Below are 118,250 nucleotides of genomic sequence, written 5' to 3'. Positions count from 1 at the left end.
GAGATTGTTGGTAGTGGTAAGAATGTGCCTGCCAGTGCAGGAGACCCAAGAGACACATTTCCATCCCTGGGTTGGGAAGATGTCCTGGAGTAGGAAATGACAACCCACTCTAGTATTTTTGCCTAGAAAATTCTATGGACAGAAGATCCTGTTGGGCTCCAGTCCATGGGGTGGCAAAGAGTCAGACACATCTGAGCACACATACATAGTGAGTCTTATTTAAATGAAAATGTGTTCAAACTAAAGAAAGGGATTTTCTCCATACATGTGGCCACCCTCAGCTCTCTGAGGCTTTGTGCAGAAAGTTGTGGTAAGGTATCTGAATCCTCCTGTCTCCACAATAGCCTGCTATCGGGTAACAGCAGCGAGGTCTCCTTACCCCAGGGTGAGGCACCTCCAGGTCACTGGGATGCTACTCAGAGTCCAGCTTATCAGGGATCTGAGAGCCTCCTGCCAAAGGTCCTGGCTGTGTCCACCCAGGCGCATCTCAGGGGGACTGGATTTTACCTCCAGCAACATGCTATTTTTGGCTTAGCGCTGTCTTTGCAAAGTAGGATTTCAGGCGTTTTGGTGAGGGGGAATTCAGGACCAGGGCCAGCTCAACAGAAGTGGAAACATAAAAACCCACAGCAAGATCCAGTCAAACCGAGTGAGAACACATCCAGAAATGCAAAAGGAAAAGGAGAGAAAATAGCTGAGCAGGGAAACGCAGCGTCACACGTTCCCCATCCAGCTGGGACCTTTGATGGAACATCGAGGAAGGTATTTGTCCCTCGGGGTGCTTCAAGCCAGCCAGGGAACTTGCTTTTAAGGCTCAGGGCGCGCTCTCTCACGTCCTCAGGTGGTTTATGGCATCTCGGTTATTGGATGTGAAAGTTTCCCCCATGAGAGATGCCCGGGTTGCCCGCCTGACCGAGCCCACACTCGCTGGGATTCCGGGACTCAGGGGCCCCCGGGAAGGCAGATGGGGGCAGTTCCGCAGGTTGGCTCCCGCGCCCCCAGCTAGATCAAGTGGCGCCGCGCAGGCAGCTGGAAGGCACCCACAGAGAGAAACCCAGCACCATGCTCAGAAAGCTCCACTCCATCCTTCACTCCGGCCCGCACAGGAAGGCAGAGGTGGCGGAGAGCCCTTACTACCACGGCCCCAGCTCCGCCGTCAGGCTGATCCGCAGCAGCTCCGTGTACGTGGTCGGGGACCACGGCGAGAAGTTCAGCGAGTCCTTAAAGAAATACCGGAGCGCCGGCAGCATGGACCCCAGCCTGTACTACCTGCAGCAGGAGGGGGACCGCGCGTGGATGCTCTCGCGCACCCAGGACTGCCTGCAGTACTTACAGGAGCTGCTGGCCTTGCGCAAGAAGTACCTTAGCAGCCTCAACGACCTGAAGCCCAGCCGCGCCCCAGGCGTCTCCTCCACCTCCTCAAAATCCTCCAGGGGCGTAAAGAAGTCTGCCGCCAAAGAAATGAAGGTAAGTGCCACCGTGGACTTCCCTGGTGGCTCAGATGATAAAGAAATTGCCTGCAATGCAGGAGACCTGGGTCCGATCCCGGGTCCGGATAATGCCCTGGAGGAGGAAATGACAGCCCACTCCAGTATTCTTGCCTGGAGAATCCCATGGACAGAGGTGCCTGGCGGGCTATAGTTCATGGGATCAGCTGGACATGACTGAACAACTAACACTTTTTCACTTTCTTTCAAGTGCCCCCAGGAAATACTATGGACAAGAGCATTTTTCTGAGAGGCAAGTGGGAATCTTGGTTCGTCCAAGCACAGCTTAATTAACCTGCGTGTTCTGGGCACCAGCTCCAAGACCTCAGAGAGTCTCCATGGCCATTTCCCCGGCCTGGGAAGGGTGGCTTGTCCCATGTGGAGTTTTTGGGTGGAGGCCCAGGGGGAGGGACAGTTTCTGGCATCCCCAGAGCAGCCCACGAGGAGGGCTTGGGCTCAGTCTTCAGGCCAACAGTTTGCCTGTCCCTTACTGCCCACTTCCCGGGTGAGAGGAGGCTTTTATGACATTTGCATGACAGCTCATCACTTCAACACATCACTTCTCAACAAGTTATTGTTACTTTTATTAATACAATCACATCTGACAGTCCCAGTGCAAAGCGAACACTGGGAGGATTTGCTCTGTCTGTGTGAGGTGCTCAGGTTCTCAGGGGACTCAGTCACAGCCTGAGAGAGAGTCTGTGACTCTAGGAGACTGAATGACAACTTTGCTGGGCACTGGGTCTCCCTGCCCAGGCAGACCAAGCAGGAAATCAGTGAAGGGAAGGACCTGCATTTTATGGTTTCCCTGGTGGCTCAGACGGTAAAGAATCTGCCTGCAATGAAGAAGACCTGGGTTCGGTCCCTGGGTCGGGAAGATCCTGTGGAGAAGGGAATAGCTACCCATTCCAGTGTTCTTGCCTGGAGAACTCCATGGACAGAGGAGCTTGATGGACAGCAGTCCATGGGGTCGCAAGCGTCAGACGTGACTGAGTGACTAACACTTTCACTTGTACTGATCACAGCGTTTGTACACACTGTGTTTTTTGGAGGTAATTCCAGTAATGCCAGGAGAGAAGCAGGGAGAAAGTCCTTCGGGATCACAGAAGGACAAGCTGAGGCTCGGGGACCAGATTTTGCTAAGACCCAAATCTCACTGTTTCTCGTTCCTTTGTTCCCTAAATTATTATTATTTTTTTTTTTATGTCTGAAGTTTGAGGCTGTTTCAAATCCCCATCAATCATTCTCCTGAGCTCTAAGGTGTTCAGAGCAGGCCTTTCTGCCCTCTCACCCCCTACCCCATCCTGGCTGCCTCCCCAGAGTGTCCTGCAGGCCTGCAAGTCCCATTAACACTGACCGATTGGTCTGTTACCAGATCTCTAGGGCTTGGCCTCACCCAACTGGTTTCAACTGTCTGCACTTTATCCCATGTGGGAGCAGTGTAAATAACCATTTGAACTCTCAAAGTAGGTCAGTGTTGGGGCCCATGGAAGTATCCTGCTCTCAGGTATGGGTACTGATCCTGCAGCCAGCCAGTTGTAGATTTGGGGGCCTGACACCCCTCCTTCGGGGCCACCTCCTCCTTCGGGGCCACCTCCTCCTTCAGGGCCACCTCCTCCTTTGTGGTCACCTCCAATGACAGAGGGGGTCAGCATGGCTTCTGGACTCCTCTCCAGCTTGACTATCCTGGGGTTCTCAGCTCTGGTTAGATTCGATCCAGACACTTTGTGCATGCGTGTGTGCTAGGTTGCTTGAGTCGTGTCCGATTCTTTGCAACCCCTGGACTGTAGTCTGCTAGGCTCCTCTGTCCATGGGATTCTCCAGGCAAGAATACTAGAGTGGGTTGCCATGCCCTCCTCCAGAGGCTCTTCCTGACCCACGGACCGAAGCCACGTCTTTTGGGTCTCTTGCATTGGCAGGTGGGTTCGCTAGCACCACTTGAGAAGCCCTGTGGTCTCTGTAGCCTTGAAATATTGAGTTTGTTCTGTCAACTTGTGTGCTAGGGAGAAGGCTGGGGACAGAGTGTGAGCCCAGCTATAAAAGGATCTTCATAATGAATAGGTACCGTGCCTTCAAATCATTTCAGCGGAAATACTTCCTTACTTTCTAATCATTCTACAGAGGGTCTGAGAGGATTCATATACCAGCAGCATGAGGTGGCAACAGACATTGGAAAGCTGGGAGAGAAAAAGCATCCGCAGAAAATCAAGACAGCTCAAGAAAACACGCAAATCCTACAGCTGGGTTTGGCTTTGCGCTTCCTGGGTGCTGCAATGTAAAAAGAGCAGGACTTATTTCAAAATTCTGACTAAGAGGAAGAACCATACCTATTGTTTACAGGAATCCAGATTTTTCCCAGGTTTAAATTCTAAACTTTCTCATAGAGGATCTGATACCGGGAACCATGGGTGACGTCATTTGTAATGCCGTCACTGATATTTTAGTAACAATTCATCAACAAGTGTATCGTTCCTTCTTTCCTTCCTTCACTTAACAACACATACTTATTGAGCACATACTACGTGTCAGGAACTCTCCAAGATGCTGCTAAACGAGCCAAAGATCACTCTCATGGGTGATCATTCTTGTGGGAAAGGCAGGCAGTGACCCAGGAGTCAGATTTCTGGAGGCGATTTCTCAGAGCCCTGGCGGGTGGCCACCAAGTCGCACAAGGCACGTATCCTAGTGAGGAACTAGGGAAGGGACCTGGCTGTGTAACTCCTGCAGGTCTTTTGGACCCAGTGGAGGATTCAGATGCCAGAGGCACGGGGCTTAGGCGGGGAACCACATACCCTTCCAAAATCTCTGTCAAAGTCCCCTAAAGATGTGGTGCAGCTTCTGAGAGAAAAAAGCCCGTGAGAAGTTAAAGCTGTCCTGCCGTGTTTCTTGCTATTTCCCGCCTCATCCCAGCACTTTGGAAAGCGAATTGCTCTCCTTCAAGCCTGCTTTGGGGTCTGGTCTGGGACGAGGCTGGCCTCAGCCCTGGCGTGTTTCTCCCCTCACCTCGTTCCCATGGTAATGTCTTCAAGCTGCCAGAGGTCTCTGGGTTACTTCCCTTCTCTCTTTTCACTCCCCCTCAACACATCGCTTTCTTTCAAGCTTGGCTCTCTTTTTTTGGAGGGGGTGGTAAAATAAGGATAACACAGTATTTACCATTTTCACCGTGGCATTTCATAGCACCTTAAATGAGCGCTTTTCAGTATCCTCAGATTATGGGTAATGAAGTCTATCAGTCAATGAATTATGAAATTAAGTGCTTTTCTTTGATATAATATACATTTCTTTTAAAGAAAAATGTGCAACCCTGTGTACTATCAAATGGTTAACTGCCAGACAGAAATCAGAGCTCTTTACCCCAGAGCTTTCTGTAAGCTTTTCCAAATGATCAGTTATATAGACCCATGATAATTCAGCCCAAAGACAGTAAGCCCTAATTAACATCTTTTTAGAATGCTTTTCGAAAGTAAATTAGTAGAAACTAGAAAATTCATTCCTTTAAGAGGTTATGGAGGCTCTAAAAATACTTCATTTAGAAATTAGGAGAATGTTTTTATAAAATGTTTGACAACTATCTTTTATTTCTTAAAATATAACTCTCTTTAAAATTCTTTAAAAACTTAAAAATTCCAAAAAAAATTGAAAGTTACCATTTGAACCATTTTTAAGTGTGTGGTTAATTCCCTGGCATTAAGCGTAATGCTGTGGAGCCCACTACTATCCATTCCCAGAAAATTTTCATCAGCCCAGACACAAAGTCTGGGTCCATTAAGCAGTGACTCCGCATTTTCCCTTTCCCCTAGACTTCTGTATTCTCCTTTCTGTCTCTATGAATTTGCCTCTGCTGCTGCTGCTAAGTTGCTTCAGTCGTGTCCGACTCTGTGCGACTCCATGGATAGCAGCCCACCAGGCTCCTCCATCCATGGGATTTTCCAGGCAAGAGTACTGGAGTGGGGTGCCATTGCCTTCAGGAACTTCATATAAATGGAATCGCACAGTGCTTGTCTGTCTGTGACTGGCTTCTTTCTCTTAGCATAGTGTTTTCAAGGTTCATCCACGTTCTCAGAACCTCCTTCCTTTTTAACAGTCCATGAGCTTGGGCTTTTTCAAATATTTATTTTTATTTATTTATCTGGCTGCACCAGGTCTTCATTGCAGCATGCGGGATCTTTAGCTGTGGTCTGTGGACTCTTAGTTGCAGTACATGGGATCTAGTTTCCCGACCAGGGAGCCAACCCAGGGCCCCTGCATTGGGAGAGTGTAGTCTTAGCCCCTGAATCACCAGGGAGCTTGGGTTTTGATGGGAGGTGAGGAGGCAAAGTTTGAGATTACACTCGGATTTTGTCCGGAGTGCTCGTCAGCACTTGGGGAATTCCCTGAGGATTGCTCCCCACATTTTTAGGGTCAGATGAACAGGTGAACAGCCGACATCCCTCTGTGAGAACTCAGCCACCCAAGGGGACCTGAGCCTCACCCACCCACAGTGTCTGGGCTACCAGGGAGGCAGTTTTGGGTTGGCTGCAATGCACTCAAGAAACTCTGCCCAGAAGGTTTGGGAGGAAGTATTTTCCAAAGCTAAGGTTCCTGGTCACCTACCCCAGTCCGAAGAAATGTCTTTATTTCTGTGTGTCTTCTAGCTCTGAGCAGCTTGGATTCCCGATATGTCTGCCTGGATGAATGAACCAGCTCTTCAATGTACAGCTCTCCCAGCACCAATCTCCTTCCCCCCTCCCCACTGAGCCCCCAACTAAAGAAATTCAACTGCTACAAGAATAATTTAAACAGAGCCAGTGGAATTCTGAAGAATGCCTGCCAAATGTGATTGATTTTTATTTAAAGTAGTTTTGCTCTGATAATATATAGCTTTCAGAATAAATTTTCTGTCATTGGCCGTTCAATCCTGGTGCATGAAATAAGACCATGTCAACAGCAAATAGATTTTTTTTTCTCCTCTATGGTAGAAAGCTCTAAATCCAATTCACCTAAGAAGATTCTATATCCACCTATAAATGGCATATGGGATGGGGAAGCAGGGCCTGGATTCCCATATACCCCTGGGAATTATTTTTCAGTTCTGTTGGGGGGAATTTCTGCAAACATGGTGATACAAAAGTGCAGGTTTTCTGTGGACATCAGTTACTGGATGTCTCTAGTACTGGGCCTGTATCTGGTCGGCAGAGTTAAAGGGCAGTAAACATTCAGTATGAACTGCAAAGAATTTCTATTATGCTTGGCAGAGCTCCCCAGAAGATGACAGACAGTAAAATAATGACGGATAACAGAGTATCCAATTCCTCAGCCCCCTCAGTCAGATCACAAGATGGGTAATTACATCCCCAATCTATCTTCCAGACACCTGCTGCTTGCTTGGCTTAGCAACGACACTTCCCCCTCCCATTTCCCTCTCCACTACACCTCACTCACCCGGCTAACTTCTTGTCTTTTTAAGACAGCAGAGAAAGCACTGCCCCAGGCAGCCATGTCTCAGGTCCACAGTCTACCACGGTGAATTTCTCTCTTCCCTGGGTCTGGCCCTTAACTCAGCACTTAGCTCCCAGCACCTAGCACTCAGCACGCAGCCCTGTAATTGTCATTCATTTGCTGTGTCTGCTACTGGCCATGATCTCCTTGAATGGAGTCACCATGTCTTATTTATCTTTTTATCTCCAGCTTCTAGTGAAGCCCCAGGCATACAGTAACTCAATAAACAAATAACCTGAGAAACCCCAGTTGTAATTTAAAAAGAAAACTGAAAGGTTTATGGGAGACTTGGTTTTCAGTGAGTGGAAAATTATCTTTTGTTTTTAATAGAGTAGAGTATATTTGGGTGTATTCAGATGAAATGATAGCCTAATAATTAAAGCATCCCATGTGTAATGAATCCGAGTTTACTATCAAAAGGACACTTTTTTTGGGTAAACATTTTTTCTAAGGTATATTTACTCATTAAATGAAATTTATAAAACACAGAAAAGTTGAAGAAAATTGAAATAACTTAGAGCATATCATCCAGAATAATCACTCTAAAATGTTTAAATATATTTTCTTTCAATCATTTATTTCTTGTATGGTTATAGATATGTATAGTAGTGTTGCCAGATAAAATAGAGGATGTCTATTTAAATTTGGATTTCAGATAAATGATGGATTTAAAAAATATAATTATGTCCATACAATATTTGGTATATATTAATACCAAACATTTATAGCTTATGTAGAATTGAAATTTAACTGCCATTAAGTTTTTTTAGTTCTTGAATTTGGCAACCTTTATGTATGTATATGTATAAATTTATTAAATTTGGCATATACCATATACTTTTAAATAACTTATATTTTGGGTTCTTTTCTATCATTAACTTGTTTTTGAAAACTGAACTTTTAATGGCAAAAATTTAACTCACAACCCTTTAAACAATTGTTCAACATTGTGAATGAATTCATCTTACTCTGTCTATAAAGGCATCTTTTGGACAGTTATTCCTTAGTGTGATTAACAGGTCAAAGGTTAAAAGTCATTTTTAAAGGTTCTTCTACATATTGTTTTCCAGAAATATTTTATAATTTATGCCTTCATCAACAGTGAATTAGAAGGCTCTTCTTCTTGTATTTTATCAACACCAAGTAGTGTCATTAATTTTTAAAGTCTATTGATTTAATAGATAAACTGAATTATCTTATGTACTCGTTTTGAATTATTGCTTGAGCAAACAATGACCCTCTTGTTTTATCAAACCAATGTGTACTGTTGATTAATGGATTGCCCATTCATGTCTTTATACATTTTGGCTCTAGGAAACTTTTTTTTTAATTTATATGGATTCACGTCAAGAATGTGAGCACATTGTCTGCCACATGGTTAAAAATATTTTCTTAATTTTATATATAGTTTAATTTTACTTGACAGTACAATTTTATATATCATTAAAAACATTACCAGTTTTTTATGTAGTTAAACGTGTCAGCTTTTGTCTTTGATACTTCTTTGTTTCATGCTTAGAAATCCCTTGTGTGTCTCAAGGTCAGTTACGTATTTGCCATTTTCCTCCTTTTTTTTTTAGTAGTTCCATAAAAACCCCAGACCTCTTATCTATCAGCAATTTATTTTTACACATAGTGGGAAGTGAGAATCCTATTTGAAATTTTTCCCAGATAGCAAAGATTCAACACCATTTATTGACAAATCTATCCTTCTCTCATTGGATTGTAATGTTTCACTTATCATGTGTGAAGAGTTTTATACTATGCTTCAAGGCTATTAATTTAGTTCTATTAGTTAGGCTTCGAAGAGTTTCATAAGTGTGAGCAAACAACATTTACTTACTGTTTTGCTAAAGTGAAAGGATCATTTAGGCGACCTTTAAGGGGAGGAGTGGAGAAGGTACCAGGTACTAGCAAAGGAAATAATGGTTTTAAGATTATAATGCTGGAGAAAAAAGACAGCTTGTCAGACCGTGAGTCTGCAACCTCTAATACCAAACACAGAAGAGGTACAGCTATGCTTCCAAAATGATTGTACCGCTTAGCTATAAGAGGTAATTCCCAGGTCTAGTTACCCTATAGTTTGTGCCAAACCCTGCCCTTCCTTTTCATCTTTTTGGTCTGATTTTTCTCAGCTGTATTGTCTACATCACTATTTGGTTGTTGTTTAGCTCGGACAAGTCTACCAATAGCTTATCTATTGAAAACGTGGATGTGGACGTGTGCACGTATGTATTTAAATTTCAGTGATTATACCTTTCCCCACATTGTTTGTCAGATCCACAGTTCTTATTTATTGTTTTTTACTGAAGCATAGTTGACATACAGTGTTGTGCCCATCTCTGCTGTACAGCAAAGTGACTCAGTTATACACCTGTACACATTCTTTATAATATTCTTTTCCATTACGGTTTATCACAGGATACTGAATATAGTTCCTGGTGCTATAGCATAGGGCCTTGTTGTTTATCCATCCTGTATCTAATAGCTTCCACCTGCTAATCCCAAACTCCCAGTCCTTCCCACCTCCTTCCACCTTGGCAACCATGAGTCTGCTCTTTATGTCTGTGAGTCTGTTTGTGGTTTGCACATAGGCTCATTTGTGCCATATACAGTTCTTGTTTCTTAAACTCCCATTCGTTTATCACGAACCCCTCTTCAATGATGGGTACACATTTCCCAGGTGTTGTGATATAAAAGGGATAAGAATAACATTGGATTTGATTGTAAATAACAAGGATGGCATTCCAAGGATGGCAGAAGCAAAGAGGATATATTTGAGCTTTTAAGGTTTATCCTGAAGGGCTGCTTTTGAGAACATTACATTGCTTATGGAAACATTTAAACTGGTTTGCATTTCATTTCACCCTGCTGAATGAGCCAAGGGAAAATGATCTCCCCAAGCCAGCCAGACCAGTTCCACGCACTTGATCCTGTAAATTTCATCTCAATGCATTGACATTTTGATTTCCAGATGTTTTTAGCTCAAGGTTGTATTATCAATACTCCATAAAAATAAGGGGTACAGAGTTCTCAAAATTTGTCAGGTTAAATCCAAAGGTATAAGTTAGCATCATAAAAACTGTTGGAGAATATAAACATTAGATGATAGCATGTTTTTGAACCGTGGTTTTGGAGAAGACTCTTGAGAGTCCGTTGGACTGCAAGGAGATCCAACCAGTCCATTCTGAAAGAGATCAGCCCTGGGTGTTCTTTGGAAGGAATGATGCTAAAGCTGAAACTCCAGTACTTTGGCCCACCTCATGCAAAGAGTTGACTCATTGGAAAAGACTCTGATGCTGGGAGGGATTGGGGGCAGGAGGAGAAGGGGACGACAGAGGATGAGGTGGCTGGATGGCGTCACTGGCTCGATGGACGTGAGTCTGAGTGAATTCCAGGAGTTGGTGATGGACAGGGAGGCCTGGCATGCTGCGATTCATGGGGTCGCAAAGAGTAGGAAATGACTGAGCGACTGAACTGAACTGAATACAGCATACATTTATTCGTTCAACAAATTACTCTGTGTCAGGCACTGAAATAGGTGCCCAACATTCATAGATGGAAAGACAGCACATCTGCCCTGATATAGCCCATAATCTGAAGCACCATCACCTCAGCATCTGGCCTGAACCACACTGATGTGTTCAAAGAGAAGTGGGTAGAATAACAATGTTGGAAGCGGGGTGTATCCTACAGCCTGTGTCATGTAGGCAGTGGTTGGCAATGAGAGAGAGAGTCAGTTACACAGTCATGTCCGACTCTTTGTGATTCCATGGACTGTAGCCTTCCTGGCTCCTCTGTCCATGGGATTCTCCAGGCAAGAGTACTGGAGTGGGTTGCCATTTCCTTCTCCAGGGGATCTTCCCGAACGAAGGTTCAAACCCAGGGCTCCTGCATTGCAGGCAGATTCTTTACCAACTGAGCCACTAGGGAAGGAATTGAGTATCTATCCAAAGACAATCTATCTGTGAGTGTCATTTGTCAAAGTTTTTCATAGACAAGGTTGAGAATCACGAGTCTGTCATATGACATCCCTTATATGTGGTATCTAAAAGGAAATGATGCAAATGAACTTACTTACAGAACAGAAAGAGACTCACAGACTTGGAGAACAAACTTGTGGTTGCTGGGGGGAAGGATGGGGGAAGTGATAGGGAGTTTAGGAGGGTCAGGTACACACTATATATATTTATATGCTATATTTAAAATGGATAACCAACAAGGACCTATACCTATTGTATAGCCCATGGAACTCTGCTCAATGTTATGTGGCAGCCTGGATGACAGGGGTGTTTGGGGGAGAATGGATATGTGTGTGTATGACTGAGTCCCTTTGCTGTTCACCTGAAATGATCATAGTGTTATTAATCGGCCATACCCCAAAACAAAATGAAAGGTTCAAAAACAACAAGAATCATGGGCCTGGTGTGCGGCTATGAGGGTTTCATACAATGTTGCTGTCCACACAAACATAGAAAAGCAGTGCCCGTGTCTCTCTGCTGCAGGGTGAAAGCGTCAGAGAGGAGGTGCCACGTGAGGTGGCCCCTGGGGAGGTGAGGGGGGTGGGCCCCAAGCACGAGAAGGGAGGAGGCGGCGCGATGTTTTGTGGTGGTCCTCTTGGCTTTGGGTGGGCTTAGAACCTATCCAACCTACCCTAACCTCTGACAAAATGTTGCTGCTCACACTTGCATGTTGGTTTTGGAGCATCCAAACCTCTTGGAGACAAACACTGACAGATCCCAGAAGAAAGTAAACAGATCAGAGAAGCTGAAGGACCCAAAGGGCAGGTGAGACCAGGCAGGATGGGAGCAGATGTGAAATGCAGAAAAATACACTGCCTTGGGGGACTCAAACATTACAGTGAGGAATACAGTGGAGTTTGGTTTGGAAAAGTGCAAGGGTTTCATCTGGGGAAAGTAATCTGAGACCCAGGCTTCTTGTGAAGGAGTCGGACAGGGAGGCTTGGAAAATGATGACCTTAAGGCCACTGAAGGTTAAATGTGAAAGGCAAACTTGAGTGGAGCTGGCAACGTAATACAGATGCTCTCAGAGAATGCTCATTGCCCTGGGGCTGCAGCGGGCTGAAAGAACACGAGCCCTGGGATGCTCAGGCTTGAGCAGGTGCCCCAGAAAGCAGGTGTGTAGCAGTCTTTCCAAAGAAGTAGCCGAAAAATTCTGGGCCAGGAAAAGTCAAAATGGGAAGGAAGGAAGGAAGGAAGGAAGGCAATCCACTTTTATTTAAGAGTATTGAGTTCAGAGAGGGAGAACTGGCTCTCACCCAACGGTGCGGGTGACTGAAGTCCCATTTTGTCGAATCATCGCTTTGTAAAGTAGACTTTCTGTGATCTTAGCCTGAGTCCTAAACCCTGAGCTTCAGTTGATGTAGCTCCTGTGCTAATGGTCTCACTTGGAGACCAAGAGAATGTCTTAATAGAGGCGAGAAAGGCCCAGGGGAGCTGCAGAAAAGGCGGGGAAAGTCAGAGTCATCCTGAGTTTGAAAAAGGGCTTGAATAGGCCTAGGGAGCCTGGACTTGCAGATTAGCCTTGGTGTCACCAAACCAGGCTCGTCTACCTAATTCACATGAAACCCAAATGCTGAGATGCCAGGGTTTGCAGCCAAGAGAAGGTTTATCCACAAGGCAGCCGAGCGAGGAGATGGGGGACAAATTCAGATCTGCCTCCAGGAAAGCAAGGGGCTCTCAGGTATTTATGGGATAAAGAAGCAGGGTGGCCTGGGGCTTTGGGAGCTTGGGGAAAAGTGACTAGAAATAAGGAAAAAAGGGAGCAATTGTCATTCTGTGCAGGCATAGCTAGGGTACAAGCCTCTGCCTGCTCAAAAATGCAGGCGCTTAGCATCATCTGAGAGAGAAAGAGCTGTCTCAGCCACGTCCTGATGGTCAGATAGGAGCTGGTCAGATAAGGCGTTCAAGGCAGAGGGACTAGCAAGCGAAACACAGGGAGCTGCCTCCAGAGATGAGCCTTCTGGTCATCCGACTGTGGGAGGGTGGCCTGGCCGGCTGAGTCCATACAGACTGTCAACCAGTCCCTTAGTTTTCCATCCCCATCCTTGGTGTCCCTGGCGCTGCCAAGTCTGGAACATTTCTGGTTTAAGGGTCAAATTGTCCTGTTTCTGAAGTGCTTCCAATTCTGCCCGTGCCCCGCCCCATGCCCGCCCCGCTGCCGCTCTCTGGAAGGCAAGTTCCTCTGCTCTGTTCCAGCAATTCCTCCTCTTCAGCTGCATTCCATTTGCCAGGAACTCTTGGCTATCTCTCTCACTGACCACCTCTCTCTTGTTCTCTTTGAGTTTTAACCGCCCCACCCCTTACATTTTCATTTGCTCTCTGAACGGGGCAGGATAACTACATATGAACAGTTTTCCACTTTTAACAGAAAAGGTTCAGTATATTTTGAGATACTTCAAAATTTTTCTCCAAGAATACTTCTCATAAAAGGAAAAAAAATCCACTATTTAAAGATGCTTCTTGGGAATTAGCTGGTGGTCCAGTGGTTGGGACTCTGTGATTGCACTGCAGGGGACATGGGTTAGATCCTTGGCCAAGGAACTAAGATCCTGCAAGCTGTGGCATGGCCAAAAAAAAAAAAAAGGTTCCTAGTGGTATAAAATGCATTTTTGTTGTTGTTCAGTCACTCAGTCATGTCTGACTCTTTGTGACCCCATGGACTGTAGCACACCAGGGTCCCCTGTCCTCTACTATCTTCCAGAGTTTGCTCAAAAAATGTATATATTTCACCAAAATCTTATGTGTGTATAAAGATGTCATCCTTTAGTTTCCTAACATGCAAATCTGTGATTAAATCACTTTCATTTTTAATACCATCCCACTTTCAAAAGGGTTTCCCTGATAGCTCAGTTGGTAAAGAATCTGCCTGCAATGTGGGAGACCCCGGTTCGATTCCTGGGTCAGGAAGATCTCCTGGAGAAGGGATAGGCTACCCACTCCAGTATTCTTGGGCTTCCTTTGTGGCTCAGCTAGTAAAGAATCTGTCTGAAATGCAAGAGACCTGGGTTTGATCCCTGGGTTGGGAAGATCCCCTGGAGAAGGGAAAGGCTACCCGTTCCAGTATTCTGGCCTGGAGAATTCCATGGACGAGTCCATGGGATCACAAAGAGTCAGACACGACTGATCGACTTTCACTACTTTCACAATGGACACAAAAAATAAAAGAACACTATACTTGGTCCAAAGAGCCCAGGTTAACACCTATTGTCTCTTTTTCCTCTCTGAGTTCTCTCACTTCCTACATTCTTTGGGGAGTTTTTTTTATTAGTTCACCCGTTGATTCTGTGTCTTTTGTCCTGAGTTCTCCCCCAAAGTCCACCACAGTGCTTGGACTTCCATGATGCCAGTCACTGGTGACTGACTGGGGGCTGTTGTGAAGATGATGATGGTGATGAAGAGGAGGGGGAGGAGGAAGGGGAGGAGGAGGAGGATATCCTGAAGGAGAATGGATCAGGACAGAACCCGGAACCTGGTCTGACTTTCAGTAGATTTCTTAAACACTTTATATTGTATTAATATCATTGCTTTAACTTTTCAAACAATCATACCAATTTAAGTGTATTCCACGATTGAACCTGAAGTTGGCCACTTTTCTTACTGACAACCTCTTCTGGACTGTTTTATTTTCAAGATATCTCATCCCCTCTTTTCTGCTGTGAGCATCTCATCACCGGCCCCGGGGAACTGGACAATCTCCTAATTGGGCTTATGTGCAGGAGACAGGCCAAAGAAAGACAAATTATTTTGCCTAATGGCGGATAACAACAGTCCCTGATCAAGACAGAGGCAGATCGACCCATCCTTTTATATCCCTCCCCCGCCCCCTGCCTCCCCTTGAGATAACGGAAAATCCACCAACTATAGCATCTGTGGATCTGGAGTATCTACCTTCCTTTCAGGGGCACTTCTTCAAATTTACGTGCAAACCCGCAACATCTCTTAAACGTTCAGTTTAAGCAACATTTGGTCCTTTTCAGCATCCCTTGCGGAGGGTGCTCCGAGCTGGGCTGGCTCACGCAGCTCTGCCCCTTCCCTCTGCCCTTCACCCCTAGCAGAAACCCACCCCTAAGAAGTACTCCCAGTTCAGCGCGGACGTGGCGGAGGCCATCGCCTTCTTTGACTCCATCATCGCAGAGCTGGATACGGAGAAGCGGCCGCGGGCTGCGGAGGTTGACCTGCAGAATGAAGACGTGGATTTCGATGGTGAGTGCCATCCCCGGGGGCGGGAGGTGGGGGTGGATGGGGTCTGTGGACTGGACTTCCCCTGATAAAGGGGCAACTCTCATTTGCAAGCCAGAGCCTGGCCCTGAGCTCGCTCTATGTCTTGGGGTTCTGGCTTTGGCCTCCCCCACACTGGGGTACCCCCTTTAACCCTCGGAGCCCTGTTTGGACAAAAACTCCTTCTCTGTGGGGCTTCCCTGGTGACTCAGCTGGTAAAGAATCGGCCAGCAATGCAGGAGACCTGGGTACATCACTTGGTGGAGAAGATCCCCTGGAGAAGGGAATGGCTACCCACTCCAGTATTCTGGTCTGGAGAACTCTTTCATGGATAGAGGAGCCTGGTGGGCTATGGTCCTTGGGGTTGCAAAGAGTTGGACATGATTGAGCATGCACGCACGCAGGTATAGTCCATGGGGTCACAAAGAGTCGAACACCACTGAGTCTTTCTCTGTGGTCCATTTTTCATAGCTGAGGTGGGGTGGAATTTTTAAGACTCTATGAGGGAAAGCAATAGGGCAACAGTTCAAGCAAGGGATGAGGTGGGGAGTTGTTAAATGGGTACAGAGTATCAGTTTTGCAAGATGACAAAGCTGTGGAAACCTGTCACACAATGATGTGAATATATTCAACGCGACTGAATGTACACTACAAGATGCCTCAGAGGGTACACGTTATGTATCTGTTACCAGAATTGAAAAAAGAAGAAAAGGGAATGAAAGTGAAAGTGAAAGTCGCTCAGTTGCGTCTGACTTTGCAACCCCAGGGCATATACAGTCCATGGAATTCTCCAGGCCAGAATCCTGGAGTGGGTAGCCTTTCCCTTCTCCAGGGGATCTTCCCAACCCAGGGATTGAACCCAGGTCTCCCGCATTGCAGGCCGATTCTTTACCAGCTGAGCCACAAGGGAAAAGGGAATAGACAAATTATATTTAACCTATATATTATCTTTAACCTGTATATTTGATTGTGTAGGTTGGCCCTGGACAGCACTGTTTGCTAGACCTGACTCTGATCTGTCACCATTTGTCACCCCTCTGCACCCTAACCCTCCCCACCCCCCCGCCCAGTGCTCCCTCTTGTGGCCCCCACCGGCCACCACTCTGCAAGGGTGTGGCAGGCGGGAGAGGGCCAGGGTCCTTGCTCAAGCCCAGCTTGGACTGTTGGAGAGGGTGGGGTAAGGTTGAAGGTGATGCTCGTCTTCTGGCCAAGGTGTATCACTGGCTGCCTCCTGATGGAGAGCAGACAACTCCACCACATTCATGGGGTCGAGCCCACATCCAGGATTCAACTGTCAGTTTCTTTAGTCTTTGATTGGCCCTCGGGGCTTCACTGGTGGCTCAGTGGTAAAGAATCTGCCGAAAATGCAGGAGACTTGCCGGAGATGCAGCTTCAATCCCTGGGTCAGGAAGATATCCTAGAGAAGAGGGCATGGCAACCCCCTCTGGTATTCTTGCCTGGGAAATCCCATGGACAGAGGAGCCTGGTGGGCTGCCGTCCATGGGGTCGCAAAGAATTGGACGTGACTGAAGCGATTGAGCACGCACACCCATTGAGGACATAGGTGATATCTTCAGAGTTAAAATTTTTTAATGGAAATGACTTTATGTGTTTTTCTCTGATAACAAGAATAACATATGTTCATTGTGAATCAAGTGAGTCAAACAACATACTAAAGCATAAGGAAGAAAGTAAAGCATTTGGCCTGTAATCCTACCACCCAGAGATAATAATCACTGTTAATGTTTTGGTGTATGTTCTTTCAGAAAGGTTTAAACATAGACTCACTTTATTATTCTTTTTAAACAAAAATAAGATCTCTTGCCTATTTTTTCATCCACTCTTTTCACTTAATTTACAATACATCGAGGGCATCTTTCCAAGTCCAAAAACATAGGTCTGTGTGCTTATCTTTAATGGACACATGCTTGAGCATTTTCTCCCTGCCCCGTAATTGCAGAGTTGAATCATTCCCTTTGCTCGGCTCTCTGGGCCTTCTTGGTGGCTCAGATGGTATAGAATCCTCCTGCAATGCAGGAGACCCAGGCTTGATCCCTGGGTCAGAAGATCCCCTGGAGAAGGAAATGGCAACCCATTCCAGTATTCTTGCCTGAAGAATTCCACGGACAGAGGAGACTGGTGGGGTTCAGTCCATAGGGTCGCAGAGGACCGGACATGACTGAGTGACTAAGCATGAGCACGCTGGCACAAGCTGGGCCTTCCTAAGCATTTACCATTTTACCTGTGTATTTATTGTGAGTTCTCAGCCCGAGTTGCCCGCTCCGTGACCTTCCGCTCCCCTCTCCTCCCCATGGTGAGTCCTCCTCTCCCGGGGCCCGGCTTCTCTCTTCCAGTGGCCACCAGCTCCCGGGAGCATAGTCTGCACTCTAACTGGATCCTCAGGGCGCCCCGACGGCGCTCCGAGGACGTCGCAGGGCACACGACAGCCGGCCAGTTCCGGAGGAGCACGGAGCGCCGGACCATCGGCACGCAGAGGAGACTTGAGAGGCACCCCATTTACTTGCCCAAGGCTGTGGAAGGGGCCTTCAGCACTTTGAAATTTAAGCCCAAAGCCTGCAAAAAAGAGTAAGTGCTTGGGCCACGGACTGTAACCAAGATGTTCTCATGTCCACCAGACTCTTGCGGGGTGCTTCTTAGGTGCCCTGAACCCCATTCTGCATGGAAAAATTGTTCGTATTTGGGGGGAGGGAGGTCTTAGTTAAAAATTTTTGTAATAGCTTACACTTCTATTCTAGCTTGGTTTACCTCTGTCCCCAACCTTAACTGTCCCTTTAGCTCTGGGTCTGCCTCCCTTTCTGGCCACTTAGCCCTCATGCTTTGTCCATCCTGTTTCACTCTTTCCCCCAGATGTCACTGATACTCTGTGTGCTACAGATTTTTAATGACAGTTTGGGGTTGACGCAGGCATAGCACCACGAGGGAACCAACCCTGAACCAATTAAATGGTCCTGCCGTAGAAAGGCATCACCAGGCTGGGATGAAGGGCTTCTTCCTGGCCGGGTCTGTGCTGGCCGTCTTGTCATCATCTCTTGGCCTTTTTCCCTGCAGATCCTCCTCTCCCAGGACGAGTTTCCATCTCTAACTCCCAAATCCCTGGGACTCACTCCTTCAGAGAAATACGTGCACACTTGCTCTGACCACCCCAGGCCACTCTGCAGGGAGCTCGCCTCTCACAGTAGAAGCGCCTGTCTTGGCTTACCCTCCCCCCACCCCACCCATCTTCTTTTGTTTCTCTGCAAGAGCCCTCCAACTCTGATGGGTTCAGGGGTTTTCTACATCGCCTTTTGCCTCCTCCATAATAAAGGACCATGTACTGGACATATTAAACCAGGACTCAGCCCTCATCCCCCATCCTTCCTCTCCAAGGTCAGGTCCCCCCACAACCCTACGATGACACAGCTCTGTCCTCCACGAGTCCCAGCACAAGGGGAGCATCCGACAGGCTCCATCAGGAGGGTAAATCAGAGCATCCTTTCCCTGTGAGACCAACCAAGCCAAACCGAAGCCCTCTGCCTCATTCCTCCCTTCCAGCCTCGGGAGCTCCAGACAGATCCTCTTCAACTTCTCGGGAGAAGATACGGACTGGGACTCGGAGCTCTTTGCGCCGGAGCCCCCAGCGTACCTGGGGGAGGACCACTATGAGACGGAGAACCCCCGAGGGCAGTGGCTGCTTCGGGAGCAACTCTGGGAGCGGACAGTGCCCTGACGGCCTCAGCTTGGCAGCCTGGCCAGGCTGGGTCCCCCAGAAGGAGTCTGCTTTCAGCAAAGCAGCAGGTGTGTGATAGAGTTAAAGATGGGTCAAGTCAGGTCCTTGAACACGTGGCCTGCCAGTGCCCAGTCAGTGCCAAAGACATCTGCGCGGCCTCCAGGAGGGCCCGCCATAGGGCACTGGCGGGGCTCTGCTTTCTCTGCATGGGCAGGTGGGCCAGTCGTTACCACCCTATTGGTCTTTAAGAGCAGAGGGAACGGAAGGTCCAGGCTCACTCCTGGCCTCCCCTGGTACAGGGGAACATCCCGCTTGGTACTGGAAACCAAGAAACGCACCCATCCACTCATATCTGAGCCAAAATTTTCAAAGAGAGGCGACTCCTCTGTCCACAGGGTTCAGAAACCCTCTGGTCACCTACTGAAATTGATTCTTCTCTGCAGAATGCTGTTTGGGAAGCAGCTGGTTCCTCCCCACCCCCACCCTCTTTTCACAGTGTTCTGGAAATTTCTGCTGGATTAGGCTGAAGATGAGGCCAGTATCCTAGCAGCAGGAGGGGGGACACAGTGTGTGAGGACCCTGCCTGGGGACCACGCTGTCTCCCCCAGCCCCAAAGCTCAGCTCCGCTTCTCACAGACAGTTGCCTGGGCCTGAAGGAAGATGAAATGATACTTCGTTTCTAATTCTCAGGCCCCAAATCCTAATAGATACTCACCCAGCCTGTGGATGAAAGCTAGGGCCCTCCCTTCCCCCAGTTACAAGGGCAATCAGAACCTTCTGGAGTAGAAAGGATTTTGATTTCTGTAACTGTCCAAATTACAGGGACTCCCCTGGTGGTCCAGTGGTTCAGACTCCATGCTTCCACTGCAGGGGGCTGGGGTCCACCCCTGGTTGGGGAACTAGGATCCCATGTGCCGCGTGGCGTGGCCAGTAAGTAAAAACAAAGAAAGTGAAAAACACTTCTCTTAAGAAATACAGTTTTAAAAAGGAATTACACATGTAGCATATTCTTTGCATTTCTCCTGTACTTTTTTACACGTTTTGCATATGGTTTGACCCCTTCAAGTTCGAGAATGGCTGGTTTGGAGACTACACTGAGCTTTGTCCAGCCTCACCTAGTCCTTCTGACATTTTCTTGTAAGAAAAAAAGAAGTCACCCAGGTAGGGGGAGAGGTGCAGTGGTGTTAATGGCGATCATGGAGGAAAACGGACTAGGAAAAATCAATAATTGAAATTAAGCCACGGTTGCTTTAGGCTAAGGTCCCTCTGTGAACTGAATAAAGCTTTCCTTCTCCCAGGCCCATGTGATGATATTCTTATTGTTCAGGTTTTATTAGAAAGAAGCTTTTATTTATGTTATTGACTCTGAATCTAAGTATTCGTAACTTCTGTGAGAAAGAAAAAAAAAAAAAACTAATAATTACCTGACATTCTTAAATGTTTTTTCTAGTTCAAATAAAAATGTTTAAAAAGTTCTCAGGTGATGCTGATTCTGCCGTTCTGGGTTTCATATTTTGGGAATTTATGACTTAGAGGTTTGAATGTTAAACCTGATGAAAACCTGGCGTGGGGTGCGGGGCAAGAAATTTTATATCAACACATTTTCAGAACGAAAATGTATAGCAAACGTTTTAATACTTGCCTTTCTTATTCTTTGAGTGCCAATGTCAATGTTTGGGAGTTTTTGTTTTTTTTTTTTTTTTTTCATCCTAAGCCTACTAGAGCCAGAGGCTTATCTGAAGAGTAAATGTTTGGGAGATTTGTTTTATGAACTGCATTAATGCACGCCAAGTCATGTCACTGTGTATCTTTCTTTTCTCCAAATGTGGCCTTATTTTGAAGCCCCACAAAGGAGAGTTCACTGTTCGGGATAGACTCAGCATGAGGGTCTCTAGGATCTGCCCTTATCAAACTCCAGTTGATCCTAGATCGACCCTGAAATCAAGTGGTGAACACACTTTATATATTTTGCTTGTATAGGTAAGGGAAAATGAGCAGGGCAGGTAGGGATCATTGGAGTCTTGATTTTTTATTTTTTAGCATTTATTGCTTATGGGACATGAAACTGTGTTTTCTCTTTTGCTTCATGTTTTGTATATTTTTTGTCTTTAATGAGACTATGCACAGACTGCCTGAAAAACTCTATGCTTCAGAAACATAAGGTCTTTGAAATCGGTGATAAACTCCAGGATCTGGGCTCTGCCTGGGGAATCCTGAGACCGTGTCTGCTGGGATCTTGTAATTAGTAACATTTGAGACAATAAAAGTCAACTCAGTCAAATTGACTCATGTGATTCTTTCCCTGCCTTGAGTTGACTAGTTACTCAGTTGGTTCATTGCTGGGGTACAATGTTAGCAGCCCCAGCTTTCCCAGGACTGTCTGTTTTGATGTATGAAAATCTACCTATCCCCAGACAGAATGCTCAAATAGAGGATGAGAGTCCCGGACATCTGGCTTGTTCATTAGCCCCGGATTCTAGCTCCAAACCCCCAATGTCTTTGCCTTCAGGGAGAAAGAGACATAGGAGCCTTTAGTTCCAATCATATACATCCAGCTCTTTGGCTGGTTGCTAGGCAACTGAGAACATGGCTGCCAGGACAGCTTCCTGGTGCTCACTCTTAGAGCCTAGATTCCAACAGGAATCTGCCGTCCCCTCATCACGGGTGGCCCTTACGTGATGGGTTAGTTTCCCGTTGCACACTACCACACAGTTAGGGACTTACCACAAGTTTATTCTCTTGGTGTCTGGCAGTTAGGAGAACCAAAATCAGTCTCCCTGTGATAAATCAAGGTGTGGGCAGAGGAGAATCCGTACCCCTGCCTTTTTCTGTCTCCAGAGGCTGCCTGCATTCCTTGGCTTGTGACCCCTTCCTTGCATGGCTCCCACCCTATTTCTTCTGTCATCATGCCTCTAATACTATGATTTTCTGCTTCCCTCTTAAAAGGACTTTCTTATACGGACCTCCTTATCCTCTTATAAGGATATAGGGATCTTATAAGGTGATCCTTCTTATAAGGATCACCTTATAAGGATGATCCACACTCATCCCCCTATCGCCGGCCCCTTCATCTAACTAAATATGCAAATTCTCTTTTACCTAATAAGGTAATGTTCACAGGGCCCATGTATTCTTGCCTGGAGATTCCCATGGACAGAGGAGCCTGGTGGGCTTTAGTGCACAGGGTCACAAAGAGTCGGACATGACTGAAGCGACTTAGCACGCACAGGGACCAAAGCTTAGGATGGAGACATCTTTGGGAGGCTATTATTCAGCCTAAAAACAAAATATCACAAGATATTCTGGTTCTTATTAATCTGGCCCAACTTTCTTTTAAGTTTGATTATAACTGTCCAATCTTTCCATGCAGGAAATGAGAAGTCATGGGTTAGATCCCTGGGTCCGGAAGATCCCCTCGAGGAGGAAATGGCAACCCACTCCAGTATTCTTTCCTGGAATATGGACAGAGGAGCCTGGCAGGCTCTGGTCCATGAGATCACACAGAGTTGGATATAACAAGTAACTTAGCACACATGCATAGATTAGATTTGAAGGTTGCAGAATTTGATCTCAAGAGGACCTTAAGAGGAGTGCCAAGCCATTGTTTGACTCCTCATCTCCAGTCTTGCCTGGTTTCTGTAGGTAAGGTGCAAAGGCAAATGTGTGTTCTCTTTGCATTTCTGGAATTGCCCGCCCTCAAATCGGCCAGTTGGGGAAGACTGAATGAATTTTTCATGATTAATCCAGATCTTGGATCCCAGAATGTGGACTCGAACCCGAGTCCAGTCCTCTGAGCTGTTTGAGGTCATTCAAAGCCACATACATGATTTGGGAGAATGGCATTGAAACATGTATAATATCATATATGAAATGGGTCACCAGTCCAGGTTCGATGCACGATACTGGAAGCTTGGGGCTGGTGCACTGGGACGACCCAGAGGGATGGTACAGAGAGGGAAGAAGGAGGAGGGTTCAGGATGGGGAACACGTGTATACCTGTGGTGGATTCATGTTGATATATGGCAAAACCAATACAATATTGTAAAGTTAAAAAATAAAGAAAAACAACAAAGCCACATACAGTGGCCTCACCTCTGATGGAGGAATCAATTACCCAGCAGCCGATGGTTTGTGACCATTTGGCCACACGATGGCGCTTCACGCCTAACAATTCCGAGGCTTCTCTCACGGATGATTTGCAATTCAAATAGAAAGGGGAGGCGGTGTGTCCTTTCTCAGAACAACACAGATACCATTGCCAGAGAGCAAGGGGCTGTTGGGGAGCAGAGGTGAGCTGGGTTCAATCACCGAGGGAAAGCCTCTGTTCTATTTTATAGGATTGTGGTAAGGATGAATTAATATTAAGCGGAGCCAAGTGAAATTGCTGACGTCCAACAGTCTTTGACCCACAAGGGCAGCAATTTCATGTGGTTCATCCTACAGGCTCTTGTGCCAAGTCGCAGCGAGACTTGGTAGAAGTGAGCTGTTATTATCACAGCCAGCACAATGGGAGGACAACAAGCCCTCACTGTGAACATTTAGAAAAGAGTTGCTTTGTCTTCTGGAAATTTTTTCCTGAAGATTCTTACTAGTAGGAGACTCCGCTGTTTCCATGGACTCAAGTCCCAGATAGGAAAATACGCCTGACGGACATCTACATATCACAGCTATGCTATCAGTCAAGCCATTTCTCGCTAAAGCCCGCCTTCAGCAAGGTTGGTTCCAGCAAGGACGAAGATCAAGGCTGACACGGTACCACTTGTTCTCTGAGGAAAGCTGAACTCTCACCTCTGGGGCTCAGGGCCCCCCTTTGCTGTCTCCTGCAGAGCCTCCCTTGCCTCTCCAAGCAGGCACTCTGCACCTGGGGCTGGTATTGAGACTTTTCTCTCTGATGTACCTACATTGCATCTCATCCCCTTTTAGCAAGTCTGGCGAATGCTAGCTGATCTTACTAGCCTAAAGGAATAGAGACGGTTCTCATTTTGGCAGAGTTTTCAAAGCTGTAGCCAAAAGCGATGAGAATTTCAGATACCTGGGGCAGGCCCATGGGATGGGGATAATTTTGGTCATAAGAGCCTCTGGGAACCCAGGAGTCTGCCTACATCCCACTTGGTGGTCCTGCTGCATTAGGCCCTAATAGGGAGCTGGAGGTGGACTGGGGGTCCCCACCAAGAACACAGATCTAGTCCCAGGAATTCAAAAGCGAATGAAACTAGAGAGTGGTTATATTCTATCAGAGAAAGCTTTTCCCCCCCAGATCTTCTTTCCTTGCACTCTCCTCATTTCTTTCCTCTATCTCTAGAGATTCACCCCAGGAACATCCCTCTGACAGCTCACCCTCCCTTCTTGTCATGTGAGAAAGGAAAGGCTTGTGTTTCTCACTGACGTTGGACACAGATCACGGAAGACAAGAAGGTATCTTGTAGGCTCTCACCACGTGTCGCTGATCATGCATCAAATGAGGCTGTATGCTTACAGACTTATGTTTAAGGTGGCGAATGAGGTTTGAACCCTTCAATGCACCAAACATGGGTTAAAAGTGAAGAATCCAGACACATTCTATGGTTCAATTTGTATGAAACTCAAGAGCAAGCAAAACTAATCTATAGAGAAAGCCATTAGAACAGGAGTGTTTGGGGGTGGTGGGGTGGGCTGAGAAATGGTTGGAAGGACCTTTATGTCATGATGGAGACAGTCTATGTTTTTATTAGGGTGTGAGTTACATGGATGTAGATATTTGTCAATGTTCATGGAATTGCCCACTGAACGTCAAGCAGGAAGCAGTGAGAAATGGCCTAAGAACCACAGTCCCTGTAGGTGCAGGAGGTCCCTTATGTCATGGAAGAGACAGGAAATTTCCACGTGATCCAAGTTCTCACCAGGCTGTCTACGCAGTGGAAAAACATGTAAAATGTCAGCCAATTTTCCAGACAGTTTCAAAATCCAAGGACGTTTGTCTTGGTGCTCCCGCGGCCTGTGTCTTTTCAAATGTTTACAGAGTATTTACAGCAAGTAGTCCTCCGGGTGGCAGTTGTAATTAGGAAAACTGGCAGCGAAAATTAACACATACCATAAAAGAGAGATAATTGCTCCACTGTCATATACAATATTATTATCAAATGGTATTCACCGAGACAGCCAATTGGTCCCTACCAGCTCCATCTTGTTGTTCTAGGAAAGACTCTCCCCTCTTCCTTGTTACCCTGAGGATGAAGCTGCCACAGCTTGAGAAAGATATGCCATATGGTACTTAACATCAGAATCGGAATGAGCTTGTGCCTTTTGTGTGAGACGCTGAAATTTATTAGAAAATCAGAAAGCCTCATTTCCACCAAGTTCCTGAGACCTGCCATCTGCTGCATGAGAAAGAAAATGGAGATTTTTTTTTTTAACCATTTACTTATTGTGAAATGTGAGAGTGCTGGTGTGTTTAAAAAGCAGGGCTGGGGCTGGGTTTGGGGGGGGGTGTTGCATAAGAACAAGCCAGAGCAAGCCCACTTGGCAGGGAAGAAAGAAGACTGTCAGCTGAATGGTGGCAAAGGCTTGGGAAGCATAATTATGGAAATCACCTATTCCAGAGCATTTTTTTTTTTTTTCCTCCTCCTCCTGACCACATGTTCCTTCTACATAGGAACAGCCCATGGGGAGGCCAGCTTTCAAGAATAAGCAAAGTCTCTGTTTCAGAAAGGAAGAGGAAGGAGCTTAAACAAGCACCAGGCTCTCTGAGTATTAGGTCTCTCTGGGGAGAGAGCAACGCAAGTAGGGCAAGAGGGAGCAGACAAGGAGCCCAGAAGGCTGAAAGGATGGGGCGGCAAGGGGGGTTCCTAAAGGGAGATGCAGGAGGGCAGGGGAGGCCAGAGGGGAGGAGAATCTGACAGGGGGTGGGGATGTGGTACCCAGTGAGAAGGAAGACATCTTCTAACGTTGTTGGGAAGCTTACTGTCATGTTGGGGATACAAAGATAAAGCTGTTTTGTACCATCAAGAGGGCGTGTCAGATGCCTGGGGATTCATTTCAGGGGGATGCCTGTTGTCTCTGGCTTCACTGGGTTCACAAGATGCTGGCTTGACCCCGAGTCCCTGTGGCTGTGCTGTCTCTCCACAGAGCCCTGCAGCCTGGAGAGCTTACCTAACCCTTTGCTTTTATTATAATAATTTATTTTTACTCTTGCGTTTACATCAGAGCTTGCCATGTCTATAGGAACTGCTGCAGGCAACATTCACCGATACGGTTAGTGCCCACGTTTCTCAACTCTGATCACAACATTCAGGATGTAAAAACCTTCTAGCAAATAGGCTGCGGGAGCCTGAAATGAGCCGTGATGGGGGTTGGGGGTGGGGGAGTAAAGCTTTAAGGCACCAGGGAGTTTCACATTATGACATTATAGAGTCAAGTTCAGGTCAAGGCCGGCCTTTCCTGGACCACATCCAAGGAGGCTTAATTAAAGAAGAACTGAAAAAAACCTCTCAATAGGCAATCTTATCCAGGAGGCGGTCTCCCAGCAGGATCCCAGGGGCATCCTCAAAGTCAAGTTCAGGTTCTAGGCCCTGCTCTGGGGCCATGGGGGGCCACCTGAGAGTGCAGCCCGTATCCTCAGCCTCCACGCTCCCCAGGTGCTCATCATCATGCAGGTAGGTGACCAACAGCGTGTCCAAGGAAAGGACAAATGCGTGCAAGAAAGCCTCGGATGGTCCAGGAATCCTCATCTCGCACTGAAGCCAATCCAGGAACCAAGGCTTCAGTCGAGAGTCTGCGTGGACCTTGTTAAGGCGGAATTGACTTGATGGGAGAGGGATCAAAGTGAGTTTCTAAATTTGCAGTGAGATTAAGTGGAAAACGACCAGAAACCCGTGTCCAGCTGTGATCTGGACATACTGGTCCTCCGAGCCTTCTCCCACCCAGGGTGGTGATGCACGAGAGCCGCCTCCTGTTCTGGACTCGAGCCCGTGAGCTCTGCATGGGCAGAAAGGCGCAGTGGTGCTGTCGGCCCCTCAGGGAGAAGTCAGGGGTCAGCCTTTGGGAGCAGGTCCCACACGCTGGCCTGGGCTCAGGGGAGGGAAGTGACCTTACTTTTTACTCCCTCGGCAGGTCAGGGCCCCATCGTCAGCTCCTGGCCTGGGGGCTGGGGATCAGCTCTGATTTCCCTGGGGGGCGGAGGTGGGGGGTGCCCGACCTCTACAAGACAGGCTTCCTCTGCAGATGCCTGGGATTCTCCTGAGCCGCTGGGGGCAGACAGGACGGTGGTGACCGCTCAGACCTGAAGACGCAGCGTCACTATGGTAAGGAGCTCTCAGCATCCTCTGTTCTGACTCCCCCTCAGCTCCCATTTGTCCAGCAGCTATTAATTGCAGGACGTATTATCTAAGAAGAGCATCTACCTAACGTCTCAAATTCCTGAGCACTTGCTAAGCACCAAGTGCCTCTTATCTATTATGTTGTTTAATCCTGACTACAGTCCTGTGGGTCTTCTCAGGTGGTGCTAGGGGTCAAGAAGCTGCCTGCCTAATGTAAGAGACTGGGGTTCCATCATTGGGCCAGGAAGACCCCCTGGAGGAGGGCATGGCGGCCCACTCCAGCATTCCTGCCTCGAGAATCCCATGGACAGAGGAGCCTGGCAGGCTGAAGCCCATAGGGTCACACAGAGTTGGACGCAAATGAAGCGGCTTAGCACACGTTGCAGGCACAACCCTGTAGGAGGGGACCATTCTCATTCCTATTTCCCAGATGAAACAACTGAAGACCAGTGAGATTCGGTGAAGGGCTGGGGTCCAACCCCCATAGCCCAGCTCCAGAACTCTCTCTCTATAAACCTAAATAACAATCCTCCAAAAAAGTAAGCACTCCGTTTTCCAGGTTACCCTGTGAGTAAGTAGGCTGGATTCAGAGAGGTTAGGTAATTTACCCAAAGCCACACAGAGACAGAAATCACTCTGGCTCTAGGATCCAAGCTGTTTCCTCTTGGTGGTCCCCAGCCTTTCCGGCACCAGGGGCCGGTTTCATGGAGAACAGTATTTCCACAAACTGGGAAGGGGGGAGGGTGAGTGAGGGGATGGTTTCAGGATGATTCAAGTGCATTACATTTATCGTGCACTTTATTTCTCTTATGATTATATCAGCTCCCCGCTCAGATCATCAGACACTAGATTTCAGAGGCTGGGGACTCCTGATCTAGGCCACACCCCCTGTGCAGACCTGTGTTACATTGTGGGCTCCATCCCCCAGAAAAAAGATGAGAGGCATGGTGAGCAAAATTGGGTATGGACTGTACAAAGGAGACTTAGCAAGAACTTAACACTTGCTGGACTTCAGATGAACAGAAAAAATGGCTTCTTTCGAATACTGATGTTTCTCAGAGGTACTGTGGTTACTGCTCGGAGAGTCCCGGAAGGATTTGGATTCTGTCAGCCAATGAGAGCACCTGCCTGCTTGAGTATCCACTTGTTATCAGGGCTAGTTCCAAGTGTTTGAAAACTTGGGTGCTGTTCGTCATTCTTCCCCATTTCACTGGGGCCCTCAAATGTATCAGGAGTGTGTCTGGGGGAGAAGCCCTGTGACCTGGTACGCAAGAAGTAAATACAAAAGACCTAACCCATACCTTGGACAAATTCTGCAGAACCGGCCTTTTTTTTTTTTGGCTCTCTCTAGGGATAGAGGAAGTCCCCTGATTTCAACACCCAGAAGAAAGGTGTATTTATAATCAGCAGAGGGTGAGGCAGCTGCTCTCAGACAGTATACTCGGGGTCCCCAGTGAATAGTTATACTACCTCTGGGGACCATTGAACACCAAGTGTGGACTGACCCTAAGTCTTCAAACCGAGTTACATTACCCCATGTGGTTATAACCCAGCAGCAGATGGCTGGATTCTCCATGTCTGGGTTTCCTTCATCATACACTAGGAGCCTTAGGGAGGATGTTTTCACTGGACTTGGAACTTGTTTTGAAAGATGGCTACAATGAATAGTTGCTATCTTTGTTACTGTTGGATTTATTTTAAATGCTTTTAAAACGTATTTAACGAAGGGCTTCCCTGGTGGCTCAGTGGTAAAGAATCTGCCTGCCAATGCAGCAAACGTGGGTTCAATCCCTGGGTCGGGAAGATCGCCTGGAGGAGGAAATGGCAGCCCACTCCAGTATTCTGGGCTGGGAAATCCCATGGACAGAGGAGCCTGGCAGGCTACAGTCCGTGGGGTTGCAACAGAGTTGTACATGACTTAGCAACTAAAAACAAACAAAAAAAGGTATTTAATGATTTTCCTGAGATCATACTTGAGGCTTCAATTCAGTACTTACTTATTTAGTGTCTATTAAATACTTCCTATGTGCCATAGACTGTCTTGGCACTTTAGTTGAAACGTAGATAAATTATATCTACTTTTTGATTCCGAGGAGCTTATAATTTAGTAAAGGAGAGGGGAAAATAGTATATGTGTGTGTGTGTACACAAACATTGTATGTGTTGTGTGTGTACATGGGTGCATGTGCTGATAGACAGGAAATGTGGGTTGTGTGCATGTGATATTTTAACAAGACAACCCCATGGTGACAAGGATGCAGGGGGTTGAGCAATGAGCCTAGGACCCAGGGAAGGCCAGCCAGTGGCCAGTGCAGGGAGTGAGAACAGTCTCAGAGACGAGATGGCGATGGAGCTGAGACTTGCCGCAGATGTCTGAACAAAAGGGGGAAAGGACGATTGGAGAAGGGTTGCCTGTTTGGGGAAGAGCAGGAGGTATTTGTGGAGAAGGCAATGGCACCCCACTCTAGTACTCTTGCCTGGAAAATCCCATGGACAGAGGAGCCTGGTGGGCTGGAGTCCATGGGGTTGCGGAGAGTCGGATACGACTGAGGACTTTACTTTCCCTTTTCACTTTCATGCATTGGAGAAGGAAATGGCAACCCACTCCAGTGTTCTTGCCTGGAGAATCCCAGGGACAGGGAAGCCTGGTGGGCTGCTGTCTATGGGGTCGCACAGAGTTGCACACGATTGAAGCGACTTAGCAGCAGCAGCAGGAGGTATTTGGGGTGAGCCTAAGCCCACAGGAATAGGCAATAGTGAACATAAATGAAGACAGTTCTAGAGGGTGCTCTGAAGGCCAGGCCAGGGTGTGCCTTGTGAATGGGCCACACACAGTGGGGTGGGCAGGCCTGGGAGACGATGAACAAAGGGGATCAGCCCACGTCATGGTGGGGAGCTGGAAACGCAGCCGTCAGGACACACCTGTTCCCAGAAAAGAGCTGCTGGGTTTGTTCTGTTTTTTACTTTTTGGCCACATAGTGCAGCCTGTTGGATCTTAGTTCCCTGACCAGGGATCGAACCTGCGCCCCTGGCAGTGGAAACCTGGCATCTTAACCACTGGACCACCAGGGAAGTCCTCTGCTAGGGTTTAGAGCCCTCTCCTTCCTGGTGGCAGTGGCCTCTTTCCCTTTAAGAAATCCCCATAGATGAAAATCCAAACTTATAAGACGACTTGAGGCTGATATTTGTGAGACAGGAGGATTCTTCACTCTATGAAGATGCTTTTTTTTAAAACTGAGCACGCTTGGTGCTTTTAAGCAGACTCCATTCATCCACAAGCCCCCAGATTAGGAGCCCCGCGTTGTGGACAGTGGGGCGGCCTGTGTGGGTTGCATTGCTCTTCACTCAGCAGAGGCATTCATGGGCTCACTTTTTTATTTAAAAAAAAAATTTTTTTTAATCAGAAGGAAGAAGGAAGGAAGATGGAATTCTCACAGATGAAAGAGCAAAACTAGTAGAAAATTCTTTTTGTTAATTCCAGTGTTTGCTCTGTGTTATTGGTATCTGTCTCTATTTTCCTCCACTTTTTATGTCTTCCTTGATGGCTCAGTGGGTAAAGAGTCCACCTGTAATACTGGAGACATGGGTTTAATCCCCAGGTCAGGAAGATCCCCTGGAGGAAGAAATGGCAACCCACTCCAGTGTTCTTGCGTGAGAAATCTCATGGACAGAGGAGCCTAGTGGGCTTAGGAGCCTAGTGGGAGTCTATGGGGTTGCAAAGAGTTAGACACGACTAAGCAGCTGAACACGCATACATGCCACAGACACACACAGCCCTAGATTCATTTTTGTTAAGGAATTGTCTTCTCACTGCTTTTTTGATGTGACAGTAGGTGGGATCCCATCTTCATCCTTCTAAACACTCCCTTGCCACCTTTATGCTTCTGAACTCTTTGTTCTAACCAAACAATTCCCTGTTTCCAAGATGATTACAATGAACATCTTCTAGCTCTAATCCGATTCAAACGTAGCTCATACGTTTTCTCTATGGAAATGGCTTTGTCCTAAGCTGAGAATGAGCACAACCAACTCATGAGAAACAGGGAAAGGTCCGACTCATCTCCCCAAGAGGAGGCTATTGTGTGTTTCCTCAAAGTGACCCTTCAGATATCTGTCACCGGGGGTTCCATGCTTCATCAACCACATTTCTCCTTCATTTTGTGTTCTAGTATGGATTCATCAACACCTGTCTGCAGTCACTTGTGATAGAGAAATTTGGTGAAGAGACATGGGAAAAACTGAAATAAGTCTATGAAAGGAAAACTGAAAACTCTCAGGTACAATTGGTAAGCCTCCGGTGTTTTGAAGGTTATAAGGCTTTTACTAACCTTTTGACTCAATCAGTTGGTTGTTACTAGGGTGATCAGATTCCTTGAACACACCAAGTAAATACAGAAGAAGCCTGGTATCTCAAATCTGTCTTTAAGGAAGGTCTCTCTATCAATTCCCCAAACCAGCCTTAAAATAGGGCTCTCCTGTGAATAATTGCTGTATTATTGTTGTTCTGTTGCTAAATTGTGTCAGACTGTTTGTGACTCCATGGACTGCAGCACACCAGCCTTCCCTGTCTTTCACTATCTCCTGGAGCTTGCTCAAACTCATGTCCATCGAGTCGGTGATGCCATCCAACCGTCTCATCCTCTGTCACCCCCTTCTCCTTTTGCCCTCAGTCTTTCCCAGCATCAGGGTCTTTTCCAATGAGTTGGCTCTTTGCATCAAAGTATTGGAGCTTCAGCGTTAGCTTTTATTTCATGAATGAGTTAGCTGTTTTTAATCACAGAAGATAAAACATCTACATTATTCGCATAGCACATAAATGGAGCTGCTGAAATCCCACAGAAGAGGGGATACCCCCTTTTAATTGTAGCCAGAATCTCTCCTTAGGTTTTTCTTTAGATAACTGTTACAGTTTTCCTCTCTGCCTCTCTCTGTTAAGCCCTTAACACTGTTATTTACACCTCCATATAGTCTCCTGTCTGATTCCTGTAATCTTAGGCAGCTCTTCCACTTTCTTGGAGGCTCCAGCTTTAAAACATTAGGGGATAGGGTTGAATGGGGTCTCAGAAATCTCCTGGTCTTATGAAGAGGGAAGAACTGAGAAAAATCTGGAAAAATTATTAGCTTCCTCAGTTACTCAAGGGCATGCAAATGAAAACAATTAGGTGCTGCTCTGCCTATTAAATCGCCAAAAATTTTAAATGATAATAACCAATTCTGGTTAAGATGCAGCAAACCGGGTAATTGCTGACAGCATTTTAAATTAGTGCAATCCTTTGGGAAAGCAGTTTGACAACATGTGCCAAAACTATGAAAATGAGGAGATCTTTTGAAGTAGTAATTTTATTCTTGAGAATTGATTCCCATGTACATGTATATGCGTGTGTGTGCATGTATATGTAACACAGCCTTACATTTATAAATAATAAAAGAAAAAAATCCTTTAGATGTTCAAAAACAAACCAACTAACAAATGGAATGGCAAAAGAAACATGTACCATTATTCAGATAATAACAAAGGTCATGAAGCAACTTGTGATCATGAAGCAAAGATCATGAAGCAACTTTACAACAGTGTAAGTAAAAACAACAAACAACAAATAAACAAGCAAAAAGCCTCCCCAAAACAAGACAAAATTTATATAACCACTGAGTAAATGATGCAAATGAAAAAAGAACAAAATAACGAATTATTCATACCAATTGAATTAGAAAGATAAAATGCCTTATGACTTTTTCCCTAATACCTATATTTTTTCATTGCTTTTGTAACGTAAAAACCATTGAAAATGCTTAGTGCAAACTTTCCTCACTCCTACCCACATTTTACAAAGGAAATAATTAGATGGAGCTGAGAATTCAGGAGACTCGCAAAAAGGAGGCTGAATTGAGGAGGGGCCTGGCGGGCCCCACAGCCTCAGCCCCTCTGACCACACACTGCTCACACGTGTGCCCTGACCCCCTCAGTTAGGGAAAGGCTGCCTGAGCCATTTTCCATAGCATCCCTGGGGTAATTCGCGTTCTGGACTATATAGGCCAAGAAAACTCATTTCCAAGTATTTCGAGAGGAACACTTATGTAATTATGATCAGAGAATACTTGAACTGGAGGGCGCTGCAGAGATCATCTAGCCCAGATCTCTTCATTTTCACAGCTGAGAAAATTAAGGCCCAGAGAGGTTAGGGGATTTGCCCAAGACAGCGCAGCAAGTGGGCAACAGAGCCAAGATGAAATGTCAGACGCTTGAAGTGCTCCCTTTTGGCCCCTTCAGCTGCCTTGCCTGGAGAATTCCACGGACAGAGGAGTCTGGTGGGCTAGAGTACATGAGGTCACAAAGAGTCAGACTCCACTGAGTGACTGTAACACTAACCTGTCTTGGGAACAGAAACATTTGAAGATTTTTTTTTTTTTTAATGTTGTTACATTGTAAAGGGTGAACTCAGTAAAAAGGAGAAGGAAAAGAATAGTCTTAGATTAACCCTCGCTTTGGGCTGGACCCCTACCATAATTGATCCTAGTAGCCCAATAAGAACACTACAAAGCAGGTTTTTGTCTCATTTCGTCCAGAAGGAAACTTGCCAAAGGTCACAAGGTTAAGTACGAGGACTGGGGCTCAAACCCAGACCTGTGACTGTGAAAGCTCCCCTTTCTAATAGGCCACACTGCCTGAAGCAAGGACGAGCGACTGGCAGCACGGATTTCGGTTCCTAACGAGAGTCTGGGTGAAAACGTTAGTCGCTCAGTCACGTCTGACTGAGGCACCAGGCTCCTCTGTTCATGGGATTTCCCAGGCAAGAATACTGGAGTCAGTAGCCATTCCCTTCTCAAGGGGACCTTCCTGAGCCAGGTATCAAACCTGTGTCTCCTACATTACAGGAGGATTCTTTAGTGGCTGAGCCACCAGGGAAGATCTGTCTGAGTGAAAAGCAAGGGGCATTTCTTTAAACTTGGTTTTCCTGAGCTCCTGTAGAAGGCCTGGTTCTGTGGAAGACACTGGAGGATGAATGACTCAGATAAGCCATTTTGCCTGGATGGTTTTGTAGTGTGTAGAAATTGCCTGTATACCTCAGACATGGGGACTACTGCCCAAGGCCCAAGGCAGACAGAAACTGGTATCATTTGCTCTGCCATCGCCGACGGGGGTAGACACGCCACAGCCCTGCCCCCTTTGCCTGCCAGGGCACGGTCAGTCCTAGGACAGGTGGTGAGCACAGAGAACATCGGGTGGACATTGCCGGGAGGGGTGGGTAGGAACCAACTCGAGGAAGAGCGGTTTGCACTCTCAAGGGTGTGGCTGCATGTCCCAGAAAGTCAAGGTCAGTTTCAGCAGGGGCTCTGAGGCCACAATGCTTAGAGTTGAAGTCCAGATGTACTTGGATCTGACCTGGGTGTTTCAACATCAAAAAAAAAAAAAAAAAAAAAAATAGTAGCTAACCTCATAGGGGTTGTTTCACATGTTAAATGAGATAATGCAAGCAAGACACTTAGAAAAAGAATGCCTGGTCAGTGGCGAGCACTGAACAGATGTAAGCTGAGAGATAGAAGCCGATGTTCACTGTGCTCCAGAGACGGGTGCTTGGTGGGCTGGGGAGAAGACCAGGGGAGGTAGGGTTTGCCTCCTGCTGGACTGGACTGAGTCCTGGCTCTGCTGCTTCCCTGATAGCTCAGATAGTGAAGAATCTGCCTACAATATAGGAGACCTGGGTTCGATTCCTGGGTTGTGAAGGTCCCCTGGAGAAGGGAATGGCAACTCACTCCAGTATTCATGCCTGGAGAATCCCATGGACAGAGAAGCCTGGCGGGCTCCAGTCCATAATGTCCCAAAGAGTCGAACACGACTGAGCCACTAACACATTCACTTTCTGCTGCTTGGGGCAGGCCATTTCACTTCTCTGAAACTCATGATAAAAGGTGAAGACCCTGTCTTCTAGGGTCTCCTAAGGTACCCCAAAGTACATAATAGGTGCCCAGGAGGTGTGATTGCTCCTCCAGAATCCAGGTGCTGCGCTGGGGTCAGGTTATATTTGGCATTCACAGGCGCCACTTTGCCGCTGCCTTCTGTCTGGAAGAGGCAGACGTTTTTCTAGGGTATCTGCTCTGCCCAGAGGAAACCTGGCTCCGTTGCCTCTGCTTCTGTCTCCAGACTGATCTCCCCAACACCCATTGTCCAGACCTGCCCAAAGGACCCCCATACTCGCCGATGACCTGCCCGGGACAGGGAGGGAAGGACAAGCTTTTGTTGATCGATTTTTGACTGTGAATCTTGTACCGTCTGAGCCTTTGTTCGACTGGTTGGCCCAGAAGAATCTATCCTGACTAGGAGAGTGGGCAGGGTTCTGGAAATAACTGAAAATAACCAGGAATAGCCGGAGCAGTTAGACATCAGTGGAGATAAAACAGCAAGGCGTTGTCTGCCCGTGACAGGCAGCTGAGTGGTGTTACTGAGAGAAGGCCTCTTTTTATTTGTTAATTCTTTATTTTTGCCTGTGCTGGGTGGTCTCTGTTGCACGGGCTTTTCTCTAGTTGCAGCAAGTAGGGGCTGCTCTCTAGTTTCGGTGTGAAGGCTTCTCATTGCGGCAGCTTTTCTTGTAAGAGCCTGGGCTCTAGGGCTCACGGGCTTCAGAGCACAGCCTCAGTAGTTGCGGAGCTCAGGCTTAGTTGCTCTGAGGCGTGTGGAATCTGCCCAGATCAGGGATTGAACCCATGTCTCCTGCGTTGGCAGGTGGATTCTTTACCACTGAGCCACCAGGGAAGCCCCTATGGAATGCCTCGTGCCTTCCCCTATGTATGGAACAGATATAGCATGACCAGCTATTAAATATCAGGACTTTGATTGGTTGAGATATTCAACGTATCTCTGTAAATCTAGAAGGGAAAAAACCAGCTTCTCATATGTATAGCAAGCAGATGCTATACAAGCTTTTCCCAGTTTCCACCTTTGGTGTGACCTCACTATAAATGGTAAATTTTCTCTTCCTGCACCAGAAGGGCACTCCTCACAGCATCCCAAACAAGCAGGCTGCCCTGGTATCCACAGGAAGACAAGGTGACTGAGATATTTGAACAAGCGGTGGGGAAAGGTGCCAGGCAATCAGAGGAATGTGTCCAGGGACAGAGAACCAGGTGGGGCCGTATCCTGAGTTTGTGTTGCTAGATTTCACCTCTTTAATCTTGAAGTCTCAAAGGATGTGTTTGAGCACTAGACACCTATGTGATCGCATTGGAAAGGCATCTTTAAACCAAAAGCAAAAAGTCTATCTAACAAGCTCAGCCCCCAACAAAAATTGCATATTATAACTCATTAAAAAACAAAACTGTAGTGCAGAAAACTCAACTCATCAAGTGCAAATTAAGGCAAGATTATTTGTGTGCAAAGATCTCCTTCAGGCTACATTTAAATAACAAGTTCCCTGGTGCTTTTAAAATAGAATTTTAGCAAAAAAAGAAAACCCCATCAATTCCTAGACAAATTTTAAGAAGCAATGGTCAGGTAAAACAAAGTATGTCTCCAGACTTTACGACATAAATTTTACTTTGTATGAAATAATCAGAAACAGATGTTTCCCCTCCTTTGTCTCCATTGTTTATTGCTCTCTCATATACCCTAGATTTATAGATTTCTAATTATGAACCACTCTTTCATAACCTCCTGGCTAAAACCTTTATCAAGACTTAACAGTGAGAAGCAACTAATAGATTAAGAAGAGTAAGGTCCCTGGAGTCATATAAACTTTTATTTTTTGCCTAGATCGTTTACTAGCTGTTTGACTTGGGCACGTTTATTTACTCAACAATATTCATTTGGTCCTTAGTATGTGCCAGCCAGAATTCCTAGCCTTGGGAATGGTGATGACGGAAACATTTGAGGGCTCTGTTCTCTGGGAATGTGTATTCCAGGGTGCGGTGGCAGGCTGTAAACAAGTACATAAAAAATAAGTTAAATGAAAATCTTTCAGATTGCACTAAGTACTATAAAAGTACAGGGTCCTCAGACATACATACACATGTATCCATTTCCCCTCAAAACTCCCCTTCCATCCAGGCTGCCACATAACATTGAGCAGAGTTCCATGTATTATACAGTGGGTTAGGTAACCTTTTTGCTCTTAAAAACAATCGAAAACCCCAAGAACTTTTGTTTATTTATTAGTATTTACCATGTTGGAAATTTAAACTGAGAAACCAATGGCTGCTTATAAATTCATCTAAAATTAATAGCAAATTAATTTTAATTTACTTAAATTAATAATGTAATAATAAGCTTATTATGTGTCGGCACAAATAACATTTATGTTTATGAAAAATAACTGCATTATTCAAATAAAGAGTAAAGTGTCACTCTTTTTAGATTTTTGCAATCGATTTCATGTTTGAATTGCTGAAAGACAGTTGAATGTTCTCCTCTGCACCCTGTCTGTTGTGATCTGAGGTTTTGGTTGAGCGATGTGAAGAAAACATAGGAGGAAGTACTTCAATACTCTTTTTAGATAATTGTGGAGATTCATTTAAACCTCACCAAAGCTCCACCAGTGGTCGTCTCTCAAAAATCAGTTACAATCTGTGTGCATGAGTGCTCAGTCGTGTCTGACTCTGTGACCCCATGGACTGTAGCCCGCCAGGCTCCTCTGTCCATGGGATTCTCCAGGCAAGAATACTGGAGTGGGTTGCCATGCCCTCTTCCAGGAGATCTTCCCAGCCCAGAGATGGAACTCACGTCTCTTGTGTCTCCTGCATTGGCAGGAGGATTCTTTACCACTGCACCACCTCAGAAGCCCACAGTTACAATATTGAGTGTGAAACCAATGACTTTGGTTTCAGTGACCTTGAAACCAAACACCAATGACTTTTTCCATACTCCATTAAGTGAAAGTTCCGTGGCCTGTGTTACCCTTTGAAATAAATCTTTTACCATCATTTTGAGCTGTCATGCACTAGTCATTCGAAAAATACTAGCTCCCTGAGTTATGCAGATCTTATGAATGTTGACATGATACAGAACATTATACAATATCAAAATCACATTTGTCAATATCACCACAATCCCACCAGAGCCTCTTAGAATTGGGGAGCTAATGAGCTCACAGTAGCAGATACAAGTTTTCCAAAATTCCAATTTTCACTTGAAAGCTTGAGTTTGATCATTAGCAACAAATTCTGTCAGTTACTTCCCTTGAAATGACAAGCTAACTTTGTTCTTTATTTTTTTTTTTTAAGAAAATGTCTGCCAAATATCCAAGTCTGAGTAATCGTTATTTGTCTGTCAGTGGTTCTTTCAAGTAGAAATGACGTCCTATGAAAAAAGTGGCTAATTCATCTCACAAAAGCAGTCATAGATGTGCTTTTCCCTGAGGTGCCCCCTACACTTCTGTATACAGCAAAGTGCTTTCTGCATGCCTGTGCTTCCCACCGCATCACGGAGAAGGTTCAGAACAGGTAGACTCAGGGCCAAGATTTAATAAAGCTGACATTTTTTACTGCATCACAAAGAACAATCTGAAGTGAAGCTGGCCTTTTTTTTTTTTTTTTTAAACCATGAATATATAGCAGTGAAGAATACAGTGACCATTTAGTACAGACTGATATCACTATTATTCAAACTAAGGCACCAACAGTTTATCCACCAATGCTTTTGCACCATCATCACAAATACCAACCAGTGACAAGGGCAAATAACATCCTCATTTTATTATGAAAGTGGTTTTGACTTCATGGGCCCCATAAAGCATCTTAGGGACCCACAGGGGTTCTCTGGAATACAGCTTGAGAGAATCAGAGTTGAAGCAAGAAAGTCTTTCTCAGTGAATCATGTCTGACTTTTAGGCTCCTCTGTCCATGGAATTCTCCAAGCAAGAATAGTGGAATGGGTAGCCATTGCCTTCTCCAGGGGATCTTCCCAATCCAGGGATCAAACCTGGATTTCCTGCATCGCAGACAGATTCTTTACCATCTGAGCCACCAGGGAAGCCCTTGGGTCACATGGTGACACTCAAATCTGTTATAAGAATTCCCCACCTGCCATAAGGGAACTCTTGAAGGAATGGTTTCCCAGGCTTTAGAACCAATCCCATTTTCTTGGCCTGAAACTTGCTACAAAGTGCTATTTATTTTTCCTGTGGGCTTTACAGCTCACTCTGAACTCTTAGAAACCATTACATCAGTTTAGTCATGTCGGACAACATAAGATCTATAACTTGTAATTCTTTGCCTTGCCAGGTTGAATCCTAGAAAGTGTTACTGAGCAGTGGTGTCCAAGACTGGAGAGTCATTGGAGACAAGTGGTTAAAAAAATATTAATTTCCAGACCCCACCTCCAGGGCCCAGGAATCTCTATGCTTATTTTGCTCCCCAAGCTATTGTAGAAAGGCGACTTAGCCCTAGTCTCCTGCCCAGATGTTTTGGGTGTCACTAGCTGGAACCAACTAAAGAGAAACATACACTTAATGGCTGACTGTTTTAGGTAAATACTGACTTGTCGGAACTCCTGAATATGTGTCCGTGTGGCCACCTACATGCTTGGCATTTTTTTGAGCCAGGGTAATCTACCTCTTACGTCATTGATGTTTCCAACCCCCAATCTCATCAGCATGTTTTCCAATGGCCATTTCTCTCTTCTTTTCTTCTTCTTACCAGAGGCTTTGTCATCTCATTGGCAAGATATCAATTAGTTATTTTTTTAATTCTTGGAGAACATATTGTTTCACTAAAGTAGTTCGAATGACTGTATGCCAGTGTGCACTGACTCTGGGGAGGTGTTAGATGCAAGATTCTGGGATCAATAAACAAGGCTGAGAATCTCCGAATAACCCTCTCAGTCTGGGCATGTCTGGCATTCCACAAACATGCAACATATGCACAAACCACATCCACCTTTGACACCGTGAGCTCAGCCTACAGGAAAGAAGAGGCTGGCAGACTCAGGCAGGGATGGAGGGTGATGGCCATAGGGCAGAGAGCACCCCACTTAAGGGAGAGGTGGTGGCTCAGACCCCCATCTGCCCTGGGGGGACCCTTATGCAGCTTCTTGGAAGAGCTGGATCCACTGATGCTCAGCGACCCCTGTGCCGACATGGACCCAAGAGGGAAAACACACCAACAGAGGGAGACTGGGAGCTTCTGGTTCAGTGATGAGCAACCGTGGGGACAGGGCCCCGCGGGCTGTCTCAGAATCTCCAATGAGTGTGTGTATGAGGCGGAGGAGCGTGGATTGAGAAGAAGGCGGAGGAACACTGATTTCACCCACCACCACCTTTACAGATAAGGAAATGGAGGCCTAGAGGGAGGAAGTGATTTTCCCTCAGAGCTCGTTTTGTGTCGGGGTGGGCCTGGGACGTTTCCTGCCTCCCTGCTGCAGTGGCCGCCTCCTCCCACCCACCGCCACCATGTCCCAGACCACCTCTGTGTTCTCAGTACTGTCACAGCCCCTGCTGGCGACAGGAGAGGCTGCTTCTCATTGCCCCCAGGCTTTTCCCTTTGCTCATCCTATTTATCCTCATCCATACTCCCGCGGGGCTTCCCTCGTGGGCAGCTAATAAAGAATCTGCCTGCAGTGCAGGAGACCTGGGTTCAATCCCTGGGTTGGGAAGATCCCCTGGAGAAGGGAAAGGCTAACCACTCCAGTATTCTGGCCTGGAGAATTCCATGGACTAGTCCCTGGGGTCGCAAAGAGTCGGACACGACTGAGCGACTTTCACTTTCACATACTCCCGCCAGAAATGTGGGACAAGGATCATTACTCCATTTTGCAGTGAGGAATGAGTTCTAGAAAGAGAAAGGAGGGTTCAGCCCAGGAAAAACTGGAAGATTTAGGAGTGAGAAAGGATCTTCAAATACAGAAGGCTTGGGATCTGGAGGTGGGACTAGCCCAGTCTGCCTTTCCCCAAAGGGCAGAACTATGCAGGAGGCATATGCAGGGAACAGCAAAATGCAGGAGCTCTGTGGGCTTCAGAGCCCAGATCCTTCATTTGTCAACTGGCTGATGCCGGCGAGACACTGACCTCTCTGAGCATCAGTTTCCTCAGTAGGACAAGGGGTGATTAGAAATAATCTCTATCCAAAAGCAGATGCTCAACAAAATGAGGCTCAGACGTAGGTCTTAGCTCAACCTAAGAAAGAACCTTCTATCAGAGATAGCAGTCTCTGAACACAATGTATTGCTTGCAGAGCAGTGAGCTTCTTGTTAAGAGGAAACTGAGTTGTGTAGGGTGGGAAATTCGACAATTAGGAAATGTCTCACCTCTCTCAATTCCAAGATTCTGTGATGTGTTCTGGGATAAACTCAAATGTTCTGTACTCACCCCAATCTTCAAGATGCTCTCTGCTGCCTCAAAGCATAAACTCTCTGTCCAGAGTGCTCCTCTTTGCCTACCCATTCCTCAGTTTTGATGAAACCTCCCTTTCTCAGGGAAGCATTCCCTGACCTGCCTCCTTCCCCCTACGTTAACTGAATTGCTAACTACACCTTAGCGATCCACACAAGAGCCAAGCCAAGAAAGTCGGCTTTCTGACTCCCAGGTTCAGTCTCTCTTCACCAGATCTGGTCAGACGTTACAAAACCCAAGTACAGCAGTAACTCCTACAACTCAGCCAAGTACATTGCAAGACCGTGAGATTCTGAAGCAGCTGGAACCTGCTTCAGAAGACCATGACCACTGAGTTCCAAGTTCACTATCATGCATTAGGTTCTTAACACGTGCCAAGACAATGTCGTTTGCAGGTCTTGGGCTTTCTCTGTGGCTAAGCAGTAAAGACTCCACCTGCAATGCAGAAGATGCAGGAGACACAGGTTCAATCCCTCGGTTGGGAACATCCCATGGTGGAGGGCATAGCAACCCACTCCAGTATTCTTGCCTGGAGAATTCCATGGACAGAGAAGCCTCATGGGCTTCAGTCCATGGGATTATGAAGAGGTGGACATGACTGAAGTGACTTAGTGTGAGCACACAAAGATAGTTCACAATAAATCATGATCTAGCAGCCCAAGCCAGAGGGTAAGACCAATGTTCTTGACAGAAGTTGGGGAAACACATCACCTACTGTGAAGGGAGCTACCTTCTGCTCAAGAAGGGAGCTCTTGGCTCAGACCAGGGCCCAGGGAAAGTGTCACTGGAGAGCTGAGACACAAACACACCAATGCTTCCCATTTCTTACAATCGGGAATGTTCTTGCTGCATCTTGCCAGGTCGATGGATGTATTCCTGGGGCAGAACTCCAGTCGCTGGGTTTCCATGGCGCTGTGATTTATCTTTCAGAGCTTCTGCAGACGTGCAAGACGCCTTCATGACTTACACGGTGTATGATGACGTCATCACCATTAAGCTCATTCAAGAGGCTTGCAAGGTTCTCGGTAAGTCCAAATAGGGCCTTCTTTGGTTTCCGGTGGACCTAGATTTTGATAAGGACACTGTTCAACCCAGTCCACCCTCCTTTCCTTTCTCCTTTCTTCTCCCCGGCTTGGAGCATACAGTGAGCCAGGGCCTGGAGAGAAAGGAGGGGCAGGTGGCCTCTCCGGCCCCGAGCTCTAGAGGGCTTGCCAGCAGGGAGGCGAGGAAGCCCTCCAGCACTTCCAGCCTCTTTGATAACACCCTTCTTTCAGTCCAAGTTAAGTTTCCCTTACCCATCCTCACAGGCAGCATAGCTTTGGGTCATGCTGGGATGGCATTTAGGAATTATTGCAAGTGGACATGGCAGCATCAGGATTGTTGCCTGGCACCTAAGACCCTGGGGCAGATGTGTTGGAAATGTGGATGAGGTAGGAGCTCAGGGCCTTCAGGCCTATTCCCATGCAACCCCCAGAGGGTCAGGAGGCAGGAATGGTTTCACGATACCTCTGAGGGCCCAGCCAACAGATCTACCATCCTGGGGACCTCTTTCTGAGACGGTTATAGATTAAGGCCAGGAAGGACTGATGCTGAAGCTGAAACTCCAGATACTTTGGCCACCTGATGGGAAGAACTGACTCATTTGAAAAGGCCCTCATGCTAGGAAAGATTGATGGCGGGAGAAGAAGGGGACAATAGAGGATGAGATGATTGGATGGCATCACTGACTCAATGGACATGAGTCTGAGTAAGTTCCAGGAGTTAGTGATGGACAAGGAGGCCTGGCATGCTGCAGTCCATGGGGTCGAAAAGAGTCGGACACAACTGAGTGACTGAACTGAACATCAGCATAACCAGCCCAGCAGGAATGCTCAGGAACACACCAGGGCAGCCACTCAACCCACAGGGACAAGGGGCTGCTCTAGAATGCGACAGGAATATGTAAGTGCCTGTGTCAGATGAGGTGCTGTGTTTATTTCCCCTTCCTTTGAATCTAAGATGAATTCTCTGATCAAAAAAAAAAAAGAAATGTGCCAGCCCTAACCTCACGCACCTGGATCCAGTAGAAAAGAAGGCTTTCCCCTGGATTTTCACATAGCAATGTGATTGACATCTGCGTCCCTTCTCCTGTCCCTGGTCAACTCCTGGATGCAGAAAACCCTTCTGGGCATTGCACCTGGGAGAAGCCCAGAGTGTCTGCAGAGCCTGAAGGGGACCCGTTGAGGTTTAGGGAGCTGACGTGTGTGACGAGCAGACCCACCCCAGCCAAGGGTCTGCCTCCTCTGGTTCATCAGGCTGTTTGTCTGAGCCAAGCAGGGGCCAGGGGTGCCAGTGAGAACTCGGGGGACGATGGTGATGGGAAGGAGGAAGAATTCGGGGCACCAACTAGTCCAGCCAGATGTCTGTTAGCTCCTAGTCACTTGTCACCTGCACTTGCTGATAGAACTCGATAAGGTTGTTTCTGAGGCTGAAAATAAGGTTCAGGGAGTAAACTGTGCGGTTGATCCTTAGGCTGCTTGAATTTGGGCTCCAGGGAGCACCATCTCCAGACAGCTTCCCAAGCCAGTGCCCCACCTCCCCGGGCAGTGACCCTGTGACAGAGGATGTGGGCGGCCAGCAGGCAGGGCTCCTGCAGCCTCCTGCTGGTGGAGCGACCCCCCACCCTCTCCTTTTTCTAAAGGGGCTCACAGGGAGACTTCCTAGAGAAAAGCTGGCCCAGTACCTACTGGTCCACACCCAACTCCTACCTTGTCCTGCCTGTTGCGGGGAGTGGGCTCCCAGAACCCTCTGTCATCATGCAGCTGATCCCAGGGGTGGGGTGGGGGTTTGTGTGGGGCCTGGGCTGTCGAGAGGCAGGTGGGGCGAGGATTTCCTGCGGGAGTCTGACCCAGGGCGAGGGCTCTTTACAGGGCTCTGGGCCGCCCCCTGGGCTGGGAGCCCGGAGATCCGGCTGCCAGATTCAACTCCGCTCCTGAACAGCCGCACGCCCGCCCTGGGTACCGCCTCTCCGTCTTCTTGTTTAGCACACCTGCCCAAGAGATCTGGGGCGGGGGCTTGGGGGGGTTATCTCCTTAACCATGAGTTCTTAGGTCTTTTACATATGTGTTTATGATGTTAGAGAAGATGTAGAGATGTAGAAGAGATAGGCTACCCACTCCAGTATTCTTGGGCTTGCCTTGTGGTTCAGCTGGTAAAGAATCCACCTGCAATGTGGGAGACCTGGGTTCAATCCCTGGGTTGGGAAGATCCCCTGGACAAGGGAAAGGCTACCCACTCCAGGATTCTGGCCTGGAGAATTCCATGGACTATATAGTCCATGGGGTTGCAAAGAGTCAGACATGACTGAGCAACCTTCACTTTCACTTACGATGTTAAATATCAAAGCTCACAGGTAGATCCCCTCTTATTCAAACACGTACTACCCCACAGACCACATGACCTGCGAAACAGAAACTATTGACTCTTTGCCCTTTCCAGGAAAAGTTTGGTCATCTCATGATCTGGAGAGTGGAGCTGTAAGAAACAGCTATTTTTCAAGATTTTGAAAATCTCTTTTAAATTGAGAACTTCTGTGGACTGAATTGTGTCCACTCTCAAGTTCCTATGTTGAAATCCAAACCCCCATGTGATGGACTTGGAGAGGGGGCCTCTGGGGAGATAATTTAGATGAGGTTATGAGGGTGGGATCCTTACGATGGGATTAATGCCCTGATAGGAAGAGACACTGAAGAGCTTGTTTTCTGTCTCTTGCCTGTCTGTCTGTCTCTGTCTTTCCCCACCACACACACATAATGTAGAGAGGGATAAGCCAGGAGGAGAGCTCTCACTAGGACCTGCCATACTGGCACCTTGTTTTTGAATTTCTAACCTCCAGAACTGAGAAAAATAAATGTCTGTGCAGCTCTAAAACAGCTACAGTACGTTGCTTAGGCAGTCCTAGCAGACCAGTACAGGAATTCTAATTAGTATTTATGTGTCCAGAAAGAACTACTGCATACCTCTAACATCACACCCAGGCTGTTTTGGTGACTGTGTATGGTTGTGGATGCCACTGTGGTGTAGCAGTACTTTTAGCAGAGAGATCCCATCACAGGCCTGCCCCAGTGCACTCACACTTCCAAACCAGCCAACGCGTTTAGAGGCAGCAACAAGTGTATAGACCAACGTGTAGGCTGACTCACGTTGCCTTCCTACCAAAGGCCAAAGTCTAGCGCTGTGATTTCTCTCCATCTAGCTTTGAAAATCAGAAGGGTATTTTCCTCTTCTTTATCACAGTAACATCTGTCGGCCTATCCCTGAAAGGGTGTATAGGTATGGTGAGTGCATTTTTCAAATAAAAGGTTGGGATTCAAAATTGAGTAAGCATATGCGTGAGACTTGGAATCAGGATGACCCTGGGAAGCACAGACCGTGTGGCTTCTATCTCTTCACGTCTATTTATTGATCTATAGGTATATATATATATATATATATATATATATCTGTTCCAGTTCTCAGTTTAGTTGTTCAGTTGTGTCCGACTCTTTGCGACCCCATGAAATGCAGCACACCAGGCCTCCCTGTCCATCACCAACTCCTGGAGTTCACCCAAACCCCTGTCCATCGAGTTGGATGCCATCCAACCATCTCATCCTCTGTCGTCCCCTTCTCCTCCTGCCTTCAATCTTTCCCAGCATCAGTCTTTTCCAATGAGTCAACTCTTGGCATGAGGTGGCCAAAGTACTGGAGTTTCAGCTTTAGCATCATTCCTTCCAAAGAAATTCCAGGACTGATCTCCTTTGGGATGGACTGGTTGGATCTCCTTGTAGTCCAAGGGACTCTTAAGAGTCTTCTCCAAAACCACAGTTCAAAAGCATCAATTCTTTGGTGCTCAGCTTTCTTTGTAGTCCAACTCTCATATCCATACACGACTACTGGAAAAACCATAGCCTTGACTAGATGGACCTTTGTTGGCAAAGTAATGTCTCTGCTTTTTAATATGCTGTCTAGGTTGGTCATAACTTTCCTTCCCAGGAGTAAGCGTTTTTTAATTTCATGGCTGCAATCACCATCTGCAGTGATTTTGGAGCCCTCCAAAATAAAGTCAGCCACTGTTCCCACTGTTTCCCCACATATTTGCCATGAAGTGATGGGACCGGATGACATGATCTTAATTTTCTGAATGTTGAGCTTTAAGCCAACTTTTTCACTCTCCTCTTTCACTTTCATCAAGAGGCTCTTTAGTTCTTCTTCACTTTCTGCCATAAGGGTGGTGTCATCTGCATATCTGAGGTTACTGATATTTCTCCTGGCAATCTTGATTCCAGCTTGTGCTTCCTCCAGCCTAGTATTTCTCATGATTTACTCTGCATATAAGTTAAATAAGCAGAGTGACAATATACAGCCTTGACGTACTCCTTTTCCTATTTGGAACCAGTCTGTTGTTCCATGTCCAGTTCTAACTGTTGCTTCCTGACCTGCATACAGGTTTTTCATGAGGCAGGTCAGGTGGTCTGGTATTCCCATCTCTTTCAGAATTTTCTACAGTTTATTGTGATCAACACAAAAGCTTTGGCATAGTCAATAAAGCAGAAATAGATGTTTTTCTGGAACTCTCTTGCTTTTTCCATGATCCAGCGGATGTTGGCAATTTGATCTCTGGTTCCTCTGCCTTTTCTAAAACCAGCTTGAACATCTGGAAGTTCACGGTTCACGTATTGCTGAAGCCTAGCTTGGAGAATTTTGACCATTACTTTAGTAAAGTGTGTGAGATGAGTGCAATTGTGTGGTAGTTTGAGCATTCTTTGGCATTGCCTTTCTTTGGGTTTGGAATGAAAACTGACCTTTTCCAGTCCTGTGGCCACTGGTTAGTTTCCCAAAATTACTGGCATATTGAGTGCAGCACTTTCACAGCATCATCTTTCAGGATTTGAAATAGCTCAACTGGAATTCCATCACCTCCACTAGCTTTGTTTGTAGTGATGCTTTCTAAGGCCCACTTGACTTCACATTCCAGGATGTCTGGCTCTAGGTGAGTGTGAGTGATCATGCCATTGTGATTATCTGGGTTGTGAAGATCTTTTTTGTACAGTTCTTCTGTGTATTCTTGCCACCTCTTCTTAATATCTTCTGCTTCTGTTAGGTCCATACCATTTCTGTCCTTTATTGAGCCCATCTTTGCATGAAATGTTCCCTTGGTATCTCTCATTTTCTTGAAGAGATCTCTAGTCTTTCCCATTCTGTTGTTTTCCTCTATTTCTTTGCACTGATTGCTGAGGAAGGCTTTCTTATCTCTCCTTGCTATTCTTTGAAACTCTGCATTCGCATGGGTATATCTTTCCTTTTCTCCTTTGCTTTTTGCTTCCCTTCTTTTCACAGCTATTTGTAAGGCCTCCTCAGACATCCATTTTGCTTTTTTGCATTTCTTTATCTTGGGGATGGTCTTGATTCCTGTCTCCTGTACAGTATCAGTATAGCTATCAATATACCAATATAGATTCAGATATTGGGGCTTCCGGTGGGTCAGCTGGTAAAGAACCTGCCTGCCAGTGCAGGAGATGCAAGAGACACGGGTTAGATCCCCTGGTGAAGGAAATGGCAACCCCCTCCAGTATTCTTGCCTGGAAAATTCCATTGACAGAGGAGCTCATGGAGTCACAAGGAGTCAGACATGACTGAATGTGCATGCACACACCCACCATAGGTGTATATAAATAGTACCCACCTATTGGGTGGGTACTAGGTCTTTAGAAAAGCCTTTGGAATCAGATAGATCTGGGTGAATGTCTTGGCTTTCTGTCTGTCTGTCTTCCATAAATCAGAGAGAGCAAGGCCCTGATGGAGGAGAGAAGTCTGCAGGAAGGGCATTTCATTGTTTAACAAAAGACACTGGTCAATCGAGACAAACTCTTTCCTTAGACAAAGGATAAGCGCATGCTCAGTTACGAAGTGCTAGTTAGTACTTTGCCTTCCACACGGGCTCCAGAATGCCATTTCTCTACCTTTAAGCAATTGTTGGGACTTTTCCAGGCCACTCTGCCACTGCATAGCTCTGCGCTTTCTAATTAGCATAATTCAGGGAGGCACCAGATGGCAGGTTGAGCCTTGCATAAGAATTGCTCTGTGTATGAATAAGCGCCTACTTAGCGTGTAAGTGGGTTATTAGTGATCTGAAGTGACAAAATTCAAAACAACACACCACAGCCATTTGGCACAGCTGTACCCGTCTAGACTTCGCCCGCTAAGAAACCAGCAGTAAAACGCATTTCAACAGTTAGCCATCAGCAAGTGCCAGCAAGCCTTCTCTGCACCTAGCTCTTTAAAAAGAGGAACAACATAACATTTTACAAGGTCCTGAAATCAGGCCTTATCATTTGATCTTTACTGTGACTCTCTCAGGTGGAATAAACAGCCCAGATCCTGCAACCAACCAAAAATGCAGATACAACTCAGGTGTCCTGACGCCCAGGCCAGCACTGCAGCCCATGGGCGGGAGGAGCAGTGGACAGGGTGGGCACGAGATCGCTTGCTTTTTTTTTTTTTTAACAATATCTATTTTTATTTATTTGGTTGTGCTGGGTCTCAGTTGTGACATGTGGGATCTAGTTCCCTGACCTGGGATGGAACCCGGCCTCCTGCATTGAGAGCGCCGAGTCTTAACCGCTGGACCACCAGGCGCGTTCCTGGCAAGGTCTTTGGAACTGGTCAGCCCTGGGTGCGCTCCCTGGCTGCATCATCCCTAACAGGGTAACAAGGGGCAAATTCCTCGTCGGTAAACATTGCTGGCACCTACAGCACCTACATCGGGTGGTTATCCGAAAGATGAAGTTCGATCATGTGAGCCAAGTGCCCTCCACTCAGCAAAGCAGGCGCCTCCCTCCTGAGCCCAACCAGTGGACCCCTTGCTGGGCAGACTTCTCTGCTCCAAAGCTCACCAGGAAGCAGGCAGCTCACACCAGGTGTGAGCGACGTGGCACCTTGGCTGTAGATGGTCTCCCACCAGAGCTGCCTGCATCCATTTCCCAGTTCTTTTTTTTTTTCCTACTACCTGATAAACATATTGCTATACCAGGAATCAACCCCCCCAACTGAGAATCTGTTTCCTCCTTGTGGAGCTTCCCTGGTGGCTCAGACAGTAAAGGATCTGCCTGAAAGCAGGAGACTAGGGTTTGATCTCTGGGTTGGGAAGATCTCCTGGAGGAGGGCATGGCAACCCACTCCACTATTGTTGCCTGGAGAATCCCCATGGACAGAGGAGCCTGGTGGGCTACAGTCCATGGGGTTGCAAAGAGTGGGACATGATTGAGTGACTAACACTTTCACTTTTCCTCCTTATAACCTATGGTACCAACATGGAGAGCTGTTCCTTTTTTTCTTTTTTGCCTTCTATTTTTTGGCTTGTGGCATGTGAGATCTTAGTCCCCCCACCAGGGATGGAAACCTGTGCCCCACCCGTTGGAGTCATAACCACCTGGACCAGCAGGGCAGTCCCCTTCTCCCTTTCTTAAAGGCCTCTGCCTCCTCACAGAAGATTTCCCCATCTGTCATCTCATGCCTGGTTGGAGTAATATTGTTGAGAAGAAGAGTGCTCTAAAAGAATGGTTCTTTCCAGGTATCTGAAGCTTATTCCTTTGGATACCCAAGCTTTGAGGGGGAAAAGACCCGTTTTCAAAGGAAAAATCTCAAAAATGCGTGGCCGTCCCTCCCCTGTCTTGTGGAAGAGCACGTGCTTTTCTGGGTGCCTCGGGTGGGTCCCCATGAGGAGCAGCTCTTGTCACTTGTTTCTGGGTGACGGGAGGCGGGCAGAGGCTGTGGGCAGGGCAGCCTGGAGAGGGCCCTTTGCCAGAGAAGGCCCAGGGCGGGTGGCAGCGGCTCTGGGGCCCCGCTGGGCCTTAGCAGGTGTCCCCTCCCACCACCCGCCCTGCTCAGCTACCTCTGCTCTTTCCAGTCCCTTGAGCTGTCGCCCAGCAAGCAGTAAACATTTCCTGGTGATGCCGAAGAGCCAAGCTTGTTAAGTCAGAAAGTTTGAGCTTATACATCATTCCAACTGAAAAGCTTCCCAGAAGGCCCTACAGCTCTCTCTCTCCTGGGAAGCCAAGCACAGACACTCAGTGACTGTTATTTTCCTGCCATCAAAGAACCCTTCTATTTAAAAAAAAGCAAAACAAAACACTTTTTAATAGAATTTTTCATACCCACACACACAAATCAAGAGACTTGCACACCGAAGCCCACATCCCCTTCACCCAGCTTCAATCAGTATTCATGTTTTGCCAATCTCGTTTCTTCTCTGTGGTTTTTCCACCTTTATTTCTGGTTTTGTTTTTGCTGGAAAATCTTCAAGCAAATCTCAGGTTTCCCGTAATTGTACCCATAAATATTTCAGTATGAATCTCTAACAAGATAAAGGCATTTTAAGGCATAATCATAATGCCCTGATTCTACCTAGCAAAATTCTGAATGTTCCAGAGACCCGGGAGCCAGCTGTACCTCAGCTGGTGGTGGAGAACTGTGGTCTTCTGATGTTAGATTTCCTAAGGTTTTTTCAGGACAATCAGTGAAACCTTTTTACTTTGACGTGATTTCAAACTCACAGAAGGATTGTAAGAATAGTACAAAGAATTGCCGTACGCTCTTCATCCATATTCCCAAAATGTTAACATTTTACCACGTTGGCTCTATCCTTCTCTCTATATCTATATTTTTTTCCTGAATCGTTGGTATGTTAAGAAAATGATGTCTCTTTACTCCAAAAGTGCTCTTATGTAACCAGTTCAGTTCAGGAAATGAATGCTGCTATGGTGCTATTGTCTAAACTACAGACTTGATTGAGATTTTCTCAGCTTTCCCAGTAATGTCCTGTAGGACAAAAGAACACCCTGGATCAAGTTGGTTGTCACATTTCTGTGACTTTTGTAGTTTGGAACAGTCCCTGAGTCTTTGTGTTTTATAACGTTGACATCTTCAGAAAGTTCTAGTCAGCTATTTTTTTTAATTTTTTTTTTTATGTAGACCGTTTTTTTAAAAGTCTTTTTTGATTTTGTTACAATATTGCTTCTGTTTTTTGAGTTTTTTTTTTGTTCTGTTTTTGGCCACGAGGCATGCGGGAGTTAGTTCCCTGACCGGGGATTGAACCCGCACACCTGCACTGGAAGGCAAGATCTTAACCACAGGACTGCCAGGGAAGTCCCCTTGGCCAGCTATGTTGTAGCATGCCCCTCAGCTCAGGATTATCTGCTGTCTTCTCGTGATTCAGTTCAGGCTACACTTTCTTGGCAGGAAGACCAGAGGGTTATGCTTTGGCCTTCCCAGTTCATCACAGGAGACATCTTATGCCTATTTGTCCCCTTAGTGGTGCTAATTTGATTGCTTGGTTTACATGGAATCTGCCACGTTTCTCCGCTGTAAAGTGATTATTTTTCCCCCTTTGAAATTAGTATCTTGTGAGAGATACTTTCAGACTATGTCTGTATCTTGTTGCTTCTTAAACTCTCCCTTCCCTAATTTTAGTATTCACTGGTGATTCTTATTTGAATCAATCCTTATAATGCTGTCAAATGGTGATTTTTTTTTCTAAGCATATCATTCCTTTTAATTAATTAGTTGAATTTCTACTATCAGGAAGAATTTTCCCTATCTATACCAGTGTGAACTCTTTACTCTTATTTTTTTTAATAGGCTATAATCTTATATTTTTGTTATTCTAATGCTCAAATTCTCTATATCTATCTGAAGCTGGGATGGGTTCTGTGGTCTTCTTAGGTAGCTTTCCTGATCTACACCACAGGCTTCCTTCTACTCTTCTTTCTCATAGAAAGAGAAACCTGGTTCCCATCATTTCCCACATATTTACTTATAGGTTTAATCCTTGGGCGTTCAGAAAGTCATTTCAGATTTGCTGACTCACATTGCTGTGGGAAGGAAGCCTACTCACTATAGTCAAATATTTATTTAAAGTTCGTTTTGTCTTTAACCTAAAGGACAGAGTCGAAATCCTATGTTCAGAGTTCAATATTTTTTTGCTGCCGGGGCTATTTGGTTGCCCCCTGGGTTATTAGGTTCTTCAGAACTATTCTGTTGAAATGCTGTTTTGTTCGTTTCTGTTTGTATTCCAACTTAGAGTTTTCTCTATCCTTATTTATTTCTTCAAGTGTAAGAATCATTAACATGATGCCCCAAACCAGAACTGTGCAAAAATTTTGCTCAGAGAAGTGCCCCTCCCTATGCACGCACACTCAACGATTGTTTTATTTCCACCCATTCCCAGCACCCTGTAAGTCAGGGATCCCCAGCCTCTGGGATCTAATCCCGGATGATCTGAGGTGGAGCTGATGTAATAGTAATAGAAACAAAGTGCACAATAAATGTGCTAGTTCAGTTCAGTCACTCAGCCATGTCCGACTCTTTGCGACCCCATGAACCGGAGCAAGCCAGGCTTCCCTGTCCCTCACCAACTCCCAGAGTCCACCCAAACCCATGTCCATCGAGTTGGTGATGCCATCCACCATCTCATCCTCTGTTGTCCCCTTCTCCTCCTGCCTTCAATCTTTCCCAGCATCAGGGTCTTTTCAAATGTGCTTGAACAAACCTGAAATCATCCCCCTCCTTCCTGGTCTGCAGAAACATTGTCTTCTATGAAACTGGTCCCTGGTGCCTAAAAGTTTGGGGATGGAGGAGCCTAGAGGGCTGCAGTCCATGGGGTTGCTGAGGGTCGGACATGACTGAGCAACCTCCCTTTCACTTTTCACTTTCATGCATTGGAGAAGGAAATGGCAACCCACTCCAGTGTCCTTGCCTGGAGAATCCCAGGGACGGGGGAGCCTGGTGGGCTTCCGTCTATGGGGTCACACAGAGTCGGACACGACTGAAGCGACTTAGCAGCAGCAGCAGCAGCTATAGGGAACCAATCTCAGTAGTTTCTGGTGTTTATCTTTGCACAAATAAGCAGATAGATGCGTATTTCCTTATTGCCCCTTATTTGCTACACAGAAGACAGAATACTAAGCATGTTTTAGACTCTCCTATACACTGTCAAAAAATATGCTAAGGCATCTACGACTTGTGTTTAGTTGTTTCTTACATTTTCTTGTCATTTCCTACATATTCCTGATGTCCCATGACTTAGAAAACTCGGGGAATCCTAAATTCACTGAAGGGAAACTGTTTACACAACGCAGGGGTTGGTTTTGAAAAGTGACCTTTGTCTTCTCCTTGACAAGCATTCTCAACTACAATCCTAGAGAAAGCTCCAAGCTCAGCAGGGATGGGAAAGACCACACCCAAACCCTAGATGCTTGCTCAAGAAACAGTCAGAGGTCCTTTCCTATGAACAGAGTGGGATGGCCTGAAACAGAATAACCAGTGTCTGGAACAGCAACTTCATGGATTTTTGTACCTTTATAGAACCTGAGAGCCAAGCAGACAGTGTTTCTGTCCAAGGCTGCCACTGCCACTTTTTTTTTTAACTTTTAAAAAAATATATAGATTTATTTATTTTAATTGGAGGCTAACTACTTTACAATATTGTAGTGGTTTTGCCATACATTGACTTGAATCCGCCACAGGTGTACATGTGTTCCCCATCCTGAGCCCCGCTCCCACCTCCCTTCCCATCCCCTCCCTCTGGGTCATCCCAGTGCACCAGCCCCGAGCACACTACCACTTTAAGACCCAACTTGCAAACAGCCCAGCCCTCCTGACAGAGGTCCTCAGGATGGGGAGGCCTCTGGGGTTGTTTTCCCAGCAGGTGACAGGATGCACCTGCTCAGAGCTTCAGCCTAGGGGGCCCACAACACAGCTGTTTTTTTCTCACCTTGAACAAGCTAGATTTATTAATAGCAGGAAAGGAGGGGTGGAAGGAGGAAAGAGGAAGGAACAATTCCACATGTGTCCATGAACTTTTCAAAAGTTCTCTTCCCAGGGGCTCATCACCTTTGGAAAAGACACGCATGCAATTTAGTATTTCACCTGGCCGGGGCTTGTATTTTGGGTTCCACAGGGGTCTCCATGGAAGCCATTCTGAAACTCTTTGGGGAATACTTCTTTAAATTCTGCAAAATGTCTGGCTATGACCGAATGTTACGGACACTGGGAGGAAACCTCACAGAGTTTATTGAAAACCTAGATGCCCTCCACAGCTACCTGGCGCACTCCTATCAGGTAAGCCCATCTGGGTCAGAGCTCAGTGGCCCTGAGAGGAAGCAGGTGCTTCTAGCAGTCCTGGGTCATCTCGCCACCTCCCCTAAGAGGCTGCAGTTGCCAGGGGCTTGTGGAATCCTTGGTACATGGCATCAGTGGGTTGAGTTTTCTGGGGGGACAGATGGAAAATGAAAACTTGTTGGCTACTTTTATAAACTGGCTGCAGTGAGCAAAGAAGGGCAAGCTGGAGAGGTCGACTTTGTGCTGGTAGCTGCTGGGGGTTTGACATTAAGTCCAGAAGATTTAAAGATTGATCACAACGGGAACAAAGACTGGGAACCAGTCAGGTTTCAGGGGACTTGCAAAATCTCTTCTCAGGTTTCCTGGCCTGGAAGGAGCTGATAAATAACTTGTGCAGCCAGATTCATTTATTCATGTATTAGATGCAATGTCTTAACAGGGCCAAGAGCCGGAATCGGATACCACCCAACTCTGATTAACCCATGGCATGACTGCCTGAGGTGCTAAACTGATTTCCCTACTGGGATCTGTCCTGCTGGAGTTCAGTTCCTGGTTTTCCTGTTTGTAGGCATCGGTGGAAATTTAAATGGCCAGGCTCACTTTTCCTTTTTTTAAAAAAGAAAATAATGTATTAAAGAAGCAAAGTGGCATTTGCATATGTCATAATAATAGCTTATTATTTTATATACAAAGAGTTGATATTTGTTTTTAGGGCCCTTTGCAGTTTGCTAAGCTTTTTCTTCACCATTTCTATATTGAATGCTCAGACTACTCTTGAGGGAGTTCCCAGGTGGCTCGGTGGTACAGAATCCACCTGCAGTGCAGGAGATGAGGGTTTGATCCCCAGGTCGAGAAGATCCCCTGGAGAAGGAAATGGCAAGTCATTCCAACATTCTGTCTGAGAAATCCCATGGACAGAGGAGCCTGCTGGGCTAGTCCATGGGGTCGCAAAAGAGTCAGACATGACTTAGCGACTAAACAATAATGCGAGAAGCAATAGACTAGAACTTCTCTGGTGTCAGTGAGGACATTTTGCACATAATGAGATAAATGAAATATATAAATGTTATATGAGCTGAAATAAAATGTATGCAATGGTGTCTGATAGATTTCCAGGGAAAAGATTATAGATTATCTCTTTAGGCAAAAACACAATAAGATAAAGCTGACTTTTTCTTTATGTCTATCTCTAGTAATTTGGTAGAATCTTGAGGTTTATATTTTTGGTTTTAACGGTGCCATTAATCTTGTTATTTTTTAGTTGACTTTCATTTGAGAGCCAATTATGAGACAGATGTTGGGCTAAGTAGTGTATAAACATTGAATTATCCTCTTACCCCTAAGATTCAGTTCAGTTTAGTCGCTCAGTCGCGTCCGACTCTTTGCGACCCCATGAATCGCAGCACGCCAGGCCTCCCTGTCCATCACCAACTCCTGGAGTTCACCCAGACTCATGTCCATCGAGTCAGTGATGCCATCCAGCCATCTCATCCTCTGTCGTCCCCTTCTCCTCCTGCCCCCAATCTCTCCCAGCATCAGAGTCTTTTCCAATGAGTCAACTCTTCGCATGATGTGGCCAAAGATTAGGTCCTCTTATTTTTCCCATTATACAGATGAAAAAACTGAGGTCCAGAAAGGCAGAGTAACTGTCCCAAATCACCCAGGTTGTGGGGGCTGAGTCAGGATGCATCCCCAGGTGTGTCTGTCTCCAAAAACCATGTTCTGGTTGGCTTCTCAGTATTTTCCCATTGCCCTGATTCTCCACTTTTATAAAACCACATTTCAAGTAAAATATAAAAGCACAATCTTAATATTTAGAGAGTTGGAGACATGACCGGAAGGATTAAAATACCGGCTTCAAGAACTGTGTCTAGGAAGTAGCTGAGGCTTGGGTGCAAAGTGAGGGTAGAAATGCTAGAAAAAGCTTGTGTTTCATTTCAGCCCTTTTGTATTCTATTATTATTGTTATTTCTCACTAGGTAGGATTTGGATATAATTTTTTAAAGTAACTTTTTCCTGTTTTATCATTTTTTTACATTGCACTGCCTCCAATCTTCTTCAGATTACTCAAATGTAAGCATGCCCATCCATACTCTACGTATATGCTTTTGGAAAGATAGATATTCAGGGGAAAACCCTCATTTTAACCAGCACCCCCTCTTTACCTCCTTCTGACTCTCTCACTCCCACCCTCCACTACCCACCACCACTGTGGAAGAGAGCAAAAATCTCAGAAGGAACCCACTTCCTTAATCTCTTCCCTCACTCAGGCCAAAAGCTGTGAACCTGGGTACTGAGCTGCTTACTACCCAAGCGAGCAAGAAAAGAGCTTCTTTCAGGGATTCCCCTAGACATCCCCGCCCCCCAAAAAAACCCCCAAATTTTCACACATCCTTAGGGATTATCCTGACATCCTGGCACCATCTATCATGAGATGGTACATACTTGGATGTCAACATTTATTCCCAGAGCAAGATGGTCTCTTCAGATGTAGCCTTGATTTTTCAGATGTGCAACACTGCAGCACAGATGGCCTTATGTTTCCAGAGCAAGAGATGAACTTTATCCACTTGCCAATTCCTCCAAGCTCCTGATCATTCAGACTGAAGATTCTCATGGTCACTTGGTCACAGGCCAAGCACGCCTTGGAGTATGGGTAGAAGCAGCATGGCATGGTGGAAAGACTCATTTGGGGGTCAAGAATGTTCTACAGTGAATCTGGCCTTAACCTCCCTGAGCCTCAATTTCCTCCTCTTTACACTTGGCTTCCCTGGTCCCTCAGTGGTAAAGAATCCTTCTGCCAATGCAGGAGACATGGGTTCAAACCCTGGGTCGGGAAGATCCCCTGGAGAAGGAAGAGGCAACCCACTCCAGTATTCTGGCCTGGAGAATCCCACAGACAGAGGAGCCTGGCAGGCTACAGTCCAGGGGGTCACAAAAGAGTTGTGCATGACTTAGTGATTAAACAACAGCAGCAATAATACTTGCATATAGAGTTGGTTAGGTGATTAGGTATAATATAAAATTCCCAACTTTAAGGGGCTGAAAAATCGTGGGTGTTTTTTTTCTGGGGTGGGCAAGGCTTTATTGGAGCCGCTACTGCAGCAGGGGAGGAGGGCACGGCAACTCACTCCAGTATTCTTGTCTGGAGAATCCCGGGGATAGAGGAGCCTGGCGGGCTACAGTCCATAGGATCTCCCAGAGTCAGACACGACTGAGCTTATTAACACTGAAGCAGTGGGGAGCAAGAGCAAATAACAGGTTCCCTTGCATGCCTACTCCCCAAAGAGAGCAAAGCTTGTTCCTCATATGGGGTGAGGGCAGGGTGTGTGTCCAGGGGTCGAGCTGGGGGGAGCTGGCTTAGGCATTTTGCCCACCCCTCTGGTGGTGTTGAGTGCAGAGGCACGCTCAGGACCCTGCTTTTGCTCCTGACACCCAGTTTTTGCTCCTGGCTCTTCAGAAGTGGCAGTAGGGGATTTCTGGTCTCTGTATCTTTTGTCCAGAATTTGCCCCAACCGCTTGCATGCACATGGTTATTTTTAACCCCATACAATTTCTTTGTATTTTGTTGCTCGAGAAGTGGTGTGTATAGGTGTAAGCATTGTAGCAACTGGAGCAAAGGGTCCCAGCCTGTCTCATTCCCCTGGAGAGACTCTATACCCTTGTTCTTAAGGGGTATGGGGATGGAGGTCTTTTCTTATGGAACTTCTTCCTGCTAGATAAGGGTCAAAGACCCGAGCCTATCCTAGAGGTGTAGAAAGTTCCTCCCTGACTGTTCTAAGGACCTGTACGGACCTAGGCCACTCTCCACTGGATGTGATTGGAAGGGGTTTGGGGATACAGTTCTATGTGACATGATAAGTAGGTACTGTTGCTTCACAAAGTCTTAAGACCATAGTTTAGATAACCTGTATCCACCGGGAAAAATGTGCTGTGTCTTTTAAACAGGAGATGAATGCACCATCCTTTCGTGTGGAGAGAGGGGCAGAGGGGAAGATGCTTCTCCATTACTACTCTGATAGAAGCGGTCTGTGCCACATTGTACCAGGTATGGCGGTGGCTTAACCAGACCCAGAGCTGTGAGATCTATGGAGTAAGGATGTCTTTCCCCATAGATTCCCCAGGATGAGTAAGAGTCGGCTGTGGGTAGGAAGTTCATAGCCTGACTTTTTGCTATCGTGACCATAACTCCCAAAGTTGAGCCTTAAAATAAGTTTGCAAGTACCAGATGAAGGGATGATTTTCGTTTCAGCATTTTCATCATGGGAGTTTTCACATAATTGTGATAACTGTGCATATTATTTTGTACACTTTTGTTATATTCAGTATTATAGAAAAGGGATCCTTTCAAATTTTCACAGTCTTTATTGTTTTTCAAGATTTTTTTTTTTTTTTTTGTGGATCATTTTTAAAGTCTTTATTGAATTTGTTACAATATTGCTCCTGTTTTATGTTTTGGTTTTTTGGCCAAGAGGCATCTTAGCTCCCAGACCAGTGATCAAACCCACACCCCCTGCATTGGAAGGGAAAGTCTTAACCACTGGGACCTCCAGGGAAGCTCCTCACAGAGTCTTTAAAGCCACGTCTTCAATGGCTGAATCATATTCTATATCATAATTAATAGTCACCTATTGTTGAATTTTCAGTGGATTCTACTCTTTTGCTATTGCAAACAGTGCTGAAATGAACATCTTCATGCATGCTTTTCTGAAGTTTTGTATTAAAACCCTGGGATAGATTCCCAGAGGAACACTTTAAAAAACATGATCGTTAATACTTTTATAGTTGACTTTTTCTTACATTTTCTCTAGTTTATTTAATGAGTTGCATGCCTTCCTGGAAAAAACAAACCAATGAATAGATGCCAAACTAGAAATTAGAGTGGTGGGAATATATTTAGTACCTAGTTATAGAAATCGCCACCTTTAAGTTATTATTTTTAGTTTATTAATCTGTCATGTGCTGCCTGCTTTGACACAGGGCCTAAGCTTGGTGGACTTGGGAATATTTATCAAAAGTTGTATAACTTGATTTGCTTTAAGATTTTGCCTTCTGCCATCCCTCACCTGCCCTTCTGCTGCAGGGATCATTGAAGCTGTGGCCAAGGACTTCTTCGACACTGACGTGACCATGGACATCCTTGACGTGAATCAGGAGGAGGAGAGGATGGGGAAGAAGGAGCATGTAGTGTTTCTGATTGTGCAAAAGTCCCACGGACAGATGAGAAGGGCAAAGCCAAAGGGATCACAAGACAGTCAGGACAGCCAGAGAGACCGAGAGGTACTGGGTGTGCTGTGTTTTCAGAAAGCACAGTTTCTCTGGGGAGCGACCAGTCTCAGAACAATCGATGCAAAGAACTCCACTTCTAAAAGTGGAGTTAGTGTGGGGTGTTCCAGTCTCAGCCCTGCTGACATTCTGGACCAGATAATTCTTCGTTATAATGGGCAGTCCTGTGGGAGTTTAGCAGCATCCTTGGTCTACTCACTAGATGATAGTGGCACCCAGCTCCCCCCACCACCCAGGTTGTGGCAATCAAAAATGTCTCTGGGCACTGCCAAGTGTCCTCAGGAAGGAGTGGGAAACAAAGTTACGGTTGGTTGAGAACCACTGGGCTAAGGTCATTTGAATAAAAATTGGGAGGGTCTTTGGGAATGGACCTTAGCCTGGAACATTTTTGCCTGTTAAAAAACTATCAACGTAAAGGCCTTGAAATTTGGAGCTCGTGGCTTATTTTGCAATTCCCATGATGCAGATTGACCTTTCAAGTCCTGAGTGCCCATTTCTGCAGCTGGGGCCAGACTGGGGGCTGGAGTGAATTCAGAAGCCTGCGATTGGCTGCCTCGATTGCAGCTTGTGGAGTGACTGTTACCAGTTTAGGTACCATATCTACCAGGTGCATGGCTCTCTGTGTCCACAGAGCTCATAGAGAAGTCTGTGATTCCTGGAGCACACAATGTCTGCATCTCAGAGTGTTCAAAGCTTGCTTTGCTCACTGCAGAATCTTCTCCCACAGGAAGAGAAGTCACCAGGTGATTTTCCTGTCACCAACACCACCCCCCTTGAGATTTTATAATCTGCTGCCTTATATAATGGTGCCTTTGGTGGAGAAACAGCATGAGGATTAATTGGATAACAGCCTTGGGGCTTATGAAATCTTGCTAAAGTTGACCTTGCATTGGCCCCATTGTTCCTCTGGCCCCATCCTAGCCAAAGGGGCTCATGCACCTCCTGTCACATGACCAGTCACATGACCAGTGGTGTATGCTTCTCTCCCTGCTATCTGCAGACCCCGGAGGCAGCTTTCCTTAGGATGAAAGAGAAATATTTGAGTGTCTCTATTCATGCCGTGAAAAAGTCCCGCTGGGAAGTTGTGAGGAACATAGTCATGTTCGGAAAAGGTGAGTGGGCTCTTCTCCTGACCTCAGCTCTGAGACCAGGGTAATTGTTTCCTGCACACAAATGGGCCAAGTCCTCTGTCATCAGGATGTCACTGATTTCTTTTTCAACCCTGGATTCATCTGGTTTATTAAATCAATTGAAAGAATTTTAGAGGAAATAATCTAAAAGAGAGGGGATATATGTATGTGTGTAACAGATTCACTATGGTGTACAGCAGGGTGGCTCAGATGGGAAAGAATCTGCCTGCAATGCAGGAGACCTGTTTAATCCCTGGGTCTGGAAGATCCCCTAGAGAAGGAAATGGCAACCCACTCCAGTATTCTTGCCTGGAGAATTCCTTGGACAGAGGAGCCTGGCGGGCTACAGTCCATGGGGTCACAAAGAGTGGGACACGATTGAGCGACTTTCACCCCACCTTGTGACAGCAGAAACTAACACATTTTAAATCAACTATACTCGAAGAAAAAAAAAAAAAAAGACTTTTACTGAGAAGCAATGGGAAAGAGATACGGACGGTTATCCTGTCCTTTGGGTTAGGGTACAAGCTGGTGGAAGACCCACCTGGCGTGAATCCTGAGGATGGTCACTGATTTCTGCAGAGCTTGGATTTGGTGGGCGTGGATTATAGCTTCAAAACACTAGCTCTAACTTGCCTTCCTTTGCTCCTTTCACTTGTGCTGGGGGTGACACGGAGGCACAGTCTCCCCTGCAATCAGGGGAAGCTGCTGGAGGGGAGACGACTGAGCTCCCGTTGGTGACTATGTTGAAGAGGAGGCAGATGAATGTTGACGTATCAATAACAAGAGTTTGTCGCAGCTCCTCAGGCCTTCGGGACTGCGAGGCATTTCTGGCCCGGAAGTCTGTAGATAAAAACCATGATGTCCAGGAGTGTGAAGGATAGTGTGTCGGGACCCAGGATCGCAGAGTTCTGGCCGTGTCCCTGGGGAGCCTAAGTGCTCCATCTTCCAACTGTGAAGCGAAGGTATCAGGCTCTCGAAGGCACGACCCCGCTGATATTCAGTCTCATGATCAGCACCTAAGACCTGAGTCAGAACAGGGGGCTGGAGACCCCTGGTCATAAACCATGGGTCATGATGACATGTGTCTGGGAGAAGATCAACTGCGCTCAAAGGACTGCATTTTGAGTCCTTCAAGCCTCCGCAAGCGAGTCAAACATGCAATTGACATCCTTTGTCTAGGAGATTTTCATATCAAAAAGGCTCCATTTCGAATCTCCACACCCTGCCAAATAGGGCTGTTGGATGAAATTTTCATGTGCCACCCAAAACTGTCAGTCTGCAGAGCTCCATGGCAAATGTCCCTGACGCCGGCCGGGCGCGCACGCTGCGCTCAGCGAGCTCATTGTCTAGCTGTCAGCGTTTCAATGCCGGCCCTGTTTTCATGGCAAGACACACTCAATTGGCCCAGGAACCCTTGAGCGGCGGGCAGAAACTTGGCAGGGGGCAGGGGAGCGCTTCTCAACCTGGTAGCAAGTTTTCTGTTTGTTTTAATTTGGAAGCAGAATTGCCGCGGCCATCTGGAGATGTTGAGGGAGCTTGAGATGCTGAGGGGCAGGACTGTGCTTTGCCGGGAAAACATTTGAGATAGTCTCTGGGGTTGGTGGCCCGAGTGTTGTCTGTGAATGAATGGGATTCTTTTTCTCCATCCAGGGCATCTCAGGGACACCTTTGAGCCGATTTATCCCGAGCGGCTCTGGATAGAGGCGAAGACCTTCTGCACTGCTTTTCCCTTTCACGTGATATTTGATGAATCAGTAAGGGGGACTTGTCTCTCTTGAACGGGGGATAGGCTGGGGACGGGGAGTAAGTCTCATAGTCTTCGACAGCTGGTGGAGACTTTCAAGTCCCCGAGGAGTACCCAGGGTTTGGGAGGCTAGGATTTAGCCTGGCAGGACTGCTTTTCATTGTGGCATCTTCCAAAAATGAGAATGCAGCATCTTCTTGATGGATGCGGAAGGGAGCAGTTCTAGGGGGTTTGAACCAGTGGGTGCATGAGCAAATTTGCCATTAGAGAAAAGAGAAAGGACACTGAAGTCACTCCAGCAAGAGGCAAAAGCCCACAGCAGCAGTGGCAGGGTGGAATTCTAAATGTGACCACTCCCCGTCTTTACGGCCACCATGGATGGCTCAGTTCCACCAGGCTTGTCTTTCTGCATCTTGAAGGAGGAGGGAGAGGCCTGTACCCACTGTTCTGTGGGAGGGGTGGTGGACAGTGATCATTTAAGTGTGGTCAGTTTCCTTGGATAAAAGTGATTGATAAAATTGAATTATAAACTCATTTAAGAGCAAAATGAATTTGGTCCCCAAACTGCCAGTTAAAAATGCCTTCAGCCATTCTGACTTCCTCTGATATTTATGTGAATGCATATATATGTCACATGATCCCTTACCAGTAGATGCTGGATACAGATTCTGTGATGTTTGAGTAAACATCACATGAGGGTCATCTCTGGCTGCAGAGAATTTGTGATCTGAGAAAATCAAACACCCCTGGGTGAAATAACTATACATTATAAAGCTATGTATTGTGACTTTCCCCCAATGCCATGAGGATATTAGTATTAATTATTATTATTACTGCTACTATTAATATTTAAAATTCTGATCTACTTAAACACTCCCTTTCTTTTTAGGTTTTGGGCATAGAAATAGACAATTTAATGACCCTTATTCCATATAGTTAGGTTGATTTCTATAGCCTGACAGAGTGAAGTTAATTTAAGTGTTCCTGGATAACTTTGGTTGGCATTGGACTTTCTATGTAAAGGACACTTACTTTGTTTTTTCCTTCTGTGTGTTTCCTGGAGATGGCAGTGAAAGGTGACCCCATCTCCATCATGAATTCCCTTCTTCATCCAGATCTGGGTGTCAGGTCCAAGCTACAGAATTTTCTCGTTCCTTTATTAGTTAATTCCAAAGAGACAGAGACAAAGACAGAAGAGAGGACTAAAGCTCGGAAAGAATTATTATCCCCATGGACAGCTTTAACCTCTTTCTTGGGAGCCAAGAAATGAATGTGCTCTCAGGCACTCCCATGCTGTTCTTTCCTCTTTCAGAGGTCAGCTGCAGGTTTGCCTTTTAAATGTTTCATTACTACCGTGGTGTTTATTTCATTCCCTTCACCCCTAGCAAGTCACACAGCATGGTGGGGTGCGTCATTTCTAGGGGAACATTTACTGTTCGGGTTGCTGTCTCTTCTGCGGTCTAACGTGTGTCCCCTGTGGATAGCTGCAGGTCAAACAAGCTGGAGTGAGCCTTCAGAAGTACGTCCCGGGTCTCCAAACCCAGAAGGTTCGATTAGATGTGTACTTCTCCATTGTCCATCCCCAAGTCACCTTCAACATTTTCAGCATCTGCAAATTTATCAACAGTCAATTTGTCCTGAAGGCGCGCAGGGAGATGTTGCCTGCAGCCTGGAGAAGTCAGCCCGCGCTCAAACTCTGAGGTAGTAACTTGCTCCTTCCTGGTTGCTGTCTGCCCTGGGAGACCAGACAGAAAGGGAAGAAGCAGTTTTCTAATTTCCTCAAAAAAGTTGGCTAAAAAGTGGGGGACTACATTGACAGCAGCGTATGTTTTTTCCATTTGGCTTCACCTGGTAGCAATATATTTTATTTCTTCAAACCATGTCTAGTTTAGGCATAAAGGAACTCTGATTATATTTACATGTAATTATAAAGTTCTGGTTTTTGTTACCAGAATTTTCAGAATACAGGTGGTACTATTTGTACTCAAGTAGTGGTCTGTCCTTTATATGGTAACGTGATCATCTGCCCTACTGTTATAATAGGGCACACATTTTTGTTTTGACTTTGTTTCAGTTATAATAAAATTTACAGAATGTGAAGTTTACCATTTTAACCCTTTTTCAGTGTACAGTTCGGTAGTGGTAAGTGCATTCACAAAGTTGTGCAAACACCACCATCCATCTCCAGAAGTTAATCATCTTGCAAAACTGAAACTCTGTGCTCATGAAACACCAACTCCTTGTTTTCCCCAACCGCACATCCTGACAACCACCACTCTGCTTTCTGTCTCTATGAATCTGATTAATTTAGGTACCTCATGTAAGTGGAATCATGTAGTATTTGTCCTTTTGTGGCTGTCGTTTTTCACTTCGCATAATGTCCTCAAGGTTCATCCATGTTGTCACATGTCAGAATTCCCTTCCTTTTTAAGGCTGAATTATTATTATTCCCACATGTATAGACTATACTTCACTGATTCACTCATCTGTCAGTGGATCGTTGCGTTGCTTCCACTTTTTGAATAACGGATAATGCTTCTGGGAACATGGGTATGCAGATGTTTCATTGAGTCCCGACTTTCACTTCCTTTCAGTTTATGTCCGAAAGTGGAATTGCTGGATCATATGGCAATTCTGTTTTTAATTTATTGAGAAACTGCCATACCCTCTTCCATAGCTGCTGCACCATTTCATATTCCCATCAGTAGTTCACAAGGGTTCCAGTCTGTCTACTTTCTCATGGATACTCGTTCTTTTCTGTGATTGTTTTTTTTTTTTTTAATAATAGTATCCTAATGGGTATGAAGTGGTATCTCACCGTGGTTTTAGTTTGCATTTCCCTAACAATTAGTGACGAAGGCAATGGCACCCCACTCCAGTACTCTTGCCTGGAAAATCCCATGGACAGAGGAGCCTGGTAGGCTGCAGTCCATGGGGTCGCTGAGGGTTGGACGCGACTGAGCGACTTTACTTTCACTTTTCACTTTCATGCATTGGAGAAGGAAATGGCAACTCACTCCAGTGTTCTTGCCTGGAGAATCCCAGGGACGGGGGAGCCTGTTGGGCTGCCGTCTATGGGATCGCACAGAGTCGGACACGACTGAAGTGACTTAGCAGCAGCAGCAACAATTAGTGATGTTAAGTGTCATTTGTATATCTTCTTTGAAGAAATGTCTGTTCAAATTATTTGCCCATTTCTCAATCAGGTTGTTTGGATTTTATTGTTGTGTTGTAAGAGTTCTTCATATATTCCGGATATTAACCCCTTATCCTTTGCAAATATTTTCTCCCACCCTGTGGGTTTTCTTTTCACTCCGTTGATTGTATTGTTGGCACATAAGCTTTTAATTTTTATATTCTCCAATTTACCGATTTTTCCTTTTGTTGCCTGTGGTTTTGGTGTCACATCAGAGAAATCATTGCCAAATCCAATGTCATGAAGCTTTTCTTATGATTTCTTCTAAGGGTTTTATTGGTTTAGCTCTTACACTTGGTCTCTGACCCATTTTGAATTAATTTTTTAACATGCTACAAGGCACACATACTTTGAGCTTCCTGTAGGACTAGTAGGTATTGTAGGCATAAACACAGGCAGAGTGGTGGGGACATCTGAGGGGAAAATGACATGTTCTGGGAACCCTGATTGAACTTTAGAGTTTATGATGGGAGAGAGGCTGGTGAGATGAGCTTTATCCTGTAGCTGGAGACATTTTTTACGTGTCTACCGCGATCAGATTTGAGATTTAGAATGGTCATTCTGGAGCCACGTGAAGGATGGACCAGGGGTGTTGAGAAGATGGAGCCTGGGAGGCCAGGGGATGCTGCCCCTGGAGAGCAGGAGGGAAGCTCAGAGTGCTGAGTGCAGCCAGGCAGGGACTCTGGGGTGGTGACAGGGGAACAGACTCATGAGGGAGTTAAGGCAGAAATTGGTGACTGGATGCACAGGTTAAAAAAGAGAATATTTGGGTAATTATTAGCTTTCTTGCTGAGATAACTGGTTATAAAGCTGTGATTAAGGAAAGATGGTATTGACAACTTGAGTGCAACTTTGTCAGTTTGAGTCACTGCTGTATCCTCTTCCACACCTACAGCAGTGTGCCCGAGTCATGGTAGGAACTAAAAATGTCTGTGATAAAAGAGTTAAGAGAAGAGATTTGTAGATGGGACTAAAGTGAGCCCAGTTGGAGACATCCATGTATAAACACCTAATAGACAATAATAAGTCATTGTAACAAGGACTGTAAACTGTCCCAATTTAGAGGGCAATTTGGCAATATGTATCAAAAATCTTAAAATGAGCATATTTTTGCCTAAGAATATATCCTTTAACAAAATAGCCACAATTATGCACAATGATGTACTTTAAAGTAATTCACAATATATGGAATGATGAAATAGACAAAATATAATCAATGTTAGCTTATTGCTTAAATATAGTACACAGCAAACAATGACACCTATCTATATTTAATGCTATGAAAGAATACCTATTACAGAATTTAAGTGAAAAATTGAGATTACTCAAAGAAGATGGCTGATAATTCCATTTTTGGGGAGTAAAAAGATATACCCCCAAATTGTAACAGTAATTATTGGTGGTGTGATCATGGGTGATTTTTATTATTTTCTTCCACTTTTTTGCATTTTCTGCAGTGAATGTCTACTGCTTTTATAATAAGAGAATAGACATCAATTGTTAAAAGTAATAGGTATCTTGAGCCCAGGAAGCAAGGTTTTTCCACAAATTCACTGTGGGAGTGCAGTTGGGGCGTGCTGACGCCAGCATCTAAGGGATGAGTGAAAGTCCTAAAGGAAAGATGGAAAGAGGTAAGAGAAATCTAAATGAAAGAAGGGTCAGAAAAGTCCCCAGAAGTGAGATAGATTCCAGGAAGCAGGATTAGCTCTACGCCCTTAAATGGCAGAAGGGCCCAGCGAGGAAAACACTTGTGTTACAGGAGAGGTAGTTTGGAGGTCATGGACGGGAGTCCCTTCAAGGTAAGAAAAGCAGCCGTGGAGAGAGCTGCTGTGGACCGAGCAGGAGTGCAGGACATGGAGACAGACAGAAAGGAGAGGACTTTGAGGACCTTCGGCGGAGAGGGGAGGAGCACGACTGAGCGAGCAGGGCGGGCCACGGGGGTGATGGTCAGGCGCCGTGTGACATGCCGCCTTGTCCCATCTGTCTCCCGGGCGGGAAGGCCAGATGATCTGGATGGAGCCCCTGCATTGCATGATGTACCTGTGCTCCCCCAGGCTCCGCAGCCTGCAGGAGCTGGAGGAGCGCCAGATGCACCTCTCCGACATCGCCCCCCACGACCCCACCAGGGACCTCATCCTTCTCAACCAGCAGCGCCTGGCAGAGATTGAGCTGTCCAACCAGCTGGAGAGGAAGAAGGAGGAGCTGCGGGTCCTCTCCACGCACTTGGCCGCAGAAAAGAGGAAGACCGAGACCTTGCTGTACGCCATGCTGCCTGAGCACGTGGCCAACCAGCTGAAGGAGGGCAGGAAGGTCGCCGCAGGTGAGGGGTGCCCGCCCCGCACAGGGCGCCTTGATGGCTGGGGGCGCCAGCTCTGAAACCAGGAGGATCAGGGTTTGGAGTCTGTCTCCATTGCTTGTTAGCAACTGTGGTCTTGGACTTATTACTTAAGCTCCATAGCCTAGCTTTCTTCTTTCTACCTTGAGAATAATAATACAGTGACCACATAGGGTTCTTCACCACAACTGGAAATGACGTGGTAATGAAAGTGTCAGTGGCTCAGTCGTGTCTGACTGTCTGTAACCCCATGGATTGTAGCTGGCCAGGCTCTCTGCCCATGGAATTCTCCAGGCAAGAATACTGGAGTGGGCAGCCCTTCCCTTCTCCAGGGGATCTTCCCAATCCAGGGATGGAACCTGACCCAGGTCCCCAGCATCCCGCATTGCAGGCAGATTCTTCACTGTCTGAGCTACTAGGGAAGCTGATACATTCACGCTAAATAAATGAAGGGATGTCCCTAAGGACCATTCTGGGAGAGCAAGCTTTTTCTAGAGGGAAGAAGGCCATGTTCATTCCAAACTCACTTTCCGCTGGTCACCAGCGAGTGTTCATTTCACCAGGCAAGCATGGGAAGCTGAATGCCAGGGTGCTGTCCTGGGTGCTGGGACTCAAAGAAGCTTATAGTCTTGTGAGTTTGACTGGTACCTACAGAATACATTAATGGGGTAACCGAAAAAAAAGGAAATTTATGTGCATTAAGGAAAAGTTATCTTGCCAGGATCTCTGTTAGATAGGTTATATATGCTCTCTCATTTAATTTTCTGAACATTTCCGGAAGGGAGGTGTTATTAGCTAAAATGGTGGAGCAAGTTCACTCCAGTTTATGAGTAAAAGAGCAGGAAACCCATCAGAAGTCCATTTAACTCCAAATTTCGTCCTTCTTTCCCCACCATGGAAGTTACTCTGGAAACATAGATAACACAGAAATTCATGGTTTATAAATGTCAGAAGAGAAAGAGACAGGGGTTAGGTGTGGGGGTGAAGGCTGATATATAGTGTGTGGTACCTGAGTTGGGCCACCTTCAGTTCTGCAAAAAAAAAAAAAAAAAAAAAAAAGGAAAGGCATTTCAAGAGAACAGCATAGCAAGAGTCAAGGTAAGGCACTCCGAGGGTAAACACGGCAGGGTGTTGTGCCTGGCACACAGGGGTACATGGTGGAGGGTTGCCTGCTGAGTTCTGAGCGGGTGCACCTCTGGGAATAATCTCCCCCCATGGAACTCTCCCTTCCCTTCGTGTCTCCTGTGGTTCAGGCTTTGCTTTAACTCACCGACCTCTCTGTAAGCAGTGCCCACCCAGACCATCCTGACATCCCCGGTGGTCTGCACACCCTATTAAGTGTTTGCACTCTGTCTGCTTCCCTAGACCAGGCACTCCTTATGGGCAAGGACCCCTGTCTGCTTCATATCACATGATTCCACCAGCATGATGACCAGCTCATAACAGACACGCAACAGATGTCTGGTGGGTGGATGGTGAATGGTGATGCGGACCTGGCTCCTTCTCCCTGTGCCATGGTCAAATTTGGTTCCTAAAGGCTACTCGAATCCAGAATTAAAAGAATTGTTATTCTACATCCTTGGCTCTGACACCTGGTTTATGTTGCAGGAGAATTTAAAACCTGCACGATTCTCTTCAGCGACGTGGTGACGTTTACGAACATCTGTGCTGCCTGCGAACCTATCCAGATAGTGAACATGCTGAATTCAATGTACTCCAAGTTCGTGTACTCCAGCGTCCATGAGGTCTACAAGGTAAGCGTGTGGTGCCTTGGGCTGTGTGTGTCCCTGTGTGCCGGGGCAGGGTGCGTACCTGGTGTTGGGTCTTCATTTTTCCTCTCCCCTCACTAGTCTAGGGTTTGGTGTGGATGCCAGAGGGGATGGGAGGAAGAGCTAAAAATTTAAATTTTTCAAAAATCCTTCTATACTGCCCAGTGCTAAGGTTGCCTTCAAGAGGCATACTGAATACTATGCCTTCATTTCAGCAGCAAGTCTAACCTAAATGTGTATCTAATATATGCATTACATGTGGATCTAATAGACAGCTTCGTCCTCTCTGGGACTTGCCTCTGCCAAAAGCAGAAACAACTTTTGGCTTCCTCGTGGCACCTCCTGAGTTATTTTTTTTCTCACCTCACCCTCCCTCATGCTCCTCACACCCATAGAAAATAACCACCAGCTTTTAATATGGTCCTTCCATCAATGTGTGTGTGTTAGTCGCTCAGTTATGTCTGACTCTTTGTGACCCCAGGGACTGTAGCCCACCAGACTCCTCTGTCCATGGGATTTTTCAGGCAAGAATACTGGAGTGGGTTGCCATTTCCTTCTCTGGGGGTGGGGGGCGGGCAGTCTTCTCAACCCAGGGATCAAACTTGGTTCTCCTGCATTTACAGGCAGGTTCTTTACCAGAGAATGACCAAAAAAAAAAAAAAATGTAGTGTTATATTTAGCACATTAAGAAAACCCTCTGAATTCCCTCCTATTTCCCCCCTTATAGGTGGAAACAATAGGAGATGCTTATATGGTGGTGGGGGTGTACCAGTGCCTGTTGGAAGCCACGCTCAGAGGGTAGCGAACTTTGCCTTGGGGATGAGGATTTCTGCAAAAGAAGTGATGAATCCTGTTACCGGAGAACCCATTCAGGTAAAGAGCAACCAAGTTCTTTGCTTAATACCAGTTACCTCACACAATATAGTAGAATTCTATTAGTCTGCTCGGATGGCTCCTGGGTATGTGACAGTAATTAAAATGGATCATTTCTCCCAACTCGTCTCTTCTTTTGCATACATTAAAGTAACAGAGATATTAGGGTGTTATTTCCTCTGCTGCTACTGCTAAGTTGCTTCAGTCGTGTCCAACTCTGTGCGACCCCATAGACAGCAGCCCACCAGGCTCCTCTGTCCCTGGGATTCTCCAGGCAAGAATACTAGAGTGGGTTCCCATTTCCTTCTCCAGGTTATTGCCTCAGCTTCTCTCAAATTTGAGAAGAGGCTTCAGAGTTCGGGGTTATGATGGGGTTAACGCAGGCTTCCTTTGTCCCTAACCCTGGCTTAGTGGATTTCCATCCTTAGGAAGCCAGCTCATTTCCAATTCCTGCCTTTTTGCTCGAGCATTTTCAACAAGTGGTTCAGGTTGACTAAACAGCCAACTTCTCTTTGCTTAGGGAAGTTGTGTATCCGACATGCCGTCTGACGGGTTCGGAACTCAGGCTGAGGTGTGAAACTGCCTCCAGCCAGCAGGCCAGACACCATGGTGCCGTAAGATATTCACAATAGCTTTCCCTCCAGCACGTGGCCACGAGCGAGACATCTGCTTGCCTTTCTCACAGGAACACAGGAAGCTGCTTTTCCAAGTATGGAAGTTTGTTCACACTATAAAAGTTGGACGCTTTTGATGATGAAAAGTAAATGCCGTCTTCTGTCTGCTCGGCTGAGCCCAGCGGTCTCGAGGTGGTTTGGAACAGAGTCTCTGTCCTCTAAAAATCGAAGTCCCTTCACAGCTCCTGTCAATCAGATCTGTGCAATCAACTAAACAACCAGCTAAAAACAAAGCTGGCTATAAGATGGAGTAGGATTTTCCCTAGCGATAGCCCCTGTATAGGGGATTCTGAGATGTGCCACATTCACCATCACCTTAACGATTTAGAGGCTGAGAAGCACTGCAGGTACTGGCAGTGGTGTCTGTGGCAGTCTTCAGAGCAAAAGCTGGTCACACGTCATGTCCGTGATACTGGCCCATTGCAAACACACAGAGACAGCTGTTGTATAAAATCCCCAATGTCATAAATAAAAAATCAGGAAGGGAGGTAATGAGAAGAGAAGAGACAAGAAGGTCAGAAATGAGATAAGTGTTTTGGTTAAAGAATTCTAATGAAAGCCATGTGCACATTTGTGCATGCTAAATCCTTTCGGTCATATCCAACTCTGTGTGACTGTATGGACTGTAACCCCCAGGCTCCTCTGTCCATGGGATTCTCCAGGCAAGAATACTGGAATGGGTTGCTATGCCCTCCTCCAGGGGATCTTCCTTACCCAGAGATCAAACCCGGGTCTCATGTCTCCTGCACTGGCAGGCAGGTTCTTTACCATTAGCGCCACCTAAAAACCTCCAGTGAAAGCCACTGAAGAATACGGAAAATACATTGTTCTGCAAATAGAGTGTTTGTGAAAAGTCATGGCAACAGAGATGGTAATAGCACTACACCAATATGATTGAAAATGAACAATGAATTCCTGGAAACTTGCATAGTGGACTTACCGAGGGGGAAAAAAAAAGAGGAAAAGATGTTATCAATTCTAAGGATAGAAATAGGGAATAGGGACTCCCCTGGTGGTCCAGTGGCTAAGACTTCGTGCTCCCAATGCAGGGGGCCCGGGTTCAATCCCTGGTTAGGGAACTAGATCTCACATGCAGCAACTAAAGATCCCATATGTGCAACTAAGACCTGGCATAGCCAAATAAATAAATATTAGAAAAACAAGAATAGTGACATAGGAGCCTCATTAAATATCTATCAGAAACTGCATATCATGTGAGTTTATTTAAGGAAGTAGAGGAAAGGGCTGGAGACATCCTCTCCCTTAAGAGAACTGTGCTGCTACTTCTACAGTTTTAAAATTAATACTCATTGAGCTTTTTCATTCTGTCACTTGTAAAGCCTATAATCCACATTTGCTGAGGTCACCCTTGCATGAAAGTAAGGTGCTTTAAAGGATTCAGAGAAACGAGTTTAAAACCTTATTTTAAGGAAAAGAAAATCTGGCATGGAAAGATGAAAAAGACAAGTAAACCTGATTGGGATGTAGAAAGCTGCAAGAGAATTCTGTTTCCACGTGCACGCTCAGTTGTGTCCGACTCTTTGTGACCCCACGGACTGTGGCCCACCAGGCTCTTCTGTTCATGGGATTCTCCAGGCAAGAATACTAGAGTGTGTTGCCATGCCCTCCTCCAGGGGATCTTCCTGACCCAGGGAATGAACCCAAGTCTCTTTGTGTTTCCTGCATTGAGGGCAGATTCTTTACTGCTGAGTCACTGGAGTAGTTAAAAAAAAAAATCACATAGCAAAGAAATAGAAATGAACCAAATTCCAGAAAGTGGCAAGACCTTTCAAGAGGACATCCATGATGGTTCTTCCCCAGGAGACAGTAGAAGAAATAAGCCACCAAAGGGGAGACTAAGACGAAACCCACCTAAAGTTTAGTGACATTTTCATGGCCACCTTGGAGCTGGAATGACGGGTTAGAATCCCAAACAGCTCGACTTTGATAAGTTCTAGACACAGAGTCTCTACCCACTTACCAACATTTTCCCCAGAGATCTTCACAAATGCATAGGTTCATTCGGTCAAAGGCTATGGATAGGGGAGGAGACCTGAGAGAGAGCTCCAGTTCCAGAAGTATACGGGGCCTTCCCCAAACACAAGTTGCTGGCCCATGGAAGAGTATTGTTAGGGAAAGAGAACCATGACACATTACTCCAAGGTACGTATGGAACTCATATGCTGATGCTTTAATCCCTGCTACCTCATGAAGGTGACTGAATTGGACTGCATTGGCAGACAGGGCCGTATAAGAGGTGAACACATCAAAATCAGGCTGTTAGGGTGAGTTCTACTCCAATCTGACTGGTGTCCTTAATAAGAAGAGAAATCTGGAGACAGGAAGAGATACCAAGGATGTGTACACACAGGGAAGAGACTGAGAGAACACAGCAAAAAGGCAGCCAGCTGCAAGCCAAGGAGAGGGACCTCAGGATCAAACTGGCTGACACCTTGACTTGCATTTCCAGACTTCAGAGCTGTGAGAAAGTAAATTTTTGTTGTCTAAACCACTCAGTTGTGGCATTTTCTTGGCCCCAGCGGACTAATATATTCATCAAAAATTTAGATGTCTGCTTATTAAGGAAAAATGTATATATAAAGTCACAGAATGGGAAAAAATATTTGTCCTTGTGATTCAAGAGTTCCATTTCTAGATATTTTCCTAAGAAAAATGAAAAATGTATGTCCACAAAAAGATCTGTATGAGAATGTTCATAACAGCTCCAAATGGGAAATAACCTAAATGTTCGTGAAGAGAAGACTGGACTAATACATTGTGATGTAATTCTTACAACAGAATAGTATTTAGCAGTAAAAGAATGAACTGCTGATACATATAATGTGGGTGAATCTCAAAAACATGGATTTTGATAAATGAAGTCTGATACAAAACAGAATATGCTACCTGACTTCATGTATGTGAAGTTGGAGAACAGGAAAATTCCTCCTGGGGAGAGGAAATAAGAAAGTGGTGACCTCTGCAGGGAGAGATGGAACCTAACTGGAAAGGGACAAGATAATTTTGCAAGGTGATGAAGACAGTCTGTGTTTGATTTTGATTGGTGGCTCAGGGGTATTTGCCAAACTGTTGGAGCTAAATACCTTGAAGTCTTTTTTATTTTATGTAAATTATACCTCAAGAGTAAAAGCAAGGGTATTTGATGGTCCCTTTTCAGTCCGGTTCTCTCTGTACAGATCAGAGTGGGGATCCACACGGGACCAGTCTTGGCAGGTGTCGTGGGGGACAAGATGCCACGGTATTGCTTGTTTGGCGACACTGTGAACACAGCCTCTCGGATGGAAAGTCATGGGCTTCCCGGCAAAGTGCATCTCAGCCCCACGACCTACAGGTACCACTTATTCATGCCTCTCTTTGCCCCTTCTTCTCCCAGAAGGTACAGAGTGCCTCACAGCCATCAGATGGGGGCAGTATACTTCCAGCCACGCTTACAGGGGACCTTGAGGCAGACAATTAATGTTGTTGAGCCTCTTCCATGAGATAATTTTTCCCCTCAAAGAACATGTGGTCCAGTTCAGGAACTGACAAATTATAGTCAAGGGCCGTTATCTCAGCCATTGCTTGTTTCTGTAAATAAAGTTTTATTGAAACCCAGCCAGGATCTTTATCTGCATCTTATCCATGGCTGCATTCATGCTACCACAGCAGAGCTGAGTCGTTGTGACAGAGACTGTGGTCCCTAAAGCTGAAAATATTTCCTATCTGGTCTTTTATGAAGAAAAAAAGTTTGCTGACCCCTGGTGTAGTGCAGGAAGAAAGAAATATTCACAGATAATTATTTTTAAAGTGTGAGAAGTGCAGTGGTCATGTTATGCATGAAACAATACTTACAGTTTGCTGAGAACTTGTTAGAGGCCACATTCTCTAAGTTCGTCAACATAAGTAAGTTAGTCGCTCAATCATGCCTGACTCTTTATGACCCCATGGACTGCAGCCCATGAGGCTCCTGTGTCCATGAGATTTTCCAGGCAAGGATACTGGAGTGGGTTGCCATTTCCTTCTCTAGGGGATCTTCCTGACCCAGGGATCTAACCTGGGCCTCCTGCACTGCAGACAAATTCTTTACTGGCTGAACTACAAGGGAAGCCCTCGTCAACATATGTTAGTCCATTTACTGTTGCAACAACCCTATGAAGATATACTATTATCGTTCACATCTACAGATGAGAAAAAAAATCAGGCACAAAGAGGTAATTCACTCACTTCAGGTCACAAGTTGGCTAGGAAGGAAAATGGCCTGGATATAACCCAGGGAGTCAGGCTTTAACCATCCATTCCCATGCCTGTGGGAATTATTGTGTGTTGTGGGGCACGGGAGCCCAGCCCAGTAAGGAGATTCTGAGTGGAGAAGGGAGTTTCCTGAGCTGGGTCTTGAAACTCCAGAGCAGAGTTTAGCCCAAACTGGGATATTGGAGTGAATATCCAGCAGTACGAACACAGATGTAGAATAAGGGCAGAGAACTACAAATGATTTAGCATTGCTGGGGTGGAAGCTGTGAGGCAGAAAGTGGGGAGAGCTGTGTGTGCCTCCCTGAGGGGCAGGGCTCACACCGACGGTGAAGAGTGCGAGCCCCTAAGGAGTGTGAGCTTGGACACAATGGCAAGGTCAGGGTCCTGCTTGACACTGACCACTCAAGGCCATGTAAGGGCAGGTTTGCGCATCAGGAGATGGGAAAGACAAGACTTGTTAGGAGTTTGGTTTGAACCAGAACATTCGTTGGTAGGAATCTGAGGATAAAATCAACTAAATTTGGTAATTGCTAGAAATGGGAGCTGAGAAAGAGGGAGGAGCCTTGACTATCTCCCAGGTCTCCATCTTGGGCAACTCGAGCCTAAATCTCATCATCTGAGATGTGACAAGGGAGAGGGATTCCAGTCTAGGAGGCAGATGATGATCTCAGGTTTGGAAGTATTGAATAAAAGGAACTGGGAAGCATCTAGAGAGAGGTGGCATTAACTCGCTGGGTGAGATTTGGAGTCAGGCTGTTGGTTGGGGAACCAGACTTGGAGTAATAACACGGAGGTGGTAATTAAACCATGAGAGTTGGTGAGATCACCTGCAGAGGGATGCCATGTGAGAAGGACAATGGGAAGAACTAACATTTCACTGGCAGATGGAGGAAGGAGTCATGGAAAAGGCAGGAGAAGCAAGCAGAGAATTCAGGAAGAGAGGCACCCTTCTGGCTATTTTTATGGAGGAAGAATGGAACAAAAATATCAACTATAATTGGGCTTCCCTGGTGGCTCTCTGATGGATTCCATGGCAAGGAGTGAAAAATAGTCAGAGGTTTGGAAACATTATCAGAAGTTAACTGTGGTCAATGAGGGGTGGGGGAATGAATAGACACTGGATTGTGGGTTGAAGGGTAAAAGGAACGAGCATTTGTATGGCATTAAAGCAGATGAACAAATAAGAAGATTTTTACTTCTATTTGGGATGGAAGAGACCTTAGCAAGCTGGTTAGGCTTAGGGGAGGAGGCAAATGGAGAGGGAGCTGAAGATCAAAGAAGAGGTGGTCCGGGGGCTGGGCCTTGAGGAGGTGGGAATGGATTTTGGGTGGGTGCCCTTCAACAAGATACTTCAACCTCTGAAGTTGGGGGAAAGGGCAGGTGTGGTCAATGGAATGAGAAGGCACAGGGTCTCAGCTCTAAGGGTTCCCATTTGTGGATAGATCAGGTCACAAAGTGGGCTTCGCTGGTGGCTCAGTGGTAAAAAATCTGCCTGCAATGCAGGAGACACAGGTTCAATCCCTGGGTTGGGAAGATCCCCTGGAGGAAGGCACAGCAACTCACTCCTGTATTCTTGCCTGGAGAACCCCCATGGACAGAGGAGCCTGGTGAGCTACAGTCCATAGAGTTGCAAAGAGTCAGACACAACTGAGCAGGTAAACAAGTCACGCAGTAGGATTATGGTCAGCAGCATGTAAGCGAGGAGCTCAGGTGCCTAATGAGGGGATATGAAGAGCCTGGTGAAGGTCTGAAATCTCCACGAAACCAGCCAAAGCCAAGGACAAGGAAGACTGATGAGTGCTAAGCCCTGGCTGAGGCAGCTAACTGTGAATTGGACGCGATGTTAGTCTGCACTGGTCTGTGGTGTGCCTTCGGCATCTCTCTACAGCCAGTAAATGCATAAACACATGCAGTTTCCTAGTCACTCTGCAGCCCTGTCTCTTTGCATGGGCCCCTCCCTGTTCACTTGGGTCTCGGACTTCTCGCACATCATCCTGCCCACTGCAGCCCACTCTCGAGTCACAGCTCTGTGACCTGGGGCATTTTTTTTTTCTCTTCTCTGTGCAGAGCCCTGGAGAATCAAGGGTTTGAAATAACCGAGCGGGGTGAAATCGAAGTGAAAGGGAAAGGGAAGATGACCACCTACTTTCTGATCCGAAACCTGAAGGCCTCAGAGGATGAGATCATGGGGAAACCTCAGGCTCGGCTTGATTCCGAGGGTAAGCAAGAAAGAGAAGCCTCATCAATACTCCTATTGGATGTTTTTTCCACTAACAACTTCGGCTCCGCTTAGTGGGCTTCCCTGGTGGCTCAGTGGTAAAGAACTCGCCTGCTGATGCAAGAGATGCAGGTTCGATCCCTGGATCAGAAAGATCCCCTGAAGAAGGAAGTGGCAGCCCACTCCAGTGTTCTTGCCTGGTGAATCCCATGGACAGAGGAGCCTGGCAGGCTACAGTCTATGGCGTGGCAGAGTCACACAACTTAGCAACTGAAGAATAGCAACAAATGTATTTGAGGGCCAGCCTGGGTACCATCCCGCCCACCCCCAGGCTATGACCTTCTACTCAGTCACGGCCCCTGATGAGTCATGTGACCATTGCACCTGAATCCTCTCTTGCTGATGCACGCAGCCTCAAGAGTCCTGCATGCGTTCATTTTTAAGGCTCTTCCCTGTCTAAGAAAGGGGCTTTCCACCCTCAGCCTCTACTGCGGCTGGGGGAGGATTTCAGAGCCTCCCTCTGCTCCTCAGCCTCCAGGGAGGCTCCAGACAGGGTTCCCCTTCACACACTGGAAGGTTCCACCTTCCTCATTGTCTGCTGGCTTCCAAAACTAGGAAGAAAGATAAAATCTGTGACTCACTTGGTTCCAGGAATGGCAAGAGGGTGAGTTTAGGTTAAAACTAATCCAGTAGGCAATGCTTCCTGAACATTTGAAGCAAACTCGTGAAGGAAATGCATTTATTCTGATTGGAACTAATCTTTAGTTGCTCCTGGGGCCTACAGAGAAAAATCTCTAAATCTACAGGTTCCCCATTTATGTAGCTCATTTATGGGGAGGTCACTTGGGGATGCATGAATTACGGTTCCTATTTTTAAAAGTGGGGTTATACCAATGGAGAGATGGGAATTTGAGAACTGTTTCAATGGCTTTGGTGGGGCTGTCATTCTAATACCAGCTCACTTTAGTGTGCCTGGCAGCTGTGATTGATTTTGGCCACATTTTATTGCTGGACACACTTGAGATAGAAAGATCTAAATGAAAAAGTAGAAAGAGTTTTGGTTAATAAAGACCAGGAGGTACCCTAATTAGAGTTTCTGAACTTCTAGGCTCTGAGTGCCTCACCCACCTAACAACATCTGTCCTTCTCACCAGCACGTCCTCCCCGAAGGATGGAGGGCTGTAGGGGATAAACAGACTAGGTGTACCTGGCTCAAACCACGGACTTCTTCCCATTTTCTCCCTGTGGGGGTGCTTGAGCTGGAAATTTGAGAAACAGGATTCTAGTACCCGGTCTAGGCCAGTAGAATCCAACCCACTTTCAGTTCTGAGCTGGAAACAAAACAGGAATGAGTAAAGGGTCTCTTGGTTGCAGATCTCACAATGGACCCAGAAAAAGAGGAGGAAGAGAGGATGTGAAAAAGGGAGGGGACAGCCCCTCCCAGACCCCAAACAGCATGTGGGTATAAAACGGGAAAAGGCACTCTTTGGGCACAGGTTGTCCCCAGACGTGGCTTATAATAGAGGAAAGTCACCCCTTCTTCTAGGTGAATGCCAGCCCCAGCCAAACCCCTGGTTAGGAATCTCTGTGCAGAGAAACACAACCCTGTGTGTGGAAACCAGAAGCAGGGGGATCTCTATCTCTCTTAATTTTCACGCTTCTCAGTATCTCCCTCACCTTTCCCCCCATCAGCCTAGGATTTCTGATGATGAGCCTTGGTTGTCAGGCTCTGGGGTGTCTGCCCCTCCTATCCCCACCAGAAACAGGAAGACTGGGATCCCTCAGGAAAGACCCTATGCTGACACTGCTCGGGGTCTGGGGGGACTCGAGAACGTGACCCCTGAACCTCCAGGGACAGTGGGAGTTTCCCTCTCATGGCCAGATAGGGTTGGACTGGAGGCGTCTCCAGTGTGCAGTGGGGGAGGGGTCTGGGCACCCTCCGTGTCCTGTGTGTGTATTTAGGGGGTCCCCAGGGGCTCAAAGAAAGGCCCCACCTTGACCCACACTCACAGCCTTTCCCCTCACGCCTTTTTTGCAGAAGCAAGTGATCAGGGAAGTCAGGACGGCAAGACTCTGGCTGTCATGAGGTATGCGGACAGCTGGCAGCTGCACAAGAGTGACACAGCCCGTGGTAAGTACCCCAGATGGCTGCAGAGACCCCCAGACTGCACTGGGCCAGAGGCCTGGCTCCCGGGGGAGGGGAAAGGGCCAGAGAGGGGCCCCTGGGCGGGATGCTTCTGATGGCTGTTCTCTGTGTTTTGAGCAAGTTTTTCTCTATGCTCCCCACCCTACCTGCCTCCCCATCCCAAGTGTCCCAAGTAGGGGCCCCCTCATTCTGAAAGGGCCCTCGCTGCTCAGAAAAGCTTATTAGTCCCCATGAACCCACAAAATGAGGTTTCTCCGGACATGGTGCCCTCCATACAAGTCACGTTATACCTCAGTCACATGGCTAATCCCCTAAGAGGTGGGAAGCTTGAATTTCAGAATGGTTATATGATTTATCGAAGGTCCCACAACCAGCGAGTGAGTGAAGCTGGACTCGCCCCTCAGCCTGTCTGTCTGGGGCAGACCACGGGCGCCATCCTGTGGGAACACACGCAGTCGAGGCCCCCAGGCAACTGTGCTTGGACTTCTTGGCTTCAGGACGGCCATGTTTCTGTCAGATCCTCTGGGCCCCATGTGAATGGATTTCTGATTGTTGGGTGTGAATAGCGAAGGTGTGGACAAGGAACAGCCCCCACGCTGTGGGTGAATGGGAAACGGTGCTGTGTGAGCCAGAGGCTCGGAGAAATGAAGACCCAGCCCCGGGCTCCTCTGTGGGCATCATCATGGTAAGGGCTCCTGTCAGGAGCCACCCATCTGTCAGGACTCCCTCTGAAGGTCAGGCTGTTGGACCTCGCTCCCTCAGAGACCGCTCTGTTCCCCAATCTCAGGACTCCAGTCGAGGCTCTCCTCACCGATCACGTCTGCCGTCAGCCTGGGTATCAAATGTGGGAATGCTCTCTGGTGGCTCACATTTCCCTTGCTCTGGGCTCCGAGGCCTCACCTGTGAAAACCCTTGCTCCTGAAGACCCTCTCAGGGCCTGGTTAGCACCCCCCGGAGCTTCAGGGGTGAGGAGCTGCCCCCCCAGAGTCCTGAGGCCAGCTGAGAGGTGATGCCCGCCCACCCCCAGCCATCTCTACGGAGGCGGGCCTTGGTGACCTCCTGGGGTTGAGGGGTGGGGCAGTCAGTGCAGGAGACGCTTCAGCAGGACCCAGGCTGCACCCAGGATCTGATTTCCTCATTTGCACGTCAATGACACGCTTTTCTCTCCCTCCCCACTCGGTATTTGGGTGTTAGATGCGTCAGTGGAGAGACTCCCCAGAGCAATTAAACGGGAGTATTGAGCCGGAGAGAAAATCTTGTGTATTTGACTCGGAGATTTAAGCAACCACCTTTCAGTATTGACTGAAAAATTGGCCTTCCAGCTGCCCCTGCTGGCAGGCTCTTCTGGCTTCCCTTCAGACCCCTGTTAATGTGTTTTTTTCAAATTTCAGCTTGCTTCAACTTGTCTCCAAGCTGATTCTCCCGACGATTATTATAATGGGTTCCAGGCTGACCCATATACGGCGCTCAGGCAGGGAGCCCGGGCTCCCCCATAAATCATGGGCTGAGGGTGTCCACTCGCCAGGTTCAGGGCACATTAGGTCAGCTCTGAGGACTTCTTACACCAATTCCTAATTGTCCTGGAGACTTGAGTGCTGAAGGTCTCTCTCCTCACTGAGCTCTTAGCAGTCTGCTTGCTGGGGAGTCTGCCCTCACATTTAACATGCTCCTTCCTGACAGGAAGGACTTTCCACCATACACAAACCCTCCACCCTCCATGGGTAATTCTTGGATGGGTTTGTGGTCACTTGTCAGGGTCTTTGTCCCTGGCTTTATAGAGTCTTGAGAACACAAGGGTCCTTCCCAGACCTGTCCCAGTTGGAGCTGAGGTCCAACTGCTTTGGAACCAGGCTGACGGACCTGGGCCCTTATTCTCAGCTCCAAAGCTTTTCAGCAGCTTTTCTGAGGCCTTCATAAGCACGGCTGTCACCTTTTCCTGACCCCTTCTGCTGGGGGCTGATGAATAGGCATGGTCATTTTTAACTTCGGGCTTTCTAGAAGTTGAGCTGTTAACCCAGCGATGTTCTAAAGAAGGAAGATCCTGGGAGGTGTAAATGAACTGGCTTTCCAGGTTAGGGCTAGCCTGTAAAGTTGCTGGTTGTCAGCTTTGGTGTCACAGATGGGGGTGCAGCGTCAGAGCTGGGGGTGTGGGGAGGCTGTGGGGGGGGCGGCGTCAGAGTCACCTGTGGTTGACAATGTAGGTGGCAGGGCCTCATGCCGAGTGTCTCCACAGGTCCAGAGCAGGGTGTATCCCACCCTGGTTTCTCTGCCATCTCCCCAGGGCAGTCGGATGAGCTGCCAGGCTTCAGAACCATGGTCACAGTGGCGAGAGCATTAGCCCCTAATCAGAATTCCCAGGTCTGCTCCCAGGAACTAGCTGGGTGGCTCTCAGCCACCCTTTTGCTTCATTTTTCTCATCTGGAGAGCAGGGGTGACAGAATGTCTGCTTTAGGAGGTTGAGGTCACTTTGAGGAACATGTGAGATGCTGTGTATCATCTGAAAGCTGTAAAGTGCTAAAAAATAAAAAGGTCAAGGATGCCAATTCTTCATCACTTAGGGACTCTATTGTTGAGAATCCTTCTACTTAACAAATAGTTGAGTGTTGGCACAAAACTGTAAGAGGTACTACAGGGGTTAAAAAAAGACTAGTCTGCCATACACAGGGAGCTTTAGATCAGCGGGTGTAGCAGAACCCCATGGAAGTCAGGACCACTGCCCAGAGGTGTTACAGGGCCAACAGCAAGTGCAGGAGAGGCCGAGGCACACTGAGGACCTGAGAGCCTCTTGGGGAGGTGTGGGCCTCCCTGGTGGTCAGATGGCAGACAATCTGCCTGCAATGCAAGAGACCCAGGGTCCATCCCTGGGGTAGAAAGATCCCCTGGAGAAGGGAATGGCAACCCACTCCAGTATTCTTGCCTGGAGAATTCCATGGACAGAGGAGCCCGGCGGGATACAGTCTATGGGGTTGCAAAGAGTCGGACACAACTGAGCGACTAACACAACAGCGACACCATAGGGAAGGTGCAGGTGACGGCAGGAAAGGGCCGAGCAAGGACGGGGCCTCTGTTCTGATCCCTGGAGAATGCAGGGGCTTCCGGAAGCATGGTCTCTTTTGCTCATGGACAGATGTAGGAAGCAAGTTGGTTGGCGATCCTAGAATGGCAACACCTGCCCTAAATGTGGAAGCTCCATCAAGCCCTTTTTATGAACGGGATAAAATTCCCTCACCAATGGTGTCTCCCTCCACAAATATTCCCAGAACCCGTGGCTCCTTTCTCTGTCCACACCTACGAACATTATGGTGTGGTCAGCTTGCCTTTTCCTCAGAGCAGGTCAGTCTCTTGGAACATTAACCCTGATGGAACCAAGGGGGAGGAGATGACATGCCCCCGACACGTGGAGACCCTGGAGAGTAAAAGCCGGGGCGGGAGGAACCGGTGGGACAGGAAGTCCAGCAAGCATCCCTGTGCTGGGAAGGACCAGGACAGGGTCCTGGGGAGACCCGATGGGGTCTGACTTCAGGCTCAAGCCAAACCCCCTCCCCTCAGTGGGGGAGAATCAGGATTGAAACCAAGAAGTGGTTTCCCATATCTGATTCTGTCTAGGAAGTTAGAAACAGATGCAGAAATGCAGACAAGGAATTGTTCTCATTGCAAATGTAAGAATCCCTTCTTGTGACCCCAAGATAATCATATCCTTTATAACTCGCAGAGCCCTGCCTGTAACAACCAGGCGATGACCCAAATCCCGTGTATACTCCCCAAGGCAGCGGCAGTCCCCCAAACTCCACCTCAATATCACTTCCCCACTGCCCTCCCCAGCCAAGTCCACGTCTGACAACACGGCTCATGTGATGGTTTTTTTCTGAACAGGAAGTTTTCTTCTGCTACTATTCTTTTCATTTAATCCATTCTTAATCTACATTGAAGTGGGTTTCTGTGCTGCCTTTAATTATTTATCGGGCCACGTTGGTTTGCTCAACTAAGGTTATTTGTTTATTCATTTACATTATGGAAGGAATATTTAATTATTATCTTTTATAACTAGAAAATGTAGCTAAAACAAAAGAAGAAAACAAAAGCTTCTCTAATTCCATCACCCAGAAAGACTATTGTTAAAATTTTGGTGTGTGTACATATATACTTTTTCTTACAGTCCTGGGATTATTACACAGAGATTGTTTTGTAAATTGGCAGGCCATGAATTTCTTTCCTTTGAACACTTAAACATTTCAAAACATTTCGAATTTTGTGTGTATATATATATATATATAAAATAATGTGCTTGAAATGGTGCACTTATTTTCGCTCCCTGATGCTACACACCAAAAGCTACATTTACTTTATATCCAATGGAAACCCCAATTATCTTGTCCTTCTGCCGATCTGTACCACTTCTGTGGTGATCTTGATGTTCCGTGAGTCCTGAAGTTGCCTCTGAGTTTTCCAAGGACTCACCTAGTTCATTTAGGTTTGGCATTTAGATTAGAAGATGTACATTGTAATTTTCAATTAGTCAGAACACGAAATTAATCAGGCTGCTGCATTTCCTAGCTGTGCACCACAATGAGCCTTCGACTGTAGCAATGTGAGGGTCCTATGAGGCAGTCCTTGAGGGCTATGAGCAGTGGTGTCATGGGAACAAAGGATGATGGGTGAGAATTTATCTCAAGTAAACAAGGAAATTCTTCCGCCATCCGGACTGTGGAATTGGATTTGGGTAAAATGTCAAATACATATGTGTAGAGATTCCAAGAGAGTCTTGCAATTCTGTGCTGACCAATTCTCATTTGACATTGTCAGGCAGCATCATTCAAATTGGGCCTGTTTAGCTTTCAATAGGCAGTCTCAGCTCTTTCCCCAACACAGCCCTAGTTTGTCGTCTTGGTCTCACTAATGATCAAGGAGCTTTTCCTCAAGGAGAGAAAGGAAGAGGGGAAAACAGGTTTCACAGGCACAGGAAATGGCAGTAGAAATGGAAGAGGAGGCAGAGGACCACAGTTAAGACATAACCGAGAAAATGAGACACGTCCAAGTGCGATGAGAGAAAACTGTGCTGTGGATACAAGAAAAGGAAATCAGAAGGGAAAAGCTATGTTGTACTTTTTTTTTTTTTTTTGACAAGAGAAATTAAGTGTTGCATAAAGGGGAGACTAAGAGGTCTGTAAATGTTATTTCCTAGTGTTGAGTTTACTTCCAAGATTATCTGTGAGAGGTTAAGTCATAAAATAGATTATTCATCTTGGTTACAAAAGAAGTCTTGGTGCCATCTCCATGCTGGAGCGCGTTAGACACACAGCCTGACTGCTGATAGGGAGAGACAGTTTTTCTTTGCTGTATTCCCTCTTTAAAAAAAAAAACAACACAAAACTCCAGCTCCTTCTTGTTCAGTTTTTATCAGGGTAACCGCTACTTTGGGTATAATTACAAAGACACAGAATACATTCTGTGATCACAGTACTGTTTTGTGGAGATTTACTCTCGCCGGTTCTCATAACATTTCCATGGGTTGAGTAGGAGACGATGTATGGTCTAGGATCCCGTTACAGGGAGGCCCAGGGAGAAACTAGATGGGGAGGGTTCAGCCTTTCCTGGTGCTGATGGGCAACCTGGAGGCTGTGCTACACTTACTAGAAAAAAAAAACCAAAACACTATAATTTCTGTCTGTAATCAGTTCCTTTTTTCCTTTACTTGCGATGATGCCCAAACAAAACTGAATTCAGCTTTTTCAAACACACTGTCCTTAACATTTATCCTGAATGTTTCCCTTTTTGAAAAATTCAATTCCTTTTTAAATCATACTTGGGCTTCTATGTCAAAGAAAAACAATACTGCAATCAACTCTGTAATTCAAAGTGAAAGGGATAAAGGCTATGTGGAATAATAAAACTAGCAGAGAATTAGCAAAAACAAAGCAAAAATCCCACCCCATATTGGAATAATTTATTTCCAAAGACCATAAAATACTGGCTGAACAGGAGTCAGTCTTTTGTGTGTGTGTGTGGAGGGGGGCAGAGTGTGGAGTGGGCTGTACCACAATGCTCAAATGAACCTGTAGTTTATGACATAGTCACTTAGCCAGCTCTGCTCTCAAGCCATACCTTATACAAATGGTGAGTTTGAGGGGTTTATGGACCTTATCAGATTAGCACCAGCTTTTGCAGGAGTTAAATACTGCATATGAATCATCACTCAGAGTTGTCCCAGTGACATGGTTCTAGATCTGCCAATTTTTCACCTTATCCTGAGCCTGAGCGAGCCTGGGGACAGGTCCAGTCACCCACATTTTTCCACGTGTGTGTCATCACTTACGTTCATTAATGACCAGTCCATTAGCAAATGGAACTTGCCGTCTGATGAAAATTGCCCATAGTTTTTAGAATCTAAAAACAGAGGTAATAACGGATCCAGGTTGGGGAGGAAGGGAGACACTGACAGCCCCCAGTGGTGAAGGAAGTCATTCATTCACCTGAGGATAAAAGGCTGGAGACAGAAGCCCCGCCTGCATTTCCTAATTTCTAGACTTATTAGAGCTTCAAATTAAATACAAGAGCCCCTCTGAACTTGAATGTCTCTGGAACAATGATGAGTGTGAAAAAAGAGAGAGAGAGAAAGAAATGGAAATGATGAACGACTTTAAAATCTTCAATGTGGACGTTTCCCCAAATGAAATTGCAGGGCAAGCAGGAGATGCATCTCCACCTAGCCTCCTGGTCTCCATTCCTTCTGAGTCCCGCTCCCTCCCCCTCCTTGCTGAGGCTCATAGTCCCAGGTTCTTTCCCAGTACCTCCTCCATGGGCTCCTTCCCACACTTCAAAATAAGAATTGGCATCTGAGTTTGTGCTGTGTGTGGGGCATGGTGTATTCACTTTATAGAAGGCATCTGATTGAATTACCACAACAACTCTGGGAGGAGGGTATAACTGCTGTTGTTCAGTTGCACACTTGTGTTTGACTCTTTGTGACCCCATGGACTGCAGCACACCAGGCTTCCCTGTCCTTCAGTGTCTCCCATAGTTTGCTCAAACTCATGTCCATCGAGTTGGTGATGCCATCCAACCATCACATCCTCTCTCGTCCCCTTCTCTTCCTGCCCTCAATCTTTCCCAGCATCAGGGTCTTTTCCAATGAGTCAGCTCTTTGCATCAGGCGGCCAAAGTATTGGAGCTTCAGCATTTCCCTACTTTTCAGATGAGGACAAACGAGGCCCGGAGAGGGTACTGATGGGCAGTGGCAGCCGTGGCTCTGAACCCTGTGAGTGGTGATGCTCAGGCTTCATGTAGACAGCCATGAGGCAGCAGGTCTGGAGGCTTGGGGCTCTTAGGAGAGCTGTGCACGAGTCGGGATTTGATAAGTGGCCAAAAAAGTGATACAGTGTTAGAGCAATAATTGAGCAACAAGGCTGAGGTCTGAATGGACGTTTCTGGCCTCACTGGGAAGATGTTCTTGGCCTCAGGAGGTGGTATGGTAACCCCACGGTGCCCACACTATACCCCAGGGCTGGGCGCAGACAGAACCCCCCCGCCCGGGGATCGGTCTGGGGCCAACTGTTCAGCTCACCGCTCTGTCTCGTTTCAGCTTCGGACTGGTCGACACCCAAAGGGAGTCCAGTGGAGGGACGGGAACCTGGGGAGGCAGCAGCCAGACCGCGGCCTTCAGCTCAGACAGAGACACGCGGCCTTCCCAGTGGGCCGCTGCCGTCTGGCCTCTGCGCTTTGTTGTAACAGCGAAACATGAACCCCTCGGCTTCACTCTTCCCCCTGCTCGGTTTAATGGCGACAAAGAAAAGGAACTTCATTTCTCAGCCCAAGACTTCTTAAGCTGCGTCTCTTTCTCATTGTCCCTCGGAGAATAAAGGTCTAGAAATGAAACATGATCCCGACAAGTTTGGAAAAATGTGCTTTCACAGTCTCGGTTCAAAGCCAGCCCCGACACTTGGAGACTTCAGGCCGTGTTTGTTCTCTCAGAGGAGAACGAACGGCTCTCATCACGGTGGTTCCACCGAGTCCTGGCCTCAGAGCCAACTTGAGAGGACGCCCTGGCCTTGGAGCCGGTCGTGGGCATGGTCTTGTTCTAAGTGATGGCGGGAGTGGGGAGGATGGGGAAGGAGCCCCGGCCCCTGCCATTGATAAATCACCCCACGACACAGCCGGGATGTGAAAGGCACTCAGCCAGGGGTTGTGAAAGGAAATCACTTTCATTCCCAGCCCTGGGAATTACATGAAGCCACAGAATAAAAGCTGCCTTCCCCAGAGGTTTTCTGAACGTAAAAGGGAGGAGAAAATGTGAAAATCACCGGAAGGGCAGAGTCAGGAAAGATGGGGAAATAAGGCAGAGTGCAGCCGGCCCACCAGGTCCCTTGTCCCTCTTCAGACTCAAGTTTCCTCTCCTGCTTTAGCTGCAGCGTGGGGCCCCCTGGGTGGTGGTGAGTGCTGGACACGCTCTCAGAGGCCTGGGGTGCGGGAGGCTGAGAAGTGGTCTAGGGGTCTCTGCATCTGCACTTGGTTTTGGTGAAAAGACAAGTATTTTTTAACCCACATGAAGGGCACCCGGAATTTTGCGATTCATTCTTGCCAGAACCTTACTTGTCCCCAGAGGCGTTAACTGTCTTCCGGGAGGGCAGACTTGACTTCTGTGGCCGCCAATCCCAGGAGCAGGAGGGGAAGAGAAGGTGACAAGAGCTGAATTCCTTGCTCTGCTGTCCTTCTAGATGACAGCGGTGTCTTGTTTCTAGAAATAGGGGGTGCGGCCTGTAGTTCACAGCGAGTTAGGATTAGACTGAATGCAGCTTTGAGAGATATGGGTTCTTGTCCAGACTCTGCTGCTGGATGTCTTGGTACCTCAATTTCACCACCTGTAAAATGGGGTTAGCGGCAGCTGCTCCACCAAGCTCACAGTGAACTGCAAAAGCACAAAGCTGCCCTCGATATTCACAACAGTAGTAACTACTAACATGTATAGATCTTCGACCAAATGCTAGGCACTGGCCTTGCACTTATGTGACTCATTACTTCTGCTCTTGGCAACAACCCCATAATAAGCCAGGGTTTCCAGTCCCTGATTGACAGATGAGGACGTCAACTCTGGGAGACTCGGTAGCCCACAGTGCTGGCACTGGCTGACAGCTTAAGTGGAACACATCCCAGTGTTACTATAAGGTCAAAAAGGCAGAATAGCCGGGATGTGGACCCTGGAGCCAGGTAGAGCCCAGTTTGAATCCTTGCTCTACCATTTGGCAGCTGCGTGTGTTGGGGGAAAGTTGCTTAACATCTCTGTGCCTTAAGTTTCCATCTGTAATATGGGAGTAATCAGAGGACCTGCATTGTAGGGGTGTCATGAGGATTAATGACATATCCACAAAGCACTTCAAGTTACTGACATTTAGTTATCCCTCTGTAAATGTTATTTTTTAAATGCTCCTCCTGTTGAGTGGTCGTCTTGCTCAAGTGGGGCCAAGGAGAGCTGATCCACCTTGTGATTCCTGTGGCTTTCCCTGTGGGCTTTCTTTTCAAAACCCTTCAGCCCAGTTGTGAGGGAGAGAAGCCCGCCTAGAACTAGGAACATGGTTAGGTGGTAGCACTGCCCGAGAGATGAAGGGCAAAACGGTTGCTTGGTTGAGTAGTGGTTTTTTGTTTTGTTTTTGGAAGGAGAAAAGCTGGAGCCTGCGGCCCTGGCTCCCAGCTGGCAGCTCGCTTTGCCTCCTTGGCCCAGACAGACTGCCAGTTTAACGCTCAGCTCCACCGAAGGCTGCCAGAAATGGCGAAGCAGGTGTCCCGGGCCTGGCTGAAAACGGGGCGGATTTTGTTCCATGTTTATTATGATCAAGGTAATCTTCTCCAGCTGTAACCGAATGACTACAGCCTGCATTTGGCCTCTCCTGGAGCCCACTATTTATTCTTCGGAGTGAACACTGGTGGAGACAAACTTCAGGTGCCCAGGAAACCTCGCCAGGCTGACTGCGAGCCCCTGCCACTCCCAGGGGAGCATTCTTTCTGGGTTGGAGCCCTTGGTGCCAGGCTGGGGGTGTGTGCACACTTGCTCAGAGGGCACATTGGATGAGCTGGCGGGACACCTGCATGCGCTGGCTCCTACCAGGGCTGTGTGTGGGCACCAACATCTGATGGCCCGCCTCGTGGCCGGCGGTCCGAGGTCTGGTTGGCACTGCAGGTAACAGACTTCTGTAAGCAGTGAATGCTCCGCTCACCGGGGAGGTGGAGTGCCTCTGGAGGTGCCCCTTCCCACACCCACAACCTGTGAGAGGTTCCTTCTCCCCAGTAACCCTGTCTGCTTTTCCAGCCCCTTTCCCAGGATGCCATGGACCGGAATCCCAGATCTCTGATCCAGCTCTCCTCGACCTTGTCCAGCAGGTCAAGGACTATTACAAAGTCTGGCCTCCAGCCCTCAGAGAGAGGTGGATATGAGGGCATGGCAACCCACTCCGGTCTTCAGGCCATGGACAGAGGAGCCTGGCTCCTGGGCTACAGTCCAGAGAGTTGCAAAGAGTCAAATATGACTGAAGTGACTTTGCAAAAATTTGAAAACACCATCCACTGTCCTTCCCAAGGGAGCACACAGCTTAATCCCACCGCTTTTAAAGCCTCCTCCAGCCTCTTACACACCACGCCCCTGCGGACAAGTTGGTGGACGTGTGCAGAGGGGCTAACAACGTGCCAGGGGTCTCTCCCGCCTCCCATGCCTCAGCGTAGCTGTCCCTTCCGTGGACATCTGAGCCTGCCTTTCCGAAGCCCCGGGCTGGCCAGGGAGCTTGCACCTCACCCTCCTCTGGGCTCTGACCAGCTTATTCTTCAGTGCAACCCAACCACCACCATCATCACACCCCCTGCCCTCTCTTCTTTTTTCATCCCTTCTTCTTTTCCAACTTTCCTTCAGCTTGAGTGTGAGAGAAAGAAGGCGAATCATGTGCCTGGCTGAGGCGTGAGATCATTTTTCTCTCCTCTTAGCACGCTCGCTGTCTGCTGGTCGGGGTTACTGGAAGAAGGCGGGAAAGATCCGTTTCCACAGAGAGCCATCTGGCTCCACCAGACTCACGCTGATGCTAATCTGCTGGTTTCTTTTTCTTTAGTCTTTTCTTTTTTGTTGTTGTTGTTCCCAAGGCACACTTCATCTGCAGCTGTAAACTCAGACCTGGTCCATCTGAAGGCGAGCATTCATCTGGTGCCCATTTGTTATGGCATCAGGCCCCCACCCTCACCCCCGCACCCCTGTCCCCTTGTAGGTGTCGGGACATCATTGTGATCATTGGTGGGTCTATGCGGTAGTAACGTCAGGGCTGTACTTTCAAATGGAAATCAGGCAATTACGCTGCACACACAGAAATCTGACAGATGCAGGGGTTTTACACCACTGGCTGTGTCATGGGGACAAAGGCAGCCCGCGCTCCCAGGGGATGGTTAAATAAACAGAATATGTTTCAAGAGTGCAGCGAAATCCAGGAATAATTAACTGTGTGATGAGAGTTCATGGATCCCGTGGCGGTTTAACTTCAAAATGTGATAATGATATGTCAACGAACCACTTAACTCATCCTTGTAAAGGCGCCATCAGCCCACCCGTCACATGTGCAATTGAAACAGAGGAGCTGCTCTGCACATCTGTTTTCCAGCTTCCAAGTGCAAAGCCTTGCAGTATTTTCTCTTGTTTGGCTTCCCATGTACAGAGGGCTGTAGCAGGCTTAAGGAGAAGAGGGGCTGGTCGTGGCCTGGTGTCTACCTGATAGAGCAGCTTCCGGTCAATGGCAGCGTTAAACACAGGCTCTTCTGCAGGAAGCTATGGTGGTAATATCATCATGGCGGCTACTGGGCCAGTAATTGTTACTTGCTGGGCACCAGTACGATCCTGTGTGTGTGACGTAGGTCCATGATTACCCACATTTTACATATGGGGAAACGGACACAGACTTAAGAACTGGGCTTCAGGTCTGGCCCTGCCCGACTCTGGTCTTAGCTCTTGGCCAGTGGTTTGTACCTTCCTAACACATCAGACACACAATAGCTCGTGCACCCTTAGAAAGGACCTAAGTCACATGCATAGAGTTGGAATGACTCACTCCAGTATTCTTTCTTGGAGAATCCTAGGGACAGAGGAGCCTGGCGGACTATAGTCCATGGGGTTGCAAAGAGTCGGACACGACAGAGTGACTAACACACACACATACACACACAGGAGAGACCTAAAAAAAAAAAAAAAAAAAAATTGAAGTTGAATTTTCCCCCTAAAATATCCAGCTGTTTAAACAAATGGTTAGTTTGGAGCCTGAAACATGCAGTAAGATTTACTGCTCAATGTGTCCCAGACTGGATTGGAATGAACCATATTACCAAAAAGTCAGGTGTCTCCAAATCCTGGCCACTCTGCAGTGTCCTGGAGGAAAAAACCCAGAGCAGGCTTTGGTCTGAGGCTCTGGACTTCACAGCCTGTGAGTTCCCCCACTACGTCATGGCCTTGGACTAGGCTAGGCTGATGCCAACTGGAACTGAGAAAAAGGAAGGACATTTTATCTTCTATAAAAGGCATTTTGTAAACTAAGCATAGGGTAAAATAAATAAAATAGGTTTATGTGGGAATCTCTAATGCTTTCTCAGATCAACAAATGCCAATGAGGTCCCATGATAGAAAGAATATAGCAATCAAACAAAGCAGGGCGTGTCCAGAAACCTCCACTAGTTTGCCAGCGACTAATAAACACCAGTCCAATCGTGGCTTGTTTTATCTTATTCAAGGGTAGAAAAACTTTTAAGGAGATCCGAAATCATTTGGAGCATTAGCTTTGTCAGGAAAAAATTTCCACTTACAGAAAAGCTAGTTTGACTTTCTTCATCTCTATTGAACACATTTGTTTGGAAATACTCTTATAAATTTGCATTGCAGGAATGAAAAACATCATTAAAGTATCTTCTTCAATAAAGGCCTGAATTTAAAAGGGTTGAAAACATGACTGACAAGCAAAAAGGAGACCAAAGTCACAAATCAAGAAATGGACCTCTCAGGAGCTCAACAAAGCAAGGAGAGTATCATTTCATTGGTGGAACCGGCCAGACTGAACCACCCCCATCACAGGAAGGCCTGATGAGCACTAACAAACTAAAAGGAAAAAAATCAGAGCAAAGAAAATGGGAAAACCAAAAAATCAGGAACTTAACAAAATTTTTAAATCAAGAAGTAAATCAAGAGATTGCCTCAAAATATATTGTCATAACTAATGTGATTCAACTGCTTAACGTCTGTGATTAATTATTAGTATATCTTTCCACAAAGAAAATTGTCATTATAAGTTCTTCACACATCAAGAAGTGTTTTTTAAATTAAGCATTTGACCAAAAGAACCATCAGTTTACAGAGAAGGCTCAAATACTTTCTCAGGTTCAACAAGTGCCATTTTGAAAGGTCAAGATGCCCAAATTTCCAGGGATAATTAAATGAACCTGAATAGTCTATGAATTTGCCTGTGATTAATGAGCATCAGAAATTTACACACACGTATAAAATCATTAGTCAGTTTAGCTTCCCAAATATCAAAATACATTTAGAAAACCATTCAAAATTTGTGGCCATCAACTTATGACAGAAAACAATTTAAAACCCTCTGATTAAAAAGGAATTGGTTTTACCTTTCCTCTTTAACACATTTGAAAATATTATAATCTTGTGATTGTGACTGGCAAAATCAGAATTGGTTTTGACCCAGCTCTTCCAAAAAATGTGTGTGTATTTATATATTAACCAAACTCTCAGGTAACGTATGTATTGTGACTCTATATGTATGTGCATACTCTATTATAGCATCTTTTCAGCTGCGCTGGGTCTTAAGTGCAGCATGTAGGATCTAGTTCCCTGACCAGCAATTGAACCCAGGCTCCCTGCTTTGGGAGTTTGGAGTCTTAGCCACCAGACCACCAGGAAGTCCCCACCTTAGCATCTTGAGAGAAGTAAAGCAAATTGCTGGCCAATGAAAGTACCGATAAATCAGTATGTGCCTGCAACCGTTAAAGCTTTCCATTAGCCATCCTAATAAAATCATATCAAACTTCTCCACATGTGATCATGGGCAATGTGAACTTTGAAAAACCATGCCCTTTATTGAAAGAAATAAAATGAGATTGGGCAGACCACATAAAAACCACATGTGGGATTTTTCAGATTTCAGTCTTCACACCCTGGAGAAAATCTATTTAGACCGAGCCACAGTTACTCATGGAAGTGTCAGAGTTCTCAGATGGACCAGGGTGGAGAAATGGTCGGAAGCCTCTGATTTAGATCAAATGTTAATCGTGGTCATCGTTAGGAACAAGAATTACGGGTGACTTTATTTTTCTCCTTTATGTGTTTGAGTTTTCCAAATATAATGTAATGGGCTTTCAGTGAGATATCGAAGTGAGGGGGAATGGAGCCAGGCCAGCAGATTCGGATTCTGGTTCTGCTGCTCACTGTCACCTCCCACCTCTGGACGCTCAGTTTTCTCTCTGAGGAATGGCAACCATCACACTGACTACATCAAAAAGTTATGGTTACTAGCAAGATAATGCTAGCAAAGCACGCAGTGCCATGCACATTAACTATGCCATAGAGTTAACTTGTTCAAAAAAATCGTCGTCCAGCCCCTGTCTGTATGGTTTCTTACAAAAACAGGAAAAAAGTGGCAATCTTGTCTCACTGATGAAGACTGTGTTATTTCCATGTGCCACACTGCCTGATTTCCAGGTATAAGTGAGCGCTCCCTCCAGTTCCTTCTCCGATAGGCTTCCCTGTGTTTTTAATTCGTAACACTCAATGCAACCTGAAACTCATTTCTTTATATACTGGAATCAGCCATCATGTTGATGTTAAGCTACCAATTGTTTTTAACAAGTGGCTTGTGAAACTGTGAATATTTAACGAATGGCCTTCATGAGCCAGCACTCCGCTGGCTATCTTCCACTGTGACAATTTTAACATTTTAAATTGCACTTTAAAGGGTAGTTTGGGGTTGACAATGAAAGACAATGGCCATAACCTCAGGCCAGTGCAAGTATGACAGTTTGTAGGCAATATTACCAGCTGTAACTAGCCATAACTGATGCACCATTTTCTGAGTTGATTTTAATTATTGTGCAGGTAACCAAAAGAGAAGATTCCTTGAAAATGTCTAGGATTATAAAACAAGTAAGACCCGATGTTACTTTCCCATGTAGCTCCAGCGCTCTAAGGAGAAAGGTTGAGCAGCTTTGGATTTAAGATCCAAGTATTTTATCTGTCAATTCACTTCAAAAGTCGAAATAATATAGAGGGCGTATATTACGAGGTCTCTCTTCTATCTCCACACCTGTGCATCCATTGTTCTCATTATTTTATTGCTTTGTGTCTATTTTAAGAAAACAGAAGTAAACACAGAGGCATTTGTATTCCCCACCACTTCCTGTGTTACTAAAAAGATACTATTTACACTGTTCTCCACTTGGCTTTTTTCACTCAACAACAAAACCCAGAGTTTTTCCATGTTGGTATATAGAGGATTTATAACTGCATATGCTTTCCTAGGTGGCTCAGTGAGTAAAGAATCTATTTGCAATACAGGAGATCCAGAAGATGCGGGTTTGATCCCTGGGTCTGGAAGATCCCCTGGAGGAGGGCATGGCTACCCACTCCAGTATTCTTGCCTGCAGAATTCCATGGACAAAGGAGCCCGGGGGCTACAGTTCTGCTGTCACAAAGAGTCTGACTCGACTGAAGTGACTTAGCAGGCATGCATGATTTCATCATGTGGCACGTTAAAGATGGCCCCCAATTCTTTGTCTCATTGAGAGGTGAATTCTTGAATATGTGGTGGCCTTAGTGACTTCTTTGGCCAACAGAATACAGTGCAAGTGAGGCTGTTTGTAGGTCAGGAGTGAAGAAGCTGTCTGTTCTTGCCTCCCATCACTTGAGTCAGGAGTCCCCGGGGAGAAGTCTGATGCCCCTGAAACCTGCATGCTGTGAGGCAGCCCAAGCTAGCCATGTGGAGGGACCTTGAACAGAGATGGTCGGCTGGTCCCCAGCTATTTCAGCCATGCCGGCTCACACCCCAGACAGGGCAGGGAAAACTGGAGAGCTCATGAGTCCAGCTCAACTACCAGCTGTTCTCCATGTGAATTCCTAAGTGAGAATTCCCAGCTGAGCCCCATCAATCCATGGACCCCTGAAAGAAGACATGGTTGTTCTAACGTCTATATTTTGAGGTCCTTTGTCACATAGCAGTTGATAAACTGAATACAATATGCAGGTACATGTGATTTATTTAATTAACCCCTCATAGATGAACATTCAGGTTGTTGCCAGTTTTTTATTTCAACCAAAGATGTAATGGTTAATCTTGTTGCCTGTATATCTTTTTATGCTGTTGCAAGTATATAATTTCCCAGAACTGAAACTGAGTAAAAAATGCATTTGGAATCTGCTTTATTTCTGTTCATTTAGTGTCCATTTCCTTGCCCGTTTTTCTATTGGCTTGTTCTTTTATGTCTCAGTTTCTAGAAAATCACTTCTGTGTGATATGAGGCATGTATTTTTTTCCCACTTGTCTTTGAACTTTGCTTATATTGATTTTTGCAATAAATAATTTTGTCTTCCAAATTTCTGTTACTGTTAGTATTTGATCCATTTGGAATTTGTTCTTATGCATACATGTAGTTTACTAGTTACAAAATTATCTTGGTAATATTATACACAGGGACATTTAATTTAGGGAGATTTGACATCTTTATGAAATTCACTCCTTTTATTCAAGAATATGGTGTACCTCTGCATTTTTTTAAGTCTGCTTTTGTATCTTTCAGGATCAATTTAAAAAGCTTTTTTCATATAGATCTGGAACGTTTTGGCAACCCATGCCAGTACTCTTGCCTGGAAAATTCCATGAACAGAGGAGACTGGTGGGCTATAGTCCACGGGGTCGCAGAGTTGGACACGACTGAGCACACATACTGGAACATTTCTTCGGTTTATTCTCAGTTACTTTAACTTTTTTTGGTCCTTACTGTAAGTATAAAAAAGCCTTTTCTTGGGTTACATCTTCTAACAAGTTGTTTAAATGCATAAAAGCTTTTGAAAATTGTATATTGATTTTCTATTAAGCCACCTTACTGAAATCTTTTTATAATTTTCTTCAGATGATCCCTTTGGGTTATCCAAGTATAAAAATTATGATTACTTTTCAATTTTTATATGCCTAATTTCTCTTTGCTAACTGTTTATAACATTTAAATCTTATTCCTGACTTTAATAGGAATGCTATTGGTATTTGTCCTTTAAACACGCTGACTCCCAATTTGGTTTGTGTTAGGGAAGAACACATCTGTTCCTAATTGCTGGATTTACATCAATAATGGACACTGAATTTTACTTTTAAGCATCTAAAGAGATTAGTACATATTTTTCTTTGATCATTAATATGGTGCATTCATATAACTAGACTTCCTAATACTGAACTGAAACAGAGCAGGGCCCTCTGGTCCTTCCCCGCCTTCGCTATGTCCTTAGCCTGCCTTTTGTCTGTGGGAAAAATTTAGCCAAAGAATTAAGTTTAATCAGAGAAGTAAGAAAATGCAGAAATAAAGAGAAGCGGTCAAACAGGACAAGAGAGTAATAGTTTAGTCAGTAAGCGAAGTCAAGGACCTTCCTTCTCAAGGGCTAGAGAGAGTATTCTGAGCCCCTGTGAGCGGTCTCGTGGAGACTGAAACCCCTACCAGATGGAAGAAGTTAACGACACGGATGGCCAGGCTGGAGCCAAGACATAAGCTGTCACAATTCTAAGAATTAGCCTCAAGGAAATGGGAACGAACCAACCCTGCAACTGAAGACTAACTGTACTTAATCAAGGTGACACTGGTCAGACCACTGATGACTGTCAGAGCTGACTGCTGCTTCTGCATGGAACCCCCTCCCTTTGTTCTGTCTATATCGGGGGCGGGGAGTCGGCCTTTGACCAGGAGTTCCCCACCCCACCCCCTCAGCCCAACTGGTCACCAGCCTCCAAAATAAAGCAAACTTTCCTTTCCACCAACCTTGCCTCTTTTTTAGCTTTTGAGTGGCGAGCAGCCCAACCCCACTTTTGGTAACAGAACTGCCTTTGCACTGGAAAAAACCCCACTTTGTCACACTGCGTTATCTTTTGAGTTGCTGGAGTCTATTTGGTAATTTTTTTTTTTTTTTTTATCATTTAGCAGGCAGGGCACCCAAGGCATGTGGGATCCTAGTTCCCCAACCAGGGACTGAACTTAGGCCCCTGCATTGGGAGCATGGAATCTTAACCACTGGACCGCCAGGGAAGTCTCACATTTGGTAATATTTTGATCATATTTTTGCATCAGTTTAAGTTTTTGTTTTCCAGTTGTACACGTTACCAGGTTTTTATATAACTATTATGCCCACCCTTTGTGTCCTATTTAATAAATCTTTTCTATATTCATATCCATTTCATTTTTCTTGGTTTTTCTCATTTTGATTCTCTAAGTTCCTTACTTAAAATTTTCGTCTCTTTTTCCTTCCAATTCACCCGTTTCTTTCTTTTCTCCCCATCTCTACCCTGGACCCTGCCAGTTCACACACTGTCTCATCTTGTTATCACTGCCAGTAGATTTGTGTCTCTGTTTTGTGCCCAGCTTTTGTAGTGGTAACTGCTTCATTAAATATTTAAATTTGTAGTAAAATTTATAGTAAAATATTTTACGGTTTTTTCATCAGCTCTCTGGCAATACTTTATCTGCCATTTACTTTTCCTGATCTTTTCTGGTTTTATATCTTTGAAAATAAGCTGGGTTTGTTCTTTTTGATGTCTCACCTTTGAGGCAGGTGAGTTTTTCTTGGACCAGTAATTTGCAGACCACGTCCTAGCCTAGTAGAGATTGTCGTTATGAACCAAGGCCTTATGCTGGCTATAGATACTAATATCTTGTCCCCAGCCAGTGAAGATAAGCAGCTATGGGGTTTTTCAAAAAGCATCTTTTTCGGTTTATTTATTTTAAAAAAGTATTTCAAATTGGAGGATAATTGCTTTGCAATGTTATGTTGGTTTAGTCTACAACAAAGTGAACCAGCTGTAAGTTTACATACATTCCCTCCCTCTTGAACCTCCCACCCACACCCGCCGTCCCTTCCAATGCCCCTTACACCTCAATTTTCCTCCACCTGCCTTCCCCCACCCCCTCGGTCAGAGCACCAGGCTGAACTCCCTGTTCCATACCGCGGTTTCTCACTAGCTCCTTCACACATGGCAGTGCATATACGGCAATGCCACTGCTTGTCCCACTCTCTCCTTCCCCTGCTGTGGCCACAAGTCTGATCCCTATGTCAAAAAGCATCCATCTTTTCCCCTGCTGCTTGTAAGTAGGGCGTTCCCTGCAAATGTGTGATTTTTAAAACCCCATCACCTCTACTTTACACAACTAAACTGAGTCCAGGAGAGTTTTTGCTGCCCTGCTTGTACGTTGTCCCTCTGCTGTAAACAGGAGGCTTAGATTCTGTTCCCCACCTCTTTTACAAAGGCGTTTTGCTGACTTCTCCTGATACCTGCAATCAGGCACTCACCTCTCCTCTCCCTCCTAACTGCTCCACGTTTTTTCTAGCCCATCCACCTGCTTTGTTGTTCTCAACTCCCTCCTACTTTTTCCTGAAAATGGAAACTTAATCTTCATTTCTTGTTTTCCTTTTGCTTTTTACAACTTCAAAGAAGAAAGACAGCTCCCCTCCTTCATCTTAAACCAGAAAACTACATAGATCTTAATCTTGCAAACTCTGGCATGAAAAGCCTAAAGGCTTGAAGCAGCTAATTCTCAACATGTTTTAAAAAAAAAGAAAAGGATAGAGGATTCATTTGTCCAGAGTATGTAGACATCTTGAAGCCTCAGGTAGATTTGTTGCTGAGCCAGGTTCATTTCCCTGTCGCCCAGCAAACCAAAACGCCAAGATGCCGAGGCCTGCAGCAGACAGGCCAGAGAAGGCAATGGCAACTCACTCCAGTACTTTTGCCTGGAAAATCCCATGGATGGAGGAGCCTGGTAGGCTGCAGTCTATGGGGTCGCTAAGGGTCAGACACGATTGAAGCGACTTAGCAGCAGCAGAGAGGCAGCTGAGCAAAGAGGTCTCCAATTGGACTGTCAAGGCTCGGGGCGCAGAGACTTACGGGATAAAGAATAAAGCTGGGCGGTCTGGGGGCGTGGGGAGCTCGCGACAAGGTGATTGGTAAAAGGTGGGTAACTGCAACTAAACTACACATTCCACAAGTTCAAAAACGTAGGCACTTGGACTGATCTGAGCGTGGGGTTCTTAGCCCTCTGACGTCAAAAGGTCACCTAGAGGACACTCGCATATGCCCAGTTGGAGAGTTGGTGGTCCGAACCAGTCTTAACTGGCTTGGCTCCAACTAGACACAGGTGAAGACGAGTTTCTGGAAGACAACTCTTGGGCAAACCTTGTTTAGGCTCCACACTTCTTGGAGGACATGCAAGTTTTGTAGCAACAATTAAAACCACCTTGATGTGTGAAGACGGGTTACAGGTGAAATGGATTAACTGATGATTACACGGTTTCAGGGTTAAAATATTCAGGGTATTTTCTTATCCTTTGGACCTCATTTTTCCAGTGAGGGGAAGGGCTCTCTAAAAACTTCAGACAGGACGGACAACCCAAGGTTTAACAACAAGACACGAATCTTGAGCTGTGGAGTCTAGGCTCCAGGCTACTTGGATGTGGAAGCAGCTTGGGGCTCTGAAGTGGAAAGCAGAGAACTTAACTTGTGGAGAGAAGTTACTAGGACCTGGCTCTGGGCTAGGAGCTTTACATATGTTCCTGGGAGCACATATTATTTTCATCTCCATTTTAGAGGCATGATAACAGGGGCTCAAGGGGTTAGAGAACTTATTCACAATGGTAGAACCAGGATTGAAATCCTGGCTTTCCTGGTTTGGGGGCCAAATGTTCTTCCCAGAGCAACTCTCACAGGTGTGTAAACCTGCCCTGTAAAGACATGCATGGGCTGAGGGAACATTCCCAGGCTCCAGGACCCTTGCTTTCTGCCTTCCTTCCTATCTCCATGGCAGTTATTTAAAAACCAGGCCTTTTCATACTTTTAATATGTATTGACTTAGCTTCTAATCCCAAATGCAACCAAAATAACAAGATCCCCTCTGCTCTTGGTTCCTTGATGGGTAGATCCCGACTGTGTTAAGGTGAACGGGTTCTGCTTATTCAGGCCGGTGCTCTGGAAACAAGAGGGTAATTGAGTGAAGTCAGGCAGAGAAGGAGAAATATCGTATGACATCCCTTATATGTGGACTCTAAAAAGAAACGGTAGAAATGAACTAATTTACAAAATGGATACAGACTCGTAGGCTTAGAGAACCAACTTATGGTTGACAGAGGGGAAGGATGGAGGGAAAGTTAGGGAGTTTGGATGGACATGTACACACTGCTGTATTTAATTATGGATGACCAACAAGGGCTTACTGTACAGCACAGGGAACTCTGCTCAATGTTATGTGGCAGCCTGGATGGAGGGGAGTCTGGGGGAGAATGGATACCTGTACATGTATGGCTGAATCCCTTCACTGTCCACCTGAAACTATCACAGCATTGTTAATTGGCTATATCCCAATACCAAATAAAAAGTTAAAAAAATAAACAACAAGGTGTTCATTTACAAACACTTTACCAAATTATTTAGCCAAATCATCTGTTTAAAAAATAGACCAAACAGATACCTTTGAAGACACAAGGTATATTTTACCCAGATCATTTCTTAAAAAAGAAGACACAAACCCACTGGTGCTTTTGAACATGTTAAAAGAAATAAGACACTGCATTTTGACCACTTTTCATTTGTTCACTGATAAAATCAATGCAAATTAAGTTTGATATTTTTTTAAAAAGTAAAAAATTCATTTCCTAGAAACACATTTACTTAGAAATTCATTTTACCTTATGAACTTCCTTGGCCTTATAAACTTGTCAGCAGAGCAAACTGGGAGCCGGTTTCCTGCAGCCATAAACTCCAACAGTCTTTTTACAAGTCTTTATTCTCTGCAAATGTAAACGCTTGTGTTGAAAAGTATTCGCTGGGGAGATATATGAGCCACAAAATGATTAGTGCCTGCTCAATGATTTGTCAACTCTACCCTCCTTGTTAAAATGTAAAAGCGACTGGAGGGCTTTGAAAGGTGAGCCTTTCTTAGCACCTGAGTAAATGAGGTCTCCTGACTTTGCTTCTGTCCCCCCTGGGCTGCTGGCCCCAGGGCCTCTGGACAGGCCATGTCCTCCAGGCCTCCTCAGTCGCCTTTGCGGACTCTTCCAGGGCAGAGGTCATGACCACAACCTACCTTGGCGTTTCCATCTTTAGGCCACAGCATCCAGCAGAAGAAAAGTGAAATATATTCTGAAGAGATTTCCACTTTTCCATCTGAGCAAAGGGCAGGTGGGTGCACAGTAGGTGTGTGTGTGTGCTAAGTCGCTTCAGTCATGTCCAACTCTGTGCAACCCTATGGACTGCAGCCCGCCAGGCTCCTCCGTCCATGGGGATTCTCCAGGCAAGAATACCGCGGTGGGTTGCTATTCCTTTTTCAGGGGATCTTCCCAACCCAGGGATCGAACCTGTCTCTTAGGTTTCCTGCATTGGCAGGCGGGTTCTTTACCAATAGCGCCACCTACTGGGAGCCCACACAATAGGTGTATTCACTGTTCATTCTCTCTGCTCCTGTGAGCCTGGCCTGAGGCCATGCCTGCCTAAATCCAATTTACAGCCCAGGTCCAGTTTCTCCACGGAGCCCTCCGTCTTTTCATAGCTCCTCTCTTCTGTTCAAGAACCTACATTTCCATCCACTGACAAGCCAAACTCTTCTGCTGACTTTCAAGACCCGGACAACCTTCCTCACCCAGTTTATTCCCCTAAGCAGCCCTGCTGGATGTTCCAAAGAAGAGAGAAGTCACAGCTTTGCCGAGTAGCACTGATGCATCTCAGGGTTGGCTGTCTTTCACAGAGAAGAGTGGAGGACTGGCAAGGGATGGGTTTACAGTCACTGGACAAGAGCACTTTCCTGAGACAGTAAATGACATGTACACCCTCATCATGGACAATGAGCTCTTAGCAAAAATTCAAAATAAAATTAATTAACTTCACTTCATAGGTCAGTGAAGCATGCATGGGGGAGAGGGGACAGCCATGAACTGTTAGAAACTCCATTCTCAGGAATGACTTTGTTCTGCACTGTCATGATGTTCTTAGTTGTGACCCACTCTGACACGGATCTGATTTTTAGTTTTGAGTTCGCCTGCTTGCCCTAGTGGCTCCCCCCCGGGTGCTATTGAGATTAAAGGACTTATTTCTCCCTCTGATCCCTGTGCCTGCCTGTTGGCTGTGAGCTGGACCAGAAAACAGAAATTATAAGAAATCTTCCAAAAATAAGAATCAGTTGCCCCTTGAGAGTGAGCTTGGACCTTGGGAAATATGATTGTCAAGGTGGAGATGGGGGGAGGCAGGAAAGGAAGGGGAGTGGAGGTATAAGGAGGGGCTGCCCACTAATTATATCCAAATCTCTAGGGCTGCGGCCCAGCATCAGTCTTTTTTAAAGCTTCCAGATGATTCCAAAGTTGCACTGCGCCCAATACCGAGTTTCACTCTGCCTGATCCAGTTGGCTGACAATGTACAGACGTGGTGAGGGAGGGAGGGGACAGGGAAGCTGCAAACTGCCTGACTGGGGAGCGGGGGCTGGGGGGGGGGCCCGCAGGTCCTGGCCCAGGGCTTCCCCACCCCATCACAAATAAAGAACATTCATCTTCATGAGAAAGACATTCTGACAGGCTTTGACGCTGCTAACTTTCCTGAATCGTTTTTTATTCTTCCTTTCTCAGAAGTATGTACATTCTTTATTTGGCTCATTAGAATGTAGTTGATAACTTATATTTCTTAGTTCTTTTGAGAATTTCCTTGGGACAGACTTAGCCCTTGGCTTCTGAGGTCATTTTTGTTTCAAAAAGTAGGTAGTAAATCATTTGCAAAAGTAAAAGTATTTAGTCGCTCAGTCGTGTCCGACTCTTTGAGACCCCATGGACTTAACTTTCCCCTAGGGAGCACACCAGGCTCCTCTGTCCATGGGATTCTCCAGGCAAGAATACTGGAGTGGATTGCCATTTCCTTCTCCAGGGGTTCTTCCCAACCCAGGGACCGAACCTGGGTCTCCGGCATTGCAGGCAGATTCTTTACTGTCTGAGCCACCGGGAAAGCCCAGTCCATCATTTACGAGGTGTCAGATACTGTGCAGGGTTCTGGGTTACCATGGTGTGTTGAGCAAAACCATTCTGACATTTGAATATTTGCTGTGGGGACTCACAGGAGTTGTGCAATTGTCCTCACAGCGGAGATTTATGCAGTGGTGTGAGGAGGACACAGAGCCGAGTCGCAAGCGAAAAGAACAGGCGGAGTGGGAGAAATCGGGAGCAGGCTTCCTTGGGCTTGTCTCCCCTGGAGAGGGGTCACTCGGTCCCCTGAGAGCGCACCCCATGGCCAAGAGCGGCCACAGGCGCGCGGTGACCGCTTGGGAGCCCACTGAAGACTCTGGGCTCAGGTCTTTATTGGGGGGGCTGGGCACCCCTGGCCAGCATGTTCCCAAGTTCCGAGCCCTGGAAGGACATCAGGTGCTTCGTACACACCACAGAGCCGGAGGTTCGACAGGCAAGGCCTTGAGGTCCCGGGAGGACGGGGTGCTTCACCATAAACGAGGAATCGCTGAGAGACCGGAAGTGAGGCAGGGGTGTGGGAGGGACAGGGGACTTCAGTTCCTACTGGCGAGTTGTCATTTGGTTATTGTCTGCTAGAGAAGGAAACTTGGGGCCAAAATATATGGCCACTTACCTCCAAGGACAGTTTCGGATTGTGCAAGGAGAGGGCAGAAAAGCTGGATTTTAACTCCACAACTGTGTATTAAACTATATGTTGTTAGGCTCTTGACTCTTATCCACATGGTCTGGCTTATCAAATAGATGAGTTCTCTGGAGCGCCCCCTCTTGGAAGCCTGTGGTACATACATCCTGAATTCCACAACAGACTTCTAGAACTGGGTCTTTAGAGATGAGTGTGTGTGTGTGTGCTTAGTCGCTCAGTCATGTCCGACACTTGGGACCCCATAGACTGTAGCCTGCCAGGCTCCTCTGTCCATGGGATTCTCCAGGCAAGAATATTGGAGTGGGTTGCCATTTCCTTCTCCAGGGGATCTTCCTGACCCAGGAATCGAACCCAAGTCTCCTACATTGCAGGCAGACTCATTACCGACTGAGCTACAAGGGAAGCCCTTGGAAGTGAGGATTCCCTACAAATACAACATAGCATCAACCCCAAAAGCCTGGGAGTGTTGAAGGTCCCTGTGTGTAAGAAGTATATAAAAAATTACAGCGTACTTTCCAGAACCTACTTACCTGATGGAGGAAGACAATCAGAAGCAAAATTATTTCCTGAAGAAGAGGTTTGGGGTCCTGTCTGAGGCATGAAGATCACCCGCGTGGCTTCCACCTCTTGAAGAGCAAGCTCACCAGGTTCATGAACTCCCTGACCTGTTTGCACAAAACCTCCCGCCACCCCTTAATCATACTTACTACTCACAGAATTCTCCGCCAAATTACTTTTTGGCATCTACTTCTAACTTTCCCCCATATCTTATGCCCTCACTGTAAATAATAATAATAATGCACATATTGGACAAGTCTTTTAAAAATGAAGCAAAGTTTACAACCCCAGCAGATCATAAAATGCACATGTTCAGGTATTGTTATGAACTAGAAGCTGCCAAAATTGATAAGGAGTAAAGAAAGGTCAGGCTTTTTTTTTTTAACCACACTGAGCAGCTTGCAGGATCCTAGTTTCCTGACCAGGGATTGAGCCCGGGGAACAGCAATGAAAACTCCAAGCTCTAATCCCTGGAATGCCAGGGAAATCCCCCCCTTTTTTTTCTTTTCTTAAGTCTAGAACTTGGTTTGTCAAAGCTTCTGATGTGGAACCTAGTACTTACAGTCACCACATGCCGACCTAAAAGTGCTCTCTTAACCCCAGGAAAGCAGAGCAGGTCAATGGGGTCGGGCATAAGAAATGACCCGAAACTCACAAGGAGCCGTCTGCCCCCGATGTGTTGCAATCTGAAGCACTGGGATGTAAAAATCCACAGCTTTATGGCGGGTAGATCAGCAGAGCACTGATGTGGCCTGAATTCCTCAGGGCAGGTTCACATTTGGGGTGCTTTCTAGTTCCATGACAGTCACCTCCATGGGGAGTTGCCTCTGCTCGAAGGGACTAGTGGTGTTGCTCATAGAAATAAAGCATTCGTGGTTAGTCCTTTAAAACGCTTCTTTTGGCATTTGGTGATTTTCCAGAAAGTGCAGAAGAAGTTGTATGTAGCCCTTTGGGAGAGTCTTAGATCACAGGAGAAGCAGAAGAGCCTTGCGTGGATCTGCGGTCACTTGTCCCTTTTCTGTCTTTGTGCTGCCACCTAGGGAGAAAAGGAAAGCAGACGTTGCATCCTGGTGAGGAGACACAGTCACCTGCAACCCCAAGGACCGTCCGTCTGCACTTTCACAACAGGAAAGCAAGGGTGGCGGGTTCAATCCTGAGACCAGCAGCTGTGCACTTGGGCTTCAGAGAGAAGCCCTCAGGGCTTCCCTGGTGGCTCAATGGTAATGAATCTGTCTGCCAATGAAGGAGAGGTGGGTTCATCCCCTGATCCGGAAAGATCCCACATGCTGTGGGGCAACCAAGCCTGTGCGCCCCAACTACGGAGCCTGCGCTCTAGAGCCCGGGAGCCCCAACTACTGAGCCTGTGCGCAACCGCAAGAGACGCCACCACAGTGAGAAGCCAGCGCACTGCAACGAAGAGTAGCTGCCACTCGCTGCAACTAGAGAAAGCCCACGCAGCAACTAAGACCCAGCACAGCCAAAAAACAAATAAAATATATTGAGTGATAGTTGTTCAGTTGTGTCCGACTCTTCGCGATCTCATGGACTATAGGCCACCAGGCTCCTCTGTCCATGGAATTCTCCAGGCAAGGATATTGGAATGGGTTGCCATTTCCTCCTCATATATATACACATATATATACATGTATATATATATATATATGCATATAAATGGGCTACCCTGGTGGCTCAGACGGTAAATAAAAAGAGAGAAGCCTTCAGACAAAGGAAGGGGTTTCCATCTGGTGACATTCGAGGGTCAATGTTAGACTGCAGGAGGTGGGTGAGACCCAGTTTCCTTCCCGTGCTCAAAGAGAGTGAAATGCAAAATAACAGTCAGGTTGCCCATAGTCTGGGAATGGACACCCTCATTTTAGGGAAAAAAAAAAGAAAATTCAAGAAACACATGAAAAAAGTTCTAAGATGGATAATTCTTAATAATTTTTCTCTTTTCCTCATGCAGATCAATGTATAAAAAAATGAATACAGACTTGCTGGTAGAAGTAGTAGTCCTTAATATCCCCTGAAGAATGCCACGGAACAAGCGTGACTACTGAAAGCTGGTTTCTGAGGACTAAACTTCAAACATAATTATTGTGGAGCTATGTTATCAAAAAAAGATGTTGATGGAAGCCAGGTTTCCATGCCATAATGCGGATAAGATGGGGCAGAGGTGAGACCTTTCCTGACCACCGACCTCACCAGGACTCTGGCCACCTCCCAGTCTGGCTTCCTCCACAGCCCCCAGCAACGCCTGACAGCCCCTGTCTCCACCTCCCTAGAGCAGAAACTTCTTGAAGGCAGGTATTTTTGTCTGCCATGTGGACAGCTGCATTTCTAGTACCCAGACAACACTGGCACAAAGCGGCTGCTCTTAAAAGAATAAATGAATCTAAGCCCTATTCCTTGGCTCCTTTTTTCTTTTGAAAGAACTAAGAACTTGACTAACTTTAATTTTACACATTCTGATCAAAACCCATGTGTAAGGCAACAGTTCTTTTAACGTCGTGAAGAGGCTCCGATTATCTGTAAATTTGGTGCTTCTCTCCAGCCCCCTCCCTGCCTCAAATAGCCTTGATTATGTGAGACCATCAAAAACATTTATTAACCAAAGTACAGTAACAGCTAAAAAGCTGACAGCTGAATTAGAGACTTGACATGCAAATGCATGGGCTAAGTGGAAGCTTTACTTGAATTCTGGCTCAGCACTGCTGAGGATAAAGTGACCTGCAGAATTCATTATGAACAGAAGCAGGATTAAATCTGATTTTCCTTTCTTAGGATAAAATTCACGATTAAAACAGAATCCTGAGGGATCTGTGCTCAGTCATGTCCGACTCTTTGTGACCCCAAAGATTACAGCCCACCAGGCTCCTCTGTCCATGGGATTCTCCAGGCAAGAAAACTGGAGTGGGTTGCCATTTCCTACTTCAGGTACTGAAGGATAAACAGCCATAAAGCTGTACACACAATGATAAGAACCTTGTGGAGGCAAAAAACAGAGAGGGCTGGGCTTGGGGGTGGAAGAACAGTGTCTGGCGCGGCCACTCAGTCTGGGTGACCTCACTTTGACCATCTATGAAACAGGGATGCACCCCCTTTCTGGTCTGCCTTAGAAGGTTGTGGTAAAGATTAATTTAACTAATGATACAGGATTGCTGTAAAACCTGTAAAACTATTACATATAAGGCACTTTTCATCAGTCTAATGACCCCAAGGAGTATATAAATCTGTGTATAAAAAGGTGTATGAATCTAATCATTTCTTCCTTATTAAGATGAGGTCAAAGCCTGTGGACATCTTCCAAGGACAGTAAACAGCCTTTCACCTGTCTTCCTAGACTCAGAGCTGCTTGTTTTTCACCAAGAGGTTCAACTCTATCATGCAGCTGATATCTGGAGAGCTCCAAATTGTGGGTTAGTCCTGGAGGAAGGACTGTTTGGGGAAAAAGAAACAAAACACCCAAAAACAAAAAAGCGTGATACAAGGCAGCTAGTTTAAGTTCAACCAACTGCAAGAACCGAGAAAGTCAATCTTAACCTATGTGAAGAGGTTGTCTTTCAAATCTGGTGAAGGGGGCGACTTCTCAGGATATAACAAAAGTCAAAGTTAGGGGAAAGGGAATTAATTTGGCGTGGAGGGTTTGGGAGACAGAAGTCCTAAGTTTAGCTTCTGACGCCTTTATTAGCCATGCGATTCTGGGCAAATAAGGTGACCTTACTTTCTCAACTGTAAAACGAGGGAAATAATACCAATTGCCACATTGGTTTCTGGAAGGATTTCAAACAGATAAATGCACGTGAGAAGCACTTAAAAAGGGCAAAACACGTTGTCGATCTTTATTATAACTTCTCAAGAATTTGCTTTCTTTCCACTGCAAAGTAATGTAATCTATGGAAAATGAAGACAAGAAACAAATCTATACCAGGAACACAACAGCCAGAGCGAGCATGCTGGGGTATTTCCTTCCAGCGAAATAGAGGAGATAATCCACCCAAGGAGCTCAGAGGAGGGCCTGATGCTCGGTAAGCCTGAGACAGATGCTCTCCTAAGAGCATCCTCCTCACAGTATGGAGAGGAGGCTTCTGGAGCAGCCAGCGACCACAAGGCAGAACATCAAACAACCCAGTGGCCTAGTCTCATCTCACACGGAGGACACCACTGAGGGTCAGCCCTGCTAGTAGCTTGTCCACAGGTCAGCATTGAGGCAGGAGTAGGAATATAAACCCAGTTCTTTTAAATTAATTGGTCTTTTCAGACCAATTATTTTACTTTTTTAAAAGTAAACAATTTGAAACATGGCTGGTCATTTTCCCCTTCACTCACTTCCATCCATTTACTGTTATTGTTGTAAGTTTGCGTGCAGTGTAGACACTGTGCATTTAGTAAGTAAATGGGTACATTTTAGTTCCTCATTTCCAAATTGCCTTGGTATCTAACTGCTGCTGCAGCTGCTGCTGCTAAGTCACATCAGTCGTGTCCGACTCTGTGTGACCCCACAGACGGAAGCCCACCAGGCTCCTCTGTCCCTGGGATTCTCCAAGCAAGAATACTGGAGTGGGTTGCCATTTCCTTCTCCAATGCATGAAAGTGAAAAGTGAAAGTGAAGTCGCTCAGTCGTGTCCAACTCTTAGCGACCTCACGGACTGTAGCCTACCAGGCTCCTCCGTGCACGGGATTTCCCAGCCAAGAGTGCTGGAGTGGGGTGGGTGCCATTGCCTTCTCCGTGGTATCTAACTAAGGCACCCCAAAAGAGAAATAGGGTCCTGGCAATGGACTGTGGCCCAGTAAAAACAGACCCGAACCGATGAAACAAGAGTCCCATTTGACGTCCATGTTAAACCTGATGGAGGGGAATCTCCTTGGGAGTCAGAACCAGAGAAGCACAAACCTGGAAGATGAGAAAGCCTGAGAGCCACAGCACAAGGAAAATTTAAACTGAAGATAAATCAGGCACGAAAAAGGAGAGAATGCTGCTGATCTGAGATCAGTTTCAGAAATGCATATGGTTTTTGAAAAGAATGGAGGCTCTTGTGTGTGTACACACGCGGTTTTACAGTTGGCAGAAATTTTTCGAAGCTTTCTCCAAACTCGGCACATTAATAAAAAGGATAAATGATGTATACCTGTGGTGGATTCATTTTGATATATGGCAAAATCAATATAATATTGTAAAGTTAAAAAATTAAAATAAAATTAAAAAAAAAAGATAAATGAAGTAGATAAGAGAAGCAAAGTGCCGAAGGATTTGAGGAAGGTATGGAACCCCAATGTTTGAGTAATAAAGTCTAAAAAGTCTCTAGTTTGAAATTCTTTACACTCAAAAGAAGGATAGGCTATATATGTGTATACATGTAAGTCTGGTGTGTGCATAAGTGTGTCTATTTGTGTATATTGGCATGCTTACATGAGCCCACGTTGATTTGTTCCTCATATTATTCCCCCAAAGAACACGTGGCGTGTGTAACACCTTTAGTATTTCATTTTTCAATTACGAGTCAACGCAGAGTCAACACTGCAAGTAAGAACTTCACCTTGACATCACAGGTAAATTCAAATATGGAAGACAAAACTGATGATTTCACAAATTCCCATTTAATCTACAGCTAAGTCATGTGTGAGCATTTATTTAAAGCTCCTGGAATCTAAGGTATAGCATAGTGACTACAGTTAATAACACTGTATTATATACTTGAAATTTGCTGAGAAAACAGATCTTTAGGGTTCTCATCACACAGATAAACATGTGATGTAATAAATACGTTACTTAGCTTGGTTGTGGTTATCATTTCACAATGTACATGTGTATTAGAGTATCACATTGTACACTTTAAATATATAACATAAATTTGTCAATTATACCTCAATAAAGCTGAAAAAAATAAAAACTTCTTGAAGACAGGAGTATACAGACCACATATATTTTCAAACTTCAATAACTTAGGTTATGGGCTTTATATGAATAATCTCTAAATGTCACGTAAAGGCAAATTTATTAACACTAACACAGATATAAATGATGTATTCTAACTGTGGATGTTCTGACACAGATAAAATGATTACAGTAAGAGCAGTTAATCAACTGACAGAAGAAAATTCACAGCCCTTTATCCAGAGATTAAAGATTATACTTATTTATTTCTATTACACCCTGGAGAAGGGATTGACTACCCACTCCAGTATTTATGCCTGAAGAATTCCATGGACAGGGGAGCCTGGCGGTCTACAGTCCATGGGGTCACAAAGAGGCAGACACAACTGAGCAAGCACGCACATTTCTAAGCCTACACGAGAAGTTTATGAATATGTCCTTAGACTTCAAATTTAAGCACGCCACTGAAAACGAATCAGAATCAAACTTGAATTTCAAAGTTCAGCCATAACATGTCAAGGAACCCAATGTTGTACTGCAGATCATTTTCGAAGGTGTTCAGTTCACACTGATTAATTGATCAACTGATTATCTCATGCCATTACAGAAGGCCTACTCTGTGCTGCCCCATGTGAGATGCTTTGGACATTAACTGTGACCTAGTCAGGCAAGGCTCTGTGCAGGGTGAGGAGGAAGATGGGATGGACAAGTAGGAGGGTTGGCAGCAAGGGAGGAAGGTCAGGAACTGGGTCTCTGAAAAAATGATGTTTGAGATAAGAAGTAATGGCATGATGGAAGCAATCAGGTGAAGATCTGGAGGAAGGGTATACAAGATAAACTGGTCACACGATGCCACTGATGTGCGACAGTGCGGCACGTTCAAGGACCAAACAGAAGGCCACATAATAGCTTAGACATTTTAAAAGACCAAGACAGACCAAGATCATGACTTTGACCCTTGGGGGAAAAAAGTTAAGTCTCAATTAGTGAGGATACTGGTTAGATTACTCAACCTGCCCACCTGTCATGTATTACGTTGGCCCCAAAATTTGGATTTTTCCATAAAATGTTATGGGAAAACCCAAATGTGAATAGTGCAGAGTTCCTGCTCTTAAGGAGCTTACCTACAGCAGGGCTGATAATCCAGAAGTTTAAGTAGCCTTTCTCTCAACCTCTGCCCTTTGGCTCCTATGGCACCCTGCCTTACAACTATAGACGCTGTGGGGATTAAATGTTATTATTTGTAAAATGCTCAGAACAGTATCAAACACATAAAAGCTACACAGTATTTGTTGCTGTTAGTATTATTAATTACTAGTATTATGAAGGCAATGGCACTCCACTCCAGTACTCTTGCCTGGAAAATACCATGGACGGAGGAGCCTGGTAAGCTGCAGTCCATGGGGCCGCTAAGAGTTGGACACGACTGAGCGACTTCACTTTCACTTTTCACTTTCATGCATTGGAGAAGGAAATGGCAACCCACTCCAGTGTTCTTGCCTGGAGAATCCCAGGGACGGGGCAGCCTGGTGGGCTGCTGTCTATGGGGTCACACAGAGTCGGACACGACTGAGGTGATTTAGCAGCTTAGCAGTATTATGAAATGATCACATGAGAAAAAGGACAATTTCAAGGTATCTCAAAAATTAAGAAGAATGTCAGAAAACAACAGGATAGTGCTATCAAAGCGTTAAGGTCATTGAAAGACAAAGACTGAGAGACACATTATAAAAAAGAGAGGGGATATGCTCACTAAATGCAATGGGGAAGGATGGATTGGATTCTGGAATAGAAAAACAACATTAGTATAAAAATAGGTGAAACTCAAATAAGGTAGGAGATTAGTTAATAATTCGGTATTACTAATAGAGTTTGCCAAGAGAACACACTGATCATAGCAAACACCCTCTTCCAACAACATAAGACAAGACTCTACACATGGACATCACCAGATGGCCAACACCGAAATCAGACTGATTATATTCTTTGCAGCCAAAGATGGAGAAGCTCTATACAGGCAGCAAAAACAAGACCGGGAGCTGACTATGGCTCAGATCATTAACTCCTTATTGCCAAATTCAGACTGAAATTGAAGAAAGTAGGGAAAACCACTAGACCATTCAGGTATGACCTAAATCAAATCTCTTACGATTATACAGTGGAAGTGAGAAATAGATTTAAGGGACTAGATCTGACAGAGCGCCTGAAGAACTATGGATGGAGGTTTATGACACTGTACAGGAGGCAGGGATCAAGACCATCCCCAAGAAAAAGAAATGCAAAAAAGCAAAATGGCTGCCTAAGGAGGCCTTACCAGTAGCTGTGAAAAGAGAAGCAAAAAGCAAAGGAGAAAAGGAAAAATATACCCATTTGAATGCAGAGGTCCAAAGAATAGCAAGGAGAGATAAGAAAGCCTTCCTCAGTGATCAGTGCAAAGAAATAGAGGAAAAACAATAGAATAGGAAAGACCAGAGATCTCTTCAAGAAAATTAGAGATACCAAGGGAACATTTCATACAAAGATGGGCTCGATAAAGGACAGAAATGGTATGGACCTAACAGAAGCAGAAGATATTAAGAAGAGGGGGCAAGAATACACAGAAGAACTGTACAAAAAAGATCTTCACGACCCAGATAATCACGATGGTGTGATTACTCACCTAGAGCCAGACATCCTGGAATGTGAAGTCAAGTGGGCCTTAGAAAACATCATTATGAACAAAGCTAGTGGAGGTGATGGAATTCCAGTTGAGCTATTTCAAATCCTAAAAGATGATGCTGTGAAAGTGCTGCACTCAATATGTCAGCAAATTTGGACAACTCACCAGTGGCCACAGGACTGGAAAAGGTCAGTTTTCATTCCAATCCCAAAGAAAGGCAATGACAAAGAATGCTCAAACTACCACACAATTGCACTCATCTCACGCTAGTAAAGTAATGCTCAAAATTCTCCACGCCAGGCTTTGGCAATACGTGAACCGTGAACTTCCAGATGTTCAAGCTAGTTTTAGAAAAGGCAGAGGAACCAGAAATCAAATTGCCAACATCTGCTGGATCATTGAAAGAGCAAGAGAGTTCCAGAAAAACATCTATTTCTGCTTCATTGACTACACCAAAGCCTTTGACTGTGTGGATCACAATAAATTGTGGAAAATTCTTCAAGAGATGAGAATACCAGACCACCTGACCTGCTTCTTGAGAAATCTGTATGCAGGTCAGGAAGCAACAGTTAGAACAGGACATGGAACAACAGACTGATTCCAAATAGGAAAAGGAGTATGTCAAGGCTGCATATTGTCACCCTGCTTATTTAACTTATATGCAGAGTACATCATGTGAAATGCTGGGCTAGATGAAGCACAAGCTGGAATCAATACTGCCAGGAGAAATATCAATAACCTCAGATACGTAGATGACACCACCCTTATGGCAGAAAGTGAAGAACTAAAGAGCCTCTTGATGAAAGAGAAAGAAGAGAGTGAAAATGTTGGCTTAAAGCTCAACATTCAGAAAACTATGATTATGGCATCTGGTCCCATCACTTCATGGCAAATAGATGGAGAAACAGTAGAAACAGTGGCTAACTTTATTTTTTTGGGCTCCAAAATCACTGCAGATGGTGATTGCAGCCATGAAATTAAAAGATGCTTACTCCTTGGAAGGAAAGTTATAACCAGCCTAGACAGCATATTAAAAAGCAGAGACATTACTTTGCAACAATGGTCCTTCTAATCAAACCTATGGTTTTTCCAGTAGTCATGTATGGATATGAGAGTTGGACTATAAAGAAAGCTGAGTGCCAAAGAATTGATGCTTTTGAACTGTGGTGTTAGAGAAGACTCTTGAGAGTCCCTTGGACTGCAAGGAGATCCAACCAGTCCATCCTAAAGGAGATCAGTCCTGAGTGTTCATTGGAAGAACTGATGGTGAAGATGAAACTCCAATACTTTGGCCACCTAATGTGAAGAGCTGACTCATCTGAAAAGACCCTGATGCCGAGAAAGACTGAAGGCAGGAGGAGAAGGGGAAGACAGAGGATGAGATGGTTGGATGGCATCACGGACACAATGGACATGGGTTTGGGTAAACTCCAGGAGTTGGTGATGGACAGGGAGGCATGGCGTGCTGTGGTCCATGGGGTCGCAAAGAGTTAGACACAACTAAGTGACTGAACTGAACTGAACTGTATTACTGTAAGGATCCTGGTTTTAACTGTACTGGTTACATAGGATGTTATGGTTAGAGGAAGCTGGGTAAAGGGTATATGTAAAGTCTCTACTTTTTTGCAACTTTTCTATAAGTCTAAAATTATTTCAAAAGATAAAGACAAAAGAGAAGAAAAATAAACACAGAAATGTCATCGATTTAAGCAGCTATTGCCAACGTAGGAGATATAAGATGGGTTTGATCCCTGGGTTGCGAAGATCCCCTAGAGAAGGGCATGGCAACCCACTCCAGCATTCTTGCCTGGAGAATCCCATGGACAGAGGATCCTGGCAGGCTACAGTCCACAGGGTCACAAACAGTTGTACATGACTGAAGTGACTTAGCACACACGCATTGTAACTATAACAGACTATCTGAAGGAAAACACAATGAGGAGAGAAATGGGAAGATACAAAAAAAAAGGAACATCGAGAGAAGAAATTCCAATATATGAAATACAAATTCACTAGCTGAGGTTAATAGAAGATGAAACGCTAAAGACAAAGTAAAATTGAACATGAAGAAGAACAGAAATCAATGAAGGGATCTATGGGACATCAAGTGGTTTAGCATACCTGTGACTGGAGTCCCAAAAACCAAGGGGGTGAAGAGAAAAAGGGGGGACAGGTGAAGAACAGAATAGTATTTTAAGAAATACTGGCCAGAAATGTTCCCAATTTGATGAGAATAATCAAGAAAACAGAGAAATAAATAACCAAAGCAGGTAGGAAAGAAGGACTATCACTACAGGTTCACAGACATAAAAATATAAAAAGCAACTTACGCCAATGAAGCTGACACTAGATGAAATAGATACCTTTCTTGAAAAACATAAATTACTAAAGCTGGCACATGAAAAAGGAGAACATTAGAATAGTTCTATGTCTAGTATAGAAATTGAACTAGTAATTAAAAAAATTCTCAGAAAAAATAAAAATCACAGGCCAAATGGCTTTATTGGTGAATTATGTCCAACATAAAACCAATACTAATCTCACAACGTTTTCAGAAAACAGGTGATGAGATAATACTCCCCAACTCATTTAATAAAGCTAGTATTACTCTGATACCAAAACTAGACAAAATCATTACAAATAAGGAAAACTAGACCAATATCCCTCAGGAACAGAGATACAAAAATCCTTAACAAAATATTAGGCAGTAAAACACAATACTAAATATGAAAAGACCAAGTAGAGTTTATCCCAGGAGTGTACAGTCAACATTCAAAAATCAATCATTGTATTTCACATATTGAAAAACGTTGTTGCTGTTCAGTTGTTCAGTCGTGTCTGACTCTTTGTGACCCCATGGACTGCAGCACACCAGACTTCCCTGTCCTTCACTATCTCCTGGATTTTGCTCAAATTCATGTCCACTGAGTTGGTGATGCCATCCAACCATCTCATCCTGTGGCCCTCTTCTCCTGCCTTCAATCCTTCCCAGTATCAGAGTCTTTTCCAATGAGTTGGCTCTTCCCATCAGGTGGCCAAAGTATTGGAGCTTCAGCTTTTAGCATCAGTCCATCCAATGACTATTCAGGGTTGATTTCCTTTAGGATTGATTGGTTTGATCTCCTTGTTGTCCAAGGGACCCTCAAGACTTTTCTCCAGCACAATTTGAAAGCATCAATTCTGTAGTACTCAGTCTTCATGATCTAACTCTCACATCCATACATACATGACCACTGGGAAAACTATAGCTTTGACTAGGTGGACCTTTGTTGGCAAAGTGATGTCTCTGCTTTTTAATAGGCTGTCTAGGTTTGTCATAGCTTTTCTTCCAAGGAGCAAGCGTCTTTTAATTTCTTGGCTGCAGTCACCACACACAGTGATTTTGGAGCACAAGAAAATAAAGTCTGTCACTGTTTCCACTTTTCCCTCTTCTGTTTGGCATGAAGTAATGGGATCTTAGTGTTTTGAATGTTGAGTTTTAAGCCAGCTTTTTCACTCTCCTTTTTCACCCTTGAGAGGCTCTTTAGTTCCTCTTCACCATGGGCAGGCTCCTCTGTTCTTGGGATTTCCCAGGCAAGAATACTGGAATTGGTTGCCATTTCTTCCTCCAGGAGGTCTTCCTTGACCCAGGTATGGAACCCACACTCTCCTGTGTCTCCTGCATTGGCACACGGGTTCCTTTCCACCTGGGTAGCCCTATTGAAAGATATTCCTAGATATTCCTTTACTAAAGGAACATTGTATGATTATCAATAGATGATGAAAAATTATTTGACAAAATTCAATACCTGTTCATGATTCTGTTCTCAGTGAACAGAAAAGAACTTCTTCAGCATGCTAAAGGAAATCTACAAAAAAATCACACACATAGATCAATAGTAGCAATGAGCACACCTCTTGCCTGGATCTTGGTTTCTAAACACCATTCTTTTCTAAAAGGAACTCTGACTCCTTA

At 45.8% G+C, this 118,250-nt stretch overlaps 2 protein-coding genes across 2 annotated transcripts; both read left to right on the top strand.

Moving 5' to 3' along the window:
- Nucleotides 1-1,062: 1,062 nt before the first annotated feature.
- On the top strand, nt 1,063-18,932 carry C12H13orf42 (chromosome 12 C13orf42 homolog). The gene is made up of 4 exons (XM_070380834.1): nt 1,063-1,467; nt 15,043-15,190; nt 17,560-17,791; nt 18,758-18,932. The coding sequence occupies exons 1-4, from the start codon at nt 1,063-1,065 to the stop codon at nt 18,930-18,932; spliced, it is 960 nt and encodes a 319-aa protein (XP_070236935.1).
- A 7,909-nt stretch (nt 18,933-26,841) lies between these two features.
- LOC102285947 (guanylate cyclase soluble subunit beta-2-like) lies at nt 26,842-81,799 on the top strand. The gene is given in 18 exon segments (XM_070380213.1): nt 26,842-26,940; nt 31,396-31,469; nt 42,472-42,566; nt 54,518-54,678; nt 58,627-58,726; nt 59,762-59,958; nt 60,965-61,076; nt 62,748-62,851; nt 64,326-64,542; nt 68,037-68,357; nt 69,981-70,126; nt 70,869-70,896; nt 70,899-71,014; nt 74,886-75,040; nt 78,007-78,158; nt 80,196-80,288; nt 80,870-80,988; nt 81,695-81,799. Coding segments are annotated over 18 exon segments (2,394 nt in total).
- The last annotated feature ends 36,451 nt before the right edge of the window (nt 81,800-118,250 follow it).

Source organism: Bos mutus, chromosome 12 (assembly GCF_027580195.1).
Source record: "Bos mutus isolate GX-2022 chromosome 12, NWIPB_WYAK_1.1, whole genome shotgun sequence".
In the NCBI taxonomy this organism is placed as follows: Eukaryota; Metazoa; Chordata; class Mammalia; order Artiodactyla; family Bovidae; genus Bos; species Bos mutus.
Note: the sequence above shows the minus strand (reverse complement) of the source record. Positions and strands in the feature narration are given on the sequence as shown.

Coding starts and splice junctions, on each gene's coding strand:
- C12H13orf42 (XM_070380834.1), top strand. CDS start 1,063: ATGCTCAGAAAGCTCCACTCCATCCTTCACTCCGGCCCGCACAGGAAG. Junction 15,191..17,559: donor TGAAGACGTGGATTTCGATG/GTGAGTGCCATC, acceptor TCTCTCTTCCAG/TGGCCACCAGCTCCCGGGAG. Junction 17,792..18,757: donor CCCAAAGCCTGCAAAAAAGA/GTAAGTGCTTGG, acceptor CCTCCCTTCCAG/CCTCGGGAGCTCCAGACAGA.